The 144179-nt window shown below is 42.4% G+C and overlaps 3 protein-coding genes across 3 annotated transcripts in view; 2 read left to right on the top strand and 1 right to left on the bottom strand.

The window, feature by feature from the left end:
• LOC310634082 (uncharacterized protein) overlaps positions 1–16593 on the top strand; it is an 18706-nt gene extending 2113 nt beyond the window's left edge. Inside the window, exons 4-7 of the mRNA XM_083352135.1 lie at positions 12757–12981; positions 13371–13459; positions 13608–13725; positions 16343–16593. Of these exons, the coding sequence (XP_083208261.1) occupies positions 12757–12981; positions 13371–13459; positions 13608–13725; positions 16343–16473 (563 nt within the window). The 3' untranslated portion in view covers positions 16474–16593. The remainder of the gene's footprint in view (positions 1–12756; positions 12982–13370; positions 13460–13607; positions 13726–16342) is intronic.
• Positions 16594–44364: 27771 nt separating this feature from the next.
• On the bottom strand, positions 44365–139662 carry SYN1 (synapsin I; the record flags this gene model as incomplete). Its single annotated transcript, XM_083351531.1, has 13 exons — positions 44365–44500; positions 46007–46676; positions 46791–46854; positions 48084–48233; positions 49343–49445; positions 49660–49734; positions 50787–50929; positions 54549–54611; positions 99462–99551; positions 100419–100575; positions 103256–103347; positions 106531–106588; positions 139295–139662. The coding sequence occupies 13 exons, from the start codon at positions 139660–139662 to the stop codon at positions 44365–44367; spliced, it is 2169 nt and encodes a 722-aa protein (XP_083207657.1).
• Positions 85514–95496, top strand: TIMP1 (TIMP metallopeptidase inhibitor 1). The gene is made up of 6 exons (XM_083351532.1): positions 85514–85630; positions 86280–86448; positions 90521–90618; positions 91328–91445; positions 93768–93889; positions 95193–95496. The coding sequence occupies exons 2-6, from the start codon at positions 86322–86324 to the stop codon at positions 95400–95402; spliced, it is 675 nt and encodes a 224-aa protein (XP_083207658.1). The 5' UTR covers positions 85514–85630; positions 86280–86321; the 3' UTR covers positions 95403–95496.
• Positions 139663–144179: the final 4517 nt, after the last annotated feature.

Below are 144179 nucleotides of genomic sequence, written 5' to 3'. Positions count from 1 at the left end.
CACTTAAATATGAGCCAGCAGTGTGCTGCAGCTGCCAAAAAAGCCATCACAGTGCTAGTCTGCATTAACAGAGGGATAGAATCAAGATCACGTGAAGTGTTAATACCACTTTACAATGCCTTGGTAAGGCCACACTTGGAATACTGCATCCAGCTTTGGTCACCATGATGTAAAACAGATGTTGAGACTCTAGAAAGAATACAGAGAAGAGCAACAAAGATGAGGTTAAAACATAAGGAACGGTTGCTGGAATTGGGTATATGGAGTTTAATGAAGAGAAGGACTAGTGGTGACGTGATAGCAGTGTTCCAATATCTCAGGGGCTGCCACAAAGAAGAGGAAGTCAAGCTATTCTCCGAAGCACCTGAAGGCAGGAAAAAAAACAATGGATGGAAACTAGTCAAGGAGAGAAGCAACCTAGAACTAAGGAGAAACTTCCTGACAGTTAGAACAATTAACCAGTGGAACCACCTGCCTCCAGAAGTGGTGAATGCTCCAACACTGGAAGTTTTTAAGAAGAGACTGGACAGCCATTTGTCTGAAATGGTATAAGGTTTCCTGCCTGAGCAGGGAGTTGGACTAGATGACCTCCAAGGTCCCTTCCAACTTTATTATATAAAACTTTTATGCATAAAACATGAAACTCAGTCAACTGAACACGCAAACTGACTGGCACTAATGGTTGACATGGGTTGCTGCCAGCATCCAAGGTATCAACCAGGTATCTCCTTAAAATGTAAAATGTTCCGAGTGGCACAGTTTTTTGTAGCTTTGCTGGAGTTATTGCAGGAAGCTGCAATTTCTTGATGTATTTTGCAAAGTTTTTGGACATAGTTCCCAGTGCCCCGATGACAATGGGTATCACTGTTACATGTTTCATCCATAATCGCGCAGTTTCGATGGCCAGGTCGCAGTATTTCGTAATTTTTCCAGTTCTTTTTCTTCGACTCTGGCATCTCCTGGTACAGCAATATCAATTGTTGTTGTTGTTGTTGTTGTTATTGTCCTTCTTGGTCACCTTCCATCACATTTTTGGAGGGATAAGCCAGTGTCAGTGTGATATTGTCAGTTCTTGCAGAGACTGAAGCCTGCTTTAAAAGACTGTAGATTTGCTGAGAAAAGGAGAAAGTCGGCTTATTTGGAACTGACACATTCCCTACTTAGAATATAGACCAAATGCCAACAAATTTTCAAGGGTTTGTGCAATGTCGTGTGGTCGCACAGAGAGACGGACACTTGAGCTGGGTAGTACTTCTTTATTGGATCAGGAATGAAGCTAGGGCGAAGGGGTTACCTGGCGTCTCTTTATACCTGCCCAGGTGAATCGCGACCAATAGATTCAAACCTGGGCTTCCCGCCAGTGCAGGTGGCCAATGGATTTAAACCCTGGCTTCCCGCCAGAGCTGACCATGCCCTGGGGCTGTCAACGACTTGCTCTATTCAGGCTTTCCCGCCAAAAGTGGTTATAGCCTGGAGCTGTCCAGCCCCCTGCTGTGCTGACATTCTGTGTATGCTTTAAGACAGGGGTCAGCAACCTGAAACAGTGAAAGAGCCACTCGGAACCGGTTCCCTCACAAAAGGAAAAACTGGGAGCCGCAAAAAATATGTGTGCATGCGCTTACAGGGTTTGACTGAAGACTGGAGCCAAGGCGAGATATGCACCTACCCTGCATATTTGAATTTTTAGTCCCACTTTTTTTTTTGACTGCACATGGCAGAAGACCGGGAGCCGCAGGAGACAGCTTAAAGAGCCGCATGTGGCTCCGGAGCCACGGTTTGCAGACCTGTGCTTTAAGAGCATACACTACAGTTTGGGTTTGGGTTGTGAACAAATCCTTGCAGCTACCTATTGACATCATCTTTATGTATATTTTCTATTTCAAAAGGGTCAATTTCAGATGATCGTTTTAAAATTTCACTGTGCAGCTTTGCAGAACCATGGGATAAAGTAACTTCTAAACAGAAAGAAATCCTGAAAAGTGGTGGTGGTAAGGGCTGCAGTATCTCCTGCCCTTAAGTCATAAACTTCATGGCTGTTATCAATATGCTAATGCTTAGAGAATGAGAAATAAACTAGATGAACCTGAATGCTTATTACCAGAAAGCAAACGATCAAAACAAGATGAGCGGCGAATCAATCTAATAAATGAAATGAAATAAAATGTGATTTAAGAGTGTCATTTATTTATCAGATGTTTATGTTTTCGATGTGATTACAGCTTGTTATGTACTAAAGGGTAAAATATGTACAATGTCATTGATAAGCCAGGGTAAACAAACAAACAATCTCTGTACAATTTTTTTTTAAAATTCCATTTATATCCCGCCCTTCTCCGAAGACTCAGGGCGGCTTACAAGCTTAGCAGTAGCCTTCATTCTATGTATATGCCTGCTTGTTAGGGCTTTCACACACATCCCAAGCGGCATTATTACAAAGTCAGCTTAATTGCCCCCAACAATCTGGGTCCTCATTTTACCTACCTCGGAAGGATGGAAGGCTGAGTCAACCTTGAGCCTGGTGGGATGCGAACCTGCACTAATTACAGGCAGCTGGTATTATTTAAGGAGGCATTAGCCCACTGCTCCACCAAGGCTCATTTACTATATTAAAAACAGTTTCCTGAGACATAGCAATTCTATGATAATTTCCCAACAGCTCACAAGTTAATTGAATAGCAAGGTGCCATTCCAGTATGGAAAAGCTCAGTTCTATCACTTTCTGCAAGAGTGAGGTAGGGGAGACCCTCTTCTCTCCAAAAGGGAAGCTGTTCCCTAGAGTCGGTGCTGTGATGGAATGGCGTAATCTCCTAATCTCCTTTCAGCCCCATTTAGTTCATAGAAATCTGGGATTGCTGTGATTATGATCTATGTACTGTAAATGTCAATCCTGGTTGGAGAAGGTGGTGCTGAAGATACTGTAGTGCCAGCCACGTAGGGCTCTATTAGACAAAACCAGCCCTTGGATTTTCACTCAGAAAATTATCAGTAACTTGTGCAGGGCATTGAACACATTACCCTCTCGTGGCAACTGCCTAAGAAAAGAGTTAAACTATTGTAAAACAGTCCCCAAACTTTGCAGGTGATCTAAAGGATAGCAGGCTGATAACAACCCAAGCTAATGAATAGTACAACAGTACTAGAAGTGGGGAACTACCCCAAACAAAGTCCTGGAAAAGGTCATTATCAATACAACCAATGTTGTTTCTGTCGCCGGCCTGGGAATAAATCCTGACTGAAAGGGACCCTCCCCAAAACACAGTTTCTCCAGAGTTTTGTGGTTGCCTTGTCAGTATCTTCTCTCCAGAAGGAAGGCTTCTGATGGGGTGGTCTTCCAATGGGCCAGATGTGGGCTGTGGCTCTTAAAGAGGGGGGGGTATTGCAGTCTCCTTCCATGTGTCATCATGTCCCAGCTACTGGCAGCAAAGAAAGGGAGATCTCCTTTTCTTTATCTTAGATGGGATCATCTGAAGAATGTCTACAAGGGGATCCAAGGTACAATGATAATGCAGCAGTGCAATTCATTGCATTCAGTAAGCAACTGAGCCGTCTTTCTGAAGCATATATGGAACCTGTGCACCGAGGCTTCTAAGGAGAGAGAACTGAATACAAGGATACGTAGCAAAAGGATTCTTCTGCTAATATGTAAGGCCGTAATCAGAGTCTTACATGCAATCACTGGGACATTGCAATGGCTGGAATGCTGAGGACCTATCACCAGGACCCTTTGCCAGGGCTACCATAGGTTTAAACAGTTGCCGAACGAGAAGTCATAACCTGGGAACCACATTTATTTTCATGGGGCCTGAGCTCTGACCAATCAATCTGATACCACAGAGAATGGTGAGATGCCTGAATCAGAAAAATTAAGCAAAAAAACTTACTCCATATAATCTATGCCCAACATAGATGCAGGCCAAGCACACAGAGAAATGAGTGGCATAGTCATAAACATAGTCATAACTCATTATCTTTTTTCCCCAGTTACCTTCATGCTAAGAATATAATCCACCGGGATCTCAAATCTATAGTATCCTCTTCTTGCAACTGACCAGTCTTGGGTACAGAACCTTTTGCTAATTTGTTACACCAGTATAAAAAAATTGATCATCTATCTCTTTTTAAATTTTCTTTCACGGGGTCCAATAAGGAAAATAATGTTTTCTGACCAGTTAATGTCATATTTAGGTCATATTTGACATTTCTTAACACTTGAAACCATTGAGTCTCTAAAACTAGATAGTCCAATTCTTCATTCCACAATTCAGATATATAACTAATAGTTACATCTTACTTTTTATTTATTTTATAAAAAATGAATTGTTGGTTCAACCACTGCATTTCTTAAGGTTCCTTAAGTTGCAGGAGGCTTTTAGAAGATCTGGCCATATTGTTCAATACTTACGTTTCAGCTGCATATCTAGCCAAGCAAAGATTGTAGAGAGACTACAATCACAGACTCTCTCAAAGAGTTAAAATATTTGAAATCAACTGATTTTAATATCTTATTTAGCCCAAGATTTCTAACAAATCATCTTCTCCGTCATTTTCAAATCTGGTTATTCCACAACTTCAGTTTCTCACGTGATTTGGGATTAAAGCACAACTGCTCATCTGTTAATAAACAAATAGGTTTGGCAGCCAAGATCCCTATATCATGAAGTCTGCAAAAGTCTTGGACAGTTTTTTTTTTTTAAATGAAGGTGAACATACGTACGTGTCCCAGGATAATGTTGCAGGATCCCACCTGGGTCAGTCACTGGGAGCAGAGGGTTAATCTTCCAAGCTTTCAGACTCGGGGAACTTCTCTCTAGCATCCTCCCCCCATTAATTGCTGAAGAGAAGAGCTGATGCCAGAAACACAAATGGCTAATTTTTATGCTCAGATAACGTAAGATATGCTGTGTCCAAACCTATCTTCCAGAAATCTGATCTATTCAAGCAAACCAAATGGGGACATATTATGCTGCCAGTTCTTTGAGAAATCAAGTGTGGCTAGTTTGAATGGCAACTATTAATATCAAGGAAAAAGAAAAATTGGGAGAAGGAGTGAGGGGAAGCTTTAAATACCAGGAGAATGCACTAGGGAAGCAAGTTTGCCTCTGGAGAAGAACCCAGGAGTAACAGAGAATAAGGTAAGGAAAAAAACAGCCAAATTTCTTTTGTAGCAAACTCTCTAGGAAAGCCAGTTTGGTGTAGTGGGCAAGGCAGGTAGGTTAGGAACTTCTAGTCAGGCATAAAAGTAGCTGGTGACCTAAGCCATTCACTCAGTTTCAGTTTTAGGAAAAGAAGTGTATAGTCTCTGATGTTGTATCCCATACAATGCATTCAGAAAGCATGGCCAAACTAAACAATCGGGAGAGAAAAACCAATGGTCTCTCTGACTTGAGCGCCAGAATTCCTGTGTGGAGATGGGAGATCACTGCAGCCCACCACTAATTTGAGCTTTCTGGCAGAGTGGCTAGATGGAAGCCTCTCCTCAATGCAAAACACAGAGAAGCCCATTTGGAGTTTTCAAAAAAGCACCTGAAGGACTGTCAGACTGTGAGGAATAAGGTTCTCTGGTCTGCTGAAATCAAGATTGAACTGTTTGATCTCAATTCTGAATGTTATGTCTGGGAGGAAACCAGGCACCGCTCATCACCTGCCCAATACCATCCCAACAGTGAAGCATGGTGGTGGCAGCATCATGCTGTGGGCATGTTTTTCAGCAGCAGGGACTGGGAGACTGGTCAGGGTTCAGGGAAAGCTGAATGGAGCAAAGTAAAGGGATATCCTCAATGAAAATCTATTCCAGGGCACTCAGGACCTCAGACTGAGCCAAAGGTTCACTTTCCAACATGACAACGATCCTAAGCAAACAGCCAGGACAACATGGGAGTGGCTTAGGGACAACTCTGTGAATGTCCTAGAGTGACCCAGCCACAGCCCTGACTTGAACCCTATTGAACATCTCTGGAGGGACCTGAAAATGGCTGTCCACTGATGGATGCCATCAACCCTGGCTGAGCTTGAGAGGATTTGCAAGGAAGAATGGCAGAATATCCCCCAATCCAGGTGTGCAAAGATTGTTGTGTCATACCCAGAAAGACCTGAGGCTGCAATTGCTGCCCAAAAAAGTATTGAGTGAAGGATCTGAATATTTATGCCAATGTGATATTTCAGATTTTTCTTTTTAATAAATTTACAGACATTTCTAAAATTCTCTTGTCAATTTATTGTTATGGGTACTAAGTGTAGATTAATGAGGGGAAAAAACGAATTTCAACAACTGTAGAATCAGGCTGCAGCATAACAAAATTGATAAAAGTGAAGGGGGTCTGAATAGTTTCTGAATGCACTGTATATATGAATGATCAAATAGCTGATCAACCATCCTCTGAATAGATACGTGCCCCAAACTCATTGATTTAGATCTAGGAAGAGTTTTGTGGCAAGAACAAATATTCTTGAAGGCACGCAGGAAAAAAACCGAATTAGAAGATGGAGGAGAGAATTTACAGAACAAGAAATAAGCCCAGAAGAGAACATGACTCAAGGATTTGATATCCCCCATGTTACGTGGAGGACATTGAATAACAGAGGGTGGGAGTGCCTAAATGTAAAACTAATATGCTCAAATGGGGATTGGAGTAGGATAACAACATGCAGTGTGAGTGTGGGAGACAAGAGACTGGCCCATTTGTTAGTCTGTTGATTACTACCAATAGAGTGCACCAGAAGAGATTTTATAAAATAAATAAATAAACCTTTATTGTCAAAGTATAACATGTGTACATTGAGATTAGCTGAGCCTCCCCCCGTGCTCCCTCCCCCCAACACACAGTGACAACAAACCCTCCATCCTACCACACCATGTGAACCAACTACACCACACACCGGCCTCCCAAGTCAATTCTGCATAAGTTCACAGAGATTATATCCCATTTAAAAGCCTAACAGCCCACGGATAAAAGCTATTTTTCAGCCTGTTGGCACAGCTGGCTATACTCCTATATCTCCTACCGGATGGTAGGAGAGTAAAGAGATACCGTCCAGATTTGTTTTCAGCCAGTGATAAAGCCAAAAAGGTGGCCTTGTTTTGGTAGTTTAAGGTTTGATCTGGACAATGAATGGATGAATGAATGAATGAATGAAATAATGCCCTAGGAAGAAGTCAATAGCAAAACATTTCTGGGAAATGTTATCAAGAAAATGTATGGAATTGAACATGCAGACACCAGAAGGCATGATTTGAAACTTACAAAAATAAAATACCTGTATCTAGACAATAATTCTTATTGTAAGGTCTTCCTTCATGCTTCAGCCCCCATCTCCGTATAGAAGGTGACTGTCTTTCCTGGGCTGGCATAGGAACCTCTGATTTTGTTGAGAATTGATGTGTCTTTGAGCCTAACTTGTTATACTTTTCTTCTTTACAACTCAGACTTGTTCTTTTGGCTCTGCTTTGTTCCTATGGAGAGTGATCACCTATAGGAACTGTTATGTACTGGGCTCTTGAGAAATACCACGTGGGTTGCTGGAGCAACTAACGGCTCTCCAGCAACCCAGACTACAAGTCTCCTGTGCTGCAATTGGCTATCTCCAGGTGGCAATGGTTGATTCAAACCTATTGGCTGCTGCTTAGGGTCTAGACTATATATTGCGACTAGTTGCAGCCATTTCCCCAGTACAGTTTCTGCATGAAATAAACTATGAGTTACCCTGTACTCGGTTACACATCTTCATTCCTGCGCCAAAGAACCCGCTATTTAACAGTGGCGACGAAGGTGGGATCCTGCTTCACTGAATAAAGAGTTGAAGTCTACAAGGGAAAGGCAGCGCACGCCGGAGGGAAAAGGCATTTCACCCCCCCTCTCAAGGTTGGCTAGCAAGCTACGCTAGCGACCTTGTGCTCAGTGGACTCATTCCCTGAGCCTGGAAGCAGGATTCGGAAGAACGCAGGAACCAGCAAGAAAGAATGCTGAAGGTCGGAAAACTGTGAGAATTCGACATGAAACACCCGGAGGAATGGCCATCATATTTATCACAAGTAGAAAACTACCTCAGGGCTACTTTGCGTGTGCGGCCCAGCAACCTTTGATTTCGCTGAGAACCTTTTCGTGCCGACAACGATTGAAGCGGTCTCCTACGCAGATTTCAAAAAGAAGCTAACCGGACAATTCCAGCCCAAGATGTCTGAAATGGCTTGGCAGTTCAAGTTCGACCAAAGAGTGCAGCTACCCGGTGAATCAGCTTTGGAATTCATAGCGGGCCTAAGGCAGGCTGCACGCCTATGCAAATTTTCAAATTTAGAAGAGCGACTACGAGACCGGCTCGTCTGCGGCCTATGGAACAGAACATTTCAGCAGAGACTCTTTGCTAGGCCAAATGTAACATTTTCTGAACACAAGACCAAGTGATGGCTGACGAAGGCACCGGGGGTGCAGTTCAAACCGTACAGCCTGCCAAATCGACAGAGTTTGAAGAAACGGTCCACCTTGAGGATGCCAAACGCATTGAAGAATCTTCCGAGGAAGAACAACCTGAAATGAACCGACTCCAAAAGCAACCCAATGTGCAACAACACAACAGCCAGCAGCGAGAGGACAGTTACAAGGCAGTTCTCTTATTGAGATGTAAGGGGTGCGGCAGCAACCATTTTCATGCCAATTGCAGATTTCAATCAGCCACGTGCAGAGCTTGCAGAAGGACAGGCCACATCGCAGTGGTTTGCAGAGCCCACCAGAGAGACCGGCCACCCAAACGCCAGTCGGAAGAACCGACTAGAAGAGGTACTGGGGCCCATGGTCAGTTAGTGTGGGGTTTTTCAGAAGCCATAGAAGTGTATGCCGCACCGGGGCTCAATGCCCCCTCAAACCCAAACTTAAGCTCATGGTAGAGCTTGAAGGAGTTCCATGTAAGATGGAATTGGACTCTGGCTCTGCAGTCTCAATTATTTCTCAAGACACTTTTAACTTCGTGTGTAGGCGCAGTAACAATTGGGCCAAACTAAGACCCTCAGATATAATCCTAACGGACTTTCAAAATGCTCACGTTAAAGTTAAGGGAGAAGCCACTTTGTTGGAAAAGTTTAAAGGGTTTTTGGGGCACCTGGATGTAATAGTAGTAGGGGGCCAGAGAATGAGTCTCATTGGACTCGATTGGTTTGATGCCTTAGGTATTCAGATTACTGGCATAAACTGGACACAAACTACAGACCTTGCGTCAGTATGCGAGGACTATGCGGATATTTTTGATTGAACCCTAGGAACATACACAGGCCCGCCTATCTCATTTAAGCTAGATCCCAACATAGTTCCAATCAGGGTTAAGCCTCGTAGGGTCCCCTTTGCCTTAAAACATAAAATTAATTCCAAAATCGATAAGCTTGTAGAACAGGGCGTGTTACAGCCTGTTGATGGTGGCGAGTGGGAAACTCCTATAGTCACTCCACTTAAAGCCAACGGGGAAATTCGCATTTGCGCTGACTATAAATGCACTCTAAATAAAGCTCTCAAGCAACAAGCTTACCCGGTCCCAGTGGTCAACCATATTTTAGCCTCCTTGCAAGGGGGTACTATTTTTGCTAATCTTGATTTAGCACAGGCCTATCAGCAATTGCTGGTTGATGAGGCCACAGCTGCGGCTCAAATGATCGTGACTCACAGGGGGGCTTTCAAAATTAAACGCTTACAGTTTGGAGTCAGTGTTGCACCGGGTATTTTTCAGGGAATCATGGAGTGTACACTCAAGGGTATTCAGGGTGTCTGCCCTTATTTTGTTGATGTTCTTGTTGCAGGGGAATCCCCAGAAGTGTTGGCCAGTAGGCTCAGGGCTGTTTTGCAGAGGCTTCATGAACCAGGCCTCAAATTAAAAAAGAACAAGTATGGTATCGGGGTTTCTTCAACAGAATTCCTGGGTTTCTGAATTGATGCTAACAGCATTCATCCTGCTGATTCTAAAGTGAAGGCCATTAAAATGGCTCCTAGGCCCAAATCAAAAGGAGAGCTACAAGCATTCTTGGGCCGCCTAAACTTCTATCACACATTTCTACCTCATAAGGCCACAATAGCAGAGCCCCTCCACAGGCTTCTAGATAAGAAAGCTCCATGGAAATGGACTAACTTACATGAAAAAAGTTTCCAGGACTTAAAAGCACTATTGTCAGAAAAGTTCACTGTAACTCACTACAAAGAGTCTAAACCTGTATGTCTTGCATGTGATGCATCTCCCTATGGGGTAGGGGCAGTTTTAAGTCACATAGAAAAAAATGGGAAACAGGTTCCTATAGCTTTTTACTCAAGGACATTGTCTTCTGCTGAGCGCAACTATGCTCAGATTGACAAAGAGGCCCTAGCCATCGTTGCTGGAATAAAATAATTCCATGACTATTTATATGGCAGGGATTTCATGGTCTACACTGACCACAAACCTCTGTTGGGACTTTTTACAACAGACAAACAAACCCCCCACATACTATCTCCAAGAATGCTGACATGGTCTATTTTCCTATCTGCATACAATTTTAAATTAATTCACAAACCGGGTAAGGAAATGGGCCATGCTGATGGCCTCAGCAGACTAATGGATCCAGATCCGGCTCCAGCTGCTAGAATATTGTCCATACAGGACATACATGAATTTCCCATCCATGCAGTGGACATTGCTGCTGAAACTGCCACAGATAAATTACTTAGTAGAGTGTTGTCATGGGTATACACGGGCTGGTTGGATAAAAGTCCAGGCTCAGAATTTCAAAGCTGTTTTGTCAGGAGGCATGAGTTATCTGCCCATAAAGGGTGCATTTTATGGGGAAACAGAGTCATAATTCCCACTTCCCTAAGAGTCATGGTTTTACAATCATTACATGAAGGCCATCCAGGCATTGTCAGAATGAAAGCTTTAGCTAGAAGCTACCTCTGGTGGCCTGGCCTTGATAAGGCCATTGTGGCTCAAGTCCATGGTTGTTATACATGCCAGCAATCTAGGCCTGAAATGCCACAGGCTTCAGTTCACAGGTGGGAGGAAACGCACACTCCCTGGTCTAGGGTTCACATAGACTATGCTGGGCCCTTTCAGGGGCAGCTCTTCCTTATAGTAGTGGATAGTCACTCCAAATGGCTGGAAGTAATTCCAGTTCCTAACATGACTACTGCTAGGACCATCCAGGTGCTGAGAAAACTCTTTGCAACACATGGGTTGCCAGATGTCTTAGTTTCAGACAATGGGGCCCAATTCACTGCTGCTGAATTTCAGGCCTTCCTTAGAGCTAATCTCATCAGACATGCAACGTCTGTGCCTTTTCATCCATCTTCTAATGGTCAAGCTGAACGCATGGTGAGGACAATGAAGGAATCACTCAAGCGCATTGTCACAGGTGACTGGCATCACTGATTGGCAGATTTTTTACTCTGCCAGCATTCTACGCCTTGCACTGCTACAGGCAAAAGTCCTGCAGAACTACATTGGGGGAGGCGTTTGATCACTAAACTGGACAGGTTGCATCCAGATAGAGTGGCAGCAGAAGCCTCTCGACCAAAACCCCCAAGGGGGCTGCACATGGGCGATTGGGTTTGGTCCAGGAACTATGGTCATGGGAATCTGTGGGTTCCTGGTCAAATTACCAAGGCATCCGGACTACTACCTTATGAAGTGGGGTTGGAGGGAGGGCGAGTTGTCAGACGTCACATTGATCAGCTCAGGAAACGGTTTCCAGAACGGCCACTAAGTGAGGACTGCATCATAAGTCCGTCCCAAGGTCCTCAAACTTGTGGCCAAACCAGTCCTCACATGGACTATCAGGACTTTTCCTTCTTGACTGAGGTGGAACTGGAGGGAGAACTGGGGAGCCCTGGAATGCAACATGGATCCCCTGAAGGAGCAAGCCAACAGAACTTCAGCAACTGCTGTGCCTACTCTGCCGAACAGTCTGACTCTGGGGTGGGCCAACCTGGAGAGGCCAGCCAGAGTGCATCAAATCCCCTTGACTCAGGAGCACAAAGCGACACAAGTCTAACCAGCCCACTTGGTAAGCTGGTAGACCACAAAGTGATGGGAACTCTGAGACGTTCCTCTAGGGCACACAAGCCTCCTTCATATCTTGCAGATTATGTTGTAAAATAGAGCTATATATTGTTGTAATTCCTGTTTGCCACTATACTACAGAAACTAGTGCTATGGTGTAACTGTCTAAAAGTGCCATCTTTGAAGCCTATTCATTCAGACGTTGTTTAATAACATTGTAACCTACATTGTTTTTTATTATTTTATTATTATCACTTTTACTTTAGTATGTTTGGATAATGAGTCTTGATAATTGTTGAGACTAACTGGTGTTATTATGGTCTGTTCTAAGAGGGGAGGGGTGCTATGTACTAGGCTCATGATGAATACCACGTGGGTTGCTGGAGCAGCTAACGGCTCTCCAGCAACCCAGACTACAAGTCTCCTGTGCTGCAATTGGCTATCTCCAGGTGGCAATGGTTGATTCAAACCTATTGGCTGCTGCCTAGGGGCTAGACTATATATTGTGGCTAGTTGCAGCCTTTTTCCCCAGTACAGTTTCTGCACGAAATAAACTATGAGTTACCCTGTACTCAGTTACGTGTCTTCATTCCTGCGCCAAAGAACCTGCTATTTAACAGGAACAAAGCTTTAAATCTGAATTTCTCTCATAGGATGAAACACCCATGATCCTCCCTTCTATATCAGTACTGTTCTAAGACCAATTATAGGGCAATTTTGAACTAGGAGTCACAATTTGCCTTTAATCCACAGTTGGTGCTCTCTTATTCAACGCTCTTCCAGAAAGACTGCTGCAGAAAGGAAACATCACCTATGTCCTAAGTGAGTGGTTTCATACAAAGGAAGAAATGGATACTAAAAAATCACACGGATTTTTCCTAGCCAGCCTCCTTGTCCTCATGCTCTTGGGGGATCTCACAGAGACCTGCATATGTGTAGAAACATCTCTCCGGGAAGCATGTTGCTCAGCTGGCTTTGGTGAGTTTTGAAAATTAATATATTTCTCCCTTCCATCTCTTACCACTTCCCTACTTTGTAGATTTTGCTGCCAGCATTAATCATTCCAGTTGCAGCAAAATCATTTCTATGTCATGAAAGCTGAATATAATACTTATTTCATAAGCCTCTGTAAATTAGACTAACCAGCACCACTGAATTTGCTCTGTACTGAGAATCTGAAGATATCTCTTACTACTTGGTTGTCAAACGTGTCGCGTCATGTGACGTGTCACAATGTATCATGACTTTTTTCGCATTACTGGAGCTGGGGTGGGCGCAATCTCCACATGATGCAACCTGCCCATGGGCCAGCAGTTTGACACCCCTATCTTACTAGAAAATCTCTTTCTCTTTTGCTGTCTCTCCAGTGATGAGGGCCAAGTTTATGAGTGTCATGCCGGATCCTAAATCTCCATCGTATTTTCCAAAACATATCTATACTATTCAGCCCATCAAGGTAAGCCCCTCCTCCTCCTGAAATATTATCAGGAACAGCAAGTTTGCAGGCATCCATTCTTTTGTAAAGGGATATTATCCCTTTCATGAAAAATTCTCCTGACCTACTCTTGTCTTTATCATATACTGAATTATCTTTCTTTCTGAAGGTATTCAAGGGTCCAGAGGAACTAAGAAGAGCGCAGTTTCTCTACAGCCCAATCTCAAGTGAATACTACGGATATGTACACAAAGGCCCTCTCAGAGGAGATGACTACATATTTTCAGGTAGAGAATACCAATTATCTAGTAACAACATAATTAATACATAGATAAATTAAAGTGAATGGCACATTGCAAACCAATATGGAGGATCAGGATCATGGGGAGGCTGAGCACCACCACATGTTTATTGGACCCGTGCCCTTCCTGGCTGGTTTATGCAGCCCGGGAGAGGACATGCAGCTGGTTCCAGGCAGTTATATCGGCTTCTCTGAGTGAGGGTAGCTTCCCCGCCGTCTTGAAAGAGGCGGTGGTGAGGCCTCTCCTCAAGAAGCCTGCCTTGGACCCAGCTGTATTGAACAACTTTCGTCCTGTCTCCAACCTTCGCTTTCTTGCGAAGGTTGTTGAGAGTGTGGTGGCACATCAGCTCCCTCTGGTCCTGGATGAAGCGGATTATCTAGACCCGTACCAATTGGGTTTCAGGCCCGGGTACAGCATGGAGACGGCATTGGTCGCGCTGGTGAATGATCTCTGGAGGGCTCGGGACAGGGGGCATTCCTCTGTTCTGGTCCTGTTAGAACTCTCAGCGGCTTTCGATACCATCGACCATGGTATCTTGCTGCGGCGTCTCAGGGGATTGGGAGTGGGAGGCACGGTTTTACAGTGGTTCTCCTCCTATCTCCAGGGACGTTCGCAGTCGGTGTTGGCAGGAGGGCAGAGGTCGACCGCGAGGTCTCTCATTTGCGGAGTTCCTCAGGGGTCGGTCCTCTCGCCTCTCCTGTTCAACATCTATATGAAACCGCTGGGTGAGATCATTCGTGGTTTTGGAGTTGGGTATCATCAGTATGCTGATGATACTCAGCTTTTCCTTTCGACCCCAAACCACCCCAGTGATGCCCTCAACGTGATGTCCCGTTGCCTGGAGGCGGTTCGGGTCTGGATGGGGAGGAACAGACTTCAACTCAACCCCGACAAGACCGAGTGGCTTTGCATACCTTCATCCCGGGTTTATTTGGACATTCCACCTCTCACTATGGGGGGTGAATTATTACCCCCCGTAGATAGGGCTCGCAACTTGGGAGTCCTCCTAGATTCACGGCTCACCCTGGAAGACCATATAGGAGCTGTGACTAGGGGGGCTTTCGCCCAGGTTCGCCTGGTGCGCCAGTTGCGGCCCTATCTAAGCCGGGATGATCTATGCACGGTCACTCATGCGCTCGTGACCTCTCGACTTGACTACTGCAACGCTCTCTACATGGGGCTGCCCTTGAGGACCACCCGGAAGCTCCAACTGGTACAGAATGCAGCCGCGAGAGTTGTGTTGGGAGTCTCCCGATACTCCCACGTTACACCTCTGCTCCGTGAGCTGCATTGGTTACTAGTTGCCTTCCGGGTGAGATTCAAGGTACTAGTAATGGTATTCAAAGCCCTACATGGCAGGGGTCCGGAGTACCTGAGGGAACACCTGCTGCCGGCATCGACTTCCCTCCGCCCTGTGCGTTCCCACAGAGAGGGCCTCCTCAGGGTGCCTCCGGTCAGAGAATGTCGACTGGTGGCCCCCAGGGGGAGATCCTTCTCTGTGGGCGCCCCGGAGCTATGGAATCAGCTCCCGGTTGAGCTCCGGACGGCGCCCGACCTTCGCTCCTTTCGCCGCGAGCTAAAAACATACTTTTTTGAACAAGCTGGCCTGGCCTGATGAGGGGATCGGGGGGTGGGTTTGCTATTGCTATTTATTAGGTTTTAAATATGTATTTTAGTATGTGGGCATTTATTTAATTTAGTTTTAACTTTTGTAATTTGTTTTTTTATTCTTGCCCTGTTCACCGCCCTGAGTCCTGCGGGAGAAGGGCGGTATAGAAATATTATTAAATAAATAAATAAATAAATATTTTCAACATTGCCATTATTCCTACTTTGATATTATTTCTTGGTCACTTTCCATCCCACTTTTGGAGGGATAAGCCAATATCAGTGAGGTATTGTCAGTTCCCATAGAGATAGGAAGCTTGTTCTACAAGACTATAGATTTGGTGAGAAAAGGGAATGCGGTAGTGCAGTGGCTTAATGACATGGGAAGTGCTGGCTAGAAATGGTCTGCACTCTGGTGGTTCGAGTGTGGCTCCTTGAGACAGAGTGAGATCCCATAACTAAACTGCTAGCTCCTGCCCATTCAGCAGTTTGAAAGCATACAATATTACAAGTAGATAAATGGGTACCACTTTGGTGGGAAAGCTGCATTCGTGTGTGCAAAGAGTCAAAGTTGGTGCTGGACCTGCCCAGATGTGAGGCATCACGACATGAGGTGAGGCAAGGTGAGACCAGCGGATGAGTCCGGATGAGCCAGGAAACCGATCAGTGCTAGTTAGCTGGTGTAAAGCTAGTTTGCCCCCTAGGGGTACCAAGGATATGCACTCAAGCACTGAATAGATGAACTAGCAATCTAAGCTGCCAGGACTGCATTGGGTCTGGCCACGTGTAGATTTCCCTGACATTGTATGCCATATAGGCTAAACAAATAATAAATGTTGAGAAAAGGAGAAAGTTGGCTTATATGGAACTGACATTATTCCTTACTTAAAATGTAGAGCAAACATCAAAAAATGTATAAGGGTTAGGGTTAGGGATGTGAACAAATCTTTACAGTTACATATTGACACCACCTTTACCTTCTTTATTTCAAAAGGGTCAATCTTTGACAATCGCCCCATAATCTCAATGTGCAATTTTGCAAAACCATGGAAAAAAGTAAGTTCTGAAATGAAAAATAAACTAAAGAATGGTAATGACTGCAGTACAAGTTGTGCAAACTTATAAACTTCATGACCTTTACTGTCAACATACTAATACTTGGAGAAAGACAATAACCAGATGAACCTGAATGCTTATTACAAGAAAGCAAATGCTGGAAACAAGATGAGCAGCAAATAAATCTAATAAATGAAATGAAATGTTGTTTAAGAGTATCTTTTATTTATCGTATGTGCATGTTGTCAATGCAATTCCTGCTTGTTATATACAAAAGGATAAAATATCTACAATATATATCATTGATAAGCCTGGGTAAACAAACAAACAAACTCTGTACAATTTACTATCCTAAAAACAGTTTCCTGAGATATAGCAATTCTATGATAATTTCCCAACAACTCACAAGTTAATTTAATAGCAAGGTGGAAAGACGTAATCTCCTAATCTCCCTTCAGTCACATTTAGTTTATAGAAATCTGGGATTGCTGTGATTATGATCTATGTATTGTAAATGTCAATCCTGGTTGGAGAAGGTGGTCCTTAAGATACTGTAGTGCCAGCTACGTGGGGGTCAGACAAAACCAGCCCTTGGATATTCACTCAGAAAATTATCAGTAACTTGTGCAGGGCATTGAACACATTACCCTCTCATAAAGGTAAAGGTAAAGGTTCCCCCGCACATGCGTGCTAGTCGTTTCCGACTCTAGGGGCCGGTGCTCATCTCCGTTTCAAAGCCGAAGAGCCAGCGCTTGTCCGAGGACGTCTCCGTGGTCATGTGGCCGGCATGACTAGACACCAAAGGCGCACGGAACGCTGTTACCTTCCCACCGTAGTGGTCCCTATTTTTCTACTTGCATTTTTACGTGCTTTCGAACTGCTAGGTTGGCAGAAGCTGGGACGAGTAACAGGTGCTCACTCAGGATTCGACCCACCAAACTGCCAACCTTCTGATTGACAAGCTCAGCGTCCTAACCCACTGCGTCCCTTTTACCCTCTCATAGCAACTGCCTAAGAAAAGAGTTAAACTATTGTAAAACAGTCCCCGAACTTTGCTATCTAAAGGATAGCAGGCTGATAACAACCCAAGCTATTGAGTAGTACAACAGTACTAGAAGTGGGGAACTACCCCAAACAAAGTCCTGGAAAAGGTCATTAACTATACAACCAAAGTTGTTTTTGTCGCCGGCCTGGGAATAAATCCTGACTGAAAGGGACCCTCCCAAAAACACAGTTTCTCCAGAGTTTTGTGGTTGCCTTGTCAGTATCTTCTCCCCAGAAGGAAGGCTTCTGATGGGGTGGTCTTCCAATGGGCCAGATGTGGGCTGTGGCTCTTAAAGAGGGGGGTATTGCAGTTTCTCACCCACACTGAGTCATTCACCACTTTCTGGATTCAACGTGTCTCAGCAGCAGAAGTAAACAGAAAGTAACAACTGCCTGTTGCTGCCTACTCTTTGCCCACATCTGGTAGTCCTAATTTAGAATAACTCTCAAACTAGCTCTACAGATTTTCAACTGGGGTATAGGAGATTCTGTGGCCACACCCCCATACTGGCAGCAAAGGAAGGGAGATCACCATTTCTGTATCTATACTAGTGGCCAAAATTGTGGAAACATTTTGGGAAAAGTGTACTTTTCAGGTTTGATGGCTAATAACACCACTTTTTTTTGGAGTAGTACCATAAAATTATATATCAATGGAAAGATACTTTAATCAAGAATGTAATGCAACAAAGTTTATTCAATTATCTGTACTGTATTCTATGAAAGGTTATAGCCAAATAACCAGAAAAAGGAAGCACAACTTGCTTAGGTTGATATCAGGTAGCTTTCCTTTATCTGATTGTAGCCAATGAGCATGAGTGTTTAGAGAGCCAATCAGGTGTCATCTTGTTTTGGCAATGAGCCAATCAGATCACAGTAGGATTCAGTTATCGATGTCATGTATTGAACCTGAGAGGAGCACATTTGTCAGTGTGTTATGTGATCGCTATCAAGTTGGTTGGGGTTTTTCTGTGTTCTTTCATTTAGTGAGCTTGTAAAAAATAAAAAAATTAAAGTAATGTTGCAAAGAGTTGACTGGTTGCCCAGAAAGCAATGTAAAATAGTATTATTAAGTGAACAGTTATATAGAAGAAAAATTGGTGGAAACCTAACCAAAGGTGGCATTTCTACTGTACAATTTTCCCAAAAGGTTTCCACAATTTGGGCCACTACTGTAATATTTGAACATCTGAAGAATGTCTACAAGGGGATCCAAGGTGCAATTTTATTTTATTTTTTTATTTTAATTAAATTTCTATACCGCCCTATTCCCAAAGGACTCAGGGCGGTTTACAGGGCAGAATAAAATACAATATAAAAATAATATATAATTAAAATACATTAAATTAATTAAGCCCAATTAAAACATTTAAAAAGCTAAAACCCCTTCAGTCCAGGCCTGATAGATTGAAAAACCAGGTTTTCAGGTCCCGGCGAAACGAACGCAGATCGGGGGCAGTCCTAAGTTCCACGGGTAGATCATTCCAGAGGGCAGGCGCACCCACAGAAAATGCTCTTTCCCTAGGAATAACCCGCCGGCATTCCCTAACCGGCGGTATCCTGAGAAGTCCCTCCCTGTGGGAGTGCACGGGATGACGGGAACTTGATGCTGGCAGCAGGTGTTCCCTCAGATAACCCGGACCCAAGCCATTTAGGGCTTTATAGGTCATCACCAGCACCTTGAATCTCACCCGAAGGGCAACCGGAAGCCAATGCAGCTCGCGGAGTAGAGGTGTTACATGGAAGTATCGGGAAGCCCCCATCACAACTTGCGCGGCCGCATTCTGCACCAGTTGAAGCCTCCGAGTGGTCCTCAAGGGCAGCCCCATGTAGAGAGCATTGCAGTAGTCTAAACGGGAGGTCACGAGTGTATGAGTGACTGTGCGTAGGGCATCTCGGTCCAGATAGGGTCGCAACTGGCGCACCAGGCGAACCTGGGCAAAAGCCCCCCTGGTCACGGCTCCTATATGATCTTCTAAACTGAGCCGTGAATCCAGGAGGACGCCCAAGTTGTGAGCCCTATCAACGGGGGGTAACACCTCATCCCCCATAGTTAACGATGGACAAAACTGGTTTTCCCAAGATGCCGGTATGCATAGCCAGTCAGTCTCTGCCCTTCCGTCAACACCGACTGCGAACGGCCCAGGAGGTAGGAGGAGAACCACTGTAAAACAGTGCCCCCCACTCCCAACCCCCCGAGACGTCGCAGCAGGATACCATGGTCGATGGTATCAAAAGCCGCTGAGAGATCTAAAAGGACTAGGACAGAGGAGCAACCCCTGTCCCGAGCCCGCCAGATATCATTCATCAGCGCGACCAATGCCGTCTCCGTGCTGTACCCGGGCCTGAAACCCGATTGGTACGGGTCCAGATAATCAGTTTCCTCCAGGAACAGAGGAAGCTGATGCGGCACCACACTCTCAACAACCTTCGCCAAAAAGTGAAGGTTGGAGACCGGACGGTAGTTATTTAAAACAGCCGGGTCCAGGGCAGGCTTCTTGAGAAGGGGTCTCACCACCGCCTCCTTCAAGGCAGCAGGAAAGACACCTTCACTCAAAGAGGCAGATATCACTGCCTGGAACCAGCCTCGTGTCTCCTCCCAAGCTGAATAAACCAGCCAGGAGGGGCAGGGGTCCAATAAACAGGTGGTAGAGCTCAGCCTCCCCATAATCCTGTCCACCTCCTCGGAAGTCACAGGATCAAACTCAGTCCAGATAATACTACTCTCAAGACCGCTCGATTCCTCCCCGTCAGACTCTGCCCAGTCAGCATCCAACCCGGTCTGAATCTGAGCAATTTTGTCCGCCAGATGCTGGCTGAACTCCTCAGCCCGCCCCTGTAAGGGCTCCTCCCTCACCTCCTGATTAAGGAGGGAATGAGTTACCCTAAACAGGGCGGCTGGGCGATTATCTGCGGACGCGCTGAGGGCCACGAAGTGATTAGACTTCGCCGTCCTCATCGCCGTGAGATAAGACCTAATAAAAGATCTTAGCTGCCATCGGTCAGATTCAGATCGGCTGGATCTCCAACAGCTCTCCAGACTCCATCTCCGATGCTTCATCTCCCGTAGCTCCACAGAAAACCATGGAGCCAAACGAGATCTGCACCGGGTCAGGGGTCGCAAGGGTACAACATGGTCAAGTGCCTCGGTGGTGGCCCTCTCCCAAGCCTCCACCAAGGCATCAGCCGGGCTGTGAGTGAGGGAGATAGGTATAGACCCAAGTGCCATCTGGAAAAGTTCTGGATCCATCAGGCGCCTGGGGCGGAACCACCTGGTCGGCTCCGCAGCCCAGCAGCGAGGGGTAGCGTATTGGAAGACCAGCTGCAGGAGGTGATGATTGGACCACGACAGGGGGACAATATTTGGTGAGCCCCCTCCCAGATCATCAAACCACTGCCCAGATAGGAAAACCAGGTCGAGAGTGTGACCCCCTCCATGGGTCGAACTCTGAATTATCTGGGTCAGGTCCATGGCCGTCATGGAGGCCATGAACTCCTGAGCTAACTCTGATGACCCGCCCAGGGATGGAAGGTTGAAATCACCCAGAACCATAAGACTGGGGAATTCAACCACCAGCCCTGAAATGGTGTTGAGAAGCCTGGGCAGGGCCGTTGCAACACAGCTGGGTGCCAGGTATGTCAGCAACAAGCCCAACTGAACCCCAGAGCCAAACCTCAGGAGGAGCGACTCACTCCCACCAATCTGTACGACAGTGGTCTCCCGCGGATATAAGGTCTCCTGTATAACCACCGCCACTCCCCTGCCCCTACCCTGAGCCCAAGGCCGGTGTAGCACACAGAAACCAGGAGGGCAAAGATCAGTCAGAGGGACACCTCCCTCTGGGCCCAACCAGGTTTCCGTAATGCATGCCAGATCTGCACGTTCCTCCTCGATCAAATCTCGGATGAGGGGAGCTTTGTTCACCACGGATCTGGCATTAAAATACACCAGTCTAAGCTCAGGGACCCGATCTCCCTCACCCCCGGATAAACGGGTAGCAACCGGAGGGTCGGAGCACGCTACCGCTTGAAAACAGTGGGGGCGTAATCCCAGACGTTGGTATGGCCCTCCGTGCAACCTACTGCTACCATTCCCAATCGTCGTGGGGATAGGAAACCCCACCCCATAGCTGGAAGAACCCAAGGTCCCCAACCCCAAGCCCGTCTCGCCGGGAACCATCTCTGGCCTGGACTGACAGCCGGTTGATAAAATACCCTTATCCCTCCCACCTCTATCATTCACCCCCCTCCTTAACCCCCTAAACCAACCGGCTAAAAAACAGTATGGGCTTTTTAATTAAGTTCAGCCAACAGCCCCTATCTATGCCCAGCCACCTCTCAGGGTCCCAACAATTGGGCCTATCCTCAAGGGAGATGGAATACAAGGTGGTAGGTCGCGCCCAGGAGGCAGGAACTCTCCTGAGGGCATATAAATCCACAGTAGAGTAATGTAAGCGAACCATATGCCAAGGATGTTCACATTGGGTCGTTTACAGCAGCTAGATGAGTAGAGCAGAAGATGTGAAAAAGATTATTAGTGTTAACAAATCAGGATGGCAAAACAAATCCATTAAACCAAGCCAAGCCAAGCTGGCTCGACTCTCACCCGAGCCAGTTACAGACACAAGAACCATAACAGCTCTCTCACAACCAATGGTACTTAAGTCCGGGCTAAACTTGGTCACAGATTAACCGGGATAGATCCACCTGAACTGATCTCTCACATCAGGGGTGGATTGATGGTTAATTGTCCTGCCCTCTCACCGCAGCCAGATCCCGGGTCTGTCAAGTCCTTAGCCATCAATGTTCTTACAGTTGCAGCTGACTCTCCATAGACCAGAGAGATGGGGGCTTCTCAGCACAGATATTAATCTCGAGGAGAAAAAAGTCACTGCGCCATACAAATGGCGCCAATCAGCTGTTCCAAGGTGGCAAAGGTGGATATTAGCCGCCATATCTCCACACTGTCCTGCAACTCCAAGAGGGGGGGGAGGCCTTCACGGTCCAAAAACAGCACCACAAATAGTCAAGACCTCACAAAACCCAGCCATATCAATTGGAGGAGGGAGGGAGAGAAAAATCTCCTTGCTGTGGCATACAACAACTAAAGCACCGCCAGCTGAGACGCACGACGAAGAAGCAGGCAAATCCACAGCCGTTTCTCAGGAAACTCCCGTCAGCACCGATCAGCTGCTTCCAAGGCGGCAGATTTAATTTCCAGCCGCCATATTGCCACACCATCCTAGGACTCCGAGAGGAGGGAAGAGGTCTCCATGGCGCAAAAACAGCGCCCTGCAGATGATCCAAGACCTCAAAACCTGCCATCTCGGTCTGGGGAGGGAGGGAGAAAGAAATCTCCCCGCTGCAGCACCCGTCAGCCAAAACACCACCAGCTGGAGTGCGCGGCGAGCAGCAAAAGATCCTCAGCTGCCGCTCACAACACCTCCATGACCACGGCCAGCTCGGGGAGGCAAGAAGAACCTTCGCACCGCGAAACGGTGCCCAGCAACCACACTCTCGTCCAGGAAAGCCCCATGCCAGGCCTCGTCAGCTGCTCAGCTGCTCAGCTGCTCAAACAGACCCATTGCGGAGCTCACAAACTCAGCTCCCGACCAATGCCACCATCAGCAGTGCAATTCACTGCAGACATTCAATAAGCAACTGAGCAGCCGAAGTAAACAGGAAGCAAAAGGATTCTTCTGCTAATATGTCAGGACATAATCGGAAAGAGTCTTACTTGCAATCACATGACCGCTGGGACATTGCAATGGCTGGAATGCTGAGGACCCATCACAAGGACCCTTTGCCCAGGGCTACCATAGTTTTAAAAAGTTGCTGAATGAGAAGTCATAACCTGGGAACCACGTTTATATTCATGGGGGCTGAGCTCTGAGGAATTGAACTGATACAAGAGAATGGTGAGGTGCCAGAAGAAAGAAAGAAAGACCTGCTTATTGTGTAGTGGGTTCTGGACCACATGGAAGACAGCAGGCAGATGAGTACAGCAACAGCTCTTTATTGTAAGTAGGACTGTACTGAACAAAGGGGGTTACCTGTACCCCTTATATACCTTGCCAGGAACGCTCTCGGCCAATCCGTTCAACTGAATCTCCCGCCGAAAGCTAACCAGCCAATATGGTAATGGTACAGCGCCACCTGGTGGTATTTGCTGAGCTGCTGCTTAAACCCCATACATAACACCGCTTAATCCATATAATCTATTCCCCAACATAGATGCAGGCAAAGCACACAGAGAAATCAGGGGCACACCTAAGAATGATTATGTAAAGAAAACATAGTCATGCTAACAATATAATCCACCGGGATCTCAAATCTAATAGTATCCTCCTCTTGCCACTGTCCAGTCTTGGGTACAGAACCTTAGTGAATTAGTTACCTCATTTATTACAACACTGGTATAAAAAATGATCATCTAGGTCTTTTTAAATTTTCTTTCACGGGGTCCAATAAGGAAAATAATATTTTCTGAGCAGCTAATGTCATGTTTAGGTCATGAGTATATTTGACATTTCTTAACACTTGAAACCATTGAGTATCTAAAACTAGATAGTCCAATTCTTCATTCCACAGTTCAGATATGTAACTAATGGTTCCATCTTACTTTTCAATTTTTGATAAAAATGAATTGTTGGTTCAACCACTGCATTTCTTACAGCTCCTAAAGTTGCAGGAGGCTTTTAGAAGTTCTGGGCCATACTCTTCTATGCTTATGTTTCAGCTGCATATCTAGCCAAGGAAAGATTGTACATAATTGTAGATAATATTCAAGTCAGAATCACTCAAACTGTTAAAACATTTGAAATCAACTGATTTTGATCTCTTATTTAGCCCAGGTTTTCTAGCAAAACATCTTCTCTGTCATTTTTAAATCTGGTTATTCCACAACTTCAGTTTCTCACGTGATTTGGGATTAAAGCATAACTGCTCATCTGTTAATAAACAAATAGGTTTGGCAGCCAAGATCCCTATATCATGAAGTCTGCAAAAGTCTTGGACAGTTATTATTATTATTTTTTTGAATGAAGGTGAATATACGTGTCCCAGTATAATGTTGCAGGATCCAGCCTGGCTCAGTCACTGGGAGCAGAGGGTTACTCTTCCAGGCTTTTGGACTCGGGGAACTTCTCTCTAGCAGAGATATTTTTTCCTCATCCTCCCCCCATTAATTACTGAAGAGAAGAGCTGATGCCAGAAACACAAATGGCTGGTTTTTATGCTCAGATAACATAAGATATGCTGTGTCCAAACCTGTCTTCCAGAAATCTGATCTATTCAAGCAAACCAAATGGGGACATATTATGCTGCCAGTTCTTTGAGAAATCAAGTGTGGCTAGTTTGAATGGCAACTATTAATATCAAGGAAAAAGAAAAATTGGGAGAAGGAGTGAGGGGAAGCTTTAAATACCAGGAGAATACATTAGGGAACCAAGTTTGCCTGTGGAGAAGAACCCAGGAGTAACGGAGAATAAGGTGAGGAAAAAACTCTCTAGGAAAGCCAGTTTGGTGTAGTGGGCAAGGCAGGTAGGTTAGGAACTTCTAGTCAGGCATAAAAGTAGCTGGTGACATAAGCCATTTCAGCCCTAGGAAAGGAAGTGCATTCTCTCCGATGTTGCATCACATATATACAAATGGTCAACCAGTCTCTGACTTAACATGATTAGTTATCTATGCAGATGATATAGCAGTGGTCACACAAGGATCAGGTTTTGATGAGTTAGTTGAAAGATTCACTGCAGCACTTGAAAAATTAGAATGGTATCACACCATTAATCATTTGAGACCCAATCCAAGCAAGACCCAAGTGTGTGCTTTTCATCATTGAAATCGAGATGCAGGGGTCAAATGTTTCATGACAGGAGAATCGAATACAGCATTGCACTACACCAAAGTATCTGGGTGTGACACATGATAGGACACTTTCCTTTAAACTACACTGCCTGTATACTAAGGCTAAAGGAATAAAATTATCAGAAAACTGATAAATTTATATACAGTATGTGGCGCTCAGCCATCCACTGTGCAGACATCGGTTTTGGCCCTATTTCAGCAGGGGACGACAGAGAATGAGGTGGCTGGATGGAGTCACTGAAGCAGTAAGTGTGAGCTTAAATGGACTCCAGAAGATGGTAGAGGACAGGAAAGCCTGGAGGAACATTGTCCATGGGGTTGCAATGGGTCGGTCATGACTTCGCAACTAACAACAACAACAACAAATTTCAGCAGCAGACTACCAGGTGATGCTTCAGCGGCGAGGACGGTCGGATTTGACCGCCGGCCCTTAGATCCCGTTGAAGCGGCGGAATAGCTGACAATCAGCTGTTCCGCCGCTCGAAAACCCTTCTCCTTGGGCAAAGAGGGGAGGGGGAGCTTCCAGGTAGGGGTAGAGCTCCCCTAGAGCCCCAGAACAAATGTTCTGGGGCATGAAGTGTGAGAGCCCCCCCGAAGCCTGGAAATGCTCCAGACGAAGGACTCTTCTGCTTTAGCAGAACAAGATGCTGAATCCACTGCTGCCAGATCTGATTGACATCTTGAGTGATGGTAGCAGCAGAGCTGATGCAGGAGCAGTATAAATATCAAGTACAAAGCTTTAACTCTGAAACTTAAACTCTCTTCCTGCTCCAACGATCATTTTGAAAGAAGGGGAAGATGGCGCCTGACTGATTTTTTTTTCTTTTTAACAAGAAATGAAAGTGTTTTTTTTCAAAGTAAAGTAATTGTTTGAACTGAGTAGGAATATGTAAAATGGACTTTTAAACCTTAAAAGAGCTAGTTATAATTTGGAGGTGCTAAAAAGTTATTTTCAAGACTTGGTTATTTCACAGTTTTACTACAAAGTAATAAATGGACTAGAAAGTGAAAGTGTGTACTGAAAGTCATTAGTTGCAAAAATGGCTCCCAAACCGCATAGACCCGTTTTTAAAAGTGCGGAGGCATTGTTAGTTCAGCAATCTGGAATGCAGTCTTTGAAGTTACCCCCCGAAGCTGCTGCATCTGTATTGACTTTAAAAGATTTATTTTTATTTTATTTTATTTATTTTTATTCCATTTATATCCCGCCCTTCTCCGAAGACTCAGGGCGGCTTACAAGCTTAGCAGTAGCCTTTACATATTTACAATATGCTCTAAACGATGCCTTAAAAATTCAGTCTGAAAAAATATTTGAGAAGGTGGCAGAATTTATTGGAAAGGAGAGCAAGAAAATAAGGGAGGATACTTTGATGGCACTTCAAGTGTTTTCAGGCTGTATTGAGAATCTGGATGAACGTGTGGAAGAAGTGAAACAAAACAATCTGATGCTGGAGGCTAAAATGGGTGAAGTGGAGAATAAAATGGAAAAACTTGAAGATGAAATGATGATGATGCAATATAAAGATATGGAATTCACCCTGAGGATCAGAGGTTTGAAAGAAAATCCGCAGGAGAATCTGGAAGAGACGTTAGTGGATGCCCTGGCACCTATTTTGGGGTTTCAACTTGAGGATTTTTTTGGGAAGATAGATAAAGTATTTTGTGTTAATTCTTGGATTGCTAAACAAAGGAAACTGCCAAGGGATGTGGTTGTGTATTTTACAAAGAGAAAGATTAGAAATGAGATCATTCAAATCTCTTATAATAAAAGACTTAAAGTGGCTAATCAGGAGGTTTTGATTCTGAAAGAGATTCCTTCAAGAATTTTGAGAAAAAGGAAAGATTTTTTCTTTCTGACAGATGAATTAAAGAAACAACAGCTTCGGTTCAGGTGGGAGATACCAATGGGGATTGCGGTGAATTATTCTAGACAAAGATATTGTCTTAATACAGTAGGGAAGGGACGTGATTTTTATTTTAAGGTATTGAAAGCAGGCTTACCGTCATCATCAGAAGTCAAAAAAGGAAAGGAAGAAGGAGAGCAACAGTTACAAGAAATAGTTTCGGAAGCTGTGCAATCCTTGGTTTTATTTAAAGATCTTAAGATTCAAAGAATGACATGGGCTGCATTAATAATAATAATAATAATAATAATAATAATAATAACAGTAGAGATTAAAGGAGGACTTTGATAGAAATAAGATTTAGAAATGGAACTTGTTATCTTAAAAATTAGTATGTATGTATTTAAATTGTTAGTCTAAATGTTGAAGATGTGGTTGCGATGATGCAATGTATTATTATGTATGGTTGAATTGTAAAAGATTACAATTTTAAAAGTTAAAGTAATTTAGTGGAATATGTAAGAACTAATAACTATAGTAGAATTTTTGGTACTGTTATATTGGTAGAAGGCTGATTTGTTTATTATAGAAGAATGGATTTTGAAAGTTTTGAATCAGAAATGGTAGAATTTGGAATATGTGAAGAATATTTGTAATGGAGATATATTATGATGTTTAAGGAGAGTTAAAGCGCGACTGGATTTAAAGTGTAATTATAGTTAGTTAGTATATTTTAGATTAAGATTGTGAAAATAATACCCTGTATTCTGCTTTGGGAAGTCGGGGGGGGGAATGGGGGAGGTAGGGGTATTGGGTGGGTTAGGGTATGGGTTAGGGGTAGGGGGATGGGGTTTATGTTCAAAAATGTACTTTAAAACTTTTTAATAAAAAAAATTAAAAAAAAATTCAGCAGCAGAGGTGTGGCGGTCAAGGTACTTCTGAGCCAGTGCCTTGCCCCCCTACACCTTTCCTACACAGTGCATCTACACATGCAGAGCAAGTTGACATTGCTGCCAATGAAGCAGCGTGCATAGTGACAAGATTCCTTAAACCCACATCAACTGAGAAAGTGTATCCTCTTATTGTTATTGCTCCACCTAGAATTAGGAAAGACGTAATAGCAGATGTGGAGAGAATCTAGCAACAGAATGATCTCCAGCATCCTCTGAATAGATACATGCCCCAAATTCATTGATTTAGATCTAGAAAGAGTTTTGTGGCAAGAACAAATATGCTTGAGGGCACGCAGGAGAAAAACCGAATTAGAAGATGGATCAGAGAATTTACAGAACAAGAAATAAGCCCAGAGGAAAACATGACTGAGGGATTTGATATCCCCTATGTTACGTGGAGGACATAGAATAGGCTGAGGGTGGGAGTCCCTAAATGTAAGACCAATGTGCTCAAATAGAGATTGCAGCAGGATAAGAACACGCGGTGTGAGTGTGGGAGACAAGAATTTGTTGGTCTCTCCATTACTACCAATAGAGTGCACCAAAAGAGATTAGTTTCTGGCAAACAATAAAGCTAAAAAGGTGGCCTCATTTTGGTAGTTTAAGGTTTGTTCTGGACACAAAATAAATAAAGAAATGAAATAATGCCCTAGGAAGACGTAAGTAGCAAAACTGTCTTTCCTGGGCTGGCATAGGAAGCTCTGTTGTTGTTGAGAGTTGAAGTGTCCTTGAGCCTAACTTGTCACACTTTTCTTCTTTACAACTCAGACTTGTAAAGAAGTTGTTCCACAAGATGAAACACCCGTGACCTTCCCTTATATTTCAGTACTTGAATCATCCATTTTCAACTAGGAGTAACAATTTGTCCTTAATCTGTAGCTGGTGCTCTCTCATTCAACGCTCTTCCAGAAAGACCGCTGCAGAAAGGAAAGATTACCTCTGTCCTAAGCAAGTGGCTTCATACAAAGCAAGAAATGGATACTACAAGATCATGTGGATTTTTCCTAGCCAGCTTCCTTGTCCTCATGCTCTTGGGGGATCTCACTGAGGCCTGCATGTGTAAGCCAATGGGTCTCCGGAAAGCATGTTGCCAACATACCTTTGGTGAGTTTTGGAAATGAATATTTTTCTCCCATCCCTTACCACTCCCCATTTCTCTACTTTGTAGGTTTTGCTGCCAGTATTAATCCCTCCAGCTGTAGCAAAAGCATTCCTACAGTATGTCATGAAAGCCGAGTACATTACTTATTTCAGAATCCTTTGTGAATAAGACTAACCAGCACCACTGAGTTTGTTCTGTATTGAAAAATCTGCAATTTAAAACCTCTTATTGAAAAATATCTCTCATATACCCCCTCTCTCCTTCCTTCTCCAGTGATGAGGGTCCTATTTATGGGTGTCCAGCGAGATCCTAACTCTCCTTCGTATATACACATAAATAAATTTTCTATTCAGCCTGTTCAGGTAAGCCTCTCATCTTCCTGAAATATATGACGAAGAGCAAGATGGCAGATGTTCAACCTTTTGTGAAGGGATATTGTTCCTCTCATGACGAATTCTCCTGATGTACTCTATCATATACTGAATTATTTTTCTTTCTGAAGGTATTCAAGGGTTCATGGCCAGCAGTAAATGCACGGTTTCTCTACTCGCCAGGATCAGATATTTACTGTGGATATACACATAAAGGCCCTTTCCAAGAAGATGACTACCTAATTTCAGGTAGAGAATACCAATAATCTAGTAACAACACAATTAATACATACTGTATATAAATTAAAAAGGATGGCACATTGCATACCAATGTTTTGAACATTATCATTATTCCTAATCTAGTCTATGTTATTTCTTGGTCACTTTCCATCCCATTTTTAGAGGGATAAGCAAGTATCAGTGAGATACTGTCAGTTCCTGTAGAGATATAAAGCTTGCTTTATGAGACTATAGATCAGGGGTGTCAAACTCAATTTCATTGAGGGCTGCATCAGCATTGCGGTTGCCCTCAAGGGGCCAGGTGAGTATGGCCAGGGTGGGCGTGGCCTACTGGGTGGGCGTGGCTAGAGTGCATATGGCCTACTGGTTAGGCATGGCCAACTCTACATCGTTCGCATCAAGGGTGCCTATGGGGGCCTGGGCAGGAGTGGGACAGATCTGAGGGTCTCTGGCAGAAGGAGGGTCTCTGGGCCAGGGCCAAGGCAGTGGGGGCCGTTCCCTCACTGTTTCCAGGATGGCTTTGCGGGCCGCATGAAACCACTTCGCGGGCCGGATCTGGCCCCCGGGCCTTGTGTCTGCTATAGATTTTCTGAGAAGAGGGAATGGGGTGGCACAGTGGTTTAATGACACTGGAACTGCAGGCCAGAAGTGGTTAGAGCCCAGCTCTGTGATACAGAATGAGATCCCATAACTAGATCCCTAGCTCCTTCCCACCCAGCCATTCGATAAGGCGAGGCGAGGCGACCTTTATTATCATTTTTTTTATTGTGGGCACAACGGCACACGTAAAAAATGAAATTTAGTTACATGCTCTCAAAGTGGAACACATACATTACACAAGTGGAACATATACATGACACAGGAACACATACACAACACAAAGTGTACAATATTGCAAGTAGATAAATGGGTACCACTTCAATGGGAAACCTGCATCCATGTATGCAGAAAGCAGAAGTCAAAGCTGGACCTGGCCAGATGCAAGCCATTGTGACCTGAGGTGAGGCGAGACTACAGGATGGGCCCAGAAGAGCCAGCAACCTGAGCACTGCTTCTTTGCTGGTGTAAAGCTAGTTTGCCACCAAGGATATGCACTCAAGCATCAAATAGATGAACTAGCAATCTAGGCTGCCAAGCCTGCATTGGGTCTAGTATGTGTAGATTTCCCTGACATTGGATGCCATAGGCTAAACAAATAATAAATGTTGAGAAAAGGAGAAACATGGCTTATTTGGAACTGACATCATTCCCTACTTAAAATGTAGAGCAAACACCAACAAATTTTCAAGAGGTTTTGACAAGTCACTGTGAACAAATCTTTACAGTCACATATTGACTCCATTTTTATGTATCTTTTCTATTTCAAAAGGGACATTTTATGAAGATCGTGCTCACATCACAATGTGCAGCTTTGCAAAACCGTGGGATAAAGTAAGTGATAGACAGAAAATGAACCTCCAGGGTCTCGCTGGTAAGGACTGCAGCAACATTTGTGCAAAGGTATAAACTTCAGGGCCATCGCTGACAATATGCTAATGCTTAGAGAAGGACAAATAAACTAGATGAAGCTGAATGCTTCTTACAAGAAAGCAAATGTTCAAAACAAGCTGGGTGGCAAATAGATCTAATAAATGAAATGAAATAAAATATTGATTTCGGAGTGTTATTTATTTATCAGATGTGTATGTTTTTAATGTCATTCCAACTTCTTATATACAAATGATAAACCATCCACAGTAAATATCATTGATAAGGCAGGTAAACAAACGCTAGAATTTACTATGCTAAAAACAGTTTCCTGAGACATAGCAATTCTATGATAATTTCCCAACAGCTCACAAGTTAATTGAATAGCAAGGTGCCATTCAAGTATGGAAAAGCTCAGTTTTTATCACTTTCTGCCAGAGTGAGGTAGGGGAGACCCTCTTCTCTCCAAAAGGGAAGCTGTTCCCTAGAGTCGGTGCTGTGATGGAATGGCATAATCTCCTAATCTCCTTTCAGTCCCATTTAGTTCATAGAAATCTGGGATTGCTGTGATTATGATCTATGTATTCTAAATGTCAAACCTGGTTGGAGAAGGTGGTCCTGAAGATACTGTAATGCCAGCCACGTAGGGCTCTATTAGACAAAACCAGCCCAAAACCAGTCCCCAAACTTTGCAGGTGATCTAAAGAATAACAGGATTGATAGTATACAAACTACCGAATAGTACAACAGTACTAGAAGAGGGGAACTATCCCAAACAAAGTCCTGGCAAAAATCATCAACTCTAGAACCAACATTGTTTCTGTCCCAGGCCAGGGACTAAATCCTGACTGAAAGGGACCCCATCAAAAAATGCTGTTTCTCCAGTGCTTTGTAGTTGTCTGGCCGCTATCTTTTTCCAAAAACAAAGGCTTCAGATGGGGTGGTCTTCAAATGGGTTGAGGTATAAGAAATTCTGTTACCACAACCCATTTCCAAATTCCCCCAACCTCTTCTCACTGAGTCCCAGCCTATTAGAAGCATTTATACTACTGGCCCAAAGAAAGGAAGCTCTTCTCTTCTGTATCTAGCATGGAAACACTTGAAGAATATTTTCAAGGTGATACAAGTTACAGTAAAATTCAGCAGGGCAATCCATTGGAAACATTCAGTCAGTAGACTGGGAAGTCTGGTGCTTTCAGAATAGTGTATGGAACCTGTGTGCCTAGCCTTCTAAGGAGAGAGAACGTAATATGAGGATGGGTAGCCAAGGTTTCTTCTTCTGATCAATATGTATAGTCTGTCAAGTTTCCGAGGTATGGGCTTTTCAAGTGACTCTGAGGCAATGTTTACCTTAAAAGTCCTTTATTAGCCTAATACACCGGCAAATGCTTGCTCGAAGGAAGCTGGAATCTGAAATCTCTGCCCCTTGCACAATACACTAAAACACAATTCTCCACCTTTCTAATTTTGTCATTAATCATATTCTCCAATTAATTTAAAGAATCAGTTTCCCTTCCGTTAGAAAACCTGCCAAGGTCTTATCTTCTTAGTTAATGATGGCCTTGAAAGGTGTAATCCTACTTTATTTATTTATTTATTTATTTATTTATTTATTTAATTCCATTTATATCCCGCCCTTCTCCGAAGACTCAGGGCGGCTTACAAGCTTAGCAGTAGCCTTCATTCTATGTATATGCCTGCTACTTGTCCCCCCTCCCAACCTTAAACTAAATGTCTTAAAGCAATACACAAGTTTAACATATGAAATAGCTACTTCTTCATCTCTTGTCAAGCAATAACATTCGATGTTAGCAGCGTTGACATAGTCATAATCAGAAAGAATCTTATTTAATATCACAAATTAAGTTTGCTTACAACTTTCCCAGTTTATACCTGCATATCTTGGTCATCCAAGTCTGAATGTAGAGAATGGAGCCTCTGAGACCAGCAAAATATGCCCCAGGATGCTCCAATCTGTATTCCCTTTTTGAAACATCTGCGTCCTTGGGATGGCATTGCATGGTGTATTACAGTTCATGGAGCATGTTGCCTAAGGCCTCAATTGAAACTATTTACCAAATCTGAGTTTGAGCAATGTAAGATTGCCTTAAATTTACTCTTAAAGTAACTTTTAAACACCCTAAAGAATAATAAACATTGTCTTTGTCTTTCCTTGTCCTTAAGTGATGCTACTGAAACTATTTCAGTAGCACTCTTAAAAATGGAATAGAGGCTTATTATATGATGTGATGAGGGGAGGTGCTATATTTACATTAAGAATGCTGAATGCTTCTTACAAACCTTGCCAAAACCCTAAATCAAATCCCACAGAGAACAACACAAGGCAAAGCCTTAAACAGGTCACCTTTCATTTCTATTCCCTATTCAAACAGAGACAACCATCCATCCTACTTCCAGGCCTAATTTTGCAAATTCCAGTATCAAAAGCAACCTACTGTGATTGGAGCTAACATTCAAACGTGTTTATAGTCTACAAAATATCTAAGTTTAATAGGTTTGGCAGTAAACAATACTCCAAACAAGGAACTATCAATTAAAACAAACAAGCTAATTGTAAACAGTAGCCTAATCAAGGAACCACCAAGACCACCTCCACCAACACTGAATAGGCAATCCACGACTAATTTTTTAAAATAAGAACCTGCCTCACTACCTTCTAGAACTGAAGATGTTAGTATGGTAATGAAACATCTGTAAGAAAAAAAACCAAGCTCCGAGAGCACCACTGGACCCCACAGTTCAACCCTGAGCTACAAATATTCTCTTCTATTTGTACCTGCAGGTTTAACAGCCCAGTTTTTTTCCATTACCATCCATGGTGACAACATTGTGAGTGATTTCAAAAAACATAAAGTAGATATAAAAGTTTACTAAAATAATCAGGATGTAAAATGAGCTCTGCATGAATGAACAATGCCCAACAAAGACAGTAATTAATTGGATCGAATGGAGAAAAAGAGGAAGGCTAAAGGAAGCCTTTCAGGAAGATCTGAAAAACATCAACTTTAAATGGAAGGATGCGGGGACTGTAGCTGGGGACCAAGAACTGTAGCCCAATGTGTTTGGTACAGGATGTGAGAGAGGAAATGTGGAGGGACACTGCACACTCCCTTGATCATAATACCGGTAAGTATATCTTGGGATCCTCATGTGAAATTGATTGACAGCAAATTCAGGACAGATAAAAGAAAGGTACTTGTTCATAGAAATAAAATGAAGTTACAGAGTTTATTATACAAGGCAACAACCTTTTGCTAAATCATCTATAAGAGAACAGAAACAGTACTGTACATGAAGGTATACAACTAACCAAATAATGGATGCTATACAGATACTCCAGGATCAGAAGCACTAAAAAGACTGTGCCTTCCTATTCTCATGCTGGGCTTCCTGAAAGATCTCAGGAAGTAGGTGATTGTTCTGATACACTTGCATTCCTTTTATATTGCTATCTTCTTAAAGGGATGGATGGATGTAACTGCAGAAGGAGATGGAACATGTAGAGCTAGCCTAGAGACAGTTCATTAGCCTTGCATCATCAAAACCTATTCAGCATTTGTAAGTGAGCTATAAGAATGCAACTCATAAATTAATGGTTCTATTGGTCCTGCAATGGTCAGGAAAACTTGATCAGCTTGTCTCACTATTAGTAAGGCAATGGAGTATTAATAAGGTAGGGTTTGTTAGGATATTGAATTTAGTAGCTGGAACAGTAAAGTACACAATGGGCCAATACACACAGTTGTACTTGAATGGTTGGAGAGTGCTGGCTCATTCACGAGGCAATCTACGCTATGATCTTGAGACTCTAGAAAGAGTACAGAGAAGAGCAATAAAGATGTTTAGGGGACTGGAGGCTAAAACATATAAGGAACGGTTGCTGGAATTGGGTATGTCTTGTTTAACGAAGAGAAGGATGAGAAATGACATGATAGCAGTGTTCCAATATCTCAGGTGTTGCCACAAAGAAGAGGGAGTCAAGGTATTCTCCAAAACACCTGAAGGCAAGACAAGAAGCAATGGACTAGATGACCTGCTAGGTCCCTTCCAACATTATTATTATTGTTCTTGTTGTTTGCTGTGGGTATAAAGGGGGAGTTTCCCTTTTCCCCCACTTTTTTCTTCTGAGCATTCTGTATGCTGTTCAATTTACCTCATGATGTTCCTGTATCCCTATCTTGTCTGCTGTAAACATAAGTGAAAATATATTTATTTATATAAATCTACAAGGTTGTGTCCGTGTCTTTAACTTCATCTGGACAGCCGCTGCACAATTCCTTGACAGGGTTGGATGTGGGAAGCAGGAGTGCAAGCTGCATTCACCATTCCAGTTCAGAATCCCCGTTCTCAGGTTTAATGTTCATGAAAGAGCAACGGCACAACACGCTCTTTTGGTTTCACCAGGCCTCATCTGTAAAATAAGGACTTTAAAGGTCATTCCAGAAGGCCTTAAATGCCTTACACCAGGTGTTGAGCTAGAGTGATTCGAGACCTTTCTGGATATATGATAGATTTGTCTTCTTGACTAGTTCTTCCATTTGGTTATTGCTATTGTTATATGTTTTTTGTATATTTGTTGTTTGTTTTTTACGCTGGGTGTCACCAAGAGTCAGTTGGAGTAGGGCAGCATCCAAGCTGAATAAGATAAACAAATCAATAAAGATGTCGAGACTCTAGAAAGGGTACAGAGAAGAGCAACCAAGATGATTAGGGGGCTGGAGGCTAAAACATATAGCGAACGGTTGCTGGAATTGGGTATGTGTAGTTTAATGAAGAGAAGGGTGAGGGGTGACATGATAGCAGTGTTCCAATATCTCAGGGGCTGCCACAATGAAGAGGGAGTCAAGCTATTCTCCAAAGCATCTGAAAGCAGGACAAGAAGCAACAGATGGAAACTAGTCAAGGAGAGAAGCAACCTAGAACTAAGGAGAAACTTCCTGGCAGTTAGAACAACTAACCAGTGGAACAACCTGCCTCCAGAAGTGGTGAATGCTCCCAACACTGGATGTTTTTAAGAAGAGACTGGACAGCCATTTGCCTGAAATGGTACAGGGTTTCCTGCCTGAGCAGGGGGTTGGACTAGATGACCTCCAAGGTCCCTTCCAACTTTATATTATTATTATAAATAATAAGATGGGAATACAATATTGGAAAAGAAGTGAGGGGCCGTGTTCATTCTCAGTTATGCTCAACACTCTCACATCCCCAATTTTTTTCTTTACCTTCTGTCCCTCTCCACTGCTGAACTTTCCATCCATTCCATAAAATTTTCCTTGGTCACTTTTTTTTTCCTGCCCTCAGCTTTTCTGTCATATTTTTCGTCTTAAAGACTGCTTTTCTCCCCCTGTCCCACCCTACTCTCTTACTTGCCTTCTACTTCCTCTTTGCTTTCTGTGCCTTTGTCCGTATCTCTTCCTCCTCTCTATTTTTCTGTTTGGCTTTTCTTTTTTCCCCTTTTTTTCATTACTCAAGTGGTGGTTTTCCCAGTCCAGGCATGATGTTTAAAAATGATTCATCCTTGCTAAAACACCAGGATTACTCTGAGGAAAATTTGATTGATTGATTGATTGATTATGTGCCATCAAATTGTTTTTTGTTCCTAGCAATCATGCAGATTTTCTCTATGAGTGGAAAGCTCATTTTGAAAAATGCAAAAACTTTTATCTTCTTTGGCCACCGTTCTTTCTTCAGCTGCAGTCTACACTAGAACGGGAACATTTGACAACTCCATAGTCCATTCAGTCATACATGGCATGGGTCCGGAGTACCTCGGGGACCACCTGCTGCCGGCGTCAACTTCCCTCCGCCCTGTGCGTTCCCACAGAGAGGGCCTCCTCAGGGTGCCTCCGGTCAGAGAATGTCGGCTGGTGGCCCCCAGGGGGAGATCCTTCTCTGTGGGCGCTCCGGCTTTATGGAACCAGCTGCCGGTCGAGCTCCGGATGGCACCGGACCTTCGCTCCTTCCGACGCGGTCTGAAGACCCATTTATTTGAACAAGCTGGCCTGGCCTGATGGGGGATGTTAGGTTTTTTAATGGGTTTTTTTATATTGTTATTGTTTTTATCTGGGCTATTATTTAATCCTTTTTAATTTTTGTATTCTCTATTTATATGTGCCCTGTTCACCACCCTGAGTCCTTCGGGAGAAGGGCGGTATATAAATATAATTAAATAAAATAAATAAATAAAAATATGATATCACTTTGTCTTGTCTCCAACCCAGAATTTACAAAGTCTGATGTCATCTCTTCCTAAGCCTAAAAGCTAGTTAATTAATTAATCTGACAGGGTTCTGCTATTGCAACAAGTTATGAAAGGGGGGGAGGGGAAAACCCTTTTTTCCTCCTTTTTGCTAAGTGGTGGTCACTTAATCGTTTAGGTAGCTGCAAAAATCCCTTTCCTTAATAACTGGTCAGCGTGATATACCAACCACATTATGATAAATCATTCTTCTGCTTTATTTTTATTTACTGGATCATATCGTTCCATTATTTTCCTTCCTACTGTGTCCTACATTGGCATTTTCCATAATCAAGATACAAGCAGCACAACTTGCTTGCATGTTCTGTCAATAGCCTGAACTTGACCGTAGCACTTGTCAGCTTCCTGTTCTTCATTGGTAATTGAACATAAACCTAAACCTGAATAATTAGCATATTAAAGGGCCACCTGTGAAATCTAATTGACCTCACTCACTGACTACATTGTATCCAAGAACTGTCCTTACTATAAAAGCAGTGCCATTCCTTTGGTTTTTATGTCCTGAGTAGTAAAAAACTGAGTAGTAAAAAATGATCTTCCAAAATGAAGGGGTGAGATTCTAGTCCATTTCCATTCATTAATGCTCAGTGTATAATCAGTTCATCTCATCTTTCAATGTGTTGAATTTTCCTGCTTATGCTTCTTACATTCTTTGTTCCTACTGTAATTCTGCCTTCAGATTTCCTTCTTCTTCATCAGCAACTGAATATGCAGAAGGCTTTTATCTAGACATAGATTGACCAATCACAGGTCTAAAACAAAAACAGGAGTTTGGTTTCGGGGTTTCTTGAATAGGATGTCAAGGACCATACTCCGAAAGTTGGGTTCATTTTTTATTTTACATTGATTTTAATTGTAAATTTGGTAGCAATTATATTATAATAAGGTAAAGGTAAAGGTTCCTCCGCACATGCATGCTAGTCGTTTCCGACTCTAGGGGCCGGTGCTCATCTCTGTTTCAAAGCCGAAGAACCAGCGCTTGTCCAAGAACGTCTCCGTGGTCATGTGGCCGGCATGACTAGACACCAAAGGCGCACGGAACGCTGTTACCTTCCCACCGTAGTGGTCCCTATTTTTCTACTTGCATTTTTACGTGCTTTCGAACTGGTGGTTGGCAGAAGCTGGGACGAGTAACAGGCGCTCACTCTGTTACGCGGCACTCGGGATTCGACCCGCCAAACTGCCGACCATCTGATCAACAAGCTCATTGTCCTAACCCACTGAGCCACCGTGTCCCTCGATTATATTATACTTTAACTTAAAACAATTATTATTTGAATTTATATTTTTATGTTTACATTTTGTTTTATTTTGTCTTGTGGAGGAACTTAGAATAAAAACATTAACCTAAGTAGCTATTTCCCTTACCAGCTGGAGGTGCTATAGACTAGGTTTCATAGCCTTCTTTCCTGAAGAGAAGTAAGAGAATAGAGCATTTTTTTTCCAATAGTGATACAATGACCCGGTATTCTAGCACCCTCTATTGATTAAGGAAACATCTGCACTTTTCTTCTTTTTTGATGGGTTGAAGAAATAAATAGATGAATGAATGAGTGAGCAGGACTTGGAGAAAGTGGCATTTGGATAATAAAAATCGAAAAAAGTCAGGCAGGCGTGGGGGAAGCAGAAGAAATGCAGATTAGACTTGGTGAGAGCAGTAGCAATTGGGGCCAGGGTGATTATGGTGGCAGTAAGCATGATAAATAGTCTGAGAAAACAGCAGGAAGTCCTGAAACAGTAACTAATGTGACACAGGGATCTAAGTAGGGAAAGACATTATATTCTTTATGCCATTCCTAAAGAAGGAGCACTGGCAATCCAGAAAGCTTGCTGAATCAAGCCACCCTATTGTTTTGTACATTGGCCAAACCTGTCACCAGAAACGCTATAAACAGGTGATAATAAATAAGACTCATTAGGTGTTGGATGGTACACATATAGGTTGAATACAGGTAGTCTTTGACCTTCGACCATAATTGGGACCAGGATTTCTACTGCTAAGCAAGGCAGTTGTTAACTAGAGTCTATGGTCTATAACTAGAGCATACACCTTAGACTCTAGTTTTAATTAGAGACATGATCTATGTTCTATAGTAAGCGCCATGGTATTGCAGTGATTAGAAAGCAGTATTGCAGGCTAATTCTGCCAACTGACAGCAGTTCGATTCTGACCGGTTCAAGGTTGACTAAGCCTTTCATCCTTCTGAGGTGGGTAAAATGAGGACCCAGATTGTTGGGGGCAACAGACTACTCTGTAAACCGCTTAGAGAGGGCTATAAAATAGCACTATGAAGCGGTATATAATCTAAGTGCTGTCGCTGAGTCATGCCCAATTTTAGGACTGTTTTTTGCCATGGTTGTTAAGCGAATCACTGTAGTTATTAAGTGAATCACATGGTTGTTAAGCACATCCAGCTTCTCCGGTTGAATTTACTTGTCCAAAGCCAGCTAGAAAGGTCCCACATGGCAATCGATAAACCTGCGATGCTACAACCACCATTAATAGGTGCTGGTTGCCAACTACTTGAAATTGATCAGGTGATTGCAAGGATGCTGCTACAGTAATAAGTGAGAGGGCTTGCTGTAAGTCACTTTTTCCAGTGCTGTTATAACCTAGAACAATTGCTAAACAAATGGTTATAGGTCAGGGAGTATCTGTAAAGAAATACATCACAGACGTTTGCCATATGTATTTTACAGAAATTTTGAAGCATCTTGACTCTATTGAGGCTAAACCAATTTTACACCTTCTCCCTCCCTTCTTCTCCTAACAAAGAGTCACAGAGCTGCCATCAAATGGAAGTGGAATGGCCTGGCCCCACAGCCTATGTGTGATGTGAGGCTAGACTTACCTGGGTTTTGGACTTTCAGCATTCCTTATCCTCACTGTTTTTTGTAAAAGAAAAAGGTGCCGGAACTCATACATGTCATACAACCCGCCTTGCCTACCCTACAAGGTTCCATTCAAAAAAGGTGCTGGAACTCCGTTCTAAGCGTTCTATGACAAAAAAAGCCCTGCTTATCCTAGAAAGAACTCTAAAATGGTTCTCTCTCCTTCACCTCAGGAAGAACTAGCATGACACTATATGAGTTATTTTTTTGCACACCAGATTACACAGTGCAAGCAGACAACTATTCCTGCTGTAATGCCAATGGCCAATAGTCGTATATAGGTGGTCTTTATTTAGCAACTGCATTTAGCAATCATTTGCCATTATGAGTGATGAAAAAATAACTTTACAACCAGTCTTCAACTTTAGGGCCTTTCTTCAACAAAGGTAAGCTGAAGTAAGATCGTAAGCACAGTTATGGCTTCTCTTAGTAACCATTTCACTGAACAACCGAATTGCCAGTCTCAATTGTGGTCACTAAATGAGAAATATCTGTGTTTAAAACCCTTTAATAAAAATGGGTGTTTGTCCATTTTCTTTCATGAAAATTTATTTTTTGATACATGCCTCTCACTCGTGAGATACATGTGAGATACATACATGATGATACATGCCTCTCACTCTCACCCTACCACTTGCCTTTTCTTTGCCAAGAGAGCCCCAAATGTATCCTGGCATCACAGAGAGGATTGCCTCAGTCCACCAATTTCTTTTGGTTAAAACTGTCCAAAGGATTATCATAATTTCTAATCAATTTGAACTGCACTGACAATGGACAGTTCATTCTTTTTCCATGCATATTTTTCTAAAGAAACTCACCTTGTCCAGAACAATTAACAGAGCAGGATGGATCTACTCCAGGAGTCTTTCATTATAAACAAAATAAATATTTACTTTTGTATATGCTTGCCTGAGTCAGCTCTGCGTTTCTTCCCTGTCAGTGTTGGGAAGTGTAGTAACATGCATGCAACCTAATTTTTTTGATCCGTTACAATATTGCCATGTCAATAGTCAATGTAGCTTTGTATTGTACTGTAAAACAGCATCTAAATCTTTTACTGGAAATTATTATGTTCAAAATATTATACAGCCTAAGCATAAATTCCCTTCAACTTTAAATGGCTGCTATTTTTTTTTAAGTAGACCACATGATCCATGGCAGCAAATGAGACTGCAGCCCTTTTACAAAATGGCTTCCTTGCCACATTTTACTACTATAATGAACAAGCAACTGCTTTAAATGGTGTGTTTGCATACAGTATACCCTTATTTATTTTACATTGGAATTTTGTTTATAAAATAGAAGTAATACAACAATAAATGCTGTTTTTAAAGTAATGTTTTATATTGGTCTCACAGGTTTCAGTGTGAAGAAAGGTCTTTTCTTAAGAATGTGGGACATTGCAAAAATATTTTCATTGCTAGGAAACATCAACGAAGTCTTATCAAATCAAGATAACTATCCATGTAACCCAGCATTTTGTATCTCAACAGGACCAATGTGTACTTTTGGAAGCTCACCGACAGGGAGATTACACCAAGCTGTCACTGACTCCTTGAGGCCACATAGACAGAAAAAAATCCACACCCCTTTGTTCTCATAATACACATACTTGCTTTCATTTATTCACGTTTCCATTTTGAAGTCATCATACCCCTTTCTCTTCATATCTATTCATATGTAGTGCCTATATGTGTATACTGATTTCATTCCAGTGACAAAACATGCATTTTTCCAGCAAGCATTTGGATTTTTAATATAGATATATTTATTTATTTATGTTTTTTACATCACTGATCCATTGAAACTTTGATTCACAGAGACAGAATCACAGCAATAGGAAAGGCCTCTATTCCCACAAAAATAGTGTGCGAGGGGGATGCACTTTCCAGACAAGAATAAATAACAAAGATACCAAGTTAGCACTTTAAATTGTCCTTCCCAGATCTCTTGGTGGCAAAGGATTAGATCTCTGGGGAGAAGAGGCTGAAGAATGGAAAGGGGGTGTAATACACAGGGATTGAGCCTCTGCTGCATCCCCTCCCCAACCTGACAGTAAGTTGCAAACACAGCTCAAAGCGTCATGTCACAACACAGCTACAACACGCGACTTTGCAGCTATCAGACCATCACGCGTTAAGTGGCACTTTACCCCTGTCCCTGTGACCTTTCAAAGAAGGGGACAAGAGTAATTGACACAGCTTTAGGGATAAAGGAGAATCACAAAAATAGAGTGGGAAGTTTCTCTCTTGAGTTATATACAAGGGGGAGAGGGTGGGGACCAAGTTCTGCTTTTGGATGTGAACCCCTTGTGTGTCCATCGGGGATGAAGTTTTATTTCTTCAGTCATCAAATAGCAAAAGCATACCTTGGCTATAGTGGCAGTACTATGGCTGTTTTGGGAGAAGAGCAGATAGATTTGATTGGCCAAGTGGGAGGAAGAACAGGAAATGGGCTTGACAAAAACAAATGCATTCTCCACCACAAACTCAGATCATTGGCCAATTGTCTCTCCTCCATGATGGCTGGGCTCTAAATCAGCTTAGCAAACGCTTTGCTATAAGTACCTTATTGGCCCTGCCCAGCACCTTCTTGATGATCAGTAGATGCTAAAGCTTACAGTGGAGTGACAGACTGGGAGTTTTCTGCAGTGCTACTAGGAAGGTGGAAAAAAAAAAACCATTGTGAGGTAGGATGGAAAGGAGGTGTGTGTCTAGATTAAGGCTTGCCAAGTATACGGTTACCAAAACGCATGGGAAGAACGTTGCACATTGCTGAAGTGGAGGCAGAACCTGCAGCCAGGGCAACAGAGTTGGAAGCAGGCAGCTAAGGAGTGGGGACAACAGGATTGTGCAAAGGGCAAGTGGCAATCGACTGGCTTATTCACAAACAGCAACATAGACATCTTTGTGGCCACAAACACAGACATGGCCCCAGGAGAAGTCCCCTCCCTCATGCTATATATATATAGATAGATAGATCCCTGGAGACCTCTCTCCTCTCCCTTTTTCCCAGGCCTGGGGACCCCTAGGCTGGGAGAAGAGAACCAGGCATAAAGTTTGCATATTTATATAGAAAAGATGTGGACTTGAGTAATCTGCAGCCTCCAGATGAAAAGGGAGCTCCTGATGAAAGGAAGGAAGCTCTCTGATAATCCACGGGTTTAACTTGCATGGGGATAGCATATTACGCAGAAATGGATACAGAATTAGTCATACAAAACAGAGCAAAAAAAAAGGCCCTTAGAACAAAGGATGGTGGCAGAAGGAAGATTTCGGATTTTAAGGGAACATAAACAGAGCCTCCTTCCCAGAAGACTGTGTAGTTCTTGTTGCATTTAGGGTAGAGTATATATGTGTATCTGTATATATGTCTATCTCTCTCTCCCCCAGATAATTGCTCTGTACAGATAACTTTTTCACTTGTAAGCCACCCAGAGGTCACATATGTGAGATGAGCAGCGGTATAAATCTAATAAATAAGTACACAAACAAATGAATTTTAAGCCAACCAACCAACCCACTTTACATTCAGAACGACCGGCCTCAAAAGCCTGAGTATTCCTGGGGATTTAGCATCCACCCACTTTCTAGCGCTGACCATTTCCAGCAGGTGCCATTCCTTTTTACCAGGGATCTCCAGGGATACGTATTGCTTCCCCCTTTCCATGGGATTGCCATTAATGGAGGGGAGGGGAGAAAAAAAATCTTCAAAATAAGAAAAGGGGGGGGGAGAGAATAAAAATAAGCAAATAAATAGATTCATTTTGGAAGAGCATTCCCATGGGGGAGGGGGTTGGTCAAAGCTGTGAAGGAACATGGGGTTCAGAGTCTCAGAAGACAGGGAAAGGGAACTAGGCCCGGGGATGTGAAGGGTCGCAGTACAGTGGGGAGGTCTCTCAGTCGGAGAAGAGGCTGGCGAAGCTCTGTCGGAGGCTGCGGATGCTCTCGGCACGCACTTCATCCTGACTAAGGCTGCCCCGTGGCACCGGTGCCTCTGCAAGGGGGAAGGTATTGGTCAGAGACTGGGATTTGCTAAGGAACAGTGAGGGAAGAATGGGGGGGGCAGGAAAGAAGGGAGGGGTAGACGGAGAGGAGAAATGAGAAACACACTATTAAAATCAGGTCAGGCAACAGAACTTGCTTTGTCTGAAATGCTGGGAGAGAAGAAAGGGGAGTTTGGGACTCATTGCCCTCCTTCTCAAGGGTAGGGTAAGAAGCAAGCACAGAGCCGCAAAAGGGGGCAAGGCCACTGAGAGGCCTCATTGCCCCCCCCCTTCCAGCCCTAATTTAATACTGCAAAGGAGGGCGTGTCCAGTAGGGAAAGACCAGGGGAAATGATCCTGCAGCAGGAAAACATGAGGGAAAAGCTGGAAGAATTTGGAGAGGGAAATTCTCAGGCATTTTCTTCTAATTGAAACTCCTCCCCCCTTTCCCCCCACCCCACCCCCCCATCCCGTTTCTTTCCAATTCTTTTCATTATGGATAGATCCTGTTGAATTGAGAGCAGAGGAGCATGAACTCCCTCTGTGATTTTGGCAAGCTCGGGCAAACAAAAAGCTACAGCAAATATCTGAAGAAGTTATTCAGCCAGAAAGGCTTTTCTGAAGCCCTAAGTGCTGCTGCCCTTCTATGTAACTGTTTCTCTGTTTAGAAAAAAAAAATCTTCTTGTTGATCTCAACAAAACCGAGCTCCTATAACTGGCATAACTTGCGAATGCAATTGAAAGTGAGGGCAACACTCTCTGCTCTCGTTTTTCAGTGGTCAAACAATTTCATCCCTGTTTCCATGCCACCACCTCTCAGAGGCGGCCATGGGAAACACTTGTCACAGGCGGCACAAGTGATTATGAAATACATCTTTCCTAAACTTATGCTAACCCCTCAGCTTCAAATTTACCCTGCAAGGTTTGATTTACAGTATATAGTTAGGTATACATTTTTTTTAAAAAAATCAATTTTTCAAATTTTATCTCAAGAAGGTGCCATCTTAAAACATGAGTTTTTTTACGTTCTTTTGAATGATGACTTTGTATATGTGGAGAATCAATTAACTTTTTTTTTGTTTCAGGAGGAGGTGGTTGTTGTTGTTTGTTTGTTTTTGTATAAAAAGTAGTGTCTAGTTCTCACAGTGCCAAACAAAAGCAAACATAAAAAAGCAAGACAGCTGCAGTGATGTCAGTGAAGAGTTTCTTATAAGCAAGTGACCTTTCATTCTGTGCCCTGCCTTGTCATCCTACTGCACATAATCATTTCTCATTTAATATTCTCCCCTAACCTCTTAGTGAACTTTTGACAAAAAGTGAAAAGGACATAAAATGACAACACACTTGAATTTGCAAAACTGACCCTGAATTGGTGTTAGGGGGAAGTGCATGTCGCACTGCTTGCACCCTTAAGTATCTGAGGGTAAAAGATCACCATGGCAACCTACCACACCCCTGTTTAGCTAGGAACAAAATCCCTACATTGCAAAAATTAAGTCTTGGAGCCTGCCAAACCCTGCTCCCTTCACATAGAACCCAAGAGTCCAACGCTTACTTCAACTGGGGCTGGGGTGGAGGAGGCAAATCCTGACTGGGTTTCTGAGCAACTTGTGGCTTTCCTTGGCTTGGTGGAGGGCGGTTCCCTTGGTGCCCTGGGCCACCAGGACCCTGCCCCTGAGTACTGGGCCTTGGCTGCTGGGTAGTGGGTGGTGATGGGCGCTGCTGCTGTGCTCCTGCTCCCGGTGGGCGCTGCTGAGTCAGACCCCCTTGACTGCCCTGCCGTGGATGCTGCCGTGGTTGACCGCCAGCTGCTGGAGGGCGCTGGGGCTGCTGGGGCTGCTGCTGTTGCCCTGGGAGGCCCCCGGATGCTGTCTTGGACAGGCCAGCCCCTGCGGGCCTCTGCTGATGTGGGGGGGAACCTTGCTGCCACTGCTGCTGTCCTCCGCCACTGGGGCTTGGCCCTCTCTGGGGCTGGGGGGACTGTGGAGCAGAGGGGGGGCCCTGCTGGCGAGACTGCTGGACTCCAGGCTGCCCAGGCTGGCGCTGCCCTGCAGGACGTTGCTGAGCCTGCGGTGGGGGCTGCTGGGTAGTGGGGCTGGGCAGACGCTGACCCACTGCAGGACCACTAGGCTGTGGGGTAAGGCCTGAGAGTTGCTGGCCTTGGGGAGGGGGGCGCTGCTGAGATGGAGGGCGCTGAGAGCCTGGAGGTGGCTGCTGAGGTCCTCCTGCAAGACAGAGGGAAAGCTGTTTTAGCTTACCTAATCTGCTAGAATTCCCTTCCAACAAAAAATGCCAAGGCCTCCCGCCCGAGCCACAGTTTCCCCCAAAGAATAATTCACCTTGGGGTGGAGGTCTCTGTTGGGCTGGAGGGCCTTGTCTCTGTCCAGCTTGAGCTGACTGAGCCTACGAATGAAAACAAACAAAAGCAGGAGCGTGCATCAAAATGCATCCTTTTTTTTCCCTTTTATCCCACCTACCCAGTTATACTTTTCCTATTTCTGCGATATTGTGTCTTCTTTGCAGCATCGGCCATGCAATACAAGAATGCTTCTGAATCTTTCCCTAGTAAGCTGCAAAATTCAGACATTCAGTCCCAAAAAAATGAACAGAGGACACATGGAGGAATCTTTTTCCACTGGAGCCATCAAATACTAGGAACCATGTAGACCTGTTGCAAAATGTGAAGAATGGATTGACAAACAGAGTTTTCCTTGTCCTTCCTTTTCCCCAGATGCTTGGTAATACATGGGGCAGGGCTGGGAAGTGTCTCTAAACAGCTTACATTTGTTGTGCCAGATGTAATGATAGCAATTTAGCTAAGGAAAAGCTTCAAAGCACGAGAGAAGCATTCTTCTTCATAATACAAACGGTGATGGCAGCCACCAACTTCAACGGCTTTTAAGGAACATTAATAATAGCCATTTTACTTAAGCCGGTTATATACTTCTAGAATTAGAGGCAGTATGCCTCTGAATGCCTATTGCTAGGAACCATGAATAGGAGGACCTGGTGGCACTTGTTAAATTCACAGTGGCCTCTAGCTGGCAGTTACTGTGGGAAGCAGAACGCTGGATAACATCCAGGAATGCTCCTCTTAAGATCTTGAAAGTGAGACTGGGTAAATTCGAAGCAGGCAAACCTACCAACATTTATTATCCATGGCAGTTAGGTGAAATCTCTACAGTATTATGCAGGAACACCAGGTGCTTGAGATCACATAATTAGAAAGAAATGTTGACTTTGACTTCATTGTATAGGTTTTCCTAAGCCATCTAACTGTCCACTGTCAAACACAGAATACTGGACTAAATGGACACACACTCTAGCAGGAGGAAAACGTTGCTCAAAGTTGTGCTGAAATCTTCTGCATCTGTTTGACCCACCGACATTAATTAGAAATTTCAGATACTAACCCTGGTTCTTATGCAGGCAACCTGTGCTTGGTTCCCCACTACTGTTGCCATAAACTGAACCCTACTGTAAACTTCGCTATGACAGTTTACTGCTCTGAGCCAGCATTTCCTCCTCCTTCTGACTCCTTTCCTTCAATTTCTTGTAAGCAATGACTAATCATAAATTACAGGGGGGGAAACAAAACAACAAAAAAACGATGAAAAACAAAGTCGTAATACCTGGGCAGGCTGTCCTGAGGCAGAGCGCACAGGGGAGGGCACGGGTGTGCGAGGAATGACCTGGGCCATGCGTAACAGTACCAATTCCACAATCAGCTGCTTATCTTCCTCCTGGTGGTCTCCAATCAGAGGCATGGATGATCCCGCTACCTAAAGGAAGAACCAGGGGGGGAAAAACAGGAAGTTGAGTTGTTTCCCTTAAGTAGAACGTGTGTGAATTGCTGTTAAGACTTTCTGCAGGAAATGACCTTTTATTTTTTTTTAAAAAAATGCCTACTTTAAACATTAATAGCACTAGCAAATTAATAGCAGAAGTTTCAACTTGGGATGAAAACAAATAGCTAATAAGAAATATGGATAACATCCAGAGAATATCTTTCCTCTGACAGCCCCTTTCCCTGCAGAAGATAATCATCTGCAGAATGGAGATAATAACAGATGACCACCATTACAGGATATTTGTTGAAAGGATTACGTGCGCTGTGTGTATAAACACTAAGCAATAGGGCTAACAAAACCACATGGTGCAATGGGTGGTGACTCAAAGAATACAGTCTGATCCATGTAGCCAGGAAGTAACTGGAACTAGGCCAGTTTGTTCCACTGCCTGTAACATGGAAAACCAATTACACGTCATATCAATAGACAAAATATACATTCACCAAAAACATAGGAAAATGCAGTAGAATCAGAGTGATATATATATTTACCTCTCAAAGGAGGATCCATCAACCTTAACTTTAACCACCAGTTGTTTTGTCATGGTTGAGCTTTCCAAGGCACATTGAACTATATATTCTGAATATTAGTAAAAATATTAATTTTAATGTGGATCAAGGTTTTTCCAAACCATCCTCCAAACCTTTTCAGTAAATAACCACAAGGTTTTCTGCAACAATACCAATGACAGAGGTTCCCTGACAGACTGAATTAGTGCTGAATTTTTTGGGTGAAAGGAGAGACAGAATGTAGTGACCATCGCAGATGAAAATGTACTTCAACTCAAATCTCTTTGGCCTGAGAGAATACAATACTATCCCTAAAAACACATGTACTGTATATTGAGGTTTCATTGTTTCCAGAACAAACTTGTTAAAAAGAGCTGATTTGCTTAAAAATCTTCAATTTAAAAAAACAACAAAAAACTTTTAATCTGGCTCTTTACCTTATAAATTCTAATCTTCCCTTCTTTTAGCATTTTTTAAAGGTTTGTGTTCCCTGGTACATTAATTAAAATATAAGCATTCCCAGCACTTCACCTCAATAATGTGGTCACGTCCATCCTTGCCATGCAGAGCTTCTACTGCACAAATGTCCAAACCACCAAAAATTTCTGAACAAGTGTCCACCCATAGCTTGTACCTACCGCAGAATGGAAAAGGTCAAGAACAGAGACAAACTTATAAACAAAAGTATAAAAGTTCAAGTGCAGAGCCCTCCTAATTTTATCACTTTCACTCAGGTATATTTAGCCAGGAGAAGATCTTGAGAAGCCATAAAGAGGAAGAGACCTCTTATTCTATGCCATTTATTTTAAATCCCTACCCAATCATATTTCCCCACCCATGCCACTCACCTATCTGACATAGCTATTTGCTCCAACATGGCAGAGCCAGTATTGGTTTTCCAGTTGCCTGAAACAGAGGTCCTCCTGCCAGGGGAAAGAGGGCATTATGAGTACTAAAGATCCAGGAAGAAACAAGAGAGCAATTTTTTCCTTGAAAAAGGTTAATAACATGAAAGAGATTGATAGAGACTGAAAAGGGGAAATTAATTCAAATGGGCTTTGTCAGATAAAGGGTATATTAAATACAGTATTTTAAGAAACTGAGTCCTCAAAGGAAGTACAATCTAATAGCACATATACCAAGGGTCTTCAAACCTTGTCCTTTTATGACTTGTGGACTTCAACTCCCAGAATTCCTCAGCCAGCGATGAAGTCCACAAGTCATAAAAGACCCCTGACATATACAGTCCAAAGAGGGGGGGAGTACATATCTCTCATAGTTTGTAAAAAAATGTTTTTAGAATTTTAGCAAGTGTAGATATGTTAATGTTATATGACAATGTGTGTTTGCCAAAATTCCCATGTAGATCAGTTATTAAAGATGTAAGACCCGAACTTTTGCATGTGGTCACCTCTTCCAGGGTTGTTTCTAGAAAGTGATTTGAAAATGCTGACCAGGATCAATAAAGCTTCATTCTGCTGAAGGGAGGAGGCAAAGTAGAAAGGAAGTTGATTTAAGTAATGGTGGGATCAAGTGCAGGTCAATAAGCTTCTATGGGGAAGTTGCAACGTTTGCTAAGAGTAAGGTAAAGGTTCCCCCGCACATGCGTGCTAGTTGTTTCCAACTCTAGGGGCCAGTGCTCATCTCCATTTCAAAGCTGAAGAGCCAGCGCTTGTCGTCTCCTTGGTCATGTGGCCAGCATGACTAGACGCCAAAGGCACACGAAACGCTGTTACCTTCCCACCGTAGTGGTCCCTATTTTTCTACTTGCATTTTTACGTGCTTTCGAACTGCTAGGTTGGCAGAAGCTGGGACGAGTAACAGGCGCTCACTCTGTTATGTGGCACTCAGGATTCGACCCGCCAAACTGCCAACCATCTGATCGACAAGCTCAGCGTCCTAACCCACTGAGCCACCGCGTCCCTTTTGCTAAGAGTAAGGAGATATAAACACGAAAATTTTTTTCCAGACTCACATGTAGGCTTTGTAGTTATTGCCAATCTTCTGTATACGGATATCATACTTGGCATCAATAAAAGGTTCTGAAGTGGCATAGGTCTTGGTGAGAGCTACCACACTGGCAATGTCCTGGAAATCATACTGGTTCTCCACCTTGACCTTCAACAAAGAGAAGCCTTTGCATTTACTGTATCAAATATAAGCAAATAACCCTATACCACCCACATTTCAGCAATTAAATTTTGACCTCTTTAAAATCTGGTTTGCCCTCCAAAATTGCGTGTTTTATAGGTGGGGTTTATTGTGCCAATTTCTCTTCCTCATTTGATCACATGTTAAATTGGACCCCAGACAATATAAAAGTGCCTTCTATTTGTAGCCCATTATTTCTATTTATCTTCACCAAAATGTTAAGCAGGAAAATACAAAATAAACACAACAGGTTATAGTGCTAGAAGCTCTTTATCTGGGACCACTGACTGACATCATTTTCTCATGGATTCAGCCTGCCATAAAAAAACTAGCAGAAATGCTTATCTATAGTTGGGTCCGTTCTGTAGTGTCAGCCTCTTTGACAAAGGGGATGATGCCTCTTGCCTTGAAAGAGCCAGTGATGACAGCCATCCTTAGACCCAATGGGTTTTTGATAACTATCACCCAGTCTCCAACTTTTCCTTTCTGGGGAAAACTGTTGACAAGGTGATCAGTCTGCAGTTGGTGAAAACCTGGAGGAAATGGATTATCTGATCCCATTTCTGTCAGGCTTCAGGCTGGGATTTAGTAATGAGACAGCTTTGGTTATTGATGTAGATGATATGGTAGAACCAGGATGAAGCTGGTGCTTCCATCCTTTGTGCTCTTCATATTTTAGTGGCTATCAACATTGTCAACCACAGTATCCTTCTAAGTCAGTTCCATGGGCTGGGAAATGGACACACACACATACAGTGGTTCTCTTCCTTTCTCCGGGCCAATTCCTGTTGGTATTGTTGGGGGCAGAGGAGAGAGAGATCATTCTCTTGGCCCCTTTTTTGAGGGAACTCACATCGCTCCAATCTTCTCCTCTCCTTTCAATTACTGTGTTAGGTCATCCACTGGGGTTTCATACACTGATGACTCTGGATTGGCCAAGTGAGATTGTTGATGTTCTATTTCTGTGTCTGGAAGCTATGCAGATTTGGACAGGGAGGAACCATCACTGACTCAATCCCATCAAAATCAAGGGGCTGTGGGTGTTTGGTCTATCAGATCTGGAGATATTCCATCTCTGACTTGGTGGGATTGCAATTCTCCATTTAAGAGTATGCAATCTGGCAGTCTTCCTAGGCTCACGGCTCCTGCTTGAGGAACAGGTTGTAGCTTTAGCCAGGAAGACCTTTGCCCAGCTTCATCTGGTGTACCAGTTCTGTCCTTTCTTAGATTGGGAGGCTCTTGAGATAGTCACTGATGCCCTGGTCACCCCACGACCTAACTATTGTAGCATGTTCTACCTTTGAAGACCACTCAGAATTTTCAGTTGGTCCAGAATGCAGCAATGCAGGCAGTGATGGTCACGCCTTGGTATGCCAATGTAGCATTTGCACTTCGTGGTTCAAGGTACTGGACAATACCTTTAAAGCCCTACATGGCACAGGGTCTCATTATCTAAGGAACCACATGTCTCCCATAGTATCAACCAGACTGATTTAATCTGGCAGGATTGGCACTCTCTTGAGTTCCTTTGATTAAACAATGCCCTCTATCAGGACCCCAGAAGTGCCCCTTCTCTGGAGTAGAACTTGCTCTATGGAATGAAGCTGTCCCTGAGATCCAGATGACTCCCACTATGCTGGTGTTTTGATGGGCCTTGAAGACTTGGCTTCCCCCAGGCCTTTATCAACAATGAATGAAATTGCCTGGATTGTGTGGGTTCTGTTCTTGTTTGTCAACTTTTGTTCCTTTATTTTTGTTTCTTCTTGTTGTTGTTTTCCCAAACATCAGGCAACAGCTCTCCAGCCAATTGTACTCATCCAGTCTGGTCTTCCAGAGAAGATCTGCCAGCCCTGCCTCCCCGCCACCCACCCACACACACCCACATTTTGTGAGATGTAGCAGATATGGATCAGACAGCAGGCCTTCATGGTGGAAATATCCTCCTTACAGAAATTTCTAAGCCTCCAGTTTGCAGATATTTTGGAAACAGCTCAAAAGCTCAGTTCTAACAAGTCTTTGGTCCCAGTTGAATGGTTGTGGGTAGCTATCTTGAGTTTGCTTTTGCTTTCTTGTGGTGTTTTCATTATACTGTGGGTTCTTTTTGTTTTGGCCTTTATTTGTGGTTTTATGCTGCCCAAGGCCTCCAGGACTGGGCTAGGTCATAAGTACAGTTAAATAAAGAAAGAAACAAAATCAGTTTCTATACTTGTTCCTAAACAAAAGAGGGATCCATTTTAAATTGCAGCCGGAGTTGCTGGGAAATATTTTAGCGCTCAAAATCTATTTGTGACTAATTGGGAGGAAAGATTATTCTTCTCACGATTTCCCCCTGAGAAGGAGAGCAAATGGGGACCTCAGAGCCAAAATGGGAATGCCCTACAATCTAATGGGTTTCTGTCTCAACAATGAAAATATCCTAGGAGAAAAGAAAAGAACATACTGTTACTTGCAACTTGGGAAGAGATACAAAGCAGGAGCTTAGCAACTCTGTGGTCTAGGTAATAAACTTTGCATTCCAGGCAGAGCAGGGATCTAAGTGATCAGCATGTAACAGACACCGAGATAAACAAAGAGGAAGGAAAACTAATTAATCTAGATCATTAAAAAAAAACCCTTGAGTTGCCTTGTAGGCCCTCTCTCCACTGCTGAGTCAAACTGCTTTGAGTGAGCAGAAAATTTTAACAGTGTGAAAACGGTTGACCCCAATGAAAATCCCTGTGCCTGGCTCTAGGCCTCAGTCTCAGATCACTGCCAATCCCATGGCTCCCCTCCAAGATAGGGTTGCCAGATATCTGAACAGGGAAAGGGGCAACGGGGACAATTGGAAAAGAAGATAAATGGACACACTGGATGAAGACTCACTATTTAGTATTTGAATTTTTATTCATCCGAGAGGAAGGGATTACAAGAGAGTAAACAGGTACACAATACACATTGAGAAGAAGATGCTAGCCCTTAAAAGGCAAAAGCCTTCAATCTGTAATTAAGGTCTTGTCAATTTCAGGCAGCTGTCACATTGGTGGGAGAGTAACTATATAAGCTCACAGTGCTGAGCTTGTCAACTTGGACTTAGCACTTAGGGAAATGCTGTGCCACAGTGATAAACTGCTTGAGAAGAGCTACCCAAAGAGCTGGACAATTTTTGATGTTAAGGCTACTCCTGCTAGATAAAGGACATGAGGACAAAAGAGCCTCCTTCTGCTGAACAACTGATAATCCTACTCTGAGGTAATGGGTAAGCCTAACAGAAGTTAATACTTTGAGGCTACTCTTGGATGGTATTAAAAGAATAGGGAAATGCTACTCTAACCCTAATATGGCCAAGGATGACTGAGAAAGCCCATTTCAGAAAGCGGGGGATAACAGGAAGGCAAGATCATGAAGCATGGTAGGGGGAAAAAATTGTTGCTACCCAAAGATATTTATGCCATGGTTAAACACCAGTGGGAAAAGATCTTTAGAAAGGGCTACATCGAGACATCTTAAAGGAATATCTGGATGATCTTTATTGCAGGATGGCGGTTTGTGTACTCTCAAACACTCAAGAGTACTCGGGCTCAGCTTTGGAGAACTTTTACACCCTCACCTTTCCCATTCCAGAATGAGCATGTCCCATCTTCACCACCACTGGGTATTTGGAGGTTGTCAGCTGGAAAAAGAAGAAGAAAGAAGAATCACCAAAGGTTGACAATCACTGCCATTAGGTACCATGGTCAGCCACAAAGGTCACTGCAGTGGCAAGTGCCACTCAGTGCCATTAAAAGTGTACACTGTACAATACAGCCTTGTACAAAACAAGGAGCCATGTACAGTGCTGCTTAAAAATTTGCGAACCCTTTCGAATTTTCAAAATTTCAGAATAAATATGACCTAAAACACGATCTGTTCTCCACACAAGTCCTAAAACTAGATAAAGAGACCCTGATTACAATGAGTCAAAATTATTGTAACCTGTTCGTTTATTTACTGAGGAGAATGATCCAAAGGGCCATACGCAAATATGTAGCTTTGGATCATTTTACTCAATAAATAAATGAACACGTATAAGTATGAATTGTTTTCAATATTGATATAAAATAGGGGTCTTGTAAGCAAGTTAGAGTCAATGGAAAGAAGGCAAGCTGGCAGACAAGCTGGTTGTTTTGTTACAACCCAGTGATTCCTTAATACTTTGTGATTTGTAAGTTGAATACCCTGAATGATATAAAACTCCACCAGTGACATTTGATCTGTAATGTTGCAACTGTCCAGTGTTAAATAAAGCTCCAAGCTATATATATTAACTTGAAATCAAGTCTAAATTTATAAGACATAAATGTTCATCCAAATAGAATGTATTTATGAATTCCTTTTCCAGACAATTGCAATATATTCCATATGACATGCAAATGCTATTCTTACTGATAATTGTGCATGTTAATTCCTACAGGCTACATTTACATAGGAATCATGGATTGTGAAAAGCTTAAATATATTGCTAGTAAAAAGAACATCAAGATGTTGCCAAGATTTAAGAAAGGTACCAGTACTGTGCATGTAAGTTGTAAAGAATAATAGTATTCCGTTTGTTAGAACCAAACTATAAAAAGAAATTGTTGTATTTTTATTTCCATATTATGGTATTTTCTTAATACCCTGAGTGGGGTTTTAATGTAACTGAATGGCTACATGCCTAGTTTTGCTATTGATCTTCCTATCTTTTCTTATAGCTGAGCTGAAGGCAGAAGTCCTTGGTAAAACAGCCAAGAACTTCCCAGTTGTGGTAGACCAGGGGTCTTCAAACATGGCCCTTTTATGACTTGTGGACTTCAACTCCTAGAATTCCTCAGCCAGGCATGCTGGCTGAGGAATTCTGGGAACTAAAGTCTACAAGTCTACAAGTCATAAATCTACAAGTCATAAAAGGGCCAAGTTTGAAGACCCCTGACAGACTATCTTGGTAAGTCATGAAATCCAGCTTTACTGGAAGCAGCCTGTAGTACATAACTTTTACTGGAAAATATTTGGGAAAAGTGAAGTTTTATGTTATTCCCCCCTCCTGGTCTTCAACAATATGTGACCAGAAGATATTCTTGGGGGACACATAAGCACATCATTGAAACAATGGCTAATGAAAATTGAAGCAACATCAAGTGATGTAAATGATAGTGGTTTTAATTTTGATTGCAACTGAATTTACTCTCCTGTTTTGCAATTTGTTATTTGCTTTCATACATTTATACTTTAGTTGTACATAAATAAAGATATATATTTAATAATGAATGTTTCAAACTTCTGGAACACACCAGTTTGTCTACAAACGAATTGATATAGATAGATAGATAGATAGATAGATAGATAGATAGATAGATAGATAGATAGATAGATAGATAGATAGATAGATTTGGGGGCCGTGGGGGTGGTTTGTTTGTTTTTCCTTTCAACTTCCCAGCCTAAACTCTGAAATCCCTTTGATGGTTTCCCAAGGAAAGTTGTTCCATTGTCACTCCCTGACTGGATTACACTTTACGTGGGGCTGCCCTTAAAGTCTATCTGGAAGCTACATCTGCTGCAGAACAGATTTGTGCACACAGTTCTGGATGCTTCTAGTTTTGCCTACATTATACCTCTGCTTTGCAAGCTGCACTGGCTCCCAATTTCCTTCGAGGTGCAATTCAAGGCACTGGTTACCACCTCCAAAGACCTACATGGCATGGGACTGGTTCTTTGTGGGACTTCTCCTTCAGAGTATCTGCCTAGCCTACCAGATAGGGTAAGGACACTCTAGGTCACTTGCCTGAAATATTGCCATCTAGTGCCCCACCTCTCTCTCTCACACACACACACACATGGAGTGACTGAGCAGGTACCCAGCCTTTTAGCCTTCTGGGAAGGCTTTTTACCCAGGCATTGGGGTGCAGTGAGGATGTTTGGGGCTGATAGTTGGGGCATCCCAAGGGGATGACTAAGCTGCCAGGTTTGGATTGTGTTATGTTTTTATTAGTTTGGGAACCATTCTTGTAAGCCACCCAGAGCTGCATTTTAAAATGAGTACCCATGCAAACCTTTTAAATACATAATGTAAATAAATGAAAAAGGTACTGTTCATATCGGACCCTGCTTAACTATGCCCCAGCAAGGTGAGGCAGTTGCTGACCGTATCCCAAGCCCAGAATAAAGCTGCTCTCAAAATAGGCTATTCTGGGAAATGAGGAATGCAAAGTAGTAATGACATCCTTGCAGGTAGTCCTCAGATTAAGACTGTAATTGAGCGTGGAATTACAGTTCTTGGTCATGGCAATACTTAAGTTATTGTCATGTACTCCCCCAGAGAATGCTTTTGAGCTTCAACCTGAAAGTGGAGATAAGGTAAAATATTATGGCTGGATTGTCAAAGGGTTGCAATTTATCAGGATTTTATTCCATCTATTTGGAAGTTAACTGTTTGGGTACCCGACTTACTATTGAACTAAACTGAAATGTGCATTATACAAAGCCCTGTTTGTCTTAGGACAGATCTGATAAACCCTTCCGTTGCTGAATGCCACCTCATAATATGCAGGATTCCCTCCCCCCAACCTCGTTATTCATTAAATTGTCCAAAATCTCACAAGACTGCCGTATCTCACAAGATTTTGAGCATTCCACTTCAGATCTTGGCAAAATTTCACATGAGATTTTAACATCTTCATAGACGTTTTGAGGAAAGCGCAGGTAAGAAAGCAGAAATCTTGCAATGCTGCTTTCCCATGACTTTGGATCTTATTATCAAAAAGATTTTTAGTGTGCCATTGTCTAGTCCCGTTCATGGAATTCTGGCATTCAGATGATCTTGTCTTCTATTTGTAACTCTCTGCATCTTACCAACATTTCATCCATAATCTCCTCTTACCATAAAAAAAAAATCACTGTGAAAGGAGAGGCAGAATAGTTGCACAATGGCTTTCTCTAGTGATGATGTAAAATAATTGAGGGCTCATTGATTAATGTGATTTTGTCCTGTGATTTACTGATACCATTTTGGAGTAATATTTAAAGGTACAGTAAATAAATAAATTTAAGAGGAAAATTTTTAGTATTAAAGATGTTAAATACTAAAATTCTGGAATTTGAATATTTTTGAGTTATGGTTGTTTCTGGCCTGGGGTGTTGCTAAGAAAATTATTTTGAAGAATTAGAAAAGTATAATATTTCTGATAAAAGGATTGGATTCAAGAGATATGCGGCATCCATTTTAAAAAGGCAATTTTATCTCTTAATCAAGCGTGACTCAAGGCAATTTCCTTGGGCATATATTTTGCAACATCTTGTAATGTTAGACAATATTTTCCCCTAACTTTAGTAATCTGTTTATATTCGATTGATGCATATCAATAGTTTTCCCCATTTTTTGTTTGTTTTGTTTTTGTAGGGTTTTTCCAATGTATTTTTTCCCTTTTCCCCTGAATTCTGTAATTTTTCTATTACTTTCTGCAAAAGAAAGTAGAAGAACCTCAACCTTACCTGCATTTTTATCACCAAGAAATAACATATTTTCTTACCCTTTTAAAGAAGATCATATTTGGAGAAGGGGAACTCAGGGGAGTTTACTAAGTCACATAGGCTAGGAATTATACAAGTTGAAGTCCAACATATTGGAGAACACCAAGTTGAGGAAGGCAGCTCCAAAGCTTTGATTCATCACAAAATCCCTCAACTGAGAGCTCGTCATCAGCCTGGAATCAGCATGCAAATGATTTTGCCTGTTACACAACCATTGTACAGTCACCAGATATGAGTGTCTAAAGTTCACCTTCTTCCTACGTAGGAATTTTGTAATATACTGAGCACCACCAAAATCAAATGTGGATGTGCATGCTCTCAGACAGCCAACTTCAGAAGTTACACTTATGCCACAGTACATTCAGTACATAGGTGGGGAAACAAGTAAAAAGTCCCAGTGTGTTCCTAAATCCCTGATTGGTTTTCTGGCAAGAGGCCTATGCATCCAAATACGCATTTAATGCTTTAGTACCACCAATATTCACTGAATTCTAAAATGCCTCACCATGGAAAAACCCAAATGAGATTCAGTGGGTACTTGTGATGCTTCAAGACCTTTTTTAAAACATCACTCTGCCTCATTCATAGAATTTTACAGTATTTGGAGGATGTTTAGACAATGCTGTTCGCTTGTAATATTCCTGCATTTCCCTACCCTTTGTTTTTTTATTGCACAACATTAAGAATAGAAAAATAATAACTTCCTGGCAGGACGATGCAGATGTGATTCCATTGGAAGATTTCTACCAATACGCATGTCCTGGTATTATGTTTTAGAAACAGCGAACATTACTCAGACAGTTCAGATTTGTTTTTTTTTTAAAAGGAAGAAATAGATTGAGAGTAAGTAATAGGGATTTCAACCTTTAGAAATAAATTGAGAAACATTCAGGATGCTGGCAAATGAAGAGCTTTTGACACTACATTCAAAGATATTATGCAATTAATCAAAGAAGGATTAAACACAGAAGAAGTAATGGGAAAATACAAGAATCTAGGTTTAGGAAGATGGTGGCTATAACAACTGGTAAATCAAGTGAGGTGACTGCAGTACATACATACATATGTACATACATATATATTGAAATTGGTAGACTTCTTTCATTTAAAAAATGAATATGTGAGATATGATTAGACATGATCACCAGGCTCAAGGTTGACTCAGCCTCCCATCCTTCCGAGGTAGGTAAAATGAGGACCCAGATTGTTGGGGGCAATTAAGCTGACTTTGTAATAATGCCGCTTGGGGTGTGTGTGAAAGCCCTAATAAGCAGGCATATACATAGAATGAAGGCTACTGCTAAGCTTGTAAGCCGCCCTGAGTCTTCGGAGAAGGGCGGGATATAAATGGAATTAAAATAAAATAAAATAAAAATTATAGAAAGAACAATTATGATATAAAATGTTAAAAGAGGTAACAAATATATTGCTACTTATGTGAAGAAGATCAGATGGCATTTTTTTTATCTTATTTCTTTTCTATTTTTCTTCAACTTTTTTTTCCTTTTCTTGCACTTTTTGCATTTTCTGTCATATTTTTTCTTCTTTATATTAGTTTATGTTAGTTTTTACCTTCTTGTTTGAAAGTTTTAATAAAAATTATATAAAAACAAACAAGAATATTGGTCCCCTCTAACCCATAAAATGTAGAAAGAATCACTACCATGAAAGGTTAAGTGATTGTGGCCTTAAGCAGAAAAGATAGTTTCAAACTACTGTAGTAATGAAACACATTTTGCAAATACAGGTAGGATTTACAAATTTTGGAAATTCAAAACTTTGATTCTGAAATCTAACTTTTAGCATTTAGAATGACATAAACAGGTATATTCATTTTTTAAGGTTTTCTACAAAAGCATATTTTTTATTTAGAGCTCTACTAGGATTTGCAAAATGACAAAACAATGGAAATTGTATAGAATTTGTTCACAGTGACTCCAAAACAACCATTCACATTGAATATTATTGCAGAGCATTAGGAGTTACTATGCAATTAAAAATTAATTTTAGATGTCCTCAAATGCTAGTGTTGAATATAAAATGCAGGTAATCCTTGGTGAACAATGGCAGCTGGGAATGCAATTTCATTTAATAAATGATGTGGTTGGAAAGAGCAATGCAACATGAACGCATCACTTAGTGACAGCAGTTCCAGCACTTCCCAGTTGGCATCATTAAGGGAATCCCACAAATGTCATTAAGCAAGGACCTCAGGTAGTCACCATTTGCAACTTACTGCTGGCTTGCCCACTGACTTTGCTGGGAAGTCAACAAAGATTGCAAATGGTGACTACATGAATGCAGGGATGCTGCAATGTACAGAACTTTGAGGACTGGTCATATAATACTACGATCACCGCAGATGGGGACTGCAGCCAAGAAATGAAAAGACGCTTGCTCCTGAGGAGGAAAGCCATGGAAAATCTAAACAGCACACTAAAAAGCAGAGACATCACCCTGCCAACAAAAGTGCGTATAGTCAAGGCTATGGTCTTCCCAGTTGTAATGTATGGCTGTGAAAGTTGGACCATAAGAAAGGCTGAGCGCCAAAGAATTGAGGCCTTTGAACTATGGTGCTGGAGAAGACTCCTGCGAATCCCTTGGACTGCAAGGCGATCAAACCGGTCAGTCCTAGAGGAGATCAACCCTGACTGCTCTTTAGAAGGCTAGATCCTGAAGCTGAAACTCAAATACTTTGGCCACCTAATGAGAAGGAAGGACTCACTGGAGAAGAGCCTAATGCTGGGAAAGGTTGAGAGCAATAGAAGAAAGGGACGACAGAGAATGAGGTGGCTGGATGGAGTCACTGAAGCAGTAGGCGTGAGCTTAAATGGACTCCAGAAGATGGTAGAGGACAGGAAGGCCTGGAGGAACGTTGTCCATGGGGTTGTGATGGGTTGGACACGACTTTGCAACTAACAACAACAAGAAGATAAAATACTGCTCATTCAGCACCATCACAAGTTCAAATGATTGCTGAATGGGTGGTTGTTAAGCAAGTAGCTCCTGTATTATCCAGATAGTTAATATCAAATATAGTTTTGTGAGAAAATGTTACTGTCACTCTTTTCAGAACTTCTGTATCAGGAAATATTGTATTTATTTCCCCATTTCCGGCTGCTTTTCCTGATACCAACCCTTCTTACAGAAGAGTTAATCTTCAGGGTTAAAGTAGGACACAAATTCCAGCTGATCCCCAGTTCTTAGCCAGTAGAGGGATTAAGCCACAGAGAAACAAGGGTACAGGAATTTCTCATCAAGACCAGACATTCTTTCAAAGGTTGCAATTTTGAAACCACATGTCAACTTAATATTAATGTTCAAGGCAAATCCTTGTCATCAGTGCATCCAGAAAACGGAGTGAAGAGTAAACAAACAACAAGGAATTAGTGAGCAATCCTGGGAAATTAGAAGTTCTGTCAAGGTATCAGGTAGTAGCAGGGGTTTGATAAATCTGTCAAAAACTTTGATAAACTGCTTACCCTTTGAACAACAAGAGCAAAGATTTCATACTCTGGCCTAAAACACTACTAGCTGTAGTCAGATTCGCAACATAACAGGTGGCCACATTTAGCTGGTCTTCACTGATCTACAAAATAGTTTATAGAGTCCCTGGAAAGGAACCTTGGTTCCTTGAAAATGTCAACATCACCTTTAAATAGTCAGAGAAGTGGTAGTTTAATTATAGTTTCATTTCCAAGAGAAAAAACAAACAAACAAACTTAAGGAACCATGTGCCACTTTATACCACATTATTTGTATACTGTAGTAAGGTCACCCCAAATCACCATTACGCTATTTTTTTAGGCCATGGGGTATGCTGATGGCTCCCCATGTTCTGGAAATCTACCCTTCAAGTTTAAAGCAATATTTGTCCTCAAATTGCTTTGGTCTGCAAACAACACTGGCAGCTGTAGTTCTCGAAGGAACTCATAAATGGTACTTTCTAACTACCAGTGCAATTTCCATCACCTACAGTACCTCGTTTAGCACTGCATTTCTAACTGTGATCATCACACATACAGAAGGATGCGGTACAATGTAACTGTTGATGATGGTTCTTCCTAGGCATATGAACAGATTGAGATTTACTGTTAAATTAACATAAATGGTACTGGTAGAGCTCAACCTACTACCAGTCACTTGATGGACTCTAAGAAAGCTACTTAAAAGACAGATTTGAAACTCTGAAGAGCACCCCCCCACACACACACACACACCTGTGTTCATGTGACCACATTTTGGGCAGTTGGCAATTGGCTTTCATTTATGGCCACTTGCAGAGTCCCGTCGTCACGTGACTGTGATTTAAACATGTTTTCTGGAAACTGGTATTTACTTCCAGTTTCTGGCAAAAACACCTCCTAGTGAAGAAGGGGTTCACTTAATAACGTGGCATTTGCTTAACAACCATGTGTTCACTCTATGAGGATCATGTTCACAATGACTGCTGGAAAAAAAATTGTAAAATTGGGCATGCTCGTCTTGTGAACCATTTAAAGACTATCACAACTTACAATCATACTTGCGGATTCAATTATGGTCGTAAGTTCAGGGTGACCTGTGGTGTGCAGCTAATGCTTAATTTTTCATGTTTACCTTATTTTAAATAGCACCTACTTTATTTGATGGGGAGATGGAACAGACCACGAAAACCAGGTTTTTAAACCTTTCAACCAAAAATCCCCACCACTAACAGCGCAATTTCTTGAGATAATATTAGCACTTTTGAAAGATGGAATTATTCTTAGGAGGCCCACACAGAAGAGAGAGGTTTAAAATCCTTCCTCCTTTGATCAGTTCGAGGCTTAATCAGTCATTGCTACTCACCATCCCCAATGAAGAAGACAGTGAATAAACACGCATAACGTCAAGCGTAGTCTGGACTTTCATTTCACAAGAACCGTATTGTCTGAATACTTGAAAGTCCCACTTTTATTCCCACTAAAAATGCAGGCCTAACAGGAAACTTATGAAGTGATACTGTACTCACATTACATATAACTATTTGATGTGGTAATTACTGGAGCAATTCCAGTCACCAGAATCATTGTGGGAGCAGAAAAGAGGGAAGTCATGATCTCAGCGGTAGCCCCACACATCCACTTGGTCAGAGAAGGCTGTGGGCTTCCCCACTCCTGGCCCCTGCCTCACAATTACGCCACCTATTTTTGTGGAATACTATTATTGTGTAGTGGGTCCGACGCAAGAGAGACGCCAGCCGGTGTGTGAGTTCAGCTCTTTATTGGAAGGGGAAGTGAACTGGGGAATGAGGGCTACCTGGCCTCCTTATATACCTGGCCAGGTAAGCTAACAGCCAATGGGGTTGGCCCTAGGTTTCCCGCCGAAACTGTCCAGGCCAACGCCCCCTGATGGCTGTTGCTATGCAGATGCCTGCATACATAACAACTATGATGTTAAATTCTTCTGTCACTTCCCTATCATGTTGCTGTGGATTCAGCAGTCCTGCCAGGGCTCCAAAATGGCCAGATTTCTGACTTACTGTTTTCTCACCTTTGATTTTAAAATAACAATCCAGTCCATGCCAACTACAATGCACAAATGCTGCAATCAATGTGAGCTGTATAATCGCAAGATTTAGTTTGCAAAATGGGCCAGGAAACAATAATCAACCTCAAAAATGTCAAGCTTTTGGATCCCTCAGCTGTGATTATTTTTCTAGCCAGTTTGCTTCATTCTATGAATAAACATCACTTTGCTGTATTGTGTTACACATCAATTTGTCCTTTTCCCCTGATATTCCATTTCCCTTTCAGGTCTTGAATACTACTGCAGTTTTAAGCAATGGTTGGGCAACCCTATATCAAACACACAAAAACACACACACACACACCAAAAACCTCAGCAGAAGCTTGCAAGATTACTGCCTCCAGTTTTGGTCACCATAATACAAAAAAGATATTGAAACTCTCAAAAGATTGCAAAGAAGAGCAACAAAGATGATTATAGGGCTGGAGGCTAACACATATGAAGAATGGTTGCAGGAATTGGGTATGTCTAGTCTAGTGAAAAGAAGGACTAATGGAGACACGATAGCAGTGTTCCAGTATTTGAGGGTGTCGATTTATTTTCCAAAGCACCAGAAGGCAAGATAAGAACTAATGGATGGAAACTAATCAAAGAGAGAAGCAACCTAGGAGGAGAAATTTCCTAACAGTGGGAACACTCAACCAGTGGAACAGCTTGCCTTCAGAGGTTGTGGGTGCTCCATCACTGGAAGTTTTCAAGAAGAGTGTCAACTCTACCACGAACCTGGCTGCAGCCATTTTGCTCGTTCTAGGTTGCCACATGAATGGGAGGGGGTGTGGAGGATTTTTGCTAGTCTAAACAATTCTGTATCCTGTGGGAACAAAGGTCATTCTATCGGTTGGGTGGCGTGTTAGAAAGCCCACCAAACTATTCTATTGGGAAACACAGCTGATTGCATAGCACTGGGGTGGGAAGTTTTGACTTTGTAATAGTGTAACTCTTTGGAGGGAATTTTAGATTTGGTTTCACATACTGGTATTTTGTATCCAATAAACATGTTCTTTGAGGAAGCCTCTAGTCTCGGAGTTCTGATTTGTCTCTATCAGAACCATGACAAAGAGACTGGACAGCCATTAGTCTGAAATTGTACAGACTCTCCTGCTCAAGCAGCGGGTTGGACTAGAAGTGATGGCAAACCTTTTAGAGACCGAGTGCCCAAACTGCAAAACAAAACCCACTTATGTATCATCGGGTGCAGAGTGGGCATGGCCCATTGGGTGGGTGTGGCCAATTGGGTGGGCATGGCCCATTGGGTGGGCATGGCTGTGGTGGTAACAGTAGACTGGGTGGGACTAAAAGGTTCAATCAATCAATTCCAACTTTGCGAAATCTTTTTTTTACCGCGAGAAGTTGAAATTTATTGATTGATTGAACTTTTTTTTTTTTTGCACACGGCGGAGTCCTAAAGCGAAAAGGTTTTCATAAAACCCAGCTGAAGGCCTAGGACTGGGGCGAGGGTGCGCGTGCCCACAGGGAGGGCTCTGCGTGCCGCCTGTGGCACTCGTGCCATAGGTTAGCCACCACGGGACTAGATGATCTCCAAGATCCCTTCCAACTCTGTTATTTTCTCTTCTACTCACATGAGAACTTCAGCATGTTACAAGATTTGTGTCACTGTTAATATTATTTTACAAGCGAAGACTAAAGGCACCAGTTGGTCCTTGTATACTCCAAAACTCTTTTTTATCTGAATCCATAACACTGCACAGAGTCTGCCTGGACAGAGTTAGACCTACTTCTGCCACATATGCTCAGCTGAAGCTGATCTGCTTCAGAGAGAACTCCGTCCTTCTTTTCTTGGAAAGTGTTCTAACGTGAGGGATAAATATGCACGAGAAAGCGTTGGTTGCTGTGTCACAAGAGCCCAGTACCCCGATACAGTGCCAAATCAGAGAAGAGCACATGAAGACGTGAGGGGGAGGGGAAAGTTCTGCTGATCATCCCTCCAATATTCCCAGTTCAACAGCTGCCTCTCAACCTCGCTACTCACCTGACAAGGTGCATCCCCTCAACTCAACACCCTTCCCCACGTTTTCCTCTTTTGGCCCCATTCTGTTGCAATCCTAATTGCGACTACTACAAGCACTTTGTCCCCACAGATAAATACCGTCCGGCTTCCCACCCGTTTTTGCTCAGAGGGGCGAGAGCAGCTGTTTCCAGCCGAGGCCTGGCGCTCGGCCCAGCTTGAGCTTCCTTTTCAGACAAATGCCTGGCTATTCAGCCCTACCCCAGTTCCAGGAACAATGGATTATTCAGGGAAAGTGAACCACCCCCGTATAACTAAATACACAAACAGTTACGCTCCATCCTTAGAAGCAACTACAGTGCAACGGGTTTGTCTTGAGAAGGACGCAGCCGTGCTCCAAATAACCGTATCTGCTTTCTTTTCACTAGCCTCACTGCCCACTCAAAGCCAAGATTAGAATTTATGGTTCCTGGTTTCAAACTCAACCAGGTCTAACCACAGAGAAAATAAGAATAGAACTTTTAAGTCTTGTATCTTGGTTACATGCTAAGTGACCAAAAGTTCGTTTGATGTAGTTGACATGCTTATCCTGCTTTTTAAGCTATAGCCCAAAAAGCTTTTAAAGAGCTGTGTTACATAGCATACTTTGTATATGGAAAGTTTCTTACTGAATCTGCTTGGCTTCACTTTAACAGATGACAGGAAAGTTCTGTCTCATCATTTTTTAAGTGGAATTGGAAAAGGACTTTAAACATAGTTTTCTGCAACATACTGATAGATTTCCCCTCACTATATCATACTTATTCAATCAATGAAAATTCATTGAATTTATGCCCAAGCTGGTTCCTGTCAAAAGAGCTACCATTTGGTATTATTTCTCCTCCACCCCAGAACAATTTCTCTTTCACCAACTTTCAAGTCAGAGAACCTCATTAGTTTAGTCATACTGAATTCAAATTTCTAACTCAGATTACCAAAGGAAAATGTAGTATGTGCAGTCGATAGTGGATGCATGGTTAGTTAGACATATTTTTCCTCTTCGGGCTAAGGAAAATTGCAAGTCTGAATGCTTCGCACTAAGAACACAACTTAAGGAGAAAGGATCAGCCTAGCTACTTTGCCAATATGCTATTTTTCTGCATGCAGAAAAGGTGGTGGAAAGAAGTATGCTCAGATTTGTAACTTTCACCAAATCTACCATAGATTTGGGCTTCTGGCTTTGCTGTTTAATCACATTCACGATGTGACTAATACATAAAAGTGGGAATCAGGAGAGCATGTTCTCCATTCCAAATTAATTTAGCAGCAGCTAACTTTGGGAGTTGTACTCCATACATTCTGATGTTGCAAAGGTCTGTGCTATAGTGGCATGGCTCTCACAGGTAGTCCTCGACTTATAGCTATCTCCTTAAAAATTGATCTAAAATTATGATGGGCATGGAATGGGTGGGCCCATAAAACACTTCAGGTCATTGTAAAGTGCCTCTCCCACACACAATCATAACACAATCACATGACCATATTTCAGGTATCTAGCAAGCAGCTCGCCTTTACATCCAGTTGTAGCATTCTGGTCATATGACCACAATTTGTGACCCTTTCGCCACTTTCCTACAAAAGACACGCATTCAGAAAAATTGGTTCATATTTACGGCTGTGGCATTCCCTTAACAACTGTGGATTTGCTTAACAACTACAGTGCTTTATTTTACTTATTTAGCATATTTAGTATTTGCTTACTGACCACTGCAAAAAAGTCACAAAATTGAGTCGAACTGCATGGTGCCCTGACTTATGTCTGTAAAGACTGAATCAGAAATCCTGTCCCAAATGCAGTCGTAACATGAGAACTATCTGCATTATTTACAGTAGTGGCCAAAATTGTGGAAACCTTTTGGGAAATGCCCCCTTTGGTTAAGTGTCCACCGATTTTTCTTCTAATTTCTTTATAACTATAGCCTTGTTCACTTAATAATACCATTTTACATCGCTTTCTGGGCAACCAGTCAACTCTTTGCACCATTAAAAAGGTAAAGGTAAAGGTTCCCCTGCACATGTGTGCTAGTCGTTTCCAACTCTAGGGGCCGGTGCTCATTACTTTAATTTTATTATCTTTTACAAGCTCACTAAATGAAAGAACACAAAAAAACCCAACCAACTTGATAGCATAACACATAACACACTGACAAATGTCGTCCTCTTAGCTTCAATACATGACATCAATAACTGAATCCTACTGTGATCTGATTGGCTCATTGCCAAACAAGATGACACCTGATTGGCTCTCTAAACACTCATGCTCATTGGCTACAATCAGATGAAGGAAAGCTACCTGATATCAACCTAAGCAAGTTGTGCTTCCTTTTTCTGGTTATGTGGCTATAACTTTTCACAGAATACAGTACAGATAATTGAACAAACTATGTTGCATTACATTCTTGATTAATGTATCTTTCTATTGATATATAATTTTATGGTACTACTCCAAAAAAAGTGGTGTTATTAGCCATCAAACCTCAACAATACACTTTTCCCAAAAGGTTTCCACAATTTTGGCCACTACTGTAGCTGTTTACATATTGCCATACCTGTGTCCTCTAGGTGCCCTTTGAATGGTATTTTAAGATAACTCTGTAAGTCAAAAGTCTACCTTTGACATTCTGCGTCACACTGATGGATGGTTACTATGGAACCAGTAGTTCAAGTTGTTTGAAAGTGAAAGTAGATTCAGCCTATTTGGATTGTTTACTAGAAAACCAGAAGCAGCTGTCTGCTCCAGACATTGGTCAGGATTCTAAATTAGAAAAGTTTAACAATCAGAGAATGAGTTAGAATAACAGACTGCTGAGGCTGAGCTCAGATCTGGGAACAACCACCGAGAGGCCAAAATTTGTGCTACAGAAGAAATGGCAGTTTCGAACCTAGCAGTTCGAAAGCACGTAAAAATGCAAGTAGAAAAATAGGGACCACCACGGTGGGAAGGTAACAGCATTCCATGCGCCTTTGGCGTCTAGTCATACTGGCCACATGACCATGGAGACGTCCTGAGACAAGCGCTGGCTCTTTGGCTTTGAAACGGAGATGAGCCCCAGCCCCTAGAGTCGGAAACGACTAGCACGCATGTGCGGGGGAACCTTTACCTTTACCTTTAGAAATGGGATGAAGTCTGCTGAGAGCCAATTTTGAAGGCAACAGACTACACATCTGAAGAGTTTATGAAGAAATCTGGCTGGAGGGAACTATTGGCAAGTAGACCTGGAACATGAGGCAAAAATCCAAGAGACAACTGAAGAAAGAGAGTGGGGAAAAAACCCTTGTATCGGATTTAGGAGAATTGGAGATTAGGGAAATCTGGTTAGAGGAAAAAGCCACTGATAGTTTCTTAAGTAGGAAATACTCTTTTGGACTTTAGCAACAGTACTGAGTACGTACTATCTACGTACTATCTATTGGATGAGTAAAACTTCATCCATTCTGCATTATCCTTTAGAAAGGTCTCAGGTAGTGGTATCAATCAATTCCTATGCCGGGGAGAATAAAATTAACCACATTATACATGTTCAGGAGATTTTGATAGAACTGATAGGATTACATTTTGTAGTTGATATCTGTTGGGGACTTTAAAAAAAACACTAAACTAAACAGCCAGATTAAAGACAGACTTTAGTTCCCCAAACTGTTAAAAATGAGGAACACAAAAGAATGCTAGCATAGGAATAATAAAATGAAAGGTCATTCGCCACAGGAAACGTTGGGGAAACATACTTCAGCACAGGAGAATTAGCCATGATTCACTGCAAGATTTGAAGCTTAGTTTAACTTTCAAAAATAACACAATTTTATAATACAATTGTAAAATAATACAATTTACTTTACTTATTTACCATATGTATACCCTCCACAAATGCAAAATTCTTAGCAGTTTACAATTAGTATAGCAGGACAGGTATTTTTAAATTACAAGCATTTTAGTTCTAGGGTAGGATCTAAAACAAGTAACATTCTGAAATCTTAAGCCCCAAAACATTTTAAAAAATAATCAAGCTTGGCATTCCATAACTTATCATGCACTCTTTGGAGCCACTCAATTTTTAAGAGTTTCCAAAGGCCAGAACAATGGGAGACAACCTCATTTCTCAGGGAAGAGGTTTCATAAGAGAAATGCTGCTACTGAGAAGCAGCGCCTATGAGCCTCTACTTCACAGAAATGAGGAATTGCCAATTTCTCCTGAGACACATGGGTTGGAGGGCAGCAGGAGGAGGGTGTCTGGCAAGTAACTTGGAGCCATGTAGGAATTAGTTAGGTGAGAACCAGCACTTTGAATTGCACCTGGAAGCTAGTAGGAAGCCAACATAAGGACTTGAGCACACATCTAATATGTTGATGATGAGGCTGCTGTGTCCTGCCACAGTCATGAAAGCTCGATGAGTAATATTGCCAGCCATTTTTTCTCAGTCCAACTGACTTCACCCAGTGGTTATTGTGGGAAAGAAATTAGAGGTGGGAGCATGGTGTATGCTGTGTTGCGCTCCTGAAGGAAAGGCAGGATATAAATCTAATAAACAGACCCTCAAGTTCTACTATATTTTTAGTTGAAACTTAAAAAGTTATGTTTGGAAGACATTGTAAAAACGTTACTCCTTTCTTCCCTCCATCCTTCATGAATGATACTCTTGAATCTTTAATGGCAAGTTGAAGGTAAAATAAACGCTACTTTACAGTATGTTTCACTGAGTCACAGGAAAGAAAGAAAAACAACGTTTAAGGTGATGAAACTTCTGCCTATCCTTGTTCAGGCTTTGGAGTAAGCAAAAATCTAACAGATTTCTTTAATGCTCTAGAAAGCAGCTTTAGGCAAAACGTTCTGCATTTTCAATGAGACGCTTGATTCAGATTGATATATATGAACTCTCACTCTATATGTCACGTTATAATCTATTTTACAAATTATGTTGTGTTTCAAAAGCAACTTAGTCTGCAGTGAGACTAGTGTTCAAGTCTGTAATTATAAGCTACATACCAGTGTTTCTCAACCTCAACAACTTTAAGATGGGTGGACTTCAACTCCAAGCTATGCTGGCTAGGAAATTCTGGGAGCTGAAATTCACCCATCTTGAAGTTGCTGAGGTTGAGAAATACTGCTATATGCCATTTCAAATTTCACCTTAATCTTAGGTAATATATTTTTCTCTCAATTTTCATTGCAATTCTGATGCATCCCATAGGATTTTAGTCTGGTCTACAAAGACCAAGTTATGTCAAGGATTTATTGGGGCATTTTTAATAGTTAACAGAGAAACAAGGTCCCAATGCCAGCACTGTTGCCTGCTTTTTCCTGATCTTCAGATAATTATAAAACTATAGTTGCAAATCCTTGTGACCAGAAGAATCTTAAGAGACCGAAACATGAGGGGACATATAGTGCTGAGTACTCTCCATTCCTGGGGCCTCTGCATTATTTTCATAACTTTACTCATCTTGAATACCACTGGAAAAAAAGTAAATAACAATTCCTGATTTCCTGCCAATGATGAATGGAAAAATCTATTTTCCCTTTTCACCAACAACTTCCTCAGCCTGTTTTTTCTCAGCCACACATCCAGTAACCACAGGTATTTTTTTCCTAACCCCGGCTCATTCGTCATACGGCTGGATAATTTGTGAGAAGAAATCTGCTATCAATGAAATGGCATCTCAGCCAGTCAGATTTCCTTTCTATCACAGATGCCTGATTGCATTATGTTTGTGTGGTTCAAAGAGTGACTGATACTTCATACAAATCCAAATGCACAAAGAATGTGTTCCTTTCATCTTCTAGTAAGAGATTGTTCTAGCAAGTGCAAGAATCTGTTTGCCAGACAGAGGGAAATGGTTCACACATTCCTCTGGCTATTGGCAAATTAACAAAATAACTTACTTCTCTCTGTGGATTCTCCTTTAAGAGGTTTTGAAATCTGTCTGTCTATCTATTTCTATCTAATCTAATCTAATCTATCTAGGATGAAAAGTGGGCCATTCCATAAATAGCAAACACCTGCATAAAGAAATTCTGCAATGATTTCCTCAATTATACAAAAAGGGGGATTTTGGCCATAGACCAGGGGTGTCACTCAATTTCATTGAGGGCCGCATCAGCATTGCAGTTGCCCTCAGGGGGCCAGGTGGGTGTGGCCAGGGTGGGTGTGACCTACTGGGTAGGCGTGGCTAGAGTATGTATGGCCTACTGGGTGGGCGTGGCCAGCTCTACATCGTTCACATCAAGGGTGCCTGTGGGGGCCCGGGCAGGAGTGAGACAGATCTGGGGGTCTCTGGCAGAAGGAGGGTCTCTGGGCCAGGGCCAAGGCAGTGGGGGCCGTTCCCTCACTGTTTCCAGGATGGCTTTGCGGGCCACATGAAACCACTTCACGGGCCGGATCCAGCCCCCAGGCCTTGTGTTTGACATGTCTGCCATAGACAATGATAAGGAAGAGGAATAACTGGGAAAGGGGTACTCAATCACCAGGAAAAGAATACAGCCCATCGCACCAATTATCTGCCAGAGTAATGCAGTTATCAACAGCCCACTACAGTTCATCTGTTTCTGAGGTATTGCTCAAATTCCAGTTGGAATGCATGTAGAGATGAGACTTCAGTTGTCTAAGAGATTATCTCCTTGTGTAAATTCCACAAAGCACAGCAAGTACAATCCCTCCTTCCTATTTCTTAGTATCTCAAAATTTATAATAAATATGACTTTAAGCCAGATGGGGAGGATTTTCAGTGCAAACAAATAGTGGGCCAGTCAAAACATATACTGATTAAGTGATGCTCTGAAGTTGTTGTTTTTTTTCGTCAAAAGTAAATCGCCTACATAAATGTGTTTTTAAAAACCATACATGACTTGGAATGTAGGTGTTTTGAAAACCTGAACTTCTGCACCCAGTATAAAAATCAGATTTTTTGGCATGGTTTTGCAGAGCACTGGGTCTTTGTCAAAAAGCAAACTGGTATTTATTATTCCCGGGAAGAGGGAGAAACTGTAAATGGAAATGCAGCTCAAAGATGGCTATTTCCAAGAGCTAAAATAGCTTAAGCCACTTTCTGTCCTAATAATGCCTCATAGTGATCAGAATTTGCTTTTAAATGGATAGCTCGTTTGCCAATGGTAACAAATTAAAAAGCATTATAAAATCGGGCAATCTTTTCCTCTTTAACCCGGTCAAGAGGTCATGGAAGACCATGGAAGAACCACAGAATAAATGAAAAATAACAATTTTGAATGCCCAACGAAATTACATAAATTGTGCAATATAAACTTCATTTGGAAGTACCCAAGGTTACTTTGGAAGAATAGATCATTGTGCCACATTTCTCCAGGAATCTTGGAGAGTATCCAGAGTAGATTTTCTCTGATGAATGTTGCTGATAGTCTTTTTATATTATAAGCAGATATCACTGGCAGATTATTCAAGTACAAAATATGTGTAAATAGGCCTGTCTGGACATGTACAACCAAAACGCATGCTTTGCTGTGGCTGTCTCCAATAGCCATCTAATTAATCATCTGTGAACAAATGTAATCCTGCCCAATCTCCTAAACTATAATTAGGATATTCAGAGAGATGATTATGTTCTTTTTCATTTCCCTTTGCATATGAATTTCACTTTTCCTGTAATGCTGTATCTGCACTACAATACAAAGAGCAAGCTATCTAATTTAGTATTTCACAAAATTATGAATTATAATTTGGAACTATGATCATCGACAGCATTAAAGTAGGCATAACCTTGTCCTTATGAGGTCTGAAAATGAAATGAAAAAGAGGGAATTGTTTACAAAGAAACAAGCTTTACAAGCCACCGGGCTGACCCCATGTTCCTTAACCTGGTTATAAAATAAGTCCTACAGTTGCCCTGTTTCTTAGTGTTCACAGCTGCAACATCTATTCTGTCAAGACCAGTGCAATTAAGCCTTTCTGCCCTGACTATGCACTCTTCTTTGAACTGGATGTTCCAGTCTAATCTTAGAAAGAAGATGAGGCTGGGAGCAGTGGTGGGATTCAAATATGTGAACAACCAGTTCTCTGTGTGGATGCTGCTTCCAAAAGTCCATTCTGGACCTGGACCACAAAAAATTAGCTACCGGTTCTGCCGAAATGGTGCGAACTGGTTGAATCCCACCACTGGCTGGGAGGTTTGCACAGTTGATACAATCCTCTGATAGATTTTCTCCTACACAAAACCATAGCTTCAGTTTGTGCCAGATCATTCCTCAGCTCTGCTGAGCTTGATTTCGTGAGCAGTTCTGCAAAAAAGACAAGAAACCAGTCTTCTGAGTCATATACTAATGCGCAATTTTAAAAGCTACTATATAACACTTTACATGAGCTCAGTATCAGGAAGAAACTAGACGAGCCATAGCAACGGCATATTTTTCTGTGATATATGACCTTGCACCATCACTGAAGTCAGGTCAGGAATAAGGAACAGCAATGTAATCACCATCTTTTAAAATGTTCTATCACAATATTCTGCCAGTGTTGGTTTGGATGAGGAGATGGGTGACATATAAATTTAATGAATAATGTAAATAAAAGTATTCTGTTCCAAAAATTGAAAATAATTAAAATATTCACTAGTAATGCTGTAATTGACAATGTCTGAATTTGCTTGTAGGAGCATGAACTGCTTGTGACCCACCAAAGTGAATGCAGAACCTGTTATCCATATATTATGGCTATTGGTGTCTTGATCATTCAAAGGTGCTTAGCTTAAAACTAGAGAGGTGTCTAGCGTATCTTGGCAAGGCAGAAAAAGCATGGGGAATAATGCAACTAAGTCAAGTGAACTAGGAGCTGACAGAAGAAGCTCAGTGTATTAATTATCCTGTAGATGCTTCTGTCATCCAGTTATGTACAATTCTGCTGTCTTTTCTCTGACAGTTCCAGAATCCCTGCTGAAAATTGTCCTATCTCCTTTATAAGGCAGCTCCTTCTTCTGAAATAGCATTTTCTCTTTGCCCACCCAGCCATCCTGCCTGAGTCATTCTATTCCTTGTCTTCTCTGCCAAAGAATGAACTGAGTTAAACTCTGCAGCTTCCTGGCTTTCTTCTCCTCACCTTACAAAGCAACTTGGATGTATATCATGGGACATCCTGAGTCTATATACCGCAATGTTAATGTTGGCAAACTGGTGAATTACCAACATGGGTAATGTTGGCGAATGGAAAGTTGCTCTCATCACTTACCTCACCTCTCATACATGCTACTCTGAAGACTCACAATTATTTTGGCATATATTTCCTGGACTAGAATCCACCGGATTGTATTTACAGAGCTTGATATGCACCTAATATTGCACAATTAAAAATGACAAGAAGCCACCACTAGAAAGTTCAGAATCAGTAACTGAAATCACTTCAGCAAACAGGCATACTTAATACTAGGTTTTATTTTAATCAAAATAAATTTCCTTCCTTCCTTCCTTCCTTCCTTCCTTCCTTCCTTCCTTCCTTCCTTCCTTCCTTCCTTCCTTCCTTCCTTCCTTGAACTTTATTCTTTAATATGTTTATTTTTTATAATCTGGTTCTTCTTTCCTTGGTTGAAAGAGTGAAATATTGAGGTTGGAAGCAGAAGGTCACAGAAAAAGATTGTGTCTAAGAAGATACATCTTTATAGAGCTAAGTGGTGGAAGCTTCATTTCCATTTTGTCTAGTTCTTAGCTGAAAAGCTACTGGATTTTAGGGCATTCATTATGAAAAATTAAATGGCAATAGTGTCTCTAATCACACAGCAAAAGCCTTACAGTATATCAAGTTCAGTTGCCGACTGCAGTAGTCTGACAGGCCTGGCACTGATTTTCCAATGTCTCAGAAAGAATTAGAATTACAGAGTTGGAAGGGACCTTGTAGGTCATCTAGTCCAACCCCCCTGCCCAAGAAGGAGACTCTACACCATTTCCGACAGATGGCAGACAAGTCTCTTCTTGAAAGCTTCCAGTGATGAAACTCCCACAACATCTGTAGTAAAATTGTTACATTGATTGATTGTTCTCACTGTCAGAAAAATTCTCCTTATTTCTAGGTTGAATCTCTCCTTGATCAGTTTCCATCTTTTGCACTTTTTCTAGAGTCTCAACATCTTTTCTATGGTGTGGAAACCAAAATTGGTTGCCGTATTCTAGGTGTGGTCTTATTAAGGCTTTATAGAATGGTATTAGTACCTCACATGATCTTGACTGAATCCCTTTGTTAATGCAACTTAGGATTGCATTGGCTTTTTTGGCAGCTGCTGCACACTGTTGGCTCATATTTAATTGATTTAATTGTTTGATTGAAAGAGACCTCATCACTTGATACCCAATCCTATATAGCTAGAAATGGTAAGACCTAGACAGGTATATTCTGCATACAAGTAGATGAACTAACACTGAACTACACTCTCAAAAACCTAGTTAAATGGCCATATCAAAATTAAACATAATCAGTACAATACTAATGATTACTTTTCTTTCATTGTGGACTCACAGCACAGTTGTAGCACAACAGACATAAACTCGCTGATTTAAAATACAGCTGAAATAAAGGGGAAAAGTAAAGAAAGGGACACTTCTTAGGTTGTTCTGTCTTCTTCGGTGTGTCTCTCCGCCCCAAGTTGGGAAGGAATTTTGCAGAAAGAGGTTTCCATAACAACCTACCAACAGGGTGGGCAATGTTGGGGAAAGCATCTACATGTGAAACCATAATACTTTACAATCATCACATCCTTCACCCGGAAATGTATGTGAGAATATCTTGTTGCAATACCAAAACAAACACGTGAAAATTTAATTTATTTATTTATTTTAATTCCATTTTATATCCCGCCCTTCTCCGAAGACTCAGGGCGGCTTACAAGCTTAGCAGTAGCCTTCATTCTATGTATATGCCTGCTTATTAGGGCTTTCACACACACCCCAAGCAGCATTATTACAAAGTCAGCTTAATTGCCCCCAACAATCTGGGTCCTCATTTTACCTACCTCGGAAGGATGGAAGGCTGAGTCAACCTTGAGCATGGTGGGACTCGAACCTGCAGTAATTGCAGGCAGCTGGTGTTACTTAAGGAGGCATTAGCCCACTGCTAATATATACTTGATGTCAAAATGATTTTCAAGGGTTGGGGAATGGAAACAGAAACACGTGGAATTGCCCTCTGAGGCAGCTGCTGAATTATTAACTAACTGTGAAAGGCATTGTCTTAGAGATGAAATTGTGAAATTGCATTGTTAGATTTTAAATACCAACTCACAGCATAGTTGTTATTATCTGATGCTATAGCAGCACTTCTTGAAATGCGTATACAAATCCATCACCAAGTTTAAGTGTAAGGAAAAAATTGTTTAACTAATGAGATTAATGGTTTGCCATCTCTAGACGTTTTCAACAAATTGCTGCACAGGTTTTTTTTCTGTTTATTGCAGAGGGTTGGACTAAATGATCTAATTCAGGAATTATCTGATTGTATAAAAATTGGATCTGATTAATACTTGGATAAGAGACTATTAGAAAATCCTAGATCTGTGGGCTAAATTGGGAAGTTGAAAAAAAAATCCTAGAAAAATCAGTGGCAAATTACTTCCATACAGTAGCCAAAGAACACTATATATAAGTGTCTATGTTGTCAACAAAGTTGATTAAAGAAATAAAAAAGTGATGTTTTATTATTGCTTCATGTTAATTCCAATAATTTGTACTACGATTCATTCTGTCAGACTGTTTTATTGAAAGCATACCACATAGCTACAGCAGCAGGCAGGTAAGAAATTGTTTTCGTTTGTTCGTCCATGCATCCATGCACCCATCCATGCAGCCACATATCCAGGCATCCATCCCATCCCATCCCATCCCATCCATCCATCCATCCATCCATCCATCCATCCCACCTTTATTTTTACAAACAACTCAAGGTGATGAACATATCCAACACATCTTTCTCCTCTTATTTTCTTCACAACAACTCTGTGAGGTGGGCTGGGCTGAGAGATAGTGACTGGCCCAAAGTCACTCAGTTGGCTTTCATGGCTAAGACAGGACTTGAATTCACAGTGTCCCTGGTTTCTAGCTGAGTGCCTTAACCACTATGATAGAATATGATTTGAATTCTCCTGTTCCAGTTTCAGAGATAGTTAATGCCAGGGCTTTTTTTTGTCACAGAACGCACTGGAATGGAGTTCCGGCACCTTTTTTCAATGGATTTTCCAGAGTTGCCTTGAACAAAATCCTAGTCTTTTAGATACACTAAAAATTGAAGGGTGTTTTTTTTTCAACTACAAAGGTAAACCTTGAAGGGTAAGCAAGGTGGGTTGTATGACGTGTGTGAGTTACGGCACCTTTTTTTTTTTTTACAAAAAAAGCACTGGTTAATGTCATGTGGCTTCTTTTGAGATTGTCCTCCAAGTACCATTATATAAATGTCCATGATACGTTCCTGAGAATGAGTTGGTCCTTTTTTCTGTAATGAAGCCTCTCAAAGAGGGAGGGATAATCAAGTATATAAAGCCTGCAGAATTTCTAGTTTCTCTGTATCTCTATCTTAGGAAGTTTCTCTGCCTATGATTACAAAAAGGAGAAAGAGAAGAAAAACCACTGCAAATATTGTGTGCCACTTGCTGACAAGAAGGTTCAGGCAATTAACATTCGTGTTTAATTCTTCTGCCATGAAGAACAATGGACCTTCCATTGATAATCCAGGGGTCAAAACAAATTTTGCACAAAAGTGACATCCATCATTAAAGACCTGGAGTCTTGAAGTAGGCAAGATGAAACAATTTATATTCAGGCAAGGAAATGCAGCTCTGAATTCTTTGGGTGCAGAAGATGCCAAGGTTCCTTTGCATCTCAACAGAGAGGGGTTTTGCTCATCTGAGAGTCTAGAGAACTACTTGCTTGCTTATTTATACATAAGCATTTATTTATTTATTTATACTATTCATCTATTTATACACAGACTGCCTGACTCCCAATGGCTCTGGGACATTTTTAATTTAAAAAGTTACCAAAGAAAGACCAAAGACAGGAAAGAAAAGTGTGAGCAGTCCAAAGACAATACTGTACATAATTAAAAAGGACTCTGTTTGGGAGCGTACACCTCTCTTCTACGCTGAAGCAGAAGGACCAAAAACTTCATATGATTAAGCCACATTTCAATAGGGAGCAAGTTTGGCTATTGTGTCACACTTGCCTGGTGTAATTTCATACTACCGCAAGCTCAAGTAACTGCTATGCAAAAAAAGATCCAAGTTGAGGTGGTTGCGTACAAAGCATCTTGCCACTAGGAGATGCTGTGCCACAAAGATCTGGCAACAGTAATCAAATACCTGGCAAAAGATCCACAAAGAAATAATATACCGAACATTAATTTTCCACACAAAAAATCTGCATAGCTTAAAAACTGGTTATCATGTTATACAGTGGAAAATGACTCAATAGAAAATACTTATGGATTTATTTGTCCTGTCCATCAACCTTGTTACCTAATTGACAAGGGCAACCTAAGTATTCCATACAGGTGAGCGCACAGAATTCTGTGTGGGTGAATAGGCAGGTAGTTGGATGAACAACAAACCTCTCCATCCTCTTTCCATTCTTTGGCTTCATCTCCCACATGGTTGAGAAAGAAGGGAAAAATCTTTTAGATCCACCCTTTTTTCAAGACCTCATGATGGGAACCATTTTTAGTATCTTAGTAATGCTAATATCCTCTATTTCCATAAATAAAGGATAGATGAAGGGAATTCCATTCTCTTGCAGTCAGTTCAAAAACACAGAACATTACTTTCTTAGCAACATAATTTTTAAAATATGCAGAATAATTACACACACACACACACATATATTCATTGCAGTCTATAATAAACAGAAAAGGGGGAATGCATAATAATGCAAAGACACAGCTAGACATTGTAAATTGAGGGTTGCATATTCTTTGCTAACATTGTGATGATGGCAGAGTTAACAAAAGTACTATTCAAAGGTGTCTTATAAAAGGACCTAGAGCTACAAAAATCCTGAGTCATAATTTCTTGACTAAAAACAAAAGGTTCAGAAATGTGGGCCTTCCCTTTTGTGCATTTGTCCTAACCCAAGATATGGGTAAAAAAAAAATCATTTAACCCATCAGTTTAATTCTATAGCAAAGGAAGAGTCTGCCGCACACCTCTTCTTATAATCTAGCACAGCTGCTCATTCCAATTTTCCTATTTGGCAGATGCAAGGACTGACAAAGAATATATAATTATCAGTTCTTGTATGGCTGTTACACCCCTTCACTCTGAAACATTCTTCCTCCCATGTACCCATGTCTTGACTGATGCATAGAATTGAGGTAGCTAAGTGATGAAATTCTGGCAACACCCTTTTTGATATTCATGTTCCAGTGGGAGGAAAAGCATGAAGATCTCTCTCTCTCTCTCTCTCTCTCTCTCTCTCTCTCTCTCTCTCTCTCTCTCTCTCTCTCTCTCTGTGTGTGTGTGTGTGTGTGTGTCTCCCTCTCTCCCTCCCTCCCCCTCCCCCTCTCTCATACACATGAAAATGGCTATGGGCGGAACTTTGGAAGCTCTTGAATGGCCAGATTCTGGCTATTTATTCCCAGATAAGCATGACGAAGCTGGATAGAGATTAGGAGTCATGTGGGCATGGCATGGAAGACTATGTTTCCTTGCTCTTATTTCCTCCAGACTTTCTTCAGCAAGACAGGCTCTCCCATTGTATTGTATCCTCTTTTTTGTCATCCCTGACAAGAAATGCCCTTTGGAATGCGCGCCTGCCCTTTGGAATGATTTACCTGCGGAACTCCGGACCGCACCCAATCTGCGTTCATTTCGCCGGGACCTGAAAACCTGGCTTTTCGATCTGGACTAAAGGGGTTTTAGCTTTTTAAACATTGTTTTAATTGTTGGGCTTAATTAATTTAATTTATTTTAATTTATATTATCTTTTATATTGTATTTTATGCTGCCCTGTAAACCGCCCTGAGTCCTTCGGGAATAGGGCGGTATAGAAATTTAAATAAATAAATAAATAAATAATAAATAAATAAATAAATAAATAAATAAATAAATAAAATAATGAAAGGATTAAACAATGTCTCAGCATGTGAAGATATAAAGAAAAATCACATGGCTTCCTTACACTTGGCTTGACACTACAGCATCAGAGGATTATTATTATTATTTTTGATCCAGGATATTGGCATCATGGACTGTGACAGGACTACATTCCTGCAAACAAATAAAGCCCAGCTCCAAATCATTTTGTGATTTAAAAAAATTCAGATATGTTCCAATGGATTCAGCAAATTACTACTCTTCTTCCTGGGTGTTTCATTTTCAATAAACGTCACTTCTAAACCTCTCATTTGCTCTTCCACATGAAAACATTTCAGCCAGTTTCTGAGGATTCAGCAGCAGAAGTCTCTCTGGCAGAACACAACCATAGTTACGCAAAGTCCAGAAATCTGAGCTGTTTGTTAAAGCAACACTTCCAGGTCATTCTGTGAGAAAACTCCAAACATCAATGTACCATTTTCTATAAAGAAGGAGAGATAGGAAGAAGAGGCTTCAAGAAGTCCCAAAAGGTTTTTTCACTTTTAAAAAAAAGCTCTTTGCTCTTACTATGAACTTTGTGTCGATAATCTCATGGTAGGTATTCTTGATTAGAAATATTCAAACAATGCTTCAGAAGATGTGCAGAGTGTCTTTACTAGAAAGCAGAGTGTACGCAGCAACAAGGATGTATGACATGGTAACTTAGCATCCCATACGCTCAACTCTACACATAACCACTTAAATAGAATTTAGAATAATGTTGAAAAAGGGCTCAGTGGGGGCTTTTATGAAATGGTAGGAAAAAGTAGCACTATCCTTTATATCAGAGGTACCACAACTTAAGCCCTAGGGCCATATTTGTCCCAATTTTTATTAAAAAAACAACAACCCATAGCTCCTTTTATTATAGTTGCTAAAAAGTGGTGAAATTTTCAGGCAGGAAATAATTAAAAATAGAGTATAAATCCTAAAATAGGTTTTACATAGTTTTAAAAATGAAGTAAGCACCAAGATAACAACTACCAGAAAATGCCACTCAAGACTGTCCTGGTCTTATATTGTATCTTGTGCTTCAGATCAGGTTATTTTGCAAAAGCACACCCCAATTGTTTTAAATAAATAAACAAGCACAAGAATCCTCCTGGATTCGCGGCTCAGTTTTGAAGACCATATAGCCTTTGCCCAGGTTCGCCTGGTGCGCCAGTTGCGGCCCTACCTGGACCGAGATGCCCTGCGCACAGTCACTCATGCGCTCGTGACCTCCCGATTGGACTACTGCAATGCTCTCTACATGGGGCTGCCCTTGAGGACCACCCAGAGGCTTCAGCTGGTGCAGAATGCAGCCGCGCGGGTTGTGATGGGGATTTCCCGATACTCCCACGTAACAACTCTGCTCCGCGAGCTGCATTGGCTTCCGGTTGCCCTCCGGGTGAGATTCAAGGTGCTGGTGATGACCTATAAAGCCCTAAATGGCTTGGGTACGGGATATCTGAGGGAGCACCTGCTGCCGGCATCAAGATCCCTTCGTCCTGTGCGCTCCCACAGGGAGGGTCTTCTCAGGGTACCACCGGTAAAAGATTGCCGGCGGACAATACCCAGGGGGAGGGCCTTCTCTGTGGGTACGCCTGTCCTTTGGAACCAGCTGCCTGTAGAGCTTAGGACTGCCCCTGACCTTCGCTCATTCCGCCGGGATCTGAAGACCTGGCTCTTTGAGCTTTCTGGCCTGGACTGAGAGTATTAATTGGGGTTTTAATTGGATTTTAACTGGGATTTTTATTTATTCAAGGTTAATGTAATCATTTTAATTGTTTTTAATTTTTGCAATTTTTGTATTGTTTTTTTAAAAAACCTTGTGAACCGCCCTGAGTCCTACGGGAGAAGGGCGGTATATAAGTCTAATAAATAATAATAATAATAAATAAATATTTTTTCTTTTTTTTGGTAATTTTATGCTGGGTGAGACGCCTGGCCCTCAATATGATTCCTTATAAATTCAAATTTGGAGCTTTGTCTGGCCACCTCAACTCACAGAAGGAACAGAACAAGGAGTACTTTGAAGTTTGGGGTAATCGTCAATATAAACAAAGCATCATTAGCAATTTTTGCTTCTGTAGAATTGGCTGTGTGCTGACTATTAGTCTGGATGAGTGACATCTAGGATTATTGTTTACTCAGAAGTAGCCATGTGTTGACTATTGTCTGTCTGGATGACATTCAGGATTTTTGCTTTTGTAGCAAGACATATGCTGACTTTTACTAATCCGTTGTGAAGAAAGGATCTAGAATCTCTTTTTCTGAGTCATTCAGTAGAAGACAATTGTAATAGTTAGGTTCTGACACTTAGCTGCACTCAGCATGCCCCACAAATTGTACGTAGGACCAACTAAAAAAGGAAGTAGAAACATAGCTTCAAGGGTACACACTCTTGTGCCATCTTCTGAGGACAAAGAGGATTCCCAAAGACTAACAAGTAGCTAAAAATTTTCAATCATTTTCTCCCTATTTGTTTAGCTTTCTAATCCACCAATCTGAAGCAGAAGCCCACCAGGCAAGCAGTAAAAAGAGATTTATCAAACCCCCTGGCAGATCACAATATGACAGGATGGGCAATCTTTTTTTCACCTATGACCTCCATTCAACTGTATGTGATGTGCTACTGAAAGAGCTTTAAAAAATATGGAAATCAAGTGGGCAACTCCCCCTCCCACCCAAAGGGAATTGAACAAGGTCAAAGGGAACAGTGTAGGTTATTTAATAGACAGTAAATTAACTTATAGACAATATAGATTAATGTGTAGGGTATTTTTCTATATTAATAAATAAAATAATCAATTTCTGGGAGTAGCCAGTCAAATCTCCTAAAATGTTCAGAACATTGTATTAATTTTATTAGCATTGCTGATTTTTCCCATTACAAACTAGGAGATACATAGATAGACAGATAGATAGATAGATGGATAGATAGATAGATAGATAGATAGATAGATAGATAGATAGATAGATAGATAGATAGATAGATAGATACCCAAATACAATACCATCAGGAAAGATACTTCAAATAGACATAGGGGAAAAAATTAAAGATTAAAAGCAGATTAAATCCAAAGTATTTCTGAAAATTAACTCTGCAGTAAAAATTATATAAAGTCAGCAAAAGACATAACACAGATGTTGTTCATTTTTCAAATTCTTTTTTCCTAATCTAAAACCCTTTCAAATGCAAGTGCTTAACGTTTTGGAAAAACTGTTCACAAATGGTTTGTTATTGCAATTCAGGAGTGAAGCATATTGACACCAAGACAGCAACAAATGGTTTTAGAATAACAGGGTTGGAAAGGGACTTCTAGTCCAACCCCCTGATCAAGCAGGAAACCCTACACCCGTGGTGGCAAATCTATGGCACAGGTGCCACAGGTGGCACGCAGAGCCCTCTCTCTGGGCCTGCGCACCGTCACCCCAGTCCTAGGCCTTCAGTTGGGTTTTATAAAACTTTTTCACTTTAGGCCTCCACCACCATGTGCAAAAAAAAAGGTTCAATTTCAACTTCTCACAGAAAAAAAAAGATCTCGCAAAGTTGGAATTGATTGATTGCACTTTTTAGTCCCACCCAGTGTGCCGTTACCACCACAGCCACAGCCACCCAATGGGCCATGCCCACCCGGCACCCAACGATACATAAGCGGGTTTTGGGTTGCAGTTTGGGCACTCAGTCTCTAAAAGGTTCGCCATTGGCTGGTAAGATGATATTTTCATTAAAACAATCCACCATTATTGTGCAAGTTTTATTCGATTTAACAAATGGAAAATTCAGAGCCCTCATAAGGTTGCATAATTTGCCTGTTCTGTTCTGTTCTGTTCTATTCTGTTCTAGTCTAGTCTAGTCTAGTCTAGTCTAGTCTAGTCTAGTCTAGTCTAGTCTAGTCTAGTCTAGTCTAATGTTGTATACCATAACTTCAGTATGTTCATTCTGACTGAAAAGTTTGTCCTTCCTTCAAATCATAGACTGGCTTATTAATCTCACACAGACTGACTATGTCCAGTTTGACCACATGGGCACAGTTATCAGCAGAGAGACAACAGGGAGAAAATGGGCAAGGTCAGTCAGGTAACAGGTGAGAAATAATTTGCCACAGTGCCTAAACCATCTACCAGCTACTTTAACAAGGCCGACATTCTGAGAGGGAACCAATTTTATAGTGCCACCCTCTGGACACCCTTTGAATTTTCACCTGCCTGCCTCCCCTTCAAAGACAGCCTTCTAAATCATCATCACCATCTCTCTTTTTTTAGTTGGGTAATCCAAAACTTCCTGACAAATTCTTCCCTCCAAAGTTGCTAATGCTGCTCCTTCCTCCCCGTCTCTAAAGGCACCGATCCCCCCACCCTGGCACGGTTGGCTCTCTGCTAAAAACCGCAGGCTGGATCAGTCACGCCTCCTTGGCAGATAGGACAGGAAAAGCAGGGGGAGTCATGGGGGAAGCGGGGCGAGCTTTAAATACCAATGCGATGGGCTGGGAGCTGCAGCCTTGAAGTGGCAGGAGACGCCTAGACTGCAACAGAGAGAAAGGTGAGGGGAAGGGCCGTTATTTTGCAGCACGCCAAGTCCTCCCTAGATTTTCTTTCCCACCTCAAGGGGATCCCTCTGTAACCTCCCCACTTTTGAAATTTCAGCTGATTCCTCTGGTAAAACTCTGACCATTTCCAAGAAGACTTTCCCCTTCTTTTAGCTCTGGCACCCTCTCCTTCATCTTTTTTTTCCCCCTGTGACACCCAGGAACTTCTGAAGTTTGAAATTGTTTTTTCAGCCAGGTTGTCACTCCGAACTCTGCTCAGGCTTTCTTCTTTCAAGTAAATATCCCAGGTTGTGCCGGGTGGTGGTGGAGGGTGTTTCCTGTATGGAGAGGCCACCGTAAATGAATTGTGTAAAATGAAACCAGAGTCTTTCCCCACACTGGGCTAACTCCTTCAGTCATCTAATCCTTAATTTAGATCCTGCCCTGCCTGCCCATCCCATACAGGAAAACACAAAGAGCTGTGTTCACCCAGGCAGTAAGGAATTCCCCTCCTTGTCACCAGCTGTACTATAAAGAGGGAAACCAACGGTTGGCCAAGTCCAGGAGTTTCTACTGGTACTTCATAGATGATGTTTCTCTTTTACACCCCTCCATTTCCTGCCATTTCTTCTCCTGGAATAACACTTTGTCTCTGTCTTGTAGGCTACGTCTGAGCGACTTCTCTTCTTGCCTCCTCCCTGCAAAATGGATTCTAAAATGTCCAGATTCCTTGCGGTCGGCGTTTTTCTCCTCAGCCTGAAGGCAGATCCAACAGCAGCCTGTTCCTGTGCCCCTAGACATCCCCAGTCTGCCTACTGCAGTGCTGATATTGGTGAGTGCCCGGATCATAGATGCAGTAATAAAAATGCAATCGTTCTCTCTCTCCTGTGTCTTATCTCACTCTCTCAGGATGTCCTTTCTGCTATAGCCCATCAATCTGCTGTCTATCCCTCTCTCATAACTTTTGTTAGCTGCGATCTGCTAGATACTTACAAGTTTGTGAAGTCTTTTTTGTTAGTTTTTGTTTGTTTCCAAATATGGAAATATTTCCTCAATAACTAGGTTCGGCCACCCCGATGGGCACTTTGGTTTAAATCAATGGTTTTTACGTTACAAGAAAAGCTATGCTAACCAACCATTAGTAATAACTTCCTAAGAAGCTGATGGCATAACTGCTTGATAGTGGAACAGTTTCCGTTGGAAAGAAGCAAACTCTTCCACTCTCTTTTTTTTCCCCAGCTGCCTAAATGACTACCTATCAGAGAAGTAGTTATTTTCTGCATCAGCAAAGGGTTGGACTTGGTGACCCTCAAAGTTCCTGTGGGGTGAATAAAGCTGTAAAAAAAAAAGGCGTAAACAGTATAGGGTGGGGGGAAAAAAACAGATGGGATTGCAATTTGCAAAACCGATGCCTTATTTCCTTCCTCTTACCCAAAACACTTCTGTTGTCTAGAAAACTAAAGACAGAAAAAGAGCCCTACTGGATAATCTACCTCTCTGGCACTGCCTATTAAAGCCAGCATTTTGAGTCCTATAATATTTAACTAAAGGTAAAGGTAAAGGTTCCCCCGCACATGCGTGCTAGTCGTTTCCGACTCTAGGGGCCGGTGCTCATCTCCGTTCCAAAGCCGAAGAGCCAGCGCTTGTCCCGAGGACGTCTCCGTGGTCATGTGGCCGGCATGACTAGACGCCAAAGGCGCACGGAACGCTGTTACCTTCCCACCGTAGTGGTCCCTATTTTTCTGCTTGCATTTTTACATGGCTTTCGAACCGCTAGGTTGGCAGAAGCTGGGACGAGTAACAGGCGCTCACTCTGTTACGCGGCACTCGGGATTTCACCCGCCAAACTGCCGACCTTCTGATCGACAAGCTCAGCGTCCTAACCCACTGAGCCACTGCGTCCCTTAATATTTAACTAGATGCCTCCAAAAACCCTCAAGCATCTCTACGCTTGTTTCCCAGCAACTGGCACAGAAACACATGTTATCACTGGTCCTGGAAATAATACATAATGATCATGATTTGTAGCCATAATGTTCACATTTATATAGGAAGGGGAGGTTGAAGGACTTTTAGAACCGCTATAAATTTATTACTCTGGAACACTTCCAAAGAATAAAGGCAGAGAAGATTTCCACCCATCAACTCCTCCTGCAACTGAAATAAGATTGCCAGCTTTTTTTTTCCCTTCTGGCAAAATCTCTGTAATTTTCCATAGCAGTCTAGTATAGAAATTATGCTATTTCCCCCAAAAAAATTTAATATATACCAGAAAACCTTCCTTTGCTGGGATATACAGATCAGGCAACTGTTAAACCATTAAAGGCAGAGGAGATGGGTCCCAACCTTGCTAAATAAATTGGCAGTCTAAATGGAAAGTTGTTCACATATCATGGAATGCTGGGGTTTTATCCATCTTGCCTGTTTGTGGAAATATTTAAGTACATGAATTCATTCCCTTTGAAATCTTATTAAGCACTATGCTACTATGCACATACAAATCACAGATATTTAGCACTCTTTCTATAGGGTGCTATTAAATACAATCTATGCTGCCGTTCCTTTATTCAAAGGAATCAATCCCCATATTTCTGGAAGGTTTTATTTACCAGGTTGCAGTATCTCTTAGTAGAAAATTCAATACCTACCATTTAAAACAAGTTAAGCAAATGGACAAGTTTAATCTGTATGTCTGATTCTAATGCACAGAATATTTTCTATTCAACTGCTTTGACTCCGTTTTTTAAAACTTTTGAGATGTTTCGATTTTGTTTGAAAAATGCCTGGATTTTATATAACATTCAGGGAAGAGTAAGAGAAATGGCTGGAAAAAGAACGAGTATAGAAGGTTCACCTATGGGTAATAAAATGCCTATTCAGTCTGTTGAGCACAGAGATGGGTGATCTCTAGCTGTCTCTTAATTCATATCCTGCCGTTTTCCTGTCCTCCAAACTCATAGCAGCATCCGTAGTATCCCCTTCCTCCAATTTATCCAGACAGTGACTGAGATGATATTCAGAATCATGCAGTGAACTTCCAGATGGTATCATTGGTATTAAATTAGAACAAGCTGATATTAAATTATAATACAGATTTATAGTTTTACTACATATCGGAGTCAGGCTAGATCCCCATACTAACTATTTCTGACCAGTTCTGGCTACATTTGCATATGTTTTGTCATTAAAAATATTGTGTGTATACCCTCAAGTAGTGTCCCATTGCAGCTAAGAATTAGTCATTTAGGACAGGCGTATCAAAGCACGGTTTCATATAGGCAAAGCTACTCTTAAAACAAAGCACAGGTTCACAGATGTCCTGAAACAGTAGGCTTATGACATCCTTATAACTAAACGAGTAAGAGTGGAATAGGTTGCCGTGTGGTAGAGATGGCAAGAAAACAATATAGGGGAATGAATGCATTCAGACTGTAATTATAACCACCATTTGCTACAGCTTAGGATGATGATGATGATGATGATGATGATGATGATGATGATGATGATGATAATAATAATAATAATAATAATAATAATAATAATAATAATAAAGTTGGAAGGGACCTTGGAGGTCATCTAGTCCAACCCCCTGCTCAGGCAGGAAACCTTATACCATTTCAGGCAAATGGCTGTCCAGTATCTTCTTAAAAACCTCCAGTGTTGGAGCATTCACCACCTTTGGAGGCAGGTTGTTCCATCATGACAAACACAATCTTAGATTCTTCAGATTGGTCCCCTAACCTGCCGTCTGATTCTTTTAGCTAGAAAAAACTGAGTTTTAAACCTGGGATCTTCTTCATAGAAAACAGGCATTTTATACCTGAGCTCTGATTCCTCCCAAACATAACCTAACAATATAGCACTATACCAGTTCATGGTTTGCTGATTCTGATTTCACAACACAGTGCTGTTAGCATAGCACACATAAACATAGTGAGCCACAGTTTAGAGGAGTTGAGAGAAGAGACAGAAAACCCACCATTTTGCTCCTTTGCATTCTTCTAGATAGAAAAATTCACAGAAAGGAACTTCAGGAAGGGGCGGGGTTTTTTTTGAGGGATAGACAGATTACTTCTCCACATCTTTTCTCTCTGTAATTTTCTTTAGATTGGTGCAGATTCGCTTATGGCTTTGTTACCATACACTCAGCAACGAAAGTTCAAATTAACTTAACTGAAAGATACTGTTGTGTAAAAGATGTTTGTTCCTGGCTATGTTGTTAGATCTGAGATGCATGTAAATGCATTTTCATCTATTTTATGTCCTTTGTTATTCTTGTTACCAATTACTGAAGTGGCATTTGTGCCCTAGCTCCTTGAGTGGACTGCAGGAAAGAATTCAAATTGGCTTTTCACTCTGAAGTCAAGTCCTTCACCATCATATACCATCTCCACATAAACTTAGGATATGGTGTTCAAAGCCTATTCTGGGGAGGTGGTGAGGAAAAAAGAGATGCATTTCCCATCATTTCTGAGAACAACTGTATGGTCACAGAATAATTCTCAATGGTCCAAAAAATAGCTAGTAATGTAACTCCAGATCCACTGTATGAGAATCGGTGTAGTGGATATCTCTAAATCCCAAAAAGAATCCAGAGATTTCTTAATTAGAGCGCTTTGCCTTCTCTCTACAATAACAACCATTTCAAAATCACCCAATATAAAAATCTGAAGGACAACCTCTGACCCTACCCAGATATTGTGTATCATTTTATAGCAGGATCCAGGGATACCAGACAGAAATTGAACTTTAAAGCTTTCAAGCTGACTAAATCAAGCCAGCAATTCTATCTGAGGTCCCATGAATTTAAAGAATCACAAACAATCCTTCAGCTGAAACTACAGAAACAAGTAATAATTAATGGTAGAATTAACACGATGTTACCTGCCACCTCTTCTTTGTAGTGATCAGAGGCAAATTTGTGAGTGTCAGCAAGCAGCATGTGAACATTTCTGTGGGAGAACCGGTGTGGTGGATACGCCATGAAATCAAAACAACCAAGGTTAGCACTTCCTCTTAGTTATTTGATAAGTATTTCCTTTTCTTTCTGCAACCTCACTACAAGACTGTGAATAAACCTACTCTGAGAGATTGTGACTGGTACAAAATCACCCAGTGATTTCCATGGTTGAAATAAACCAAGAGACCCACTAATATCTCCCACACACACACACACACAAAGCTGCCTTTAAGGAAACTGTTAACAGAAGATGCTTTTTACAAAGCCTTGCCCAACAGTTCAAAGACACAAAGTCTATGAAAAAATATTTTTGTAAAATAATATGAAACAAAATTCACTGGGCATCCTTATCTTAAACTGCTCGACTCTGCATTTTTCATTATAAATTTAATGGATTCTGGTTATTTGATTGCTTTCTCATTCCTCCGTCATTGCTTAAGTCTGAAAAAAGATGGGGGTGGGGGTAATCCAATTAAAGTTACTGGAGCATGCCATTAGTCTTCACATACGTTAAGAAAATGAGAAACTGGTTGATGTCTAGTGGTTCAACCAGCTTATACTGAAACTGAGATTTGAACTCTAACCTAAGAATAGCAGATACAATGTAAGTCTTCTGGTAGGGCTATGAAAACCTCACATCAAGTTGCAGCTTTAACTTTCCTTTTTTCCTCACGGTAGTCCCTTCCTGGTCTGAATAATTTCCCCTCTTTCCTCCACCCCTGCACACATTCCTGTTTTTCTCTTTCTCCAGGTATACAAGGGCCCAGAAGAGATGCAAGATGTCCGCTTTCTCTACACTCCATCTATGGAAAGCCTCTGTGGTTATGAACACAAGGGTCCACTCAAAGTGGAAGAGTATGTCATTGCAGGTACGGAGTGATCCCTAATACCAGGTGCAACTGAAAAAATCCAGTCATTCTTATTTATTTTTTTAATCTTTGTATAGGCCACTATAACATTATCATAATTTTTTGAGGGTCAGCACATACATTCAAGGTCAGAAACTAGCATAGGCAGGAACCAGAACACACATGAATCCCATTGGTAACAGCCACAAGGCTCCAAAATTACTTTAATAATATTAACAGCTGAAATATCATTAAATATCATGCCAAATCTCATAAGATTTTGGTCTTTCCAGCTTAAATCTTCAGAAATCTCAGGCAAGAACACCGAGAATCTAACAAGATTGTGACAACACCCAACTTTTCTGAGATTTGGTGCTCTTCCAAGATTTTTAAACTAGCTAAAAGCTAGTTTTTTAAAAAAAAAATATTTGTTTATATTTACATTTGTTCCAGGGACTATGGTATGGTGTGGTGTACAACTTCATGGGCCACAATTTGAAAATCAGTAAAATACCCTATAGCTAAAGAATTTGGGCGTTTGTTTTGGATACTTAATAAAAAAACAGATTTGAGCATGATGAGAAATGTTTCAAAACAATCTTATAAATGTTCTTATGAAAAATATAAATAATGGGAGGAAAAACTGAAGAAATCTGTCATATCTAACATAAAAGGAAGAGGAAGGAATTTTGAATTCCCCTCCCCCCACACACAAATAATTTAAAACTAAAAGACCCAACCATTCACAATTGGCTTCAGTTTTAGTTTGCCAATCTTTTGAAGTTGTAATTCAGTGGCAAAACAAAGCTTTAACATTCCATAGAGAACTGGAAAAGGCTTTTGTCTAAAAAAATTTGCCGTTTCACAGTGCATATCAGACTTCATTTAATTGAAAAAATATATTGTCTCAAATTTATTGTGTTAGCAATATTAAACTGGTAAGCTGAAGCACAACATGTCTCCAAGACAGAGAACATTATAGGAAATTCACAGCTCCTTGTAAAATTCAGCTCTTCTCTTAGTCCTGACTGTTATATTGATCTTGCTGGCATTCTTTATATTAAGGAATATTTTCATTCATACCATTTATTTAAAATATTTGTCATATAATCTCACTTTAATCTAGGCAATCACCTCAAGAAAATGTATTTTGGTTGCAACTATAAATATGACACTACATATTGGAGAGTTCCTCCCAAAAGAAAAACAATCACCTCTTACATTTAGAAAACCAGCACGTCATGGAAAAACTAGGCCAGGCCAAAGCTTTTCTCTCTAACATTTACTTTTTGTGTGCAGTGGATTTTTTTTTCAACCAAGCATTCAAAACTCAGCCCCCCACCTGCAGTCTGAAATGACACAGTCCAGGAACAGTTTTACCCCATAGTGTGTGGTTCTGCCAAGGCTGACCTCAAAGCTGCTTATAACAAACAACTCAAACAATATGTTTCTGCTCTAAATAGAGAAAAAAGAAAAAAAAGAAAAGCAGAAGTCTATTGTTCGTTTTATGGGAAAGAGAAATTTAAATACAGAATTAATTGCCCAAGATACAGAACCCAAAACTTTTATTATTTATCATAAATACTTTAACCCCATACTAAATGCACAGAAATACATAGGCACATATGAATAGTAGAAGATTTGATTTCACAGTGCATATCAGATTTTGTTTAATTGAAAAAAGATGTCTCAAATTTTGGAAGAAACCTTGATTTAATCTATATTCTGGCTTAACAAAGAATCTGCAGTACAGATTAGAACTATCACATCTTTAAGTCATAGCTGTCTGGTCTTTGGTTAAACTGTTCCAGTGACTCCCTTCCCAGTTGCACTATCAAATAACTCATACTGTTAAAGCATCTTTTTTCTCCCATGTTTAGCTGAAATCTGGTTGCTTCAGCTTTGCTTCTGGCATATTAAAGAATAAATCCTTAATAAAATATCTGGAATTGAGCAGGAGAGAAATATTTTATATATTTTATAGTTCTCCAAATAGGTAAGTTAATGCAATCCCAACAAAGGAAGAAGCCTAAAACAAAAAGACAAAGAAAATAAACCACCCACCAAGTTCATAACTCCACATGCGCTATTCATTCAGGGGACCGAGTTTAAAAAAATTTGGCAAAGAATTTTTCTTACCATGGAAGCAACATTTAATTTCATTATTCATCCCCGCAAGGGGAAAACAGCACAGTATGCTGGTGAAGATGTACAATAGTAATATATTTGCGGGATACTCAGCAAGCCAAAGCTTAATTATGAAAGTAAAATCTGCAATTAATGCCTCAGATAGAATTTTTATATTCCCCGTTTCAATTTCTCTCTCTCTTTCTTGGCCAACAGGGATGCTGGATGGCAATCGCGTCATGATCACAGCCTGTTCCTTCATCCATCCATGGTCTCAGCTTTCTCTTGCGCAGAAACGAGGCTTGAGCCTTGAGTACAGCAAGGGCTGCAACTGCACAGTGAGTGTCTAGGTCTAGGAAATAATCTGTCTCAGGGATCTGACAGCAGAAGCAAATGCTTGCAGGCAGACTTGCAGGCTAGCCAAGAAAACATTACACACAGACACACGTAGTGTGTTCTTTCTGGTCCTGAAAGCTGAAATTATAGCTCATTATCTAACTTTCCTCTGCCTAAAGCCCTCCAAGTGGGTAAGGTTACAGTTCTGGAAAGCTCCAGGTATAATGGTCATTGGCTCTACTAGCTGGGAAATAATGCAGATTGAGGTCAAACATATCTGGAGGGCCTCAGGCTGATGAAGCCTATCCATATTTATGGCTTTATCTACAGCAGCAATTCGTCTAGCCAGGCCACAGACCCAATCCATATAGATGATGGTACAGAATTACATAGATTTCCATGCACATGACTGATCTGGAGGAGAAGAGACCAACCTCCTCCAAAATTTTTGTTTACCATGCTGGCTTCAGAGGAAGAAGACCCACCACAACTCTCATTCAGATCTTGATAGGATTTTTTTTTTTTAAAAAAAAAAAACCTAGCCTACAAAAGGATGAATATCCTGAATTTCCATTCTGGATCCGAAGGATTTTTCCTTCTTGACAACCAATAAGAAGCAAAAGCTTCTAGGCTCTTGGAAAGCTAGAAGGATAAAGCAGAGTAACAGTGGGTGTATTTGCAACAAAAAAAAGGAGGGGAGAAGGGGAAAGTACGAAGATGCAGCTTGTTATATGTAGAATCAATTATCCATCCACAGAGACAGAGGGTACTGTAAATTATTGTAATTATTTTAAATTGTTTTTAACTTTTGTATTTCTTGTTTTAAATACCCTGTAAACCGCCCTGAGTCCTGCGGGAAAGGGCGGTATATAAATCCAATTAAATAAATATAAATAAATAAATAAATGGGAATGAGCAATTTGGGTAAATAATGAATTATGGGATGGATCATGGTGACATGACTTGGGAAGATGGGTTAAAGTGTCTTTTTGCCTGAGTGTTGGTTCTAAAGGAATACACAAATGACACAGCCAATGTTATCTGTACTTCAGTCCTTGCTCAATTCAAAGCACACAGTATATTCTATTAAAATTAAAACCATTCTCCAAGACTGGGCCCTCTGATAAGTCATTCAGTAAATCTCCAACTTGCAACAACTTTTGAGTTCTTTTTGGCCCCATCATATTTGATTGCCTATCCTAGATTACAGCAAAGCAGAACCAACAGTAATGCAGTATTATATGATATGCGAGAGGAACGTCTCCCTCACCCTATCCTTATGTTCTTCTGCCATTCTTTCAATAGGTCATGCCCTGCCTTTCCATGCCATGTTTCATCTCTTCCGACAACCAGTGCTTATGGACAGATGGGTTCACGTCCCGGATATGGGATAGTCTCCAGGCCAAGCGCCTGGCTTGCCTGCCAAGATCTGAGAACTCTAACTTCTGCACCTGGCAATCCCTGAGTTCCCAAGGACCTGGGTCCCTTCGCAAGTCTCACCTCCTGAGGCAGTAACATCTTATGGACTCTGGAGTCATACTCCTCTCCCTGACAATCCCTCCGTTTCTATCTGAGTTGTCTCTTTTTAAATAAATGCCAGTTCCAACAATTAAGCTCGCTCAAATTCTGTACCAATTATGGCAAGATAGCAGCAATGGCCTCTACAGTAGGATACAGTTAATCCTCCAAGGCAGGGGTAGGCAACCTCGGCTCTTTTATGACTTGTGGACTTCAACTCCCAGAATTCCTTCTGGGAGTTGAAGTCTACGAGTCATAAAAGAGCCGACGTTGCCTACCCCTGCTCTAAGGAAAACCCAGGGAATACTTTAGATGTTTTGTTTTTTTCCTGGAAAAAAACTTACGAATGTATGTACCGTATATACTTGAGTATAAGCCGACTCGAGTATAAGCCGAGACCCCAAATTTCACCCCCAAAAACTGGAAAAAGTTGTTGACTCGAGTATAAGCCAATCCGCCGTTCTGCAAGCCTCTGCCGCCAGCAGAGGCTCGATCCGCCATTTTGCAAGCCTGAATACACAGTCGCCGGGTCTCCGTTCCTCTGTGCCCTGCCTGCCTGCTTCTTTCCACAGCGGAAAGAAGCAGGCAGGCAGGGGGCGGAGGAACGGAGACCCGGCGACGTTTGGGGAGGTTTGGGCGCCTCTCCAAATATCCCCAAACGTCGCCGGGTCTCCGTTCCTCTGTGCCCTGCCTGCCTGCTTCTTTCCACAGCGGAAAGAAGCAGGCAGGCAGGGGGCGGAGGAACGGAGACCCGGCGACGTTTGGGGAGGTTTGGGCGCCTCTCCAAATATCCCCAAACGTCGCCGGGTCTCCGTTCCTCTGTGCCCTGCCTGCCTGCTTCTTTCCACAGCGGAAAGAAGCAGGCAGGCAGGGGGCGGAGGAACGGAGACCCGGCTTCGTTTGGGGAGGTTTGGGGAGGTGCGCGCGCACCTCCCCAAACCTCCCCAAACTTCGTCAGGTCTCCGGACGGCGGTGGCTTGGGAGAGGTGAGCGCGATCCCGGAAGCTCCAAAGCCTCGGCCGCGCACAAGTCCTTGGTAAGTTTTTTTGTTGACTGGAGTATAAGCCGAAGTGGAATTTTTCAGCCCAAAAAGTGGGCTGAAAAATTCGGCTTATACTCAAGTATATACGGTAGATAATTTTCACAAAAGAAGCGGAAGCAGCTTTCAGTAGCCTGCAAGATGGCCTGCAAAGTGCCTTCCAGTTTTCCTACTGCAACCCCAGCCCCAAGTTTTTCTTCCTGTCTGGGTGTCCTGAGTTTACTATTCCACTGCCCACATTCTGGATTAGGAGTAAAGAAAGTATCTTCCAAAACTGCACAGCTCAGCCAGATATCCAGCGTGGGATTAAGAAGCTGTCATTAACAACAGCATATCACTAAGCACAGGAAAAGTACTTTTAAGCCATCATTAAATAACTGCAAGGTCACAGGAGTGCAATATGCACATATACAGGATTTAGAAGAAAGAGCAGAAAAGTATGTATTTTAAGGAATGACTAAGTTCCTGCCAAGAGTGCTTATCTATAGAAAGGGAGAGGATAACAAAGGGGAAATGTCATTTAGCCAAATCATCCTTTGCATCCCAAGACCACACAAAATTATTCTGCACTTTCAAAATAACTATTCTAAAGTAAGATGACTTTCTACAGCATTTTAGAATTATACTAGGCTTATATTAGTCTTAAAGTCTCTGCCTACACCTCACAATAGAAAGAATTGAATGGAGGGCAGGAGTGAAGTTGTGAGAAGGGGTTGCTAGGTCACAAGCATAAATTAACCTCCAGGAGATTGAGAGATTGAGATTTATTAAATTTATATGCCGCCCTTCTCCCCAAGGACTCAGGGCGGCTCACAACAATAAAAACTAAAAAAACATAAAGTACAAAATTTAAAAAAGAATTAAACAATGGATGCAATAAATAAATGACAATTTAACCCAATAAAAACCAAATTTAAAACCATAGTCAGTCCAGGCCCGCTTGTTGGAACATCCATGTCTTCAGGTCACGGCGGAAGGACGGAAGGTCAGGGGCCGTCTGCAGCTCCAGAGGCAGTTCATTCCAGAGGGTCGGCGCGCCCACAGAGAAGGCTCTCCCCCTGGGGGTCGCCAGCCGGCATTGCCTAGCCGACGGCACCCTGAGGAGGCCGACTCTGTGGGAGAGAACCGGGTGATGGGAGGTTGATAATGGCAGCAGGTGGTCTCGCAAGTACCCCGGGCCTAAGCCATGTAGGGCTTTAAAGGTAATTACCAGCACCTTGAATCACACCCGGAGGGCAACCGAAAGCCAATGCAGCTCGCGCAGGAGTGGTGTAACATGGGAGTATCGAGATCCTCCCATAAGCACCCGCGCAAACACATTTTGCACCAGCTGAAGCCTCCGGGTGCACTTCAAGGGCAGCCCCATGTAGAGAGCATTACAGTAATCCAGGCGAGAAGTGACAACAGTGTGGGTGAGCGTGCATAGGGCATCTCAGTCCAAAAAAGGGCGCAACTGGCGCATCAGGCGAACCTGTGCAAAGGCCCCCCTGGTCACAGCAGTTAGATGGTCTTCCAAGTTAAGCCATGAATCCAGGAGGACACCCAAGTTGCGGGCCCTTTCTGAGGGGGGCAGTACCTCCCCCCCATCAAAAGAGATGGAACATGTTGGACAATACGAGATGCCGGTATCCACAGCCACTCGGTCTTGGAGGGGTTCAGCCTGAGTCTGTTCCTTCCCATCCAGACCCGCACCACCTCCAGACACCAGGACATCACATCAAGGGCATCACTGGGTTGGCTCGGGGTGGAGATGAACAACTGGGTGATACCTCACCCCAAAGCCATGGATGATCTCACCCAGAGGCTTCATATAGATGTTAAACAGGAGGGGGGAGAGAACTGACCCCTGAGGTACCCCGCAAGAAAGGGGCCTCGGGGTAGATCTCTGCCCCCCCTGCCAATACGAACTGCGAACGACCCGAGAGGTAGGAGGAGAATCACCGTAAAACAGTGCCTCCCACTCCCAAACCCTCTAGCTGTCACAGCAGGATACCATGGTCGATGGTATCAAAAGCCACTGAGAGGTCAAGTAGGACCAGGACAGAGGAGCAAGATGGAAAAAGAGAACGCAAATGTTTATAAATGAGAATAATAGATTTTCCAAGTTTTCCATAGGCAGAAAAGGGGTGTGCTACTTGCAAAAACAGAAAGAAGCACGATGGTAAAGTATTGAATACTGAAGCAAATTAAGTGGGTCCAAATCTGAGCCTTTGCATACCAGAATTATATTTATTGTTCAATATATTACTTTGCATTATACTAGTTATTATGTTACATTCATTAAACTAATCTTTTATCTGTTACATTCATTGAAGTAATTAACAAGATTTGTTTTCACCTTTAAGAGAAAATTAATTCCATCACCTTTAAGAGAAAAAAAATATTTCTTGCAAGCATTATTGGCCACATAGGAGTATTTCACCTCTGCCTCCACTAGATGAAGCCTTTCATTAGAAGATGCATGAGAAAACATTTGCTAGTAAATAATAAGTTTATAACAAAATGGGTAAGAAAAATGTGGATATGAGTGTATATATCCTGTGGGCTTCTTAGACTGTGCGGAAATCAACAGACTTCCTTTAAGGTTGAAAGAAAAAGAAGAAACAGAACATTTTCAAATGTGGGACCTATTTTATCAATGGTTAGAGAAAAGATTTAGGGATTAGGAATTTAATTACGGTATTAGTGAATAAGATAATCAGACAACATGTTTTGTTGAATTATTACTATTGAATTCTATTTAAAAAATAATTAATAAAACTTTATTTTTAAAAAAGGGAAATGAAGACATGCTAGGTGAGGAGGAATGACTATGACATGTTTTATATCTGAAAACCACATTTACGGGGCTAGCTATATGCATAGTTATATACATAAATATGGTCACCCTCAATGGTCCCACTCAGCAATGGCTACTTGCCTTTTTAATTATTAAAGGAACCATAGAACTCAGAATGTGCTAGTCTCAGCACATAATCAGAAAGATCCTCAGCCTTCCCCATGCCAGTCCAACTTACCATCTCCTTATGATTAGGATAGTATGTCTGGTCAATGAGGGGGAATTCTTCTGGACCGAGCTTGCGATGCAGGCGGACCATATGGGCAAACTATTGGAGAGACAGTGCAGTAAGAAACAAGGAAGATATTTCTAAATCTATTTCCAAAAGCTTCTAAGGTTAACTTTGCTATCAACCTCCCCCCCCCGTTCCCCCCACTTTGCAGCTCTTGCCTTTTTCCTTCCCTCTACCTGAGTCTGAACAAGTTGCAAATGTCAGAAATCCTACACAATGTTCCACCATCATCGGTAACACTTAGCTGACTCCTAGTCATGTACAACTGAGCCATTTTTGTAATATGCTGTCTATGGACTGTCCTCAAAGACAAAGTAAAAAGTTCTGATAATGTAGAATGTAGCATCCAAAATGATAACTCACTCAACCAGGAAAAATGATATTACTCATTTCCTTCCAAGTCCAACTTATAGCTTGTGAACTAGTTAATTCTAGGATCACTAGCTAGCTTCCCTATGAGTTAAGAGAGTTGGCATCTTGGATAGATTATGTGATGACAAAGAGGAAGAGCTTCTCTGTGGAAAGAGTAGCTAATGCAACACTGCAATTATTTCAGCACTTTTGTTTACTCAGAGTTTTAATTAGTTGACATTACTTGCTGTTTTTTTTAAATTACTACCTTCTCTCATTGCAAAGGTGTTGTTTAACTGTTTCTTAAACTGCAGGAATGACTGTGTTTGAACATTTTACATTATTCCAAAGCATCCTAAAACTAAGCTTGTAAAATGGAGTGAGCCCTCCTGGATGCAGATTGAATACCTCTTTGTGCACAAAATAAAGAAATCCCCCACCCTGTACGTTCCTTAATTTACAATGTTAAATTTTCTAGGTCCAGTTTTCATACAGAATCCACAGCACCCACAGATCTGGTTCTTCACTCTATCATTGTCTTCTGCCACTCACCACCCAAGGCTTGTCACAGAAGTTGTATACGGAATGCAAAGTGTTGACGCTGGGAACGCCTGCATACTGCAAGCCAATGACAATGCCACGGTGGTCCCCCCCACGAGCCATGCTGTAGGCATGCTGGCGGATCAGGACGAAGTCTGGTTTCAGGCTCCTGGAAGGAAAGGTGTGAATAGGTAAAGAAAGGAGAGCCAGGATAAAGAATCTTAAGGCACTTGTGCACAAAACCTGCTTCTTAATCTACCGTATATTTCCCATTTTAGGTGCCTAAATCCAACCCTCTTGCTCAATAGATTCTCTTTCCTTTGGCCTTTCACTGCCACTGAGAGGGCTGTAGAACATCTGTAGGGTTAGATAAAATAACATGTTGAGATACAAAATACAGAAAAATTCACAGCATTTTAAGTGTCCGTGCAATTTGCAAAATTTGTTTTAAGCAGCCCATTAGTCTTGATTCAAGTTTGGTTGGTCTCCTTTCCTTAGTCGCTGGAGGAAAATGAAAAGCTTACTCATTAAAACCCAAGGCTGCCACATTCCCAAGCTCAGGGATAAACAATAACTATGTGTTCGCAGACTATACTAATTTCCAGACAGCGCACTGTTTATTCTGCCATCACAATTCAATCTTCATGGGTGGTCAATCTCTAGTAGAAATTTCCCAGCAATTATCAGAACATGGACGCCTGAGGCTTCTTCCGACACTTTCAATGCAGTCTCTGCAGCTTGGAAGGCCCCCGGGCCATGTCCCATTTGAGGCTATGTCAGACTTGACATAACAAAGATTGATGTATCTATGTGCTGGCCCAAGAGAGGTTGATCTGGCACCAACATTTCGTAGAAACCAAGTAGTTAAAAATATTTTATTCATCCAGACATTTTAATAGATTGGCAGAATAACTGATTGAATTCAATGTATTGTGTCTGAAGGATTTGTCTACTTATTTTACCTTTGGCATATCTGCTGATAGCACACTCATCCTGGAGCCTGAATAAATTACGGCATTATCTGAGCGTGCGCATTTGTATGTGAACTTCAAAGTACAACCCCTGTATTAAAGAAAACCAATCCAGTACAAGATAGAAAGACTTGACCCCACTGTAGTCTTGCTCCAGACTAAAAGTTAAATAAAATCCCTTTAAGTTGAAGTTGCTTCCTTATAACTTTATAGACCCATCCATGTCTACTCAGGGGAAAGAACTGCCAGCATAAACATGCTTACTCTCCAATGCAAATAATACCAGATGTGTCTAGGGATGGGGGGAGGGGGAGCCAGTCCAGACAGAAAATTCAGATCAAGAATGTGATGAGAGAGAAAAAGTTAAAAGCTTACTTCCCATCCCATAGCCCTGAATCAGATAAGGGGTCCATATCTGAAGTTTATCTTACGAAACTAACCCAGCAACTTCAGTTATCCTTCATTTAGTGGCTTATCTAATTGTTCACCAAGACCCAAAGCATATAAAAGAACCACAGGTCACACAGTAAATTGGTACAATTGGTACAAGAAGGTCCCATTTTTAGCATCTCTGACATTTCATTTTTTAAAAGGCTTTGGGCAGTTAGTGCTGGAAAAGGTTTCCATTTGAGAACATAGCAAGCTTTCATCATAAGTTAGAATCACTATTAATGAACAATCTACTTCAGCATTGGCCAATCTGGTAATTTCCAGATGTGTTGGATTTAAGTCCAATACATCTGGAGAAATACACCTATTTCATACTGCAGTGGCCCTGTGGGGAGGGTGTCATCACAGGGGGTCAACGAAGGCTTGAAGAAATGTCATGATTTAAATCTTGAGGTAAGTCTTGGTAGCCTGTGGCTATGGTCTATGGCCACAAAAGGTATTTAAAGGGGGTGTGTGGTGAAGAAAAGGTTGAGAACCACCGACATAATGTATATGATAGCTTGGGAGGGGCACTCAGGAAAAGCAGAACACAGGAGAATACAAATTTGTGAGGAAGAGTTGATTTTTTCAAATGTTGCTTAAAGAGCTGCAAAGATGGAATAGCTGCAGGGATAAATAAGACTATTTAGAAAGTCAAATAACCCCACAGAAATGTTAGACTCTTGAATAACCTTTCAATAACCCTGCAATGAGTATTAGTTTATAGTTCTAGAGATGATAACCATATACTGTACCGTATTGGATACTAACATTGAACTCTACTGCACAATCTCAGTAACCAGAAAAGTGTTTGTCATGGTTCCGATAAGTGAGACCAGTAGAAATAAGAACTCTGAGGCAATTGCTTTCCTCAAAGAACACTTTTAATGGCTATATAATATCAGCATGAACATAGGTGAAACCAAGACTGAAAGTTACCCCACCCCAAAAGGTTACAAAGTAAAAGTTGAACTCCCCACCCCTTTATGTGTCATAAATCACAATCCCCAATTAACACCTTTGGCGTAGCTCCAGCTCGCCAAAAATTAAGGCTGCTTGTCCTTGGTTCCCACAAGAAAGTTATTGTTTTGACTAAACTATAAGAATGCATCTCCCCTCTCTCGTTGCTGTGGCAACCAAAAAGTGAAGAAAATTTTAATTTTTAGTTTAATCCCATTTATATCCATTTATATGGCTGAATTCAGAGCATTTGAAGGTTTGACAGTGTTGGGCAGAGTAACAATATTCTCCTCTTGGGTCAGCTGGGGCAAATTACACATAATTACACACTACCTAAGCATCCAGATGAAAGATTATTTCATCAGGAGCCAAAATCAAACTCGGTATTTCCTCTGAAATATATTAAAGCCTAATAAACCATCAATACATAAATACATAACATTCTGAACAATCGTAATAAACCACGGATAGTGCCGTGTTTGTACTCACCGTACTACCTTGATCCCGTTGCGTATAACCTCCATGTCAACAGAAAAATTGCCATTAGCGTGAGCCACCAAGTTCAAGTCACAGAATTCTGCCTAGTAGAAACAAGAGAAAAACATATATGGGTAGTACATTCATACATTCTCAGAGCTGTAACCCCATCAACTTATCAGGAAGCACTTGGGAAGTCTCTGAATTTAGAAAAGATTTCTGTCCCCGTACACCCACGGAGCAACTTTTCCACCCACAAATGCAAATGGAACCTGGACTGTCCTGAAGTCCAGCTAATAGTATGGACAGATATTTCAGTCACAAAATCAGTGAGACAAGTTACATTTGAGGGAAACTTGCCCATCACAGCAAAATACTTCCTCAACTAGTCCAAAGTAGGAGTGCGGTGGCTTGTGTGGTTAGAATGCTGGTGTGACAATCAGCAAGCCCGCATTCAAGACCCTGTGACAGGGCAGGTTCCCGTCATTCACTCCAGCTCCTACCAACCCAGCAGTTCAAAAGTGAATAATCACAGGTAGGTAGATAGATACCACTTCGGTGGGCACATTAAAGGCAACATGGAAGGAGCCCCCAACTGGATGTCCCCTGAGCAACAGTGGTGTACCAGCTAATCTTTTCAATCCAGGAGCCCCTTGGTGCTTCTGACATGAACACAAGGAAGTTCAAAGTTCAGTTAAGTTATTAAGACCAAAGCTTGGAACAACATGACATGGAATAAAAAAAATAGTAATAAGAAAAAGAAAAAACCAAGAAAAGGCATCTGAGATAATTAAATTAAGATGGAACCAGTGCTACAACTGAAAACTATTTTCCCCTGTTTTCATTGTATGGACGTCCTCAGCTATCTACAGAAGGTGAAGAATTTTAAGATGATGCTCTACAGCCATTCTCAGCTCCCAGAGAGTGGCCAGCAAACCAGAGTGACCTCAACTAAATGAATTCATGTCAACTTCCAGAAATCTTTTCTAAATTCAGAGACTTCCCAAGTGCTTCCTGATAAAAATGATATATTTTAAGTATCACTTGAACCATTTGCATGCTTTGCATGATTTTTTTTTTAAAAAAAAGTCAAAAATGGCCTGGCTGCACATGTAACACTAAACTACTTTGTTAGATATATATACTCCATTCTAAACCCCAGAGCTCAACTTAGCTCAACCCTTGCTTCTTGTTTCTCCTCAAACAATAAGCCTGTGCAACAGATTGGGCTGAGAGACAGTGACTGGCCCATGGTTAAAGATGAACCTAGACCTTCCTAGTCCCAACACTTTAACTACTGCAAGAAGATCATTTAAAAGTCTAGGCCATGGGTGTCAAACTCAATTTCATTGAGGGCCGCATCAGCATTGCGGTTGCCCTCAGGAGGCCAGGTGGGTGTGGCCTGGGTGGGTGTGGCCTACTGGGTGGGCGTGGCTAGAGTACGTATGGCCTACTGGGTGGGCGTGGCCAGCTCTACATCGTTCGCATCAAGGATGCCTATGGGGGCCTGGAGAGGAGTGGGACAGATCTGAGGGTCTCTGGCAGAAGGAGGGTCTCTGGGCCAGGGCCAAGGCAGTGGGGGCCGTTCCCTCACTGTTTCCAGGATGGCTTCGCGGGACACATGAAACCACTTCGCGGGCCGAATCCGGCCCCCGGGCCTTGTGTTTGACATGTCTGGCCTAGGCTGAAAATAATCTCTGGAGGTAGACAGAAGTTCACCACCCCATTTGCAACCCCCAAAAATCATATAGATAAGACTTTATTGTAATGGTTTGGAAAAATTAATTCTGGAATAGAATAGGAAAACTGGATGGGATTCCCATCAGGCTTACTTGCTTTGAATTCATTCTCAGTTTCATTTTAAGGGCGGAAATGTAGAAACTACATGGTGATGGAATTTAACACCGCTCCTCCCTGCTCTTTATCCAATAGACTCTCAGCAGAAAAATATAATCTAAGGGTGAGGTAGCTTCCTTGAAATATACCTTGCTCATCATGTCTAACCTTCCCCGGCAGTATGTATTTTATGCTGTATTCTCAGTTCAAACTGAAAGGTCTACAGACCACATTTTAAGTTCAATAAACTGCAATTCAACTGAGGCAACGCTGAAACCTAAGCAAACATTCCACATAGACTTACCCTTAACCAAGGGTGCACCTAAAATACTCCCTAAATTCCTCACAAGGCAATATGACTTTTGGCATCAATCAATGTTTGTTCACCTCCACAAGAAAACTTTTGCAACAGAGCCATGCTCCTATGCAGTCCAATAACATCAACTCTGTGGGTAAGCAATCTTTTGAATATATCTGAAGCCAGAATAAAACTAACATTTGCAGGCAGAGGGAGTTTCTTCTCCCATTGAAAGGGACTCCTACTTTCTGCCTGTTATCAGCTCTAGGGCTTCACTTGCATGCTATTGTTTCATTGGTCTAAGGTGAAAGGTAGGTTGGGGACTCTGCAGTTCCCTATCATAAGGTAAAGGTAAAGGTTCCCCCGCACATGCGTGCTAGTCGTTTCCGACTCTAGGGGCCAGTGCTCATCTCTGTTTCAAAGCCAAAGAGCCAGCGCTTGTCCAAGGACATCTCCATGGTCATGTGGCCGGCATGACTAGATGCCACAGGCGCACGGAACGCTGTTACCTTCCCACCGTAGTGGTCCCTATTTTTCTACTTGCATTTACGAACTGCTAGGTTGGCAGAAGCTGGGACGAGTAACAGGCACTCACTCTGTTATGCGGCACTTGGGATTCGACCCGCCAAACTGCCGACCTTCTGAACGACAAGCTCAGCGTCCTAACCCACTGAGCCACCGCGTCCCTATCATAGTACTGTTCTAATTTGTTTGCATATTACCAGACCTAAAGTAAACTAAGAATGTGGACCACAGACACTAGTAATTTATTTGCTTTTCCTTTTGTGTAGAACAGGAGTAAAAAGAATTTTGTTCCTCCAAGGTCAACAGTGACTAATGGTAGGTAGGTCATTTGGCATTCATTTGATTGCATCTGCCATTACTATTTCAAGGTCAATATATGTGAGGACAAGTGTGAGTTGGCTTTAAGCTACTTTTGAGGGTCAGGCCAGACAAATTACAGATCCCGCTAATAACAGGGGCCAGTGCACAATAAGCAAGTGAAGATGGTCCTGGTTTTATTTAGCTCCCATTACCACCAGCCCTAGCTGGAAATTGGAAACTGCAGCCGAACAATAACTGGAAAGCTATATGGTTGAAGCTCTGATAAGGATTTCAGAAGTCAGTCCTTAATATTTGCTTCCTGACTTACCTGTTCAACCTTGATGTCCAACTCCCCGTGAAGTTTCTTCCCCTTGAAATATTTTGCCCTGGAAAAAGGAAAAGACATTATAATGTTTAAATTACCACCAAGTCAGATTGTTCTTCAAGGTATGATTCCAGATGGAGTCAATATACATACATACTCACTCCTAATAGCACATGAAGCAAGATCTATATTACAAAGGGGGCAAATCTAAGCTCAGCCTGATAAGCCAAGAAGTATCCGTTTGAACTGATGCCACACCTTAACCTCTTTTAAACCATGATTTTCTATTTCCTTGGTAAATCTGGAGGAACCCAGAACACCCAAGAACAGGGCAGATTTGAACTACATTTCACCAGATTTTCTTCTGGTATCTTTTGCTCAGGAATCTTCCACCATTAGCCAGCATCATCTCTAAATACAAGTAAACATGCCTGCTGATATTTAAAATGTCTGCCAATCCATCAATTTGGTTCCCATCCAAGGACTCATAAGTGATGTGGCCTCATCTGAGATTTTCCAAACCTTTTTTAAAAATGCAAAATCTTTAGAATATAAAGATGGTTGGATGTAGTAAATGTGCCATGATAACTTGTTTGTTTCTAAGGCAGAAGACATTTTTTCCCCTCTAGATAGCACTTCTATCTGGAGAGGCAAAAGCCATGCATAACACAGGATTGGAGTATTACACAAACACACACAAATTAGGACAGAAATCTCTCGGAAGCTTCTTGTCGACCACTAAGAAGGCAAACCATTCTATCTCTCCTTTTATGATATTCTTTTTTCCATCCTTTCCTCCCTGTCCATCAAGTTGCTAAGAAAAGAAATAATTCACTCCTGCCAAGGACTGAAATAGACACTTTCTCGGAGCTTTAGAAGCTATGTCAAGGCTGCCAAAGTTTGCATTAATTATCAGCTGGACAACTGAATTGAGTGTTTCTTCCCAGACAAAGCTCACTGGACTTCACAAGAGCCCGCTATTCAATGGAAACTCTGTGGGACAATTCTTACAATGAGCTGTCACGGAACCACTGATTGGTTCAAAATTGGGAAAGGAGTCCGGCAAGGCTGTATACTGTCGCCTTGCCTATTTAACTTATATGCAGAGCACATCATGAGAAAGGCAGGGCTAGATGAATCAAAAGTTGGAATTAAGATTGCCGGAAGAAACATCAACAACCTAAGATATGCAGATGATACCACTCTAATGGCAGAAAGTGAAGAGGAACTAAAGAGCCTCTTGTTGCGGGTGAAGAAGGAGAGTGCAAAACTTGGGTTGAAACTAAACATTAAGAAAACCAAGATCATGGCATCCGGCCCTCTCAATTCCTGGCAAATAGATGGGGAAGAAATGGAGGTAGTGACAGATTTTATTTTCCTGGGCTCCAAGATCACTGCAGATGGGGACTGTAGCCAAGAAATTAAAAGACGCTTGCTCCTTGGGAGGAAAGCTATGGCAAATCTTGACAGCACACTAAAAAGCAGAGACATCACCCTGTCAACAAAAGTGCGTATAGTCAAGGCTATGGTCTTCCCAGTTGCAATGTATGGCAGTGAAAGCTGGACCATAAGAAAGGCTGAGCGCCAAAGAATTGAAGCCTTTGAACTATGGTGCTGGAGAAGACTCCTGCGAGTTCCTGCAAGGCGATCAAACCGGTCAGTCCTAGAGGAGATCAACCCTGACTGCTCTTTAGAAGGCCAGATCCTGAAGCTAAAACTCAAATACTTTGGCCACCTAATGAGAAGGAAGGACTCACTGGAGAAGAGCCTAATGCTGGGAAAGATTGAGGGCAATAGAAGAAGGGGACGACAGAGAATGAGGTGGCTGGATGGAGTTACTGAAGCAGTAGGCGTGAGCTTAAATGGACTCCAGAAGATGGTAGAGGACAGGAAGGCCTGGAGGAACATTGTCCATAGGGTCGCGATGGGTCGGACATGACTTCGCAACTAACAACAACAACAATAACAATGCACAATTTATGAATTAAGTTTTACTTAATGCAGCTATCAAAGGCAAGTCTCGTACCTCACCTTCATGGAACGGCTCACCTAGGCACGCAGTGTTTGCCTGTGACCAATAATAAACATTATCATCCCCTCCACTCCAAATTACATCCAGTTTAACTGCAAAAGCCAAATTAGATTAAGTAAGACCTCCCTCCAATCCAGAAAGCAATTCCAGGACGAAAATACCTGTTCACAAGGGACCTTTCTTCTCCTTGTGACAACTGCCCTCCCCCCCCCACTGCATCTGGTGAGTTGGCTCCATGCTGAGAGGCCCTAACTAAATACATCAAAACTCTTCCAACAGACACTTCTAACATAAGCTTTTAGGACTGGCTAGGGCTTTTATGGTTCAACTGTAAAATCACTAAGTAGGTAAGTTTAGTCACGACATTCCTAACTGAACACATGATTTGAGAGACTGAGCATTTTCCTTGACTGGGCAAAACAACAGTGTCCCCTAAGTGTCTGGCTTTCATTTAATTTTCTATAAACCTAAGCCTGTTGCTCTAAAAAAGAGAAAAACAGATGGAAGAAAAAAGCTAATTAGCATCTAAGCAGGAGGCCAACCTGCTCTTCCTCTCTCAGATAATTCTCTCTACAAAGAACTCTCACTAACATCTGAAACTCACTGGCATAAGCTGCAGGGATACTAATTTTAAAAATCGCTGCCAAATCCTTTCCATAGCAGTTCCCCTCTGAAAGATATTTGGGACAGAGTGCAATCAGTCAGACTGATGTTCCTCAGATACTCTTAATATTGCCAGCTGGAGAATTCTTAATGCTTCATTATCCCCCATGTTAATTAATGAAAAATGCATTAACGCCACCGTATTATCGCTGCTAAATAATGCCAATAATTATACAATGACACAAATTAATGACATGTAGTTTCATGTCTTGATTTGTGTGAATCAACATGTAGGAATGATGCAACACATGAGACCCACTCAGAGCAGGCTAAGGAGGCAGCAAATAAAGATTTATTTGTTTATTCAGCATGTGACACGTACCAGAATGAAGACTTGAAAGAAAACAAAAGCTCGCATTTCTCACAAGATGGTTTCTAAATTGGCCAATAGTTTCCATGTAGAAAGTACCAGGAGGTATGAGAAACACACAAAAATGGGACGAGCCAAGTATTCATGGAATTGTGATCTTTTGGAACTTGGGTGCAATATATGGTGATCCTCCCATCTGAATTCTTGGGTCACACACAGGTTTAGCACCTCTTCACTGCTCACCAAAATAGCCTGACTTTTTTAAGGATTCCAATTAGAAGGGAGGGAGGGAGGGAGGGAGGGAGGGAGGGAGGGAAGAAAGAAAGAAAGAAAGAAAGAAAGAAAGAAAGAAAGAAAGAAAGAAAGAAAGAAAGAAAGAAAGAAAGAAAGAAAGAACCATTGTTTTAAGATATCCATGTGACTCTTAAAAGAACAACAGCCTGGGGAAAAAAAACCACGGCTAGCTTAATGAATACAGGAGAGGCATTACAATGGCTAGCTTAATGAACAGAGGAGGCATTGAAATGGCACCAATGGTCAGAAGCTCTTCTTCCAAGTCATTTTCAAAGAATGCCCAGCCCTAAAAAAATCAATGTAGTCACTCTACCTAAACTAGTTAGTACCTGTTTGGCCAAGACACTGCGGTTCAGTACATCTTCAGAGAAAAGTAGAAGAGATGACTTCTGCTTGCATATTATTAGGAAGTCCCTTCCTATCTCTTCTGTTTTTCTGAGCACCACCGTCAGTTGGGTGGAGAAAGTAAGTTAAAGCCACTCTCTTTCAGGATAATGATTAGGGCTTTAGCCAATCAAATAAAGGTTAAGATAAATATTTCTCCTGTACAGTTGAGTCCGACTCTAGGGGATGGTGCTCATCTCTGTTTCTTAGCTGACGGAGCCAGCATTTTCTGCACACATTTCCATGGACATGTGGCGAGTATGACTATGCACCAAGACACACTGAACACTGCTGCCTTCCCCACCAAAGTGGTACCTATTTATCTACTTGCATTTGCATGCTTTCGAACTGCTTGGTGGGCAAGAGCTGGGGCTAGTAATGGGAGCTCACCCCATCACATGGCGATTGGGTCTCAAACCTGGGCTGTTCACTATCTTGGGTCTAACCAACAAATCAGAGTTCCTCAAGGAGAATGGTAGAAGGCACGAACCAAGTTTCACCAGAAAAAAACCTTTTTGCTTTGGGCTGGGAAAAACAACTGAATTCCATCTACTTAGACATCTGTCTTGAAGCTACTTTAGGGATATAGTCGTGCCAAATTATGAGTTTGTCCCACCCAAGCAGGCAATACATAACTATCAGCTGCTAGACCACCTTAATCTAGAATTCTGGGAAGGGGAAAGGCAGCAAGGACCGTTTCCTTCCCTTATTTTTCCTGCTTTTTTCTCAAGCAAACTTATTTTACATTTAAACATCTGGCTTTATCATTTGGAAAGGGATTTTCTAATTAAAATTAAAAAAAACTGTAACTCCCTGATTGTTGTCTTTAGATTCCCCCCCATCCTGTTTACCGCCCCTTCCTAAGGTAGCATTAAAATAATCTTAAAACATGGGAAAAACCTTCCCTTCCCTAAGGACAGCCTTGCCATTTAATCTAGTGTTCTGGCTTCATTGAAAACTGCTGGCTGCGAGTTTCACAAGCGAAGAAAAACACCAAGGGGGGAATTCCATTCCCTGCTGTTTGTCCCAATGCCAGGCCAAACTAGGTGCCAGCATTCATGAAAATCATTACTCCTTGTGCAAGAAGCTTTTTTCCTACCTCAATCTTAGCAGTAACTGTTATGTATGCAGGCATCTGCATAGCAACAGCCATCAGGGGGCGTTGGCCTGGACAGTTTCGGTGGGAAACCTAGGGCCAACCCCATTGGCTTTTAGCTTACCTGGCCAGGTATATAAGGAGGCCAGGTAGCCCTCATTCCTCAGTTCACTTCCCCTTCCAATAAAGAGCTGAACTCACACACCGGCTGGCGTCTCTCTTGCGTCGGATCCACTACTCAATAGTAACCAAATTCCATAAGGAATTTAGAGAGGGGGAGGGGAAGAAGTGGAGGTCAGTGGCTGGGTCTCTTAAAAAAAAAAGTCCTCCCCCAGCTTGTTTCCAGCAGCACAAACCACTCCTTCTCTTGCATTTTATCAACTAGCAAACAGAGGGACCACTATAAGAAAACCTCTAATTTCTTTTGCCCAATGTCCTCTAAGCCAGTGTTTTATAATCAGAGGTGCGTGTATATCTAGCAGTATCCTGGAGTCTAGGTGAGATGCAAGCAGACCCAACCAACTGCAGCAAAATGAAAGGTAAGAGCTCCCGACGGAGGCATTTTATACTGTGGGGGGGGGGAGAGATTCTTAAGATGTCCCTGCTGCAAAAGAAAAGTAAATTACAGAATCAGAACCACTGTGAACTCCAGGGAACGCATGGCCCAACTGAACATAACCAGTCACACAAAAAACAGCTGCTGCTCTGCAGTAGAGATGGGGAGCCTTAGCTGTAATAGCCAACAGCGGGGAGTGACCCATTTCAGATACTACATTTCCCTGGATCTGCCTTGGCGGGCATCAATCTGTGATTTTTAATGCTGCTTCCTAGGGTATTCTCAATTGTCCTGGTCCGAAAGCTGTGTTCCTGCCCAGCCAGCAGGCCAACGTAATGAACCAGTGCTCACTTCTTGCCAGGCTGCTCAAGAATAAGCAGGCCCTTGCCTGGAAACTCTACTGCCCGTTAAGAGCATGCCTTTCTCTGCCCAGACAGTGAGCACCAAGGGCACCTGTATCTCTTTCACAGCCACAATTGATGGTCCGTCATATGGTCCGTCATATGCTTCAGGCAGTCCTGAGGTCTGGAGCATCCAGGGCCTCCTTTTGTGGTCTTTCTGTGCCAACATTGGACTGCAGAAAGATCTTAGGATAAAGCATGCTATTTAAGTTTATATTTATCATAACAGATAAATATGATAGCAAAGTGGATATATATATGTACCTCAGAAAACAAATATGTATACACACACACACACACACACACACACACACACACATATATATATATATATATATATATATATATATATATATATATATATATATATATATATATATATATATATATAATGTCTTTTTGGAGGGAGACAGCTTTTTCCTTCTATTGTAATTGTACCATAGAATATATAAGATATAAATGATTAAAAGATACCCTCTAGTCCAGAGGTAGGCAACCTTGGCTCTTTTATGACTCGTGGACTTCAGCTCCCAGCTGGCTCAGGAATTCTGGGAGTTGAAGTCCACGAGTCATAAAAGAGCCAAGGTTGCCTACCCCTGCTCTAGTCTAACAGCTATGCCAGTCTTTGTAAAATGGTGCCCTCTAGTGTCACAAACTGGACTTACCGAGGAGTAAGTCAAAACAGGCAGATTTTAGCACTTGGCTTCCTGTTCTATCAAGTCGAGACATAGTACCAATGATTCTCAAACTTGGCACCTTTAAGCTATATGGACCTCAACTTCCAGAATTCCCCAGCGACAATACTGGCAGCAATACCAAGGTTGAAAAGCATTGCATAGTACAGAAAAGCAACTTCACAAGCTGTTCCTCCATTTGCCAAACCTCAGCAGAGACTGCAGCAGACAGAAAGGAGACCAAATGGGCTCAGAGATTCAAACCACTGAATACAAGGCTGATAGCTGTGAGAAACACGCCAGACCAGGGCAAGCAGCAAGTCACAGGCACAAGCCATACAGTGCAACACAGCCTAGGATTTTCTAAATTTTCCCCAAGGAGGGATATGTCTGGCTGCTTTCTGATGTATAAAATCTATGGCATAAATAAGTATTTCATTATTTCCCACTTAAAAATGGTAAGACAATGATGGTTTTCAGCAGGAAACTGCAGAACTATGACAGCATGTCAGAACTGGCTAAACATGAGGGTCAAGACTATTGCATATGGCCCACATACCATAAACTGCTCATTTTGCCATATAAATAGTACTTAACTTTATCTATTTTTGTTCGTTTGATTGATTGATATTCCACCTTTGCTTTTATAACTAATTCAAGACAGTGAACACATATAGTAGTCCTTCCTCCTATTTTCCTCACAAAAACAACCCTGTAAGGCAGAAAGGGGGGGGGAACTACGGCTCCTTTATGATTTGAGGACTTCCAAATCTCAGAATTCCCATGCCGGCTCAGGAATTCTGGGAGTTGAAGTCCACCAGTCATAAAAGAGCCAAGGTTGCCTACCCCTGGCCTAGGCCCTAGGCCTAGGCCGCTTTATGACTCGTGGATTTCAACTCCCTGAGTCAGCCACACTGAGGGGAAAGGGAGAGGTTTCCATGCTGAGCCAGGCTGGCTCAGGAATTCTGGGAGATGAAGTCCACCAGTCATAAAAGAGCCAAGGTTGCCAAGGTTCAGCGATCATGTCTGAAACGGCGCCCGCTGTTGCTGTTACGGGGCCTAGGCCGCTTTATGACTCGTGGATTTCAACTCCCTGAGTCAGCCACACTGAGGGGAAAGGGAGAGGTTTCCATGCTGAGCCAGGCTGGCTCAGGAATTCTGGGAGATGAAGTCCACCAGTCATAAGAGAGCCAAGGTTGCCTACCCCTGCACTAGACCAAAGTGGCCGTCCACATTCGAAATAAATAGCTTTGAAATCTGCACACATATTTCAGACATGTGTAGTTTTAATATCAATAAATACTGGACCATCTCCAGACAAAGAATCTCCAGATTCTCCACTAGTAGATTCTTTACTTTCTGACATATAAAGGAGGGGAATCCAGAATTGACAAACCCACCATTCTCCATTACAAATCACCTCCTGTTTTTCCTGTCAGGAGCTCTTCTAACCTGATTATTCTGGTACTACAGACAAAACAAAGAGAGGGGTTTTCACTGCCAAGAGTGAGCCCTGTAATCTACCAAACATAAATAAAGGAAAGAGGGCCTGCAGTTGGCCCGCCAGAGGACACTGCACCATTCTTCCCCCAAAAGGAAACAGACTGCTCTTGCTCAACTACAACTCCCAGGAGCACCAGCCAATACGCAGCACTTTGAGGCATGTCGGGGAGTCATAGTTCGGTAGGATTTACTGGAAATTTTCCCAGGGAGGCTTGAATCCCATTCTTGTTGTTTTTTTTTTTTAAAAAAAAGGGTGACTCCAGATTTTTTTTATTAAAGAGTTTTACAAAAACAAAATTTTACAATATATCCCCAAATCCCTTCCACCCCAAACCCACCCACTTCCCCCCCCCACTTCCCAGAGCTAAATACAGGATTATAGTTACAATAATCATATTCTAAATAAAAAATTATGCATAATATATTGTGACTCCAGATTTTTAAAAGCGTCTTCTTCCATCGAGCCCAGCCCGATGTTTCCTTGGCAATCTCTTTGCACCTGAGCTCCTAGGACAGACATGTCAAACACAAGGCCCGGGGGCCAGATCCGGCCCGCGAAGTGGTTTCATGTGGCCCGCGAAGCCATCCTGGAAACAGCGAGGGAACGGCCCCCACTGCCTTGGCCCTGGCCCAGAGACCCACCTTCTGCCAGAGACCCTCAGATCTGTCCCACTCCTGCCCAGGACCCCATAGGCACCCTTGATGCCAAAGATGTAGAGCTAGCCACGCCCACCCAGTAGGCCATACGCACTCTAGCCACGCCCACCCAGTAGGCCATGCCCACCCAGGCCACACCCACCCAGCCCCCTGCGGGCAACCGCAATGCTGATGCGGCCCTCAATGAAATTGAGTTTGACACCCCTGTCCTAGGATGTTTCTCGACCTATTGCCGTGATGGTCTCCCATACTATTAACCTCATCCCATTTCGCTTCGCAGCCCACTCGCGGGCGACCAGCTGCTGAGCATCCTATCACCGAACTCCCAAAATTAAAGCTTCACACACACACACACACACACACCCTTCTCCCTATGCCAAACGTAGACTTCCTGAAAATATAGCGGGGGGAAAATGTTGCGCCCCCTGCAAAGAATGAAATTCCAAGCCATCTAAATCACGATCGCCTTTACCACTTGGGACAAGGATTAGCGTGCAGTAGTAGCACCAAACCTCTCACTGCGGATCTGCGTCGCCCCTTTAGGACAGGGCACTTACCCCTCTCCAACCAGCCCCTCCCAATCCCGAATAGCTCTCTTTCCCCCCCCTCCTCTCTCACTCTCTCTCTCTCCCCCCTCCCCCATTTCCGTAACGGATTGGGAGCATCGCGGGCGACCAGCTGCTGAGCATCCTATCACCGAGCTCCCAAAATTAAAGCTTCACACACACACACACACACACCCTTCTCCCTATGCCAAAGGTAGACTTCCTGAAAATATAGCGGAAAAAATGTTGCGCCCCCTGCAAAGAATGAAATTCCAAGCCATCTAAATCACGATCGCCTTTACCACTTGGGACAAGGATTAGCGTGCAGTAGTAGCACCAAACCTCTCACTGCGGATCTGCGTCGCCCCTTTAGGACAGGGCACTTACCCCTCTCCAACCAGCCCCTCCCAATCCCGAATAGCTCTCTTTTCCCCCCCCCCTCCTCTCTCACTCTCTCTCTCTCCCCCCTCCCCCATTTCCGTAACGGATTGGGAGCATCGCGGAGACGCCCCCACAGCTTTCTGACTCACTAGGTTTAGTCGGACCGGCTTGAGGTGGGGAGAGAGGGGGGGGGAGAGAGAGAGAGAGAGAGAAAATAACTGCTTTAGCCATGCGACAAATTTGGAGGAGGGGAGCTGCTGGCCGCAAGATGCTGTAGGGTGTGTTGATTCTTCCCCACGCGCGGAGCAAGTCCGCAGCCCACTCGAGCTAGTCTGAAATCCACCAAGCTAATCAAGCCCGAGAGCAACTGATGGGGATTCCCACGTGAACACTCTTGCTTTGCGGTGCGCGGGATCCCGACGCGCAGATGCCGCTTTGGCGCAAAGCTCTGCACCCTTCGCTTGGAGCTCAGGCTCCGATTGCTGCATTGCTAAACCCAGATCTTAGGGGCCGCCAAAGGGGCCACCTTTCCCAAGCGGACTCGGTCCCTATTTTGCTTCTCTGACACCCTATTGTAAAGCCCCTCCTGCAGCCGTGCAGGATCACAACTCCCATAATCCTCAATCAGATGGGCCAAAGGGAATTAGATTATTCCCAAACTGCCGGAAGGCGCTAAACTGGAAAAAGCTGCCTCCGATGCAAGGCAGAGCAGCTGTCATGGCTAAATATAGCGATATTCCCTGTTCGCAGTTATCTCTGCAGCAGCAACTGCGTTTCTAAAGCCGTTCTCTTGTTTTTCCCTAGATAATATCCTGGTCAACTACCAACTTTACAATCTACCGTACAGTGATCCTTCTAGAATTTGCAGCCTGTCTCTAAAATACTGCTCCAGAAACTGCTACCACCATTTGTCCGGAGATGTCCATTTGCATTTTCCTTTTTAACTGCAAGAACAGCTAAATCAAGGAGGCATGCGTTCCCATTCTCTGCCTGCAGCAAAACTGCACAATCCTTTCGCATGCACTACATTAAAAAAACTTCCCCCGGTTTGTGCAAATCCAAACTACATTTCTGTTTTTAACCTGCAAAGACAGTCCTGGCAATTTATATGTTAAATAGCAGGTTCTTTGGTGCAGGAATGAAGCCGCAGAACAGAATACAGGATAATTCATTGTTTATTTCGTGCTGGAACTGTACTGGGGAAATGTCTGTAACTAGCTGCAATATATAGTCTAGCCCCTAGGCGGCAGCCAATAGGTTTGAATCAACCATTGCCGCCTGAAGATAGCCAATTGCAGCACAGGAGACTTGTAGTCTGGGTTGCTGGAGAGCCATTAGCTGCTTCAGCAACACATGTGGTGTTTCACAAGAGCCCAGTACATAACACCCCTCCCCTCTTAGATCAGACTATAACACGGCAACCTGCGGCTCCCAGCCGCCCGGTGCACGCGCACCTCTTCGAACAGGCAGTGGTGCGCGCGCACCTCTCCAAATGGAGAGGCGCGTGCACCTCCCCAAACCTTTGGAGAGGTGCGCGCGCACCTCCGCGCGAACGGGCAGCGGCACCGCTTGTTGGGAAAGCTGCCACGGCACGTTTGCAGGCTGCCGAAGGCGGTAGCTCTGCAAATGGGCCATCACCGTCGCACAACCAGGAACCGGTTCCATCACACACAAAAAAATGGCAACCGTGCACGTCCGCGCATGCGCAAGAAAAACCCATTTTGTGCATGCGCAAAATGTTTTTTGCACATGCGCCTGCATGGACGCACGCACACGGCTCCCACTTTTTTTATGTGTGATGGAACCGGTTCCCAGTGGCTCTTTTCCTTTTTCAGGTTGCCGACCCCTGGACTATAATAACACCACTTAGTCTCAACAATTGTCAAGACTCATTATCCAAACACACTAAAGTGATAACAATAAAAATAATAAAAAACAATGTAGGTTACAATGAGATTAAACAACGCCTCAATGAACAGGCTTCACAATTTGCACTATTAGACAGTTACAATATAGCACTAGTTTCTGTAGTCTAGTGGCAACAGGATTTACAACAATCTATAGCTCTTTATTTTACAACGTAATCTGCAAGATATGAAGGAGGCTTGTGTGCCCTAGAGGAACGTCTCAGAGTTCCCATCACTTTGTGGTCAACAGCTTACCCAGTGGGCTGGGTAGACTTGTGCCCCTTGGTGCTCCTGAATCAAGGGGATTCGATGCACTCTGGCTGGCCTCTCCAGGTTGGCCCACCCGAGTCAGACTGTTCAGCAAAGTAGGCACAGCAGTTGCTGAAGTTCTGTTGGCTTGCTCCTTCAAGGGGTCCATGCTGCACTCCAGAGCTTCCCAGTTCTCCCTCTGGTTCCACCTCAGTTAAGAAGGAAAAGTCCTGGTAGTCCATGTGAGGGCTGGCTTGGCCACAAGTTTGAGGCCCTTGGGAGGGACTTATGATGCAGCCCTCGCTTAGTGGCCATTCTGGAAACCGTTTCCTGAGCTGATCAATGTGTCGTCTGACAACTCGCCCTCCCTCCAACCCCACTTCATAAGATAGGGGTCCGGATGCCTTGGTAATTTGACCAGGAACCCACAGATTCCCATGACCATAGTTCCTGGCCCAAACCCAATCGCCCATGTGCAGCCCCCTTGGGGCTTTTGGTCGAGAGGCTTCTGCTGCCACTCTATCTGGATGCAACCTGTCCAGTTTAGTAATCAAACGCCTCCCCCAATGTAGTTCTGCAGGACTTTTGCCTGTAGCAGTGCAGGGCGTAGAATGCTGGCAGAGTAAAAAATCTGCCAATTTGTGATGCCAGTCACCTGTGACAATGCGCTTCCTGTTTTCCACTGAAAGGTAAAGTCTCAAGTGGATCCACAGCTATATGCTGTAGTTTACGTGTTCAGTCCTAGTGCACCATTTAACCATTAACCTTCCTCCTGCCTGGCATTCGGAGTTGAGAGGCTGCTTTTATGTTTCTTGCCAATTAGGTTTCAATCCTTGCAATGTATTATTGTGTAGCTCTTCTTTCTGGGTCTTTTTAAACCTAGAGGCTTTTGAGTCTGAGCACTTGAAGGATCCTTTGCCTTCCCCACCCTACTGAAGAGTTGTTGCATACGGGCAAAGTAGTCCCCTGAGAAAAATGGATTTTGTAATCTTTTAAGCGCAATAAAAAGTAAAGGAGGAAGATGCCCGATCTTTTCCCTATTTTTTTTTCTTTTACCTACTTCCCAATATCGTCTCCCTAGGGGAAAATGGGAGGAGGAAATGCTATGTATCCACCCTTGAGCTCTTGAAAGAAAGGTAAGGTGTAAATTAAATAAATAAGTATACAGTATCATGTTCTGGCAACGGGCCAGAAGAAAGACATTATAACTGAGCCAAGAGAAAAATTACTGGCAGGAATTTGTCGGTGAGTCCTAATTTATGCTGCAGAGCACCGCCCTGCCCATTAACGGGCATCTTTTTCAATGAGAAACATACTCCATGTGAGCTTGCTGTCTTACTGCAATTGCACAGCAAAACTGGAAAACCATTCATAATCCGCCTGGGGAAAGAGACTGAAAAGCAGCGACGGTGACTAAGACACGCACGTTTTAGAACATTATCCTTTAACTTCCATGGCATTGTTGCTTTTCTTCAAAAAAAAAAAAAGAAGAAGAAGACTTGAGCTAGGTAAAAACCAGTGGTTTCCGCATTGCAGCTCACTATCTCTGCAGTCCTTGATTGCTACCAAGCTGAAACCCACTGTGTAACAGGGAACTGGGCTGTTTCTGCACTGCTACAGATCTGCGCTTTTGATCGCTTAGACGTGCTCTACTGTGTCTGCCACCCACACAAAGAAGAGTACATTTCGGTGCTCTGCTAATTCCGCACACCCCAGCCAGTCATTCATCCCATAGCCAACGAGGATCATCAGCTTTTCCTGTAAAGATCCTCTGTAACTGAACATTCAGCTTAGTAGCGGGAAGCTATCTTTCTGGTGGGGAAGCATCACTTCTTTCACATTTGCAGTGCTTTTCTGTGGTGCAATGACATCTGTTCCACCATCAACACCAGAGGCTTGGGTTCCCTGCTTTAAGTTTTGCCCCGGAAGTGGGGGAATCTAGCTTTCATGAGATTCTAGCAGAAAGAGAGAAGGGGGCAAGTGTCAGCTGGTTTGATTCCAATAGGCACAACTAAACTTCTCCCTAAGGTCTGTCTTAGCATCTCATCTTTAGCAGTACTGCCAAGTTCTTTGAGGCTCACGCAGATATGTATTCCTCGTAACCCATCATATGGCTCCACATTTATTCCTTTCTGTGCATTGTCCCATTCTAGGGCTGTTGTTGTTGTTTCGCCCTGTAGTGTGCTTTCTTCTTTCACCATCCTGGCAAAGAAAAGAAGAGGAGGAGGAGGACGAGGAGGACCCTAACCCTCCAGAATGCAGAAGCCTGGACCTGAAATGTCTATCAACACCACTGCTGTCTTTCCCAGCAATCAGAAGACGCTGCAGCTATTTCTCCTTGTGTACGTGTGGAGTGATAAGAGGGGAGAAACAACAGCAAACCACAGAATGTTCATGACAACATTTTCCTTTGGACTCCAATTCTGTACATGAGATGGGAGTGGGGCAAAAGAAGATCTAGCTCTAAACAAAATGTTCTCCCTGCAGTACATACACATATAGGTTGTGCTAAACTGGGGGGTGGGGGGGAGAATAAAGAGCAGGGGAGTGGCTGCATATGGCGTTGATGTGGTATCCCTTTTATGGTTCTCAGAGACCCCCAAACTGGGTATGAAAAAGGGCCGGTCATAGTTTTTCATTGTTAACTATTCTGTAATTAACTGAATCTCTTTTCCTTTATTCAGAAAACAAGGCAGACAAATAATTCCTGAATAGAGAAATTTTAAGAGTCAGAGAACTGATCTCAAGCATTTTTACTCAAGAATTTGGGTTTTTAAATCAGAAGTTGTTAAACAAACCACAGATAGTAGAGATCACACTACGCATAAATAATGGTCATTATAATTGTTATATTAAAGTACATTAATACTTCAACAGGAGTGGAAATTATTATAAAATTTTCTAAGTTACAGGGAGCTGTCTGTGAATATAAAGAAATAACTTATTGTAAAAAAAACAATTTATAAACTCGAATGGGATAGAGTGAACAATATTTTGATTATTTTTTTTAGTTAGAAACTATTTCTGTATATGTTAGGAAAATTGTATGCTGTCACCACAAGTTAAGGCATCTCTACTAGAACTGCACGTTCTTCTAAAATGTTTTGGAATAAGTGTTTTTGAATGCACATGAGTGCCTCCTTCAAGCAGCCACATATATTTCAAGGTTCTGGGTGAGTTTTAGAAAGACATGGCTTATGTCATGTGTTGCATTAAACCAGTAGCATTTTTCCCCCAGACTAATTGTAAGACTGAAAAAAAGACCTGGCTGCTTTAAAGAGATTTCTGTTCCTGTGTGTTCCAACCTCTTCCAACTTTTCAAAGAATCTGCAGCTCTAGTCTTAACCTCTCCTCCATGCTTAAAGTACTGTAAAATTATAAAAATCAGGGTTTCCGTTTGAGTTTACAGGGTGGCCCTCAACGTGTCCTTCATAACCAAACATGGACTTCAGTCCCTAACAGCACCCCATTGTTAAAAGACCTTTTTTACATTGTGCAGAATTTGGTGTGAAGTTTTTCTGTGTTTTCCCATTCAAGAACTTCCCTGCAAATAGCAACTGTAACCAAAGTAATTGAGAAAAAAAATGGTGTTGATCCTGGAATCACATAACACGCATCAAGCAATCAAGCCACTTGATCATTTTTTAACATGACCTGCAAGCCTGAAGCAGTCTACGGTATTTTGCAAACCGTGGCTTATGAATTAGCCTAATATGTGAACCTTGCCCCATCGAATTCTAGTCAGTAAGTTCCAGACACTGTAAGTCTGTCATGAGATGGGTCAGGGGATTTCTGCGTGCAGAGGCTTGCTCTTGTGTTAATTCCGGTTGAATTCAAATGTGCCAGCCTCCTACAGCCTGAAGGGCAGCATCTAGAAGCAGCTTTACTGGTTCTGCCAAACGTGCAGGCTTTGCAAAAGGACTCGGTAGCTCCGCATTATTTGTCTGCCCGACAAGCAAGCCACAGACTCCGCAGTGCATCAAGTCTGCACCCGTCTTCTCTGCCTTCGCTGCAGAGAAGACTTCACGTCTCGGGCCATAAAGAAGCGAAGTAAACATGTGTCAGGTCCTTTTATATACGTGATCAGGTCCTCTCAAGCGGGTTGACTTTAGTGCTACCTGACACTGTCGCTCAATTGTTCAAATCTCTCACTAAGTCTCTTTGAAATGCAAAGATTAGAGAATAGCAGTAGCACTTATTCTCCTGCTACAAAGCAACAACCTGAGGATTTTTGAAAGGGCTTTTTTCAAAACAACAACAACAAAAAGACAGAAGTGCAGGCTAAAGTTTTAGCAACCTGTGTTGTGTCCCTTCTGCTGGGTAAAAAAAAAAATGCTTTTCAAGTACTCCCCAGGAAGAGCTGTGTGAGCTCTTCACAGCAGTATTTTTATAACCTGACACCCTGTGAAACCAAACCATCATGCTTCACCTCCAAGGAGAAAGGTAACAATCGACACATCCTGAATTGCCACACACTGCCTTGACTTGTGCTGCATCAAAGCACCCTCACAGCACCATATCTCTGCACTGGACTTCTGAAAAGAAAGAAAGAACATATCTCTGCATTCTCACAGAACGCACCCTCTCTGGAATTAATTTCATCCAAGGCTCAAACCTGGCATCTTTTTTAACATGCTGATTCCATCTTGACCAAAGCACCTCTGAGCATGCGAAGAGCATGTCACTCTTTGCACACAGCATTTAGAATGAGAAGAGAGGAATATGTTATGAATCTGAAGATGTGGTTGCCTTCCAGGGACACTCTTAAGGCTCAGCATCTCACTGGGTGCTAATGAAAGGCGAGACTAAGGTTAGGATTGTGGGTACACAACCTGCATTTTCAGACCCCTATATGGCCCCTTGCCCTAAGGCTCAGCATGGTCCCCACCGCCTCTCCAAATGTTGCCAGGAAAATATTTATTTACAATCTAATAACTAATACAGTATAATCATTAAATACACCAGGGAGTAATCAGGAATCACATTAGCTGTGTTTAGTTAATTTACTTTTAATTAAACGGGGAAGTAATTAGCTCAAGTGTAGGCTTTTCTTGATCTCATCCACTGCTTGGGCTGAGTTTCCTCTTCAGATGCGCTCCTGGCACCCCAATCAAAGACTATCTAGAGGCCAAAAAATAGGGCATCCCTTTAATGCCACAGGCCGTATCATGCAGTACCCATACCTTACAAAGCGCACACCAGGCTGATTATGTGCCATCAAGTTGTGGTCAACTCATAGCAACCCATATAGATAAATTTTCTCCATGGTGATCTGTCCCAAACCTGGTCTTTTCAGATGTTCCAAGGGGGCACTCATTGCCACTGGAACTGAGTCCTTGATGCTGGTCGCTCTCTTTCCTTCCAGATCCAGCCATTCTTTGGCCTCTCTCCAGTTATGAGGGAGAGGTGCAAGGTGATTTTGGAAGCCTTAAAACCAGCAACAGGTGACATATCTTTTTTTTATTATTTTAATTCCATTTATATCCCGCCCTTCTCCGAAGACTCAGGGCGGCTTACAAGCTTAGCAGTAGCCTTCATTCTATGTATATGCCTGCTTGTTAGGGCTTTCACGCCCCCCCCCCAAGCGGCATTATTACAAAGTCAGCTTAATTGCCCCCAACAATCTGGGTCCTCATTTTACCTCCCTCGGAAGGATGGAAGGCTGAGTCAACCTTGAGCCTGGTGGGATGCGAACCTGCACCAATTGCAGGCAGCTGGTGTTACTTCAGGAGGCATTAGCCCACTGCTCCACCAAGGAACCAAGGAAATCTTACCAGAGAAACATCATCTCCTTTGGGACAATGACTTACAGCCATTCATCTAGTGGCCGTTTGAAGTTATGTCTGAGGACCATTTCTCACCGTTGCAACCTTTGTAGCTTCCTGGTGGTCACGGGATTAAAATTTGGATGCTTGGCAACTGGTTAAAATGTATGATGCTTGCAGTGTCCTGCAGTCAGGTGAGATCCCCTTTTGCGGCCTTCTGACAAGCAAAGTCAGTGGAGAAGCCAGGTTGTCACTTAACAACCGTGTGACCAACTTAACAACTGCAGTGAGTCACTTAACAGCTGTGGCAAGAAAGGTCATGAAATGGAGCAAAATTCACTTAACTGTCTTGCTTAGCCACAGAAATTTTGGGCTCAACTGAGGAAGCAGGAGCGAAAGGATGGCTATACACAAGTATCCCTTCGTAATATAATTCTTAAGGGTTGCTCCAGGTGGGATCTCTACTTGGGAGAATACTGCTAAAAATAATCATCTCATTTCAAGGTATTCTTCTTCTGTAAAGTAGAGATCCCAATATTTCCTGAAAGTCTCAGAGATCAGCCCTACAATGTAACCTAACTGTCTTAAGCATTTTCAGACTTAGAATATGCAAAACGTTCATAGACGTACATATTTTCATTACACTTTGCAAAAACCGAGTCTTTCTCTGTAACATGCAGCAATAGTAAAAATCTGAAGATAGCATAAAATGGAGCATACCATTTAATGTTACAAGAGATGATGGATCGTATTTTAAGATTCCTTTAAATAAGTGATGACCAGCAAGTAAATAAGTCAGGAAGATACAGATTCAGCTAGACCTTAACATGCCATTTGCTTTATTTGGAAATAGCCAGTGCTTTTTTTGTAAAAGAAAAAGGTGCCGGAACTCACACATGTCATACAACCCGCCTTGCCTATCCTACAAGGTTCCATCCAAAAAAGGTGCCGGAACTCCATTCTGAGCGTTCTATGACAAAAAAAGCCCTGGAAATAGCTGTTTATATGATGTTGTGTTCCAAGATGGCAAACCATCTTCCCCAGCAGCTTGAAGCAGTAATAACTCATGGCTCAGTCAATTCATCCTAAATAAGATATAAAATACTGTAGGGACAGATCATAGTATAAACTCACATTGTGTTTTGTAAACCATTTTTGGTTGTACGGTACTACATATTGCTGAATGAACCACAATGTAATAATCCTAGGTATAGAACTATGCTGTCAGAACTGGAGATACAGAAATCTAGGCTCCTACTAAATATTTATTTATTTATTTATTTATTTATTTATTTATTTATTTATTTATTTATTTATTTATTTATTTATTATTGGGACTTATATGCCGCCCTATCTCCCGAAGGACTCAGGGCGGCTAACAACAATAAAACACAATAATACAAATGTTAAAAAAAGATTAAACTAACAAGCCCCAGTGATAAAATATTAAAAACATTTTTTTAAAAAAACCCTATTGTCAGTCCAGGTCAGCCTTATGGAAAAGAAATGTTTTGAAATGTTTTAACTGCAAAAAAGTAAATAAAAATTGGCACTGCTACCGGTATCTAGTGATCCTCCAGAGTTTCACATTCCAGCTCCAGTAGCATTTGTTATTTGTTCTTCCCTGGTATTTTATATTCAAAAATATTGTAAGCCCTGGTGGACTTCTTAATCTGGTAGACTTCTATTGCAATCATTCCTAACCACAAAAGGGCTCAACTCTCAAGAGCTAAGGATTTAAGAGAAACAAAGTCTGTACTTTGGGACAGGTTGGGCTCAAGAAAAATGAGTCTAAACGTCTCAATCCTTCTTACATAGAGTGTATACTTCAGCGCCCAGCTTTAACAGGAGCTACTCGAACCACGCTGTATTTTGATTGCTTCACTTTTGTGAGTCTCTTAAATATGGGGCACTGTTTCTAGTCATACTACAAGGAGAAGAGAGTAGAGGGACTTTTGACCCACTTCCTTTTAACATTTGGTTTCCTGTCTAGATCTAATCCATTTGCAAAAGGCCTTTCACATTAATTCATCCCCATTTATGAAATTGCAATCGATTTGATTCCAGCGATTGTGGCTGGAGATATGTGTGCATCAGGGGGCGTAGAAGATGCATTGCTATTCAGTGATCCTCTCCTTGCTTTTAATCTCTCCATGGTAGAGTCCACTTTGTTGAACATGCTACTTAATGCACAGCTGCATCAGACATTAGGTTACATCACATGCAAAGGCAACTGTTCCCTGCATCTAGCAATCCTCCCCCAAAGGCCTTATAAATACAGGCAGGCTGGATTAATACCTAAGCAGTAGAATGACTGGACAGGTATTACCAGTTTTTCCTTCTACTGTTCTACACATCTCCTCTACTCCACCCCAAAGTCCAGACAGAAACAAAGTCTACCATAGCCAAAACTTTTAGTTCTTTGTTCTGCTTCTGCAAATGTTCTCCCAGGTTCCACCTCCTGAAACCAAACAAGCACTAGATGTTTTTAAATACAAATCTGGTTGCCTCTCTTAATGGGACTTAATCATAAATTTGGAACAAAGCTAATACATATGCAACCTCACCCCTCTAAAAATTTTGGAACTACAATCCCCAGTCTTGTGAGCTGTAGTAACAGTACATCTGGAGGAAGCAACTGAGGAAGGCTGTTTTAGAAGACTTTCCCAATCCCCCACCAACCATAATGCAGCAGATGATAGTTCCAGCATAGATAGATAGATAGATAGATAGATAGATAGATAGATAGATAGATAGATAGATAGACGGACAGACAGATGATAGATAGATAGATAGATAGATAGATAGATAGATAGATAGATAGATAGATAGATAGATAGATAGTAATAGATAATGGATAGATGGGTATAATGATAATTCTACCAACCACACATTTTCTCTTTCCTGTGCCACTGCTACCTGTTCTGAGAAATACTCTATTAAGCTCAAAATTGATCCTGACCAAAAAGCTGTGTTCTTCCCTGCCTGCTGCAAACCAATCATAAATCCATCCATCACTGTGACTACACCTGTAGGATTGCAGCCTTTCTAAAGCGCTTGTTGATGCAGTGCTGGACACGAAATAATGTGCACCAGCCAAAAGGCTGCAAGAAACTCCCTCTGGATCAGCTATAGCTGGAATCCCACGGGGATAGGCACTGGAAGCAGCCTTCGGGCCACTAAAATGGAAATAGACTTTTAGACTATCCCACTCAGCCACCCACCCCCCAAAAAGCACCTCCATTAAGAACTTGCAAAGAGGAGGAGATGGGGAATTAGCTCCAAAGATCTCTTAGCCCTGGAGTCTTGGGAGCTTCTGATCATTTTTTCAGATCAAAAGGATTTCTTCAACATTTCCAGGCTATTGCTTTGGAAGAACAAGGAGTCAATATAGAGAAGTATTGCAATGATTGTGCATGTGAGATCACCTTTGAATATAGCCCTAGTTAGTCTAAAACAGGAGAACAGCCACATATCCAATGCAGAGAGATCCAGCATACCGTATATAGCATAGATGGTGAAAGGAGTGCAAAATAGTTGCCAAAATATCTGACAACATGCAAATGGAAACAGAAACATGCTTGTTATACCTAATTTGCACATTCAGCTACCTTTTCTCTGGCCACCCAGTCCCAGCCTATTATCAAAGGCTCTGCCTGCAGCATTCATTTTGTCTGGAATAGCTTCTCCTGAAGTGATGTAAAAGCCATGGGGGAGAGGCTAGAGTTTGGCACCGCTCTAGGAAGGACTTAGCACAAGTGTCCTACACAATATGTTGTCAGTAGTTCAAAATAGACTCCATACGCAGGTGTTGTGAGAAAAACAGTCTCTGGTGTTTTTTTGTGCACTATTTGCAGGCCAGTGCACTAAAAACAAAAGGCGTTTGTAGGCCTTTTCTGTATTATGTCCGCCTTACTGATCTGAAAGGGAGTATCAGCTGAGTAGATACGCATAGGATCGCTTCGTTAATGTCAGGCAAGAGAGAATTTGGACAGGGAATGAAATGCTATAAAGCAACCTTTTCTGAGCCTGAACGGGTGTAGCCTCTTCAGTTTGAACCTCAGCAACACAGCCCATGGACTACATTATGGGGCTTTGTGTCCAAAACATCCCGTGGTGACAAGGCCAGGGGAAGCAGCTGCAGAATGACCAAATCTTACAAATGTTCAGCCAAGTGAGAAATTAGAGAGAGAAAAGGTACCATCATTTAACCATGATTGGTGCTCTAAAATGGGGAATGTCTTTAAGAAGCACAGAAAACCAGAAGTATATGCTAAGTACCCTCTGGCCTCCCTGTTATACCTTGGACTTGCAGCTTGTCATGAGGCATGAATACAGGTAGTCCTCGACCACAATAGATCCCCAAATTTTTTGTTGCTAAGGGAAATATTTGTTAAGTGAATTTTGCCCCGTTTTATGACCTTTTGTGCCACAGCTGTTAAGTGAATCACTGCAGTTGTTAAGTGAATCTGGCTTCCCCATTGACCTTGCTTGTCAGAAAGTCACAAAAGGTGATCACGACCCCGGGACGCTGCAACCGTCATAAATAGGAGTCAATTGCCAAGCATCCAAATTTGGTTCATGTGACTATGGGGATACTGCAAGGGTCTTAAGTGTGAAAAAATGGTCATAAGCCCCTTTTCCCAGTGCTATTGCAACTTTGAATGGTCAGTAAATGAACTGTTGTAAGTTGAGGACTACTTGTACAGCTGCAAGTAGTTAATAAACACTTCCAAGGGGGCCCAATCCTAGCTGGCAAGGGGCTGAAAGAAAAATATCTAGGCATGCTGGGGAAATGCCCACAAAAGTGGGCAACTCTGCCCAGAAGCCAAAGGCCATTCAAAGCAATGACTTTTGAATCCTTCAGCAGAGCCAGGGATAAAGTATAATGAGAAGTGGTATCCCAACTATGTGCACCTTGCCTTTTAGACAAGAATCAGAGGGGGTGGGGTGGGCAAACGGGATCAGCTGGTTCAAGCAAAGCCTGAAAGGATAATATGCTAGGGAAGGGATGACAAGGCCTACAAGGCAGCCTTTTGATCATCCCTTAGTCAGGATTACATACCAAGCAGAGACAGCAGGGGAGCAAAGGCACAATTTCCTCTCCTCAGGGCTGTGCGGCCTGCAAGCCATTGACACCCTCCATCTTGGCCTGCTGGGAAACAACCACCTCTGCATCCTAACATATCTGTCCCCAGCAGGGATCCGGTGAGAAGTGCCAGGAGTTCTGCTCCCTGTGGCTCAATCCTCCTAAAGCACCAGCTTCTTTGCGGAGGAGCCTCCCCTTTCCCAGCAAGCAGTCAGGTGGGAACAGCATGCCAAGGGGACATATTCAAGGTTCTGGTAATGGTTTTTAAGTCCCTACATGGCATGGGTCCGGAGTACCTCAGGGACCACCTGCTGACGGCGTCAACTTCCCTCCGCCCTGTGCGTTCCCACAGAGAGGGCCTCCTCAGGGTGCCTCCGGTCAGAGAATGTCGGCTGGTGGCCCCCAGGGGGAGGGCCTTCTCTGTGGGCGCTCCGGCTTTATGGAACCAGCTGCCGGTCGAGCTCCGGATGGCACCGGACCTTCGCTCCTTCCGACGCGGTGTGAAGACCCATTTATTTGAACAAGCTGGCCTGGCCTGATGGGGGATGTTAGGTTTTTAATGGGGTTTTTTATATTGTTATTGTCTTTATCTGGGCTATTATTTAATCCTTTTTAATTTTTGTATTCTCTATTTATATGTGCCCTGTTCACCGCCCTGAGTCCTTCGGGAGAAGGGCGGTATATAAATATAATAAAATAAATAAAATAAAATAAATATTGAGTAAAACCTTGGAATGGCGTGACAGTTCCCTTTTCTCCTCTCAGCTGTCCTCTGCTCCAAGCAAACCATGTCCCTTCGAAAGGGAATCCCTTTTGTAGTCTGTCATCTGCAATCTAACCAGTGCAAGCTGAGTGCAAGCTTTTGATGGCTTCCACTGGCTAGAAACCTGGGAATGCATCTGGGAACATCTGGATCAGTCGGGCACATGCCAGCCTCAGAGACCTAAGAACCTCATATAAGAAAAGGCCACATCGCGAAAGTGCATTCTATTACTTTAGGTAAAGGTAAAGTTTCCCCCGCACGTGCGTGCTAGTCGTTTCCGACTCTAGGGGCCAGTGCTCATCTCCGTTTCAAAGCCGAAGAGCCAGCGCTTGTCCAAGGACGTCTCCGTGGTCATGTGGCCGGCATGACTAGACGCCAAAGGCGCACGGAACGCTGTTACCTTCCCACCGTAGTGGTCCCTATTTTTCTACTTGCATTTTTACGTGCTTTCGAACTGCTAGGTTGGCAGAAGTCTATTACTTTACCAAGGACCTTTTAATGAAGTATTTGTACAGTCATCCCCATCCCAATTTAACACAATGTTTTGAATTAATGCAGCATGTTGTTAGAACTGATTGAGAACATTAGAATATTAGCTACGCTAAGTCTAAAGCTCCATCTAGACCAATATCTTTTTCTCCCAATAGCAGCCTAGAATATTATTTGGGGAGCCTCAAAAGCAGGATGCAAAGGCAATAAATCACCTTTGGGTTGTTGTTTTTTTGTAAATATACTGTGAACCTAGCAGCAGAAAATTCTGACACAGGGGTTCCATTTCACCATATCTCATTGATGGAGCTGCCTTTGGCTTCATCCTCTTATGAAAATCTATCCCAGCGAAATCTCATTATTCCACTTTTGAGAGGGTTAAGAAAAATTAGGGCTGTGTCATTTGATTCCAGTGAAGGAGATAGAGGCACAAATATAGCACACGTCTGCAACTCTTCAAAGCAGCTGTGTGTTTCCTAAGATTACGTGGTAGTGCTCCAAAGAAGCTTTTTCAAATTATTTCCAAAGCACTGCCAAGTCATAAAAAAATATGACAAAAATCAGTTAACTATCAGACATTGGTGTCACTATGGAGAGAGAAGAAAAGAGAAAATCTCTCTAAAACTGAACTCAACTTCTAGTTACTATGTGGACATGTCCATTTAGGGGGTTTTGGCAATAGTATAGAAGTGGTTTACCATTGCTTTTTCCAAGACTTTTTATTAAAAAAAAACTTTTCAAACTAATTTACAGACCTGGTTCTCCTTTTCTAGTATAAACCAGGTCCAACACCACTTAATTTTTTTAAAAAATCATCCATACATAGCTAAGTGTTGCAACTTGCTATTTTTTTACAAATCCATATAGCTTACTGTAACTATCTGAAGTATAGCAGCCCTTTCTGGGATTCACACATGCTAGAAAAATCATATCTTGTAAATCATCATATAATCTGTCCTACATATATGTTTGTGTTTTTCCATCTCCCATCTCACAGACCTCATACAAAGATGCTTCCTCTGATGTTGGTGGGAGTGGGGGGGGGGGAAGGGATGGACTTCATATCTCAAGAACTTTCCTTCAGTCACCCAGGCCTTGGCATCTCTCTGCTCAGATTGTCTGGATGGCAGTTGGCATGCCAAGCACAGGGTATGCTTGGATGGCAAAGCTTTGGATCTTGAACTAACTAAAAACAGAAGGTGCAGGGGTGGAACTAAAGAAAAAGTAGGGGGGGTGTCTATATCATAGTGAGATTAAAGAGGAGGATAATTGTGTAGAGCAGTGTACATTGCCCCTCAGATACATACATATCTCAAAGCACAATTACTGAAATTAAATTTATTGCAGTTTTATAGATGGGTATATGTCAACATGGAAGGAGCACTGTAAAGAATTAGATCTAGATAGGAAAGCCAAAATGTTAAGTGCAGTTGGCTAAATCTCCCCCCTCCCCCTTTGTCCTCTCCATCTGTTACGATCAGGAAGGGTGTTCCACCTTTAAGAGACTTGTTAAAAAGACATTGAGGTTTGAGTGGCTCCAGTTAAAAACCAAGATTTTCTTGCCCAACTTTGACCAGACTCTTTACTCAATTGATGTGCAACTGTAATATTTGTGCTATTTCTTCTTGAGCCCAAGATATTGCTATCCAAGTGTAGCTCAGTTCCCAAGATCTTTCTGACGAAGAATGATTGCAGTGGAAGTCTACCATATCTTGAGGCCACCAGATTGGGCTAAAGTCCACCGTTGGTCTACAATATTAGTGAGTATAAAGTACCAAGGAAGGACCTACACATCAGCCAAAGAGGCAAACAAATGTTGAGACCATCGGATCTGGATTGGAAAAAATCTAAATGACCACTCCACGGTACCAGATGCCAGCAGCAACTTCAATGTTTTTTTTTCAAAATTTATTTGTATTAGATTTTTTTAAATACAATAAAAATATAAAGAATCAAAGGAAAAATAAGAAAGAAGAAAATAAAGACTTGCACCCTTCTTACCATTGAATGGTTATCAACATACTCTTCCCCCCAGCCTCTTTTGTTTTAAACTGTTATTTATCTTTTATCTAGTGGGTGTCTTCATTTTTGCAGTCCCAGCTTGGTTTACTGAATAGGCTATAAATGAATAGGATCACATAATGAGGAACACCATAAACTAAGGTTTATAAAACATACTGTGGGTTCCAACAATGATCTGTTCATATAATACTTTATATCCGATATATTGTAATATGTGGACCCATCCATTAGTAAAATGAATATATTGCCATGCACTGCATGTATATTTGGGGAAACAAGTATTAGGGCTAGGTTCTGGATTGCAAAACATGGAACCAAACATAGAGGTTAGATATCTCGTTGCTGCTTTCTATTGGGATTTTGGACTTGTACAGTCTTGATCAGTTCACCTTGGCAATAATATACTAACCATAAGAGCTCTCAGAAATTCAGCCTAGAAAATTTTCACTTCTCAGTATTATATCAAAGCACTGAAAAACAGGTGGGTAAAGGTTTCATGAAGGTAGCTTTTTCACAGGAGTGAGAAATTGCAGAGGCAGGTGGGAGGCTTGTGTAATATTCCTTATAGGCAACATTTTTTAAAAAAGCAATAAATACTTTCTCACAAAAAAGTAGGAAGCTTATGTTCTCTGATATTTAGCATAGAAATGTTCAGTCATGTCAGACCTCTGTATTCTACAGTGGGTGAAGCTCAAGATCAGCTTTTTTCTTCAGAGAACGCTGAGCTCTGATTTTTCTTTCCCTCCTGACTATTACACAGTCAAAGGAAGATGCACAAAAGCCCAACACTCAAACAGGACAAATGAAATCAATATGATGCATTGCCTGGTGCTGGTCTGGGTCACTGCAGATTTAAATTCCCATTATGCAATGACTAGTTGGTGACCAGTCATTCCCTCAGGCTAATTTACGTCACAAGGTTGTTGTGAGGATCAAAGAGAGGAAGAAGCTTGAGTTCCATGGAGGATACACTGACATAAGTGAATACACTGTCCTAAAAAAGCATGAACTGGAAAAAAAATGCAGTCATGGTCACATCACTTCTTCTAGGATTTCCAGTTTCCTAGGAAGGCCCTTATTTCTCTGGAGCTCATCTATACATAAATGGTGGATGCCTTGATTGGTGGTGTGCTTGGGGCACTATGCCCTTTCTGTGAAAACCAACATTAATGTGGATGCACTGCAACCATTTTACATCCAACTGAAGCAGAATCATAGAAACGAGGGTTCCCAATCAGCCCTCAGCCATGAAGCTCAGTGGCTGCTAAAGCAGGATGTTCAGGAGAACAAAATGTTGTATTAATGTTCCTCAGATAAAAGAAAATATAGTAAGTAAAAGAATTTAACAAATAAAAAGAAGGCAATCCCCCCCCCCCCGTAAAGGACTGAGTATGCTCAGTGACATTCCTGAGCTAATAGTCTAAACCAGGGGTAGGCAACCTTAGCTCTTTTATGACTCATGGACTTCAACTCCCAGAATTCCTGAGCCAGGAATTCTGGGAGTTGAAGTCCATGAGTCATAAAAGAGCCAAGGTTGCCTACCCCTGGTCTAAACTGAAGATAACTTGCTCTCCAACACCTTAACATCTGGTTTAAATCTCCAAAAGTCAATGCTATAATAGAAATTAGCAACATTTGGGGGCTTACAGATCCCTCCCTCCTCCTGGAGTATATCTATTACTCTTTAATTAGAGGGCCACAAGATTCTTCGCTGCCTTTGGTGAAACATAATAAGATGATAAAAATTGATGGTGGTGGCATAGTAGCTAGATGAAAGCATTCCAAATGGGATGGAGAATACAGACTGTAACATTTTATTGCAGATCCCATTAGCTTAAAAGAAAACAACAACAATGGGCATAGCCAGCAGTGTGATTGGCCAACAGACTGCTGGTCTTCTTTTCCCCCCAAAGAGTAATTAATGCCCTTTTGCTATTAGGAGACCAGGCTCCAGCAATGACTGTGCAAAAACCCATCTGGAAAACGAGTGGGTTCCAGCACCAAGCTCACTCTGGAAGCTTTCATGGGAGGCAGGATTTCAGCAGATGAGGGCATGAGTTGGCTGAAATTCTGCTTCTTGAAAGTTGAGGGGCTTTGCAAGTTTAGCTTCTCCTGAAAGTTCACCAAACCTGGAAAGTTTGTTCCTCCCTTGCAATCCCTGTGACTGCCTTTGGTGGTTAATGATTGGTCCCTATCCACACCATCCAAACAGCCTTTAGATTTATGGTATCCATTTGTCCGGGTTAAAGACATTGGACAAATATTGCCTTGACTATCATATTGTCCTCATGTTTAATCTTGTATTTCCCTATAAAGTAGATAGCAAGTACTAAATTTATCTGAAAGGATATCTCAACTCCCAACTCCCCCCCCCCGGCCAAATAATTTATCTTTAGAATAGAAAGACATATATTTTGCCTTTAAAATATTATGATCCGCTTAGGTTTGCTAAGAATATAAAAATAGAGGTAGGGAGATTTTTTCCCCAATATAAGCTTCTATTGAAAAGGTCATCTCAAATGCAAGGTTGTTTTCCATTTGGAAAAGCACAAGTAAACAAGAACACCATTGCTCTGGCCTCAATTCTTATAAATATATGAAATCAAATCCATGATTCTATTTCTCAATCTTGCTAAATGCTATTTAAACATAGTCTTCTAAGTCAGAGAGAGAAAAGATGGATTCCTAATGCCCAGCTTTTAATCCTGCCTCTTAATATACTTCACCGCATTTTGAGATTTACCCCCTGATTTTCATTCGTTCCGCCGGGACCTGAAGACCTGGTTCTTTGAGCTTTCCAGCCAGGACTGAGGATTTTTTAATTTTTTAACTTATTGTAATTGGGTTTTTAATCAGAGTTATAGGGGTTTTAGATTTTAATTAAGGAAAATTTAATCTATTTTAATTGTTATTAAATTTTGTATTTTAATGTTGTTTTAATTGCCTTGTGAACCGCCCTGGGTCCTACGGGAGAAGGGCGGTATATAAGTTTAATAAATAAATAAATAATATTCCTACCAAGCAGCCTCTCCCTTTTTTTTAACATTTCATTCAAGAGCATAACTGATTACGCATTTTCTTGTTTTGGGCAACATTCCTCTTTTCCCTGAAGGCCTTGAAAGTAAAGGACTGCTGAAGTTTGGCAGCCTAGTCAGCTTCTGCGTACATGAAATATGGACCAGCTCCATCCATAACAGATTACTTACTTCACATCCCTTGACATATGAGCAACCCATAAACATTATGAACAGGCAGTAAGTCCATCAACAGCAACAGAGCATGTGCTTCCACTGGAGGTAACCATGAGAATGGAAGATTGCAGGAAAAATGTTTTTCCTCCATAAATTCTCCTTGTTCATATATCAGGTCTCATATGGCATCCAAGGGCATTAATGGAAACTTTGGCTAGCCTTCCAGTTTGGACCATGAATTGTGTATCCATTTTCCCCAAGTGGATAGACTTGTCTATCTGCCTGCTGGCAGTAGTCAGGATCACAAATTTCTCAAAAAATGTAATATATTAAAAAAAAAACCTCTTCCTCGGTGCAATGCCTGGCCTTTCCAGCCTATAGAAACCTATCATTTAGCTATGAGGAAATAGGGTGTTGCCCCATTCCGTCTCAACGCTGATTCACCCACCATTCATACTTCAGTCACATAAACTGACCTCCATGCATCATCAGGAAGCCATGAGATTTGAGACACCCTGCTGGGTCTTGAGAATTAATCTGCTAGAGACTGAATTTATCATTTAGGACTTAATCTATTCATGTTGATTTCTCAGTACATGAAAAAAAAAGCCTATATTGGTATTGCCATGTTATATTAACCCTTGGTTGATGTTTTTTGCCATTATATATTTGATTCTTTAAGGTGCCACAAAACTCTTTGTTGTACTTAATTAACAACCCATTCTTATACTGATACCCCTTTTGGAGAATCATGCTACTTCATTTCTTGCACTAAAAAGACTGCACCAAATACTAGACGCCCAGGAAGCAGAATAGAAAGCTCAAGAATTCCATGGGATGAGTCACTAAGGAGAGGTTTAATTCATCTAGTTGATTAAACTATATGTCATAGATCACATCCATTCTAAATTTTTATCCTGACTGGACTCATGCTTTGTGAAAGATCTTTGTGTTGTGATTCAGGGTCAGCCTGTGGGTTCGGCAGTTGGGTCGGACGACTCAGAGGAGGAGGAGGAGGGGGGTGTTGAAGAGCTTGATAAGAGCCCCCAGCCAGGCCCCTCTCATCTGGTCACGACGCAGACCCAGCTGTGTGAGCCTGACAGCGTGGATGAAGATGACCCACAGCTGGCCCTGTTCAAGGACGCCCGACGCAGGAGGCAGTCAATCAGGAGTAAACAGAGGAAGGCAATGGGGCTCCTTGGAAGGAGGCAGAGAGAAGCCACGCCCTGAACTGTATTTAAGGGGGAATGCGTGGGAGGGCTGGTTTGCTGAAGGCAACCGCTTGAATAGTTCCTGTTTCATAGCTCCTGTTTCATGGTTGGTGTCTGTTTTATGTTAATAAATTTGGCAGGCTTTATGCCAGCCTCTTGCCGTTTGTAAAGGGGTTGTCCCTGCCTTTTCTGCAGGGCCGGTAGCAGGCTGGTACAGAACACTTTGAACCATAGACTGATAGCTCAAGGCCTGCATTTCCTAATTAGCAGATCATATTTTTACTATTAACAGGCCACAAATACATATAAATTGTGTTGATTTGGGGGATTTGAAGGTCTATGAACTAGTGAATGTGCAAGTCAGAATGGGCCCACAGCTAAATAACTTGCAAGGCTGGAAAAAAAAGGAAGGAAGGAAGGAAGGAAAGAGAAAATGTGGGCTCAGGAAGAATTACCAGGAGATCTGAAACCTGATGATGGAAAACCAATTTAAGGCATGATAGGGTAAGAGAAAGAGTCTAGAATGACTGTCAGGTATATATCAGACAGGGATCGATGTGCTTGTTATTAGGAGATTTAGAGTCTCTGGTTATGTTTCAGTTAAAATTAGACCATGCCGTGTAGTCATTTGAATAATTCTGATCACAGGCTAGGGAAATTGCCATCCTCCTTAAACATCTTTGCAAAAAACCAAGTCAAGGGCTCCATCAATAAGCTGCAGAAAAATGTCAGATGCTGTTCCTTAATCTTTCATGAAGTGATGGTGAGGAGATTGCCCAGATCAAATCCCTGAATCTTCTAATTAATTATTAAAGCCACCCTAACTCTTAAAGCTGAACTGAAAGGAAAGAGGGCTAGACAATCCAATGTGCAGGGTAGGAGAACTGCCAGACTGGTACCGTAGTAGATATTTTCACAGTTCAGCCCCAAACTAGCTTGATCTGTGATACAAAAGTTGGTATTTTTGGAAGCCTCCTGAATTTCCCAAACTTCTATTTTGCATCTTTGGAAATAGCACTCCCTTTGCCACATCTTGTAATGCTGCATTGCAAAATTTTTTCACAAGAAGTGTTCTCTCCCTTTCTTGTCACTGTGCATCTTCTTGTTGGGACCAACTGAACAGCATTGGCCCTTGAACAGAACTAGACTCTATACACCCAAGTGGATCTCCAGTGGATCTCACCATAACACCCTCTCATCCTGTTCTTTGTATTTCTCTCCATCATGCCAAGAGCTTACAGATATTTAGTCTTTGCTCAGACGTGGAACAGACAGAAATCCAGTTCTGCAAATATATAGCTTCAACGGAAGGATAGGTATAGGGAGGAATAAGAATAAGAATAAGAATAGGGAGGAAATTACAGGATGCTACATAAATTAAATAGCAAATAAAGAACTGAGAGTAAGTCCACAAAGTTTGTGGGCTGAAGTAAAAGTGAAAAAGGAGTCAGGAATGTCAATGGACAACACCCTACTAAAGGATATCAAGGGATTTTGAGCTAGGATATAAGACTACACCACCTCATTGTCTACGACAGCCTTTCTCACTGAGAACTGATTGCTTCTTCTAGCACCAGTTGAACTATTATTTTGCTGAGGCAATAGTAATGGGGATATATTGTAAATTGCTTCGACATCCCTGGGTGATCCCAGAAGCAAATATAAGGGACTAATGAGGAAACAGGACCTTGTCAAAAAGAGCCTAAGGAGGGTCCCTGGATGGGGGGTGTCAAACAAAAGAGGCTATTTCCCCATTTCACCCCTTTACATTACCGCCACCCCTTTTTTTTACGTGAAGAAGTTCAATATGAAGTATTTTGGAAATCCCAATTTGCCCCTTCCCCCCCCCCACCCCATCTATAGCTCACAATTCATTTGAATCTGAATGGGGAAAAACATGGAAGGAAGGAAGGAAGGAAGGAAGGAAGGAAGGAAGGAAGGAAGGAAGGAAGGAAGGAAGGAAGGAAGGAAGGAAGGAAAGGAAGGCGGGAGGGAGGGAGGGAGGAAGGAAGGAAGGGAGGGAGGGAGGGAGGGAAGGAGGGAGGGAGGGAGGAAGGAAGGAAGGAAGGAAGGAAGGAAGGAAGGAAGGAAGGGAAGGTGGGAGGGAGGGAGGGAGGGAGGGAGGAAGGAAGGAAGGAAGGAAGGAAGGAAGGAAGGAAGGAAGGAAGAAAAGAAGGAAGGAAAGGAAGGAAGGAGGGAGGGAGGAAGGAAGGAAGGAAGGAAGGAAGGGAGGGAGGGAGGGAGGGAGGAAGGGAGGGAGGGAGGGAGGAAGGGAAGGAGGGAAGGAAGGAAGGGAGGGAGGGAGGGAGGAAGGGAGGGAGGGAGGAAGGAAGGAAGGATGGATGGATGGAAGGAAGGAAGGAAGGAAGGAAGGGAGGGAGGGAGGGAGGAAGGAAGGATGGATGGATGGAAGGAAGGAGGAAGGAAGGGAGGGAGGGAGGGAGGGAGGGAGGGAGGGAGGAAGGAAGGAAGGAAGGAAGGAAGGAAGGAAGGAAGGAAGGAAGGAAGGAAGGAAGGAAGGAAGGAAGGAAGGAAGGAAAAGCACGGATGGATGGATTTCCTTCTCCCCCTTCTCAGGTCCTTACCAGTCCGTCCCTGGCTCGTCGACCACCAGCAGTACTTTGCTGCGTCCCGACGACGTCGCAGAGCCAGCCACCCCGCCGACTTGCTCGCTGAAGGAGGCTGCCGCCGCCGCGGTCGTCTGCTTCACCGCGTTGGACAGCGACGAGAAAAACCCCCCGGCTCCGCCGCCGCCGCCACCGCCGCCGCCTCCGGCTCCAGGGCTGGGGGCAGCCGGTGGCCTTTCAGCTGGGGAGATGCTGCCCGGCGACGGAGAGGTGGCGCTGGGCGGCGGCGGCGGCGGCGGCTGAGGGCGCTGGAGGTCCGTCATGTAGCCGTTGGGCAGGTTGGCCATGAAGTTGCTGTCCGAGAGTCGCCTGCGGAGGTAATTCATCTCGACGAGGGGCTTGAAGTCTCAAGGGTGGCACGGGTGTCCCGCAGATGGGGGGGTCGCTGTCTTGGGGTATCTCCGGAGGGAAAGGTGAGGGGCTCTTCCTCGGGATGGCCCCTGGAGGGGATTCCACCAGAAGCCCTCTTCGAGGAGGGGCTGGCCCGGTTGCCCGAGAAAGAGGGGGCCACCGAAGAGGCGATCCAGTCAGCCAGCCTTGGGAAAGAGGGTCTTTCGGGGGGTGGGAGGCTTCAATGGCCGGGCGAAATTTCTCGGACTGATTTCCCGGGAGCAAAGCAGCTTGCCGCGGGGACAGAAAGGAGATCGCTCGCTCGCTTACCAGGGATCTGTTTCAAAGGAGAAGGAGGACATCCGCTCTTGAAGGAGATGGGATTTTCGCAGAAGAGGAGAATCTGTCCAACTAGCTTCCTTTAAGAGCGCTGTTTTTCTCGCCTTCTGCTTGCCTCCTGCGGGGAGGATCTATGGGGGGGGGGATAAAAGGGATTCCTTCTGCCCCTGCGCTCCGGAGAGAAGGAATGGGGGGGTTATTTATAGAAGTGGGGGGAGAAAACAGCCTGATACGTCTCCTCGCAAGTCCTGGAGCCTTCTGCAATCCTCAGCAACCAGCTCTATCTAGTTCATTGGGTCCGCCTCTGGACCCTCTTGGCAGCAATGGGAGCACCTTCTCTTCTGCAAAGCTAACGTAGGGACGCACCATTAAGCAGTAAGATCAGGGGAAAACTCGACATTTATCTTCCCTTTCCCCCCTCCCCAGCAGGTGAGAATGGTATAGCCTGGTACCCGACAGCACAGATGCAGAATACAGGGAGAGATGGTGATGCTTATGATGCTATGTTCCCCTCTGGAGATGATGCTTGTTGTGCCAATTACCCATAATGCTGATGCTGCTGCCATCGTGATTGCCAATGTCCATGGGGCCATGAGACACATTGGAAACCTTAGTTCCAATGCTGCTTTGCATTTCGTAGGAAAGGAGATGTGTTGCGAATCTCAAGATCAGGTGCAAATCTGCCTCAGAGAGGAAGCATCTTCAGGAAAATCAAGTTCTGAGTTCATCCTACCACTTTCAGAGGCTCAAGGAACAGACTCCCCAAACACCAAGATCCTAACAAATGAAGTCTGGTTACAATATTTTCAGCCAAAAACTGAAAAAGAAGATAATAAATGTCAGTACTAAATAAATAAATAAATAAATAATTATTGTGTTCCATGTCCGTTATTTACATATTCGTACAGCATATGAAGCATACAAGAAGATGCTTTGCAAAGTAACATGAGCAAAAAGGAAGAGTTTCTTCTCTTGATCTTTCAAGTTTCAAAATGGTGCAGATATATGCATTAGGCAGCTGCAGTAGCCGGTAATTTTCCAGAATGGACCCAAGCAGAAAAGATATACAAAGTAGGAATAAGGATTCATCATGTACACTATAGACCAAGAGAAAGTATGAGAGCTGGGCTATATACAGACCCACTCTATAAGACAAAAGACAGAAATTAAAACATATGTCTTAGCTTCCTTTTTTTGTTCTGTTGTTGCTTACAGTTTCATAAATAAATTTACATATGCTTTCTCTTTCCTCATAAACTGGAGATTTTATTTTTTTTAAAAAAACCCAAGGTGTACTGTTTTTCTTTTTACATAAAAAGATTTAAATTACATAGGTGGCAGCAACAGAAAGTAATTCACTACTGCTTCCAACATTTTTATTATGCTTTAAAAGATAGGCAGAAGAAAAATCTTTGACTGATTTGCAGCAGGTCAGAAAGTGTAATTCTGTTTGTCTGGCTATGTAACACTTTAAAATTTAATTTAAATATAAGACAAATCCGACCAAATCACTGGGCTAAATGTCATATTCTTTATTCAGTCTGTTGCTACGTAAATCACTTGGCTCTAGTTATTAAATCTTCATATATCAATTTTAAAAACCCAGATCCCTGAAGCCCGATGTCTGTTCATTGTAAATATTTTAAAATATTAAAAAGCTTTTTAAAGCTGGTTTCTTATCACAAATGTATTTTATACTGGGACAATAAAAGAATTGGACAGCAAAACTATATTACAATAATATAGCATAAACTGATTTAAAACTGTATGGCCATGGATGTTAATATGTTAATAACACAATACATAACATAATTCAATCTGGGCATAATATTTATACTTTGCTAAAGCATATCTAATTCTACAATAATTTACTTGCATGCTTTAATATTTGTAAAACAAAATTTAGCTGTGTCACATGTGATGTTAGGCTTATTGCTTTGGTAACTTTGGTAAAGCTGGGTGAGCTCATTCGTGGTTTCGGGGTGGGGTATCATCAGTATGCTGTTGATACCCAGCTTTTTCTTTCCACCCCGAACCAACCCAGTGATGCCCTCGACGTGATGTCCCGTTGCCTGGAAGCGGTCCGGGTTTGGATGGGGAGAAACAGGCTTCGTCTCAATCCTGCCAAGACTGAGTGGCTGTGCATACCGGCATCTCAGACTAACCAATCTTTTCCATCGTTAACTATGGGGGGTGAGGTGTTACCCCCCATTGATAGGGCCCGCAACTTGGGTGTCTTCCTGGATTCGCGGCTCATTTTGGAAGATCACATAGGAGCCGTGGCCAGGGGGGCTTTTGCTCAGGTTCGCCTGGTGCGCCAGTTACGGCCCTATCTGGACCGAGATGCCCTATGCACAGTCACCCATGCGCTCGTGACCTCTCGGCTAGACTACTGAAATGCTCTCTACATGGGGCTGCCCCTGAGGACCACTCGGAGGCTTCACCTGGTGCAGAATGCAGCCGTGCGAGTTGTGATGGGAGTCTCCCGATAGTCCCATGTAACACCTCTTCTCCGCGAGCTGCATTGGCTTCCAGTTGCCCTCCGGGTGAGATTCAAGGTGCTGGTGATGACCTATAAAGCCCTAAATGGCATGGGTCCGGGTTATCTAAGGGAGCACCTGCTACCAGCGTCAATTTCCCATCGTCCTGTGCACTCCCACAGGGAGGGCCTCCTCAGGGTACCGCCGGTCAAGGATTGCCGACGGACGATCCACAGGGGGAGGGCGTTCTCTGTGGGCGCGCCTGCCCTATGGAATCAACTGCCAACGGAACTCCGGACTGCCCCCGACCTTCGTTCATTTCACCGGGACCTAAAAACCTGGCTCTTTGAGCTATCTGGTCTGGACTGAGGGGTTTAATGTTTTTAAATTGTGATTTAATTTTTGTGGCTAGACTTAATTTAATTTATTTTAATTTTATATTGGATTGTTTTTAAATTTTGCCTTGTAAACCGCCCTGAGTCCTTTGGGAATAGGGCGTTATATAAACCGAATAAATAAATAAGTAAATAAATAAATATCTTCCAAAATATTGGGCATTTTATTATCGTTACTTTTCCTATTTTTATATTTTACCCAAGTTTTGAAAAATGTATTGATCCATTGTGATTGTCTTCATATTTCTGGTAAAGAAATCTAAAACTGAAGCCATCAATATCTGTAAAAAAAATTATTATCACAGATGGAACATGGCAGAGACATCATTAAAAAGCAGAACATTTGAGGTAGAAACTGCAAATAAAATAAACCTCCTCACTTCTCTCTCTCTCTCTCTCTCTGTCTCTGTCTCTCTGTCTCTCTGTCTCTGTGTCTCTGTCTCTGTCTCTCTCTCTGTCTCTGTCTCTGTCTCTGTCTCTGTCTCTCTCTCTCTCTCTCTCTCTCTCTCTCTGACGTTTTTCATTTGGTTCATAAAGTTTAAGCTGTATTATAACATTTTAATGGCACAATAATTGAGGCAGCTGGTCAAGATACAGAATTGTTGGAGTACTATCCATGGTGCTGAAAATGTTAGTATCTTTGTCTGTGGATTAACTCCTAATCCTCTGTGCTTCAGAAGTAGGAAATCTGTGATTCTCATAATGTTGTGAATTTAACTCCCAGAAGTCTTAACCAATACATCCAATGATGAGCGATCCAGGGAATGGTAAGTTGGCAGTGCTTGGTGGGGCTATTGGTTGACTACCTTGTTCTAAAATGCTCTTTCTAGTTTACCAAACACCGTCTGAAAAGGTAGCTTGACAGATTAAGAAACAAATTACCATCTATGTAACCATTGGAACTTAATACTTATGGCTCTTTTAAAGTCTGCTTTAATTCCTATATTAATGCTTACATAGTGGAAGGAATATATATGAACAAAAGGAATGCATTAGATTGAAGTTGATACTCTGGAAATCCAGAGTGTTAATCTTTGCAAATGGACAGGTTAGAAAACTAGTAATTAGGCTTCTTCATAAACCAAGACATATGCCCCAGTCATCTCCAGTTGGACTATTGCAATTCACTCTATAGGTGGCTGCCCCTGGAGGGTATTCAGAAACTTCAGCTGGTGCAAAATGCAACATTGCCAGCAGTTATGTGTATTCCAGGTAGAATGCATTACATAACACTGTTCCAATATCTCAGGGGTTGCCACAAAGAAGAGGGAGTCAAGCTATTCTCCAAAGCACCTGAAA

The sequence above is a fragment of the Vipera ursinii genome (assembly GCF_947247035.1).
Source record: "Vipera ursinii genome assembly, chromosome: 2".
In the NCBI taxonomy this organism is placed as follows: domain Eukaryota; kingdom Metazoa; phylum Chordata; class Lepidosauria; order Squamata; family Viperidae; genus Vipera; species Vipera ursinii.
The sequence above is the reverse complement of the archived record's forward strand: the minus strand, read 5'-3'. Positions and strand labels throughout refer to the sequence as shown.

Bases quoted from the DNA above. Each gene is read 5' to 3' on its own strand.
- TIMP1 (XM_083351532.1), top strand. From the start codon at position 86,322: ATGGATTCTAAAATGTCCAGATTCCTTGCGGTCGGCGTTTTTCTCCTC. The intron at 90,619-91,327 runs GTTAGCACTTCC...CTCTTTCTCCAG, and splicing joins ATGAAATCAAAACAACCAAG to GTATACAAGGGCCCAGAAGA. The intron at 91,446-93,767 runs GTACGGAGTGAT...CTTGGCCAACAG, and splicing joins GGAAGAGTATGTCATTGCAG to GGATGCTGGATGGCAATCGC.